Here is a 144,179-nt window from a genome sequence, read left to right as displayed (position 1 = left end):
GGAAAGATTTATGTCATTTTATATTTTATTTTTTACCAGTAATGGCGGCGATCAGTGATTTTTAGCAGGACTGCAACATTGCGGCGGACAGATCAGACACCTAACTGACATTTTTGACACTTTTGGGGGGACCAGTGACATTACTACAATAATCAGTGCTAAAAATATGCACTGTTACTGTACTAATGACACTGGCAGGGAAGGGGTTAACACCAGGGGCGTTAAAAGTGTTAAATGTGTCCCTAAGGGGTGTGGGGGATGGGCTTGCTGAATGAATACAGAGACCTATGTTCCCTTAATAGGAGAAACACATGATCCCTGTATTCATTACTGACAGAACAGCAGTCTGCTGTGTTTACAACGGCAGACCGGCGTTCTGTCTCCACGGGGAGTGATCACCGGTGCCTGGCAGACATCACTGCCACTGGACCCCCTGATGTGCTCCCCCTGTGTTCAATCGGCGTGCGCTCGCCCCCAATAGCGGTCCCGCGAAGCAACGTACAAGTACGTTGTTTCGCAGGACAGAGCCGACCTGCCGCAGTAAAACTATGGCGGCTGGTCGGCCAGCGGTTACAGCAAGCTCCATTTAGTTTCAAGAAGACAAGAATCACTGGATGAAAAATGAAGACAAAAGTACAGATGAATAAACTTTCCAGCAAGCTAGCTCTAGTTCTTTGTCTGTGACTTAGCCTGATTCAGCAAATACAGAGCAATATAATGCATCAGTTAGTATTGCTTTATGTTCACGACCCCAATTGAATAATGACATATACAGTAAAATTCTGTAAAAAGGAGCAACACAAGCGATGCTGAAACATCTGACATTCCAAAAAATTTGTTGGTCCTAGATCAAAACATATTTATTTCCACTGTCAAAAAATTATCAAGAAAAAGGTTGAAATCTAAAGCTGGCCAAAGATGAATATAATTTTGAATGAAATACTAGTACGAAAATTTTTTCAGAACATTCAAATGTCATTTGAAAGATTGCTTTTGCGATTAGTATCTGATTTTGTAATGAATAGACTTTACCGAACAAAAACTACATACACTGTTATAAATCCATTCATTCAAGAAAAATATTGCATCCTACTCTTTCAAATGTTCTCATCACTACGGTCAAAACCAAACGTCATTTTGGCCCACTAATGATTAGCAAAATTCTGAAATTTTCTTAGAAAATCTTTTGATTCAAAATTCTAGCCATCTATGGTCAGCTTAAGGATTCCAGTACAAGTAGCTGTCTAGATGGAAGTGGTTAGCCTATTCTGCTGCTGAGGATGGGGCTTCCTGCAAATACTGTGTGGCTTTTTCCAAATCAAGAGCTGGAATCAACTCTCAGCCCCTCACCTCTTGCCTCTGTAAGAAAATAAAATGCAATTGGAAAAAAGTAATTGAATATTGTGAAAAACATTCTGCCAACCAATACCATCAAAATTGCATTCATGATGCAGATTGATTTTTTTTTTCTGTCCAACCCCCCCCCCCCCCCCCAAAAAAAAAGTAAGTTGAAAAACAGCTATTGACAGAAAACCTGAGAAAAGCAGCAGAGAACAGAAAAAAATGAATATATATAATTGAAACCATTATTATGTGTGGAAGAAAATAACTTGTTTTAAAAGGAAATAGGGATCATTCATGGTAAGATCGATTGCTCAGACCTGCCAGACCATAATGAAGGAAACTTCTGTGCTTTATTAGGATACCAGGCTAATGTACATACTGAGTTAAAAATTGTTTTAGAAGATTCTGGAAAAAGAGATACATGCACAAGCCCCACTATACAGAATAAAAATATTGCAGTATACAATACAATATTGTTCAGCAAACTTGTAAAAAAAAGTTTACAAAAGCTTACAAATCAAGGTTTCCCTGTATTACTTGATGAGATTGCTGATATTAGCGGGACCAAGTAGACCTCTCTTTGTGTTTGGGATGTTGACTTTGATTCCAAAGTTAGAGAGGACTTTCTCTAATTCCTTCTGGTTACTGATTTGACCGGGAAAGGGTTCGCTTCCTAACCTAAAGTTTAAGAACATTAGGAAAATAACATTAGTACTTAGGCATACTTGCCAACTATCCCGGTTTTGCAGGGACAGTCCTTTTTTTCAGTAAGCTGTCCTGCCACAGCTGTGTCCCGAGCTGTGTCCTGGTATCAGAGACTCAGCAACAACTGCAACCGTGAGCCGAGACAAGCACACGCCATGAACTCAGTGAGCAAAAGGGGCTGGCTTGCAGTCTCCGCTCGAATTCATCCCAAAGATTTCTATCGGGTTGAAGTCAGGACTCTGTGCAGGCCAGTCAAATTCCTCCACCCCAAACTCGCTCATGTCTTTATGGACCTTGCTTTGTGCACTGGTCCAAATCATTTGGTGGAGGGGGGAATATGGTGTGGGGTTGTTTTTCCCCTAGTTACATTGAAAGGGAACTTTTAGGGTGTCAGCATACTAAGACACTTTAGACAATTTCATGCTCCAAACTTTGTGAGAACAGTTTGGGGATGGCCCCTTCCTGTTCCAACATTATTGCCCACCAGTGCACAAAGCAAGGTCCAAAAATACATGGATGAGCGAGTTTGGGGTGGAGGAACTTGACTGGCCTGCACAGTCAAGTCCTGACCTCAACCCGATGGAACACCTTTGGGATAAATTACAGCGGAGACTGCGCGCCAGGCCTTCTCGTCCACATCAGTGCCTGACCTCACAAATGGGCTTCCTAGAAGAGTTGAAGCTGTTATAGCTGCAAAGGGTGGACAAACTCAATACTGAATCCTATGGACTAAGACTGAGATGCCATTAAAGTTCATGTGCATGTAAAGGCAGGCCTCCCAATACTTTTGGTAATATAGTGTACTGTATATATATATATATATATATATATATATATATATATATATATATATATATATATATATGCATACATATATACATACACACACATTATATATATATATATATATATATATATATATATATATACACATACATACATATACTGTACAATGGTCCAAGCTGGACCAAAGTAACTATGTTAACCGCTTGCCGACTGCGCACAGTATATTTACTGCGGCAGTCGGCCCCGGCCAGGCAGAGTGACGTAGGTCTACGTCGCTCGCCTGTCACTCCTTCCAGAGCCAATAGCGGGCGGGCGTGCGCCCGCTGAGGCGCGCGCCCGCCTCGGCTCGTTCACGGAGGAGTGCGGGAGTGTGACTGGCGGACCCGATGTCCGCCGGTCACACTACGATCGCCGGTACAGCGGGAGAAAGACAGAGCGGCTTATGTAAACAAGCCGCCTGTCAGTTCTCCCTGTGTAAAAGTGAAGATCAGACAGTTCTACTATGTAGAACTGTTGATCTTTGTTTTTACACTAGTAGACCTGTCCCTGCACAGTTAGAAACACGCCCCTAGGACACACTTAACCCCTCCCTGTCCAATACTGTTAACCCCTTCCCTGCCAGTGTCATTTTTGCAGTAACAGTGCATATATATAGCACTGATTACTGCAGTAATGTTACTGGTACCCCCAAAAGTGTCAAAAATGTCAGTCAAGGGTCCGATCTGTCCGCCGCAATGTCGCAGTACCGCAAAAAAAATCGCAGATCGCCGCCATTACTCGTTAAAAAAAAAACACCAAAAATGACAAAAATCTTTCCCTTTGTTAGTAAACGCGATAACTTTTGCGCAAACCAATCAAAATACGCTTTTTGCAATTTTTTTTTACCAAACATAGGTAGCGTAAAACAAATTGGCCGAAAATTTTAAAAAATTTTGATTTTTACATTTTTTTTTGGGGGAATTTCATATAAAAAAAAGTGAAAAATATTGTTGTTTTTGCAAAAATTACGCTCTTTTTTTGTTTATAGCGCGTGATCAAAAAATCGCACAGGTGATCAAATACCACCAAAAGAAAGCTCTGTTTGTGGGAAAAAAAGGACGTGAAATTCGTTTAGGTACAGCGTCGCACGACCGCGCGATTGTCCGTTAAAGTCACGCAGTAAAAAATCGCAAAAAAAACCCTGGTCTTTTAGCAGGAAAATCCTCCGGTGGTAAAGTGGTTAAAATATTTGTAGTTAATGGGAGAAAGATTGGCCAGTTATATTGGTCAGTGGAAAGAAAGTGGCGATTCCAGAAAGAGAGCATGTCTACATCGGTGGTCAAGCCAAACTCAGCTAAAGTAATCATTAGAGTCAACGATTAGTTATATAAAGCAGAAGAGATACTCCAGTGATCCTGAGCCACTGCCTCTAGCTTTGTCAAGTGAGTTGACAACAGAATTTTATAGGCACTACTAAACAGGGGATCAATCTGCATAAGTCAGCCTGCTCGCCAGTGCATGTGCCTGGGTATAACCTGTTTGACTGCTTTATATCTAAGGGTGGTCATGGAGGGCTATACACATTACATCCTCAGAAGGATTAAGCCATTTTTGTAATGTAATGTCTTTTAATATTTATGGGCACCTTTAGTCAAGGGAGCTCAAATGTCATCAGCTATGAGGGGGACACAGTGCTCCTTCATACAGTTTGGGTTTTTGTGCTATTTCTACCAAGGGGGCACAGAGCTGCATACAGTTGATACTTTGCTGGTTTCATCAAGGGGACATAGAGCTCCTGTAAGTGTTGGGACTTTGCTATGTTTTACCCAGGGGATATGGAGCTCCTGAAAAGAGCAAACTTTCCTAGGGATCCATTAGAGGTTAATATCACTCTGGAGGTAGTACAATCCAGGATTAGCATTTCTGTGTACATAGTGAAGGAAGTTTGTCCTCTAGTTGTTGTACCAAGTCAAGTTGAGCATCCCATAAGCCCTCATCCATATCCCTCAATAAAACAACTAAAACAAACCCATGGACAGGTCACTGACTGTGTGGACATTGGAAAAAGCGTGTTGCCTGGCTGTGCAGGAGGAATAGGGGGACTCAAAAACCCAGCAGCTTCTAAGCCCCCGTTCACACTAAGGCGACCTGTGAGGCGACCTGGTCGCCTCACAGGTCGCCGTAGGTCGCCTCCCATAGGGAAGCTGCGGACCCGTTCTAATAGGAGCGACACAAGTCGCTCCGACTTAGAAAAAGGGTCCGGAGCTTCTTTGGGGCGACCAGGAGGCGACCGCGATAGACTTCAATGTTATGAAGTCCGTGCCGGCCGCTCCGAGGTCGCGGCACGCTGCTCGCACCGCGACCTCGGAGGTCGCGGTGCGAAGTAGCGTCGCCCCTATGTGAACGGGGGCTTAGGGGGTTACGCTACATATATAATCAGATTTCAGTAAAAAAAAGGTCTGTTCATGTAGGGTGATTGGTCTTGTAATGTTCATGTACATGGGCATATTGGAGAATCTAATCACTGCCAGCACTGTAGTTCACCTTCTACATCCCAAATGGGGTCATAGTAAGCCTGTTTGCAGGTTATATTGGTTTCATATATGCTGTGTACATAGGATATATGTGCCAATGTTGAGATATGGTTATGCCAGTTCTAAAATACAAATTTTTGCATCACTGGAGAACAGAATGAGGGGAGGAAGATAAATATGTAGATTGGGTACATATATTTATTTCAAATATTGCAATTTTTCCAGATAGCCACAGACAGAACATGTCCCATAAATGAAAGATATTTTTTGCTACTGAATACTGTAATGTAAATTTATGGTAAATGTTCTTGGCCAAACTTCTGATCAGAGATTGTCAATCATGAGCCTTGTTTAAACTTGGCAGGATACAGACATAATGCATTTGTTTGCTCTAGCAGTTACAATCAATGAGATAGCACAGGTAAGGACAATGATTCAGAGACATTTTTTTAATATCTGCACTAAGTAGATGAGTCATGCTAACTTGTTTCCCTAACAGAAAGCCAAAAGGAAACCCATACATTCCCATTTTCCTGAATGAGTCATGGATCATGGTATTCTTGCTACGCAATTTAACAAGGGTTTTAAAACCACTGTTGCTGCACTGTTTAAATATATTTAAAACTGGCATTAAACCCATAAGCAAGCATTTATTATATTGCAGCTTAACAGTACTTAGATGTCATGGCTGTATTCGTTTAGGCTTTCTTGCGCTTATTTTTATCTAGTGATCCAGCCAGTATGTCTGTTTTTTTCAACAGAATAAGCTCTCTTGCAAATGTACAGGGGCAAGACAAACCTTTTACCACTGACAAGGGTGCTTGAAAGGACCAGCTTTTATTTATTTTTTGCAAAACTATTATTTTAAAAGGAAAAAAAAACTGTTGCAGGAACTGCTTATAAAGAGTTAGCGGGAGTTTGGAGTTTGGCTTCAATAGGTTAGTACATCTAACACTTTTCTTCCCCCAGACTAACAATGCTGTTTTCCAAAGGTGCCTCTGTGCGCCTTCATCCAGAGTGGAGGCACTCTAACACAGGAGCTGTGTTACTGGCCAGATCACCAGGTGAAAACAGAGGAAAAAGCCTAAAAAAAGAAAATGAATGCAGCCATAATATCTAATGCAGGAGTTGACAACCTGTAGGTGATGGGAAGACCACAATTCTTACTTGCCCACCCCTGGAACGTGGGCAGGAGGGGTGGCATTTACTTGTACTGATCCACTGTATTTTCCACCTGCAGCCACTCTTTCCACCTGGCAGTCAGCAGCTGCAGGAGGAAAGAGGATATGTACCAGTAAATGCTGCCCCTTCATCTTTTGGCTGGCTGCCAACCCCCCCCCCCCCCCCCGCCATTTGCCTCCCATATAGTGTGATCTCTGTATCTCTGTGCTTTGGTTACAGCATTCTTGAGGTTGGCCAAAACATTGGTCCACATGTGGACAGTAGAGGTGTTGTTTAATGGTCCACAAATTCTACCATGTTGGTACTCTTTGCAGATATTGAAGTTTGCATTCAGATACCGGCCATGGACGATATTATGCCAAACATTATTGATGGAATACAATGTACTGCAGGATCAACCAGAAATTCGGACTCCTTCCTACACCACTGGGCCATTCACAAAGCACAGCGCACATTGCATATGCATAGTGTACAGGCTGTGAAGCCGCAAGACTTTACTGCCAAATTCCCTTAGAAGAAATGGCGGTTGTAGCACCTGAGAGCTGATTAACAAATTGGCTGGGGTGAGGACACCTCTGGATTCCTTAGCAGGCAAGTGTCATAATATGAATAGTCAGCAGCTACAGTATTTGTAGCTGCTCACTTTAAATTTTTTTCTGAAGGAGCCTGGAGCTTTGCTTTAAGCACTACTAGTTGCCAACTTTCAGCACCCTTGATTGGATGACGCTTGGCTCAGTGAAACCCTCTACAGGTCTCTTAAAAGAAGCTGCAATTGGCAGCTGACAGCTCTCAAATTTCCAACAAAACCATGCAAGATTGCTAAAGAGCATTTATGACTTTAAGGGTTGGTGCACACCAGATGCAGTCCAGTGCATTTTTAATCACATGCGCAGGGTTTTCCTTGTATTGCAATGGCCATAGTTCACACCAGCGCAGTGCATTCCAGTGCAATCTATAAAAGTAGAGCATGCTGCATTTTTTTCTGTATGGAAAGTAGTAAATGCAGCAAAATGCATACAAATTGCACCAGTAGACATTGAAATGTACCATAATGCACATGCCCTGAGTTAAGATGAAGAAGCAAAGGGAAAAAACACAATTGATTGCATCAAAAGTACATGTAAACACACATGTATAAACGCATCCGGAATGCAGTAATTGTGGTGTGAACTAGTCCTCCCTAACGAGCAGGGCCCTCTGATTACTCCTGTACTGCATTGTTTTGTAACTGAACTGTCTGCCCCACTGTTGTAAAGCGCTGCACAAACTGTTAGTGCTATATAAATCCTGTATTATAATAATAATAATAAAAAAAAAAAAAAAGGAAATCTATGGTCACAGCATAAACCTTAATTTTATAACATCAGTATTGTTATAATAATACAAACAATAGTTATTTTTGACAAATCGGCTCTGACTAAATATCCCATGGTACCTTGCTGCCTGCATGCAGTGATTCCTGTACTGAGCCCGCCTCCTGAAACTCCTACTTTTAGCACCTCTGTAGTTCGAAAGGCAGATTCTGTGAAATGTGTGACACAGCAGTGTCTACTTACAGGGAATGTGTGGGGGCCTTCACAAAGTAAGTTTACACATTTCAGATATTGTTCAGATTAATAGGGGTAGGCTAGAAATATATGAAATGCCATGTGGAAATAAATATATCATTATACATTTTGACTATATATATACAATTTAGTACATCAGATTGGATAGCATATTTGAATCTGCTGGAAATGAAAGCCATGCAAACTTTAGGTACTTTTACTGGAAGTGACGAAAAATCCTCATTGTTTGGGTATTCTAATGTCACAGAAGAGGGTAAGCCCCCGTTCACATAGGAGCGACGCTACTTCGCACCTCGCCGCGACCTCGGAGCGGCCGCCACGGACTTCATAACATTGAAGTCTATGGCGGTCGCCTCTAGGTCGCCCCAAAGAAGCTCCGGACCCTTTTTCTAAGTCGGAGCGACTTGTGTCGCTCCTATTAGAACGGGTCCGCAGCTTCCCTATGGGAGGCGACCTACGGCGACCTGTGAGGCGACCAGGTCGCCTCACAGGTCGCCTTAGTGTGAACGGGGGCTAAGGATCTTGATTTGATTGGCTGCTTTGGAGGACAGAAGAGAGATCTGGGGTCCAATAAATCCCAGATATCTACATAAAGAATAACTGTTATGATCCATGTTATTCATCCCTTGTGACAGCAATAAAGTTCAATAAAAAATAAATGAACTAAGGTACAGTGTAAAATATTTATTTTATACTCCCTCTACTTACCTCCTGTGGAATTATGGGCCCCTGAGATGACTTTTCCATTTTCTGTGTCTCCACCTGTTTTTTCCTGCCCCTTTTTTGAGGGTGGGAAATACACCATCTCTGGCTTTATGTTATTATTGTATCACACATTGTAATTGTGATACATGTGTGTGTGTATGTGTATGTGTATGTATATGTATATGTGTATATATATATATATATATATTAATAACATCTGTGTACTATTATTTTCCAGTTTTGTATCGTAGATGTCGGCCAGCACCCACTGATCAGCAAAGAGAGACACAGGACGAAGCTCTGCCTATGTAAACAAGGCAGACCTCTGTCTTGTCGGCAGGGATGTGGTGGATTTTTTTTCCAGCACATCCCTTAGTAAAAACAACACACAGTGTACAAAAAAAAAAAAACACTGGTTAGCAGTGGCGTGCTCAAAATTTTTGGCGGGGCGCAAACAGAAAAATGTAATAGGAATTGATTTGCGGCAAAAAACGCGGCAAAAAATTGCATGACTTTAAGGTCACAAAAGTGTGAAAGGGGCCTTCAATAATCAAAGTATAGTGTGCCCCCTTCAATGAAGAGTGACCACAGCGTGCCCCCCCTTCAATGAAGAGTGACCACAGCGTGCCCCCTTCAATGCAGAGTGACCACAATGTGCCCTTTCATTGCAGAGTGACCACAGCGTGCCCCCATCAATGCAGAGTGACCACAGCATGCCCCCATCAATGTAGAGTGACCACAGTGTGCCCCCATCAATGTAGAGTGACCACAGTGTGCCCCCATCAATGTAGAGTGACCACAGTGTGCCCCCATCAATGCAGAGTGACCACAGCATGCCCCCATCAATGCAGAGGGACCACAGCGTGCCCCCATCAATGCAGAGTGACCACAGCGTGCCCCCATCAATGCAGAGTGACCACAGCGTGCCCCCATCAATGCAGAGTGACCACAGCGTGCCCCCATCAATGCAGAGTGACCACAGCGTGCCCCTTTCAATGCAGAGTGACCACTGCGTGCCCCCATCAATGTAGAGTGAGCACAGCGTGCCCCCTTCAATGCAGAGTGACCAAAGCGTGCAGAGAGACCAGTGCACTTACCTGATGCAGCGGTGGCTTCTCCTAAGTCCTCCACATCTCCCGAGTCCTCCTCCTCCTCCTTGGCCAATGGCCAAGGTTCGCCTTTCGGCCAATCAGGAAACGGGTCTCGGACCCGCTTCCTGATTGGCCAGGAGGAGGATCCGTGTGACAATAGCGAATATTCATTCGCTTTTGTCACACAATGGGTGGGTTTAGGGTGCACTGCTCTGCGCCCCGGGTCCACCCTTTTCTGAAGCCTATTAGAGCCTCTGGCTCTAATCACGTGCTTCAGTAGAAAAAAAAAAAACACCATTGAATTCCATGCGTCTGGTGCCCCACATGTAGATTAGGGGGCCAGACGCATGGATAGGGGGGAGGCGCCCCTGCGCCCCCAACGCACCGGCCGCCACTGCTGGTTAGGCACACATTTAATCCTTTGATCGCCCTAGATGTTAAACCCATTCCCAGTCAGTGTCATAAGTACAGTGACCATGCATGTTTTTATCACTGATCACCGTATTAGTGTCACTGGTTCCCACAAAGTGTCAGTTAGTGTCAGATTGTCCACCCCAATATCGCCATCCCACTATAAGTTGCTGATTGCCGCCATTACTAGTGTAAAAAAAAAAAAATGAATTCCAGTATATATACACCATAGTTTGTAGACGCTATAACATTTGCGCAAACCAATCAATATACGCTTATTGGGATTTTATTTACCATAAATATGTAGAAGAATACATAGTGGCCTAAATTTATGAAGAAATTAGATTTTTTTAGTTTTTTGGGATAATTGGATTTGTTTTATAGCAGAAAATAAAATTTGTCAGTCTTTTTTGTTTATAGCGCAAAAAAAAAAAAAAAAAAAAAAAAAAACCTGTGGTGATTAAATATCACCAAACGAAAGCTCCATTTGTGGGGGGACAAATGACATAAATTTTATCTGGGTACAGTGTGGTATGATTGCGCTATTGTCAGTTAAAGTAACGCAATGCCATATTGCACAAAATGGCCTGGTTATTAAGGGAGGTAAATCTTCCAGAGGTCAAGGGGGTTAAACAAGTGGTGTTTGCTATTTTTGTTTTTCAGGTATTGTTTCAGAAGGATTAAGTTCTGAGTTTATTGACTTTAGTGAAGATCACTTTCAGTCTACTGGCATTAAAGTGATTGTAAAATCTCCTATTTTTTTTTTCAATAAAACTAATAAACATGTTATACTTACCTCCTCTGTGCAGTTGCTTTTGCACAGAGCAGCCTGGATCCTCCTCTTCTCGGGTCACTCTTTAGTTCTCTTGGTCCCTCCCTCCCTTTGAGTGCCCCCACAGCAAGTAGCTTGCAATGGGGACACCCGACCTGAGTCACAGCTCCATGTATCCACTCAGACACGGAGCTGCGGCCCGGCCCTGCCCTGCCCCTTCTCTCTTCTCGTTGGCTAAATGACTTGGATTGACAGCAGCGGGAGCCAATGGTGCCGCAGCTGTGTCTTAGACAATGAGGAGAGGAGTCCCGGACGGCTGAGACAGTCATGGACATTGCTGGATAGAGATGGGGCTCAGGTAAACATTAGGGGGGGGGGGAGGTCTGAGGGTGGGCTGCTACACACAAAAGCTTTTGTATCTTAATGTATAGAATGCATGCAGATAAAAAAACCTTCTGACTTTGCAACCCCTTTAAAGTGTTACTAAACCTTGCATTCACTATATCTGGTCTCCTACAGTACACACAACATGAAAATGCAATTATTTTAGTAAATATAAACTTCTAAATACCTTTTCTCATCAGCAGTATATACCAGTCTTGTGACTTTTATCAGTATCTGGCCAAGCACTGGATAAAGATTTAGGAGGAGTGTGCAATCTACTCTGACTGTCCTATGAGGCTGAAGGACCCGACCCTCTTTCTGGACAGTGCTGATTGGCCCGGTGCTGATCACATGCACCCTCCCAAGAAAAAAAACTCTCTAACAACACACACCAAACTGAGCATGTGCAGAGTGCCCCCAAAGCTCTGTATTATCAGGAGATGGATTGGGGACGGTGGAAGAAGGGGAGGATCATAGAAGACAGGATCAAACAGCCTTTTTACACAATGTGGAGGATTAACCCCTTAGGTTTCACAGTGAATATAACAAGCATACTTTACTGCATATAGTGACTGATTTTACTGTTGTGGGTTTAGTAACACTTTAAGACTATAGTCCCACAAGCTAAAAAAAATCTCTTATGCAGGGTGAGGCTGTAGGGGCCATTGTAATAGTGGCAAGCGTCACCAACATGATTTCTACCATACTGAAAGACACCGGGAATTTTAAGCCACAATCAGCAATAGCAAGTATAAAACTATTCAACTTTTGCATCTTCTCTTTAGGTTAGCACATTTGACTGTTTTATTACAGCAGAAAATGTTGCACAAAAATACACTGTCAAATACATAATCCATTCTTACACTACTTTTTAGAAGCAAGTGCAGAACCATAGGTAAATCCCAGGTTATAAAGAAAGCATCAAAATCTGGACTCCAAAAAAAATCCATCTTTATAGTAACGTAAAAAGCAACAAATAAAAGCAACAAGGCACCGTGGGGGATGAGAACAAAGTCAACGTGTACTGCGTCGACTTTGTTCTCATTCTACATAGTACCTTGTCATGATTAAGCGTTGACACAGCATGAAACGCGTTGACTTTGTTCTCATCCCCCACAGTGCCCTGTTGTTGTATTATGTTGCTTTTTATGTTACATTAAATATGGATTTTATTTGGAGTGCAGCAGTCCAGATTTCGGTGCTCTCTTTGTGTTCAGTATGACAAGCTGAGCTGGCACCGAAGTGTGTATGTGATTGGGACAGTGGGCCGGCCTGGAGTAGCGTATACTGCTTAGTAACTTCTAGGTCATGTGTAAATTAAAATGGGTCTTTTAAGTAATGTGGATCAGAAAAGGAAGCGCTGCTTCTGTGTACAATCCTCCAGCCCCTAATGTGTCAAATAGTGGACTCAGAGAGCTTGCCCCGCTCAATACAGCACAGCAAACACAGAGAACGTGGCACACTGGTGTCATCACACAATGTCGTTTATTCAACCATGCTGGCCAACAAAATCCCTACCTATAGCCACAACACACTTATGTGTTTTACCCCAACTGGGCTTAATTGCAGACTAAGCCCAATCGGGGTTAAACACATGTGAGGGGGCTGGCTACAGGTGGGTAAAGGGTGCCAGTTAGGTTGAATAAACTACATTGTGTGATGTCATTAGTGCGTGGCTTCGTTCTCTGTGTTTGCTGGGCATTTCAGTCATTTTAAAATAGTATGTAGCAATATTTTCATTCATTGGACCTGATATGGTTCTGCCATCGTTACCGGTAACACTTCCAACACATTTAAGTTGAAAATCCAAGTGTGAGAACTGAGACAATTACCATTCCGGCATCTTTGGTTTGTTTTGTTTATTTGATAATGGGGATGGGAGAAGGGAATGAGTGGGATACTCCTCTGGCTCAACTAGGTTCAACTGGGACACTGTACAGAAAAGTGCCTGTTGGCGCAGTCTTGACGCCAGCTGAATGCCGGCCAACGCTCCCTGGCGCTTGAAGATACTGTTCTGCTAAACTGTGCTGAAACTTCGACTTTAATCCTCAGATTAACTCAGAAGATCCAGGACTGTAAGACATTTGACTCCTGACACTCTGTTTAGCTCAAAAGCCGGTGAACAGCTTCCTCCAGCCCTTCACTGGCTGAGGTAGCTCCTTGTAACTGCTTGTGCTGCTGCAACTCTTAACACTGTACACTTATCTCTTCAGGGCCCAACCGCTGGCACCCCCTCTAACTTTTCAGGGTCCTCTTCACTAGGCACCCCCTCTAACACGTCAGGGTCCTCTTCACTAGGCACCCCCTCTAACACTTCAGGGTCCTGTGCACTAGGCACCCCCTTTAACACTAGCTGGGCTCCTGGATCCCTGGAACCTTCACAGGAGTGGTCCCCTCTACACTTCAGGCAGACACTCAGGGGCATTTCACAGTACTCATGAACTTGGCATGCTTTCCTGGAACTGAACTCCTCTATCTCCACTGATCCTCGGCACAACGGATCCTCTCTGCAGCTCAGCTCAGCTCTCTCTCTGGACTCTCAAGCAGTCACCCGAGACACCCGATCCTTCTGACAGGAGGAGAAACAGCTGTACCCTCCCTCCTGGGACTCTGCGTCATGCGTTCCCCTCAAACTTATACCCACTCCCAGAATCCTCTGCGGCAGAATCTGCCTTCTGGGGTAGATAAAGGCCTGAATGAGCCACTGATTGGGTTTCCTACACTGCCCAATGAGAATCCTGTCATGGAGCCAGGCCCATTATGCTTTTTCTAGCACCTACCTTTTAGGGTGCTACATCTATAAAACTTTTTTTTTTTTAAAAAAGCCATAAAAGCTTTATGTCATAAACAAAGTCAGTCCTTGAGCTCCAGGCATGTGTTCTTTGCCTAGGCTGAGATGATGTCATCAGTCTGCTGCAGGCATCTCTCAGTCTCCTCTCCCATAATTATCAGACTGCAACACTAACTGTAGCAAGCAGCAGGCATATAAACAAAGATAAGAATTTCATATGCACCAGGATTTATACTATTGGGTCATCTCTTAGCCAGCATTCCAGCACAAAAAAGTAGGGGCTGGATAATGGCTGAAAAAAAATGGCATCATGGACAAAGAAAAAGCAGATGAAGGCATTGTTTGAGGGTGCACGGTGGTGACCTCTTAGAAAAGTAACTTCCTTTAAATTTTACACCTAACCAACCAGTCCACTGGACCAGAAAAAGAAAGGTCAGAGAATAGAGCAGGAAAATACAGTATGACCCTTTTTCCTACAAAAAGAAGCAGAAACACCTCAGAATCATTGGTTTAAACGCCCATTACGCTTAAATGTGACTGGTACAGCTGTTAGAGTGATGCTCAATAAGTAGTATAGAATTATCTGGATGTACTTTGCTTGGCTGAGGTATCTTTCATTAAAACAATGACTATCTAGTCTGTGACACTTTATATGATAGTCTGTCTGTGCTGTGTGCACTTATTTTACAGATATACGGTCTACCATTTTAAACATCAAGGGTTTATTAAGAGTGACCTGGAGGCTTATCAAAGCTTCTGACATTATTGCTCACTGTATAAATGTAACCACTCCAAGCTAGGGAAGTGGTTTTATGATTAAAGCCTACTTCTCTTAGCTAGACACACAGTGGAATCAGGATGTACCAGTAGAATAACAAAAAAGTAAAGCGAACCGAAGGCTGGCCATGAACAGAGCAAATTTATTTTATGCAACCACGGGTTGCATAAAAGAAAATGTACACAATTCCCCCATCAACACATACAATGCTGAGAGGGGAATCCCTCCTGCCGGCTATTATCCGCTCCCGGCAGGGGGGCAGGCAGGGGAAGCCGTCCCTGCCGGGAGAAGACAGTGATTTTCGCTAGTGGCTATAGCAGCTGCTTGCAATAATCGCAGGCGAGTCCAGCAGGCTGGTTGCACCCAAGTTGATTGATTAGTCAACTTGGTACCATCAGCTTGCCCATTGCCGGTTTGCATCTCGGCCGTTTCAGCAGATTCAAACCATATATGATTGGCCTAAGACATAGGATAGTGACTGAAAAGTACAATTCCATTACAAAACACTGGCTTTTTTTATACAATAATCAAAACCAATGCATAAATAAAATAAACTTTTAAACAAAATGTTACAAGTGCTTGAAAAGTGATCATAAATCCAAAGAGCACTACACGCACCACCACCTTGAAGACAAGTACCCTAGACCTTCCAAAATAGAAATTGTTCAGGTTTACAATGCTGATGTTTACTGATAACTACCTACCATATTTAACCACTTAAGCCCCGGAGGATTTGGCTGCTCAAAGACCAGGGCATATTTTGCGATTCAGCACTGCGTGATTTTAACTGACAATTGCGCGGTCGTGCGACACTGTACCCAAATGAAATTGACGTCCTTTTTTTCCCACAAACAGAGCTTTCTTTTGGTGGTATTTGATCACCTGTGCGATTTTTACTTTTTGCGCTATAAACAAAAAAAGAGGGACAATTTTGAAAAAATAACAATATTTTTCACATTTTTTTTATATGAAATTCCCCCCCAAAAAATGTAAAAATCAAAATTTTTTAACATTTTAGGCCAATTTGTTTTCTGCTACATATTTTTGGTGAAAAAAATTGCAATAAGCATATTTTGATTGATTTGCGCAAAAGTTATTGTGTTTACTAACTACGGGAAAGATTTATGTCATTTTTATTGTTTTTAACGGCGGCAATCTGCGATTTTTTTGCGGGACTGCGACTTTGCGGCAGACAGATCGGACCCTTGACTGACATTTTTTGGGGTACCAGTGACATTACTACAGTAATCAGTGCTATACATATGCACTGTTACTGTAAAAATGACACTGGCAGGGAAGGGGTTAACTTTATTAGAGATCAAGGGGTTAAGTGTGTCCCTAGGGGCATGCTTCTAACTGTAGAGGGGCGTGGCTTTTGATGTAACCACAGAGACATACAATCCTACATAGCATGATCGTATGATCTCTGCAGTTACACCAGGGAGAATGACAGGCGGCTTTGTTTACATCAGCCGCTTGCCTTTCTCCCTCTCCAGCGGGAGATCTCGAGTGACCGGCGGACATCGGACCTGCCGGTCACTCACGCGGGGAAGGCAGTGAACGAGCGGGGGCGGGAGCGCGCCCCCGGCGGCACGCGCTCGCCCCCTATTGGCTCGCGGGCGAGTGACGTACCCATACGTCACTTTACCCAGGGGGGGCTGACCGCCGCAGTATATGTACTTGCGGTGGTCGGCAAGTGGTTAACAGGATCTTCACCCTAGAAAGAGAAAAACAAAAAAGTAATCAGCTACAAATACTGTAACTGCTGACTTTTATTAAAAGAACGCTTACCTGTCCAAGAATGCAGTGGCATCCTCACCTGGGCGGAGTAAGTAGATTACTAGTTGCGTGTGGACATAACGGATGTCTCCCAGTAAGATTGGAAGACGGTGCTGCTAAAAAGGGATATACCCAGTGTATTGCTGTTTTTATAGAAGAGTTATTTTTATGGTATTATGCTATATGGCATTTTACTTTATTTTTTTTTACATCCGAGTGCATGATAATCCGGAGTGATTTCTGTGAAAGGTAGAGAGGAGAGCTGAGGCTGTTTTTGCCCAATTGAAATTGCTGGTCAAAGTAAAAAAAAAAAGTTTTGTCTTTAGTTCTACTTTAATCAGATTTAGATATTGCTGTTGTACATAAGCCAGTTGTAAAATAAATACATTGAATTTCACAGCCAAATATATGCTGCCAGTGTATGCTGTACTGTTTCAATTTGTAATGTAAATTGAAAAAATGCGGCACCAGGTGGCGGCCAACTGGGCGCATTTATAGCATATACTGTAAGTGTGCCACATCCTAATCAACTATATTGAAAATAAGAAGTAGAAAAACATGGACTTTACTGGCACAGGTATATAAAATATAACATTTATTATGAATGATTAAAATGTAAGACATATAACTGGCCACACTTGCCAATACAAACAAAAAACAACACAAGCAAAAGAAAGGTAGGTAATTACCAAACTACCACAAGGTAAAATGCAAGCATAAATCTATGTAGACTCTGTGACAAAAACCATACTGTATATTCCCCAAGGAAGGGGGAGAAGGAAAAATACCACTTCCCCTCCTGGGAAACTGTAGATAAAGTGGTCAGAGATGTCCCGAGTCGGCTGAGTGTGAATTAGGCTGACATGTTTCGCAGGTGTGCTTCATCTGGAGCTCTGGTTCATCACTCTATATAATAAAACATTCATTAGTAGCCATTCTCTCAAATACATGAGGTCAGATAAAGCTTGTTAGGTAGTTTAGATTAAAACAATAACATCAAATAAACAGCTAGCTAATAATGTATTAGCAAATTAGTGTCTCCTAGCCCTAGGGAGGCCATCCATAGTGGCAGCCATACACAGGGAAAACCCCAACAAGGAGAGAACGTGGGGATCCATATGGTAAAAACATACCGTAGTCAAAATTAGAACAAAAGGGTATAACGTACGTGCAAGGATACTTGCACATAGGGCAATTCAAGGGGGGTGATCTAAAGAGCCATCAAGATTGAGCCGAAGAGACTGGCAGGTTTAAGCCGGGGTATACTTGTTAGTACCTACAAGGGCGTAAATCCATCTCCAGCTGGAACTGCTGTTAAAAAATGTAGAAAATTGGCTTCTATAAATAAGAAGAAGGTACCAGATATCTATATAAGCTGCGCCTGCTGGTTTAAAGAAAGGGACAGCACACTGGGGAGACCCATATTATTACACTATTATTAGACTATTGCACCCATAGTTGTGAAAAGACCAAACAAAGTTAGATCAGAGATGTGACCGTTCCCCACATAAATGTACGGGTAATTTAGAATATACTGTATATATATATATATATATATACTGTACATGCGTAATTCTATGTAATTCTATTCCATGCTCACAGTGTTGATTACAAAACACTGTTTCCAAAAAACCTTAAAATTGGTAATAGAGAATATGTGACTGATATCAAGCCAATATAATATGTAAGTATATAGAAACAGTATAAATATATATGAAAGAAAAAGAAAAAGTAAAAGAAGGGAGTGCTCTAAATTTAAAAAAAATTATAGTAGCGCTCCAAGTATACGCCAGCTCAATTCGGATAAGACATTGGACTAAAACAGCAGTACATGGCATAACATAAAAAGCACCTTCATAAGAATTTTACCCAGGGAGCAGGCTCAAAGTTCAATCACCCCCCAGGGATGGGGAAATGTCCACCATACTGTGGGACTGTGTACCAGTCCCTTATATAGGGATCCCGGGAGAGGCGTCATCCGGCGGGTGAAGTCACCTTACCCGGCCGGATACTGCATATGTCCGGCAATCCCGCGCGGACAGGGCCGCATCATCACGTTAGCGGGGATGCCGGTGTTCCGTGAAAAAACCTTACCCATTAAAATTCCCTACCCTCGGCACTTCTGGTGCGGGTACGTCATTTATCAGCTGAGCCGCTTCCCAGTGCGCATGCTCACAGCTGCCGTGTGTAGGGAATTTTCACGGTGTAGGGTTTAACGTTACACTGCGTCATTCATCAGCTGTTGAGACTTCCCTGCGGGCGCAGTCATTCATCAGCAGGTGCGGCGTCCCAAATGATCTTACACTGCGTCATTCATCAGCTGTTGAGACTTCCCTGCGGGCACGCGTCATTCATCAGCAGGTGCGGCGTCCCAAATGATCTCGGCTCCAGGAAAATGTTAAAGCGGTGGGGTATATGAAAATTTAAAACATTTTCCTGGAGCCGAGATCAGGGAAGTCTCAGGGTTGAGCCGAGATGATTTCATTTAGTGGCTGGGCATGCGCAGTGGGACGCTCGGCAACAGCTGATGAATGACGCGGTGTAAAGTTAAAAAACACTACGCTGTGAAAATTCCCTACCCTCCGCAGCTGTGAGCATGCACACTGGGAAGCGGTTCAGCGGGAGTGACGAGGGTAGAGAATTTTCACGGGGTAGGGTTTTTTTAATGTTACACCGGAACAGCCACAGTAGGTCTGGCACACAGAGGCAGATGTCCTCCCCCAAGCGTGCCAGCCAATTTCCGCAGATCATGGCCCATGCAGGGGGCGTAGTCATGTCTATGGCCTTCCAACCGCACGTTCATCCTGATAGCAGGGAATAACCTGGACAGCACCACCCTGTGATTTCTCCCAAGGGGACAGCAAATCAACACACAATAATAAGCGTCATAAGTAATGCGCACAAAAAATACATAAATATAAGAGATAAATATAAATCAAAGAATATATAACACTGAGTAAAATACCATAAATACATTCCTGCTGGATGTCCCCAGTACAGTTCCACAGGGTGTACATCCAGTCAGGAGATCATAATACTAATGACAAAAGTAAACAAATCATCACAATAGCTTAATGGTTGTTTCACAAGATGGTTATAAGTCTCCAACAAAAATGTCATGTTATATAAGTAAAGTATATCTCATAAGCCATAACATTAGGGAAGCCTTAGAAGAGCCTAGGGATAAATGGAATTGCTAATGATAATAGACCCATTTCACAAATACAGTATATGATGGTCCTAAGAGGCCTAGTTTAAAGGAATGGTTTACAGGACTGGGTTTCATTAATGCCAGGACGAAGAGTAGCGTTAAGCCGTTCAATCCAGAGGGTTTTCCTCTGGAAGATTTTCTTATCCCCGTCCCCCCCCCCCCATGAGTCTTGTGGGAGCATATCCAGCACAATAAATTGATTTTTAATAGTATCAAATCTATGGTACAAGTGAGTCTGTGAAAATGTTACTGATACAGAACACCACATACAGCTTTAAAGCAACCCCCAAGATTATTATTTAAAAGTTTTGTCTATTTTTTAATTTTGCCTCAAAGGCGCATGAAAAAACCTTCCCTCCGCTGTATGGTATTTTGAAAAAAAAATTTGCCTTACGTATAAATCCTCCATGGCAATGCCCAGTCTCTAATGCCTTTATTACAATAGTTTGCCTAATAGGCTTAAAATTGGCCAGCACTTACTAACAAGATTCACCTACCTACTCCTCTGTAGACTTTGCCTCTTTGGGTTTACTGAATTTTAAACACGATTTGCTGAACCCTTGGGACAGCCATACATGGAGCAAATTTCTTTCCTGCAACCATGGGTTTCAGGAAAGAAATTAGCTTGATTCCCCCATCAACACAATGTTGATGTGAGAATCCATCCTGCCAGGCCAATGTCCTCTCCCGGCAAGGGGGTGGGGGAAGTTGTCCCCGCCGGAAGAAGACAGTGATTAGTGCTAGCAGCAATAGCAGCTGCTAGCAATAATCCCAGGTAAAACCCAGCAGGCTGGTTGTACCCACGTTGATCGATCGATTAACTTGGTACATTCAGCCTGCCCATACACAGTGTGAATTTCTGTGGGTTCCTGCTGAACTGGACTTGATTCAAACAATGTGTGGCCCGCCTTGGCGAATCTAACCTGGACAAATACGTCCCCTCATAATTGCTAATGCCTGACTCCAAAGGCTTTGTACTATCCAGACCTGTTCTGGAGTCAGTGGAAGAAGGACCTGTTCTGGAGTCAGTGGAAGAAGGAGAGGAGGATCTAAGCATACAATATCAAACAGCCTTTTTATACAATGTGGAGGATTAACCCCTTAGCTTCCACAGTGAGTATGACAAACATGCTTTACTGTATATACAGACTGATTTTAAACTTGTGGGTTTAGTAACACTTTAACAGAAAAGGCCATAGAAGATTTGCACAGTGCCATGTAAGAAGCACAACACACTTTCCATGAGATGAACAGATCTTTATTGAGCTTCCTGAATAAGCAGTGCGCTAACCAGAAAATGTCTGGTTTCTCATAAAAGTCAGTCAGAACTAGGGATGGGCCGAACGACCCCCTGTTCGGATCGCACCTGAACTTTCGAACATTGCGAAATTTCGGAACCAAAAATTGAAACCCATTGAAGTCTATGGGACCCAAACTGGAAAAATCAAAAGTGCCCATTTTGAAGGCTTATATGCAAGTAATTGGGCATACAATGGTTATGAGGGTCCAGGTACAGCCCTGGGAGACATGTATCAATGAAAAAAAGTTTGTAAAAAATTGAATTTTAAATGAGCAGTGATTTACTGATGAGAGTAAAAAAGTGAAAAGCATCAAAATGAGAAATAACAATAAAAATGAAAAATTCCTTTTTTTTTTTTTTTTAGATAACTTTTTATTGTAGTTCGGATAGCAATACAAAGTGTAATAATATTGTACAGAGCAGAGGCTATAACAATAAGCAATATTCAGTACATGGTAACTTCCTGAGGTACACCAAGAGAAGTACATCCGAGCTACATTATGTTTCCAAAAAGGTATACAAGAAATAAACTGATTAACCTTTAAGATAAAAGGGGATGGGAAGAGGTTACTGGGGGGGGGGGGGATAAAAGGGAGGGCGAGAGGAGAAGAAAGGGGTAGTAAATTGGTTAGAGAATGGGTCCAGGATGCTTGTAGGAAGGGTAAGGAGAGCAGGGCCCTGTCAAAGCAGTGGTCACGGATAGGAAAAGCATAAATCGGTTAGTCCAGAAGGGGGGGGGGAGGGGGGAGGGGGGGAGGGAAGTATTAGCAGGTCTACATAGACTAATACATCAAGATGATATCATACGTGAGAGACCCCAAAACGGTTATGAATAGCTATTACATCAGAGTAGTGGTTGGGGTTTCTCAGGCTATAAAGTCACGAGTGGTGTTAAAGGTCAGGCTTTCACAATTTTGATGGAAAGAGATGGAGGCATCAATGAACACGTGCCATTTTTTGAGAAACAGGTCCGGACGTGATAGTTTGTTTTGATGTAGGTCCATCCAATCTCTACGGCATAGAAGCTGGAGTTCAGAGTTAACATCGGATAAGGTAGGCGGAGAGTTGGTGATCCAACGTTTTAGTATGGCTCTCCTGGCAATCATTAGGCAGTTCATTAGCCAAGATCTATGATGTAGTAAGATTTATTTTTGGGGTCTTGGCAATTGAGACATGAATGGGGTATGTCCCCAAAAAGTAGGATGTAGACATCTTTAGGTATTGGAAGGCCAATGAGCTGTAGAATAAACCGGAGGAGTCTGTCCCAGAAGTTCGAGATCCGTGGGCATGACCATAGTTTATGAAGTAGAGAGGGGTATTTGTGATGACAAAGTGAGCATAATAATTGGTCAGGGTTGGAGGACCATTTCAAGCAGGGAAGGTAAGCTCCGTGGAGTATTTTGAACTGTTGCTCCCTCCAGAATTCGTTATGAACGAAGCGGCAAGTGTCATTAAAACCCTGTAGAGCCCGGGAGTGAGCCGTCGTGGAGGAGAGGACGGTATTCCAATTGTGGGCTCGTTAAGAGTGCGACTCAGGGATGAATAGATATGGGAAATTTTGTGCTGGTCAGTCGAAAGCCATAAGTCCATTGCTGAGTGTTTGAAGCGAGAGGAGGAGTCCATATGTAAGGACCGGAGAAACCCCAAGCACTGTTGAACATACAAATGTTGAGAATCGGGTACCCCGAAAGAAGCATTCAGCGAGGATAGACTAGCTGGTTTCCCAGTTAGTGGGTTGAATAACTGGTAAAAAGTGGTGAGACCCTTTTGCGCCCATGAGGCAAAGATACGGGTGTGCTGACTCTGGGGAAACAGGGGGTGACCCAGAAAGGGTAAGAATCTGGAAACTCGTTGGGGAACCCCCAATTTTTTTCTGACTGCCTTCCAGGAGGCGATAGTGTCCCTGATCAAGATATTGTTCCTGATATCGGGTGGAAGGTCCCTGTTCCCAAAGTGTAGCAAGGCCGCAAGGTCATAAGGGTCAACCATTTGCATCTCAAGTTCATAATTGGTGTACCTAGATTGCCGCCTTATCCAGTCTAGGCCCCCTCTCAGAATACATGACATGTTGTATAAGCGTATGTCTGGAAGGCCGACTCCACCATCTCTTTTCGGCAGGTATAATTTTTTTAGGGAGACACGGGGGCGTCGACCCTGCCAGACAAAGGCAGAAATTGCTTTATTATGCCTGTTCACATCCTTATGTTTTAGCAGGAGGGGGATAGTTTGCAAGGGATATAAGAGCTTTGGGAAACTGGTCATTTTGAAGAGATGACATCTACCCTTGAAAGAGAGGGGAAGGGATTGCCAAGTTTGGAGTTGTGAGATCAATTTGTCTATTGTGGGAGAGAAATTTAGAGTTTACAGTGAGGACGGGTGTTTACCTATCTTTATGCCCAGGTAGGTAATGTGTGAGTTAACAATCTTCAAGTCAGTGAGGGAGGCCCACGGCGGGTTATGGGGAGAATACAGAGGGAGTACCTCACTTTTAGAAAAATTTATGCGCAACCCCGAGCATCGCCTAAATTGTTCAAAAATGGTTTTTATGGTTGGGAGATCAGAGGTCGGGTTAGAGGTAAAAAATGAGGACATCATCCGCGAAAAGTGCGGAGCGGATGTCCAAGTTGCCAATGGGTATCCCGTGGAGGAGGGGATGGGTTGCTAGCGTCCTAGATAAAGGTTCCATGGCAATGTTAAAGAGAAGTGGGGATAGGGGGCAGCCTTGTCTCGTGCCTTTGTAAAGGCGGAAGACTTTTGAGGAGTGGCCTGAAACTATGAGATTCGCTGTAGGAGCCTGGTACATTGTACGGATCAAATGGACAAAGGCACCAGAGAAGCCCAATTTAGCAAGGACCATGTCCAGCCATCGGAAACTGACATTGTCGAACGCTTTTTCAGGGTCTAATGTGACAATGGCAGTCTCCGTGGCTGGATTAGAATTAGCATATTCTAGTGCTGCTATGACTTTCCGAATATTAGAGGTTGCGGATCTTCCCTGAGTGAATCCGGCTTGGGCCGGGTGGAGCATGGTAGGTAAGATAGATGCAAGGCAGTTAGCTACAATTTTGGACAGGATTTTAGCATCAAGGTTTAGTAAGGAAATCGGGCGATATGAACCCGGGTTGGTAGGTTCTTTCCCCTGTTTATAAATAAGTTTTATGATCGCCTGGTAACCAGTGGGTAGGTAACCCGCCCCCTGATATATGTGGTTGTAAACTTCCAGCAGGGTAGGGGCTACAGAGTCAACGGTTAGCGCATACAATTCCGCCGTGTACCCGTCCGGGCCTGGGGCTTTGGCAGAGGCCATGGATTTGATGGTATCTTTGACTTCAGTGAGTGTAATTGGTGCATTAAGCTGTTGTAGTTGGTCGTGGGTAACGGTGGGTAGGGGAAGAGTGCTTAATAAGGAGTTAGCGACAGTGTCATCTATCTCCTCCTGACCATATAGTGTCTCATAAAATTGTTGGAAAGTATCTAAATGTCCTGTGGGGCGTCAACTCTTGTCCCCTGGGCCGTCACTAGGGCAGGGACATGAGTGGGGGTATACGGGGGTTTGCATAAGGAGGCAAGGAGTTTTCCTGGTTTGTTACCAAATTTGTGGAATCGCCAATCTTGAACGTTGGCATGTGGTGTCTCCTGTGCCGTGGCCCACGTATCGAAGTCAGACTTCGCTTTCCTCCAGACGTCTCTGGAAGCTGGGGTGTTGGTCGCATTTAGAAGTCGTTGTGCCTCTCTGAGGGAGTTGCTAGCCTTGGCATAAGCCGCTGTAATCTTTTTCTTGTGGGCCGAGGCATAGGAGATGATGTGACTTCTCAGTACCGCCTTGCCCGTTTCCCAGAGGAGGGTGGGGGAGCAGTCTGGGGAAGAATTGGAAGCTAGGAAATCAGTCCATACACGGTGTAGAGTAGTGCTAAGGGCAGGGTCTTTTGCTAGGTATGATGGGAATCGCCATGGGGATATTATATATATATATTCATTTAGCGCCCCATTAGAGCCTTGGGGCGCTAAATGAAAAAGGTTCATTGATACCGGAGCATGGTCCAAAACCGCAATGTCGTGGATGTGTGGGTGAGAGGTGTTGGGGAGTAGAGAGTCTTTCGCAAAAAGATAGTCGATTCTGGAGAGGGAATTGTGGGGATGGGAGAATGTTTTGCGTGTGTTTCTAGCAACGTTACTTTGCGGTACAACCAAGGAAACTTAGACCTTTGTGGTGTGTAAATGTGCTTTACTATGCAAAAACAATCTGTACATACAAAACTATTACAATATTTAGGAGCATAATACAAGACTAGCAGATACAGATAAAGATAAAGCAAATATACTTAGCTAAAGAAGTTTGTAGCCATGGAGTCTCATTCCAATGCACATGGCTCAGGGAAGTCAGGTTTAGCTTCTTGCTTCATAGATGTTCCGTTTGAGACTGCCTTCTTGCAGCCTTGAGCAGTCATTTAGACTTGTGATTAAGGAATATACCATCCCCCCAAACCAACACCATTTGTCCTGAGGACAAAAGGCTGTTTATCCATTGTACAGTGACTTTGAAGGGGGGGGGGGGGGGTTAGGCTTGGCCAAACTTCCTTCCAAAATCTTTACAAAAGAAAGGTATCATTTAGTGAACCACTGTTAAATATGCAACTTCCACAACAGAGAAGAAAGTGTATTCTCGTGCGGTTGGATGAGCTAGTCGCCAGGTGTCCGTAAGCCAGAGACCGTCAGCAAATATATGAAGAGGGGTAAGTGTCTGTGCAACTGGAGGTGATCCGCTCTTTCCAGTCCCCGATCTGTCTTCCTCTGTTGACATGGTGGAATTGAAATCCCCCGCTACCAACAGGGGGAGGTGGGTGAATGGAGCCAGTTGGGAGGTGAGGGATTGGAGAAAGGGTTTTGGGAGGGCATTGGGGGCATAAATGCCCGCAAGAGCCAATTCCTTATTCAGGATAGATAAATGCAGTATTAAAACTCTTCCGAGATCATCTGAGTGGGAGCCAATTAGTTTGCAGGATAAATTTTTGTGGATGAGGACCACCACTCCCGCTTTACCCTGAACCGCAGGAGAGCCATAAACCTGGCCCACCCACAGTTTGCGCAGGCGTGGGAGGTCAGTGTCTGGTAAATGAGTCTCTTGAAGGATCGCAATGTCCGCCCTCAGGCGAGGCAGATGCCTGAGAACGGACATCCGTTTGTGAGGGGAGCGTAGACCCTTAACATTCCAGCTGACTACCTTAATAGTCATGGAGGGAACCATTGTGGATATGTCTGGCTGATCAGTAGCCACAGGTGGAAAAAAAGGGTGGGGGAGCTATAAGCCGCAGAACTTAGCGCAAGAAACATTAGAGGCCTGAGGTTACTAAAAGTGGTGGAATCAAGCATCCGGGGGGACAGGGAGGGGAGAGAGACCCAGCTAGGGTCCAGGAAACAAAAAAGGAAGGTACATACCAGGTGAAGCCTGAGCTTCTCTTTTTTCCTCATGCAATCAGTACTCCCGATGAGGAACAGCGTTACCGCAGAAAGCCTATATGCGCCCATGGGCTGCAGGGAATAGAAAAATAAAAGATGGTGCCACCTAGTGGCGGCACATGTTCGACCCTGTAAAGGAGAAGAACAATGTAAAATAAAAAGTAAATAAATAAAAAGAAAAAATGACGTTTATCAACGGTAATGCTGTGTCTCATAAGCGTTTATAATCTAACAGTATAATCAAGATATAACCCCTACATATAACCACATGATGGCCCGGAGGCCGGATATCAGTAAAGAGTCCCTGAGAGAGGAGAAATGCAATCCAAAAGGAACGGAGGAGCCTCAGCTATAATGGTACATATAGAAGGAAGTTCAGTTAACATGTGAACTAAATTGGCAGGGTCGTTCATCCCAGCGGTGATTGCAGTTACCGAACGTAAAAACTAGGAGGCAACCTGGATAGAAAGAACCGACAGGATGAGGTATAAGCGATCATCATAGGAAGGTAACCGATTAAGAATAGGGTCTGCCATTGGGGCCAGAAAGTCTTTGTTTCTTAGCAGGATCCTTTCTTGGGCTGCGCTGTTCCCGAGGTGTAGACGGGGGGTGGCGGGGGCCTCCATTGAGATCCAAGGAAACATGAAGATACGATTGTAGGTAATGTGCCTCCTCTTCAGGATGCGTGAATGATTTCTGATCGCCGGAGGAATCAGTAAAGCGAAGGGTGGCAGGGTATGCCAGGGTGAATTTTATAGCCTTGTGATAGAGGGCTTGACAGATAGGTTGGAAAGCCTTCCTTCTATTGGACACTTCCTGTGAATAGTCGGCGAACAATAGAAGTTTGTGGCCATCTAGCTGCAAGGACTTGGAATTCCTGAAAGACTTAAGTATATTCACCCTGTCCATATAGTTAAGGTATTTAACAATGACCGGGTGGGGCGTGCGGCGGTCATTTGAGGGGGCCCCCAGTCAATGAGCTCTCTCGACCGTGCAGGGGGAGGCAATCCCCAGTGCAGCCGGTATTCTGGTCACACATATGTCATGAAGGGAATCCAAATTAAACGTTTCTGGCAGACCTATAACCCTAATGTTATTTCTTCTAGAGCGGTTTTCAAGATCATCCAGTTTTTCTAATATGTAGGTTTTAGTCTGCCTAGCCTGTTGATCAGTCCCAAAGGAGTTTTGCACCTCGTCTTCCAGGTCAGAGACCCGATGCTCTAATTCTTGCAGCCTGCCAGCGTGATCCCCCAGCTCCTTCCTAAGCTGTGTGATCCCCTGCGAGATGGCTCTATCCACTGCCTCCGTGATGGTAGGAGACAGGAGTGTTGCCACAGCCTGGGCTAGGCTGGCGATGTGAGCCTTGGGGAAGACCGGGGGCTGGGTGTCTTGGGCGGGAGCGTGAGGAGGCTGTGAGGTGTCCGTCATATTGGCTTCAGTGGAGGCCTGCTGCTCTGGGTTTCCCCGGGGATTCGGGGGCTGTAAATGGCCGGGGAGGAGGTACTTCTCCATCTGTACCTTGTCCCGAGTAGATGCGGCGGGTCACCGGCGGGTCGGATGGCGTGGATGGGCTGTGGAGCGGTCTGGTATGCCGATCACTGCGGAGCTGCTGTTCCGAGCGTCTTCTCACATGAGGCGCCGGAACCGGAAGTTTTAAAAAAATTCCTTTTTAATATAGTGCCTGGGGGGTCCCCTTAGTCTACCTGTAAAGTGGCACATCTGTACTGTGTATAGAAGCTGCTTCAGAAATAATTGCACTTATAAAGGCAAAAAAAAAAAAATTAAATTTTCCCTGCAAGCTTTCTTTATTTTGTAAACAACGGCTTGTGGAGCCAGTCTGTATGATGAGGCCATAATGTAGTGCACTGGGAACAAGATTAGAGATTTTTTGGATAAATTCTGGTGTCTCTTCTGCAGACTTTGAATAGAAGTAACAGGTGTGGAAAAATTGGTTTTTGTGTGTCGAAGGTACCTTCACACCATAACTCTATAGAGGCACTCTTGATAAAAGCAAGGATTAGCCTTGCTGTCAAAAATTGAAATGATATGCACCTGTCAAACAGGTGCGAAAAAATTTGTCTCTGGGTGCCTGTGGCGCCTTCACACTGTAACCCTATAGAGGTACTCTTGATGAAAGCAAGGATTGGCCTTGCTGTCAAAAATTTTAATAATATGCACTTGTCAAACAGGTGTGGAAAAATTGGTCTTTGGGTGGTAATTGTGTCCATGAAACCTACACCAAAAAAAATTCTTCTAGATTAAATCAACACCCACAACACTAGGCAGCCTAGAAGTCTTGCAGAGATTCCACGTCCCAAAAACACTTATTCAGTGACATCGGCATCAGGGGCTTCATAGCTGCTGGTAATAAAGGACTAAATAATTTTGATAAATGTCAGTAACAAAATCTCCAGCAGCAGATCTGAATGCCTGTTCGGAAAACACACTGAATGCAGCTCAGTTGCATACTGGGCAAGTTCTGACCAGTGGTCTATTTTCATGACCCAGTAACCTAGTGGATAATCAACTTGAAAGCTCTCGATCTCTGTTTTTGCCCCTAGATAATCATCCACCATATGATGCAGACGCTGCCAATAGGATGTGGAAGCTAAGAGGACTAAAAAAATTCTGAAATGCATCACTTAAGCGACCCCTTCTCTGCTTCTCTCCTGACCAACAGAAGCCTAAAAACTAAGTTTTCCACGACACTGTAGTCTACCAGAGATGGAAAAGGCATTTGATAAACTCCTCTTTAAAGTGTCCTCAAGAGATTTAATCTTCTGCACTCTCTGAGGGGAATGATTTTTGAGACTTTCCCCTTGTAACAGTGGTCAAGAAGGGTTGCCAACCAATAGTGATCCTTCTCCTTGATGCCACATGTTTTTGGAGGCTTTGAAGCATGAGGGAGCCCATGCACTGCAAGTTTGCAGAGGCATGAGAAGCAGACTACTCAGGGTCTTTGAGGATTACAGTATCTGGAACTGCCTCCTCCCAGCCACGTACTACTCCCAAGGGTTCTGGGGATGGAAAACAATCTGTTGAGGGTTGAATGCCTCCAAAACTGCCAGAATCCTCCTCCTCCTGTGCATTCTGTGGCATAGGAAGAATGGTGTCTGCATAAAGCGGGCCTTGAGAGGAAAGGAAGTCCTGCTCTTCCTCCTGCTGCTCTGCCTCAAGTGCCCTGTCCTTAATGCCACACAGAGTCTGCTCCAGCAGGAACACAACAGGGATTGTGTCATTGATGCATGCATTGTCAAGGCTCACCATCCTTGTGGCCTCCTCAAATGGTGACAGTACAGTGCATGCATTCTTTATCAGCAGCTACTGGCATGGCCTGAGCCTGTCATTGTGCCATACTCACACAGGTACTCATTGACAGCCCTCTGCTGCATGTGCAGCTGCTGCAGGATTGCAAAAGTTGAGTTCCACCTGGTGGGCATGTCATAAATCAGGCGGTTTACAGGCAGGTGCAATTCCCGCTGAATTTCAGCCAACTAAGCACTTGCTGTGTATGACCGCCTGAAATGGCTACAGACTTTTCTGGCCTGCTTTAGCTGAGCTCCCTGGGTACCTAATTAGGAAATGCTGTACCACCAAACTGAGTGTCAACTTTCCCCATCTAAGGGAGGACAGGAGGTTTGAGCCATTATCGCACACCACCATTCCTGGCTCCAGCTGGTGTGACGTGAACCACCTCTGGGCCTGCCCCTGCAGAGTTGCAAGAATCTCTGCTCCGGTGTGGTTCCTGTCCCCTAGACACACCAACTGAAGCACTGCATGGCACCTTTTAGCCTTACTTATTGAATAGCCACTTGAATGCTTAGGGGGTACTTGTGGTTCATAAAACAATTCAGCAGAGGAGGGCATGGAGGAAAAGGAGGGAGAAGAGCTGACAAATCTCGCATCATCACAACTAGCTGTATGGAGACGAGGCGGCACAAAAATCTGCAGCACTGAGTCCTGTCCTGCATCCTTCCAAATTGCAAGCAGAGTTACTCAGTGTGCTGTGAACAAAATATAGCATCCCTGACCATGCTTATTGGACCACGTGTCAGCAGTGGCTTTGCGGCTCTCTTTCTTGCTAAATGATGCCACGACATTGCCTTCCATGTGATGGCACAGAGCTGGAATGGCCTTATGTGAAAAGAAATAGCGACTGGGAACCTGCCATTGTGGTACAGCAAATTCTGCAAATTCACGAGAGGGAGCAGAATCCACCAGACGGAAAGGCAGAAGTTGTAAAGCCAGCAGCTTTGACAAGCTTGCATTTAGATGGTGCACATGTGGGTGGCAGTGACTGTATTTTTTTTTTTCGCTGCAGCAGATGGGGCAGAGAAATTTTCCAGCTATAGTCTATAGCTGGTGGTGTGCTAGTGGCAGATGTGCTGCAAGGGCCTGGGACACCCTGCGCTATACCATCATCCCTGTCAGTGGAGGTTGATGAGAGGTCATGAGGTATAGTGGGGGTAGACTGAGGTGAGTAAGGAGGAGGAACAGAATTGTGTCCCTTTTGTGTGGCAAGTGCTCTTGTCAGCGGGCTGAGTGGTGGGAGGTTAAATGCCTTGTCAAACATGTGGCACCCAAATGGATGGTGTTTTTGCCACGCTTGATGTGCTTAGGATAATGTTTGCAAATTGCAACAGTGCGTTCGGCTGCACATGCACTAAAAAAGCCCCAGACAGCTGAGCTGTATGAAGGGTGCTGGGAGATAACAGCTCCACAATGTGATGGAATAGGATGACTGCTCTCCGTGATTGCTGCCTCCTTGGAGTTGTGACTCACCCTCACGTTCCTCCTCTGCTCTATCCGGCACCCAAGTCACATCAGTGACCTCTTCATCATCTCCTCCATCCTCATTACCACTGGAGAAAACTTGGCAATACGCTGCAAGTGGGTGGGGGAACACAACTGCCAATTTGTGTACCAGTGTTCTCCCCTCTCTGTAGGCGCATGTTCCTACCTTCCTCAACCTCAGAACCAACATCTGAATCAAGTAATGGCTGTGCATCATCAAGGAGAAAGTGGCTAACGTTGTGTTCAAATAACTCAGCTGAGTCCTCCATGCCTGATGCTGGGGCTATTGCAGGAATAGCTGTGGACAAGGAGGCAGATTTAGCCACTCTGGCAGCTGCAATGGTCTGCAGTGGACTACCTGGGTGACAGAGGATGAGAATGGTTTAGTAAGGCATTTCACCACCTCCTCTGCATGCTCTGGCTGGATAACACGGGCAACATCACTAAACAGAGGAAATGATGCCCTGCCTAAGGACTAACCATATCCACCTTTGCCTGTGGACACATACTCTGCTGGCCCCCTCACATTGCCATGGGAACGTCTGCCTCTCCTTGTTGGCCTCCCAGACGTGATGGGAAGGTGCTTATTAACAAAATGTAATAAAGTGGAAATATGTGCATGGGTGCACTTTAATCAATGGAAAGTGGAGTTTGGTGCACTCACTACACAGACTCCATCAACACGCTACAATATACTGTGTTAAACGTACACTAACACACAGAAATTTACTGCGCTAAACGTGCACTAACGCACAGAAATATACTGCAATAAATGTGCACTAATGCACTGAAATATACTGCGTTAAACATGCAGTAACGCACAGAAATATACTGCGTTAAATGTGCAGTAATGGACAGAAATATACTGCGTTAAATGTGCAGTAACGCACAGAAATATACTGCGTTAAACGTGCACTAATGCACAGAAATACACTGCATTAAACATACAGTAACGCACTGAAATATACTGCATTAAACGTGCAGTAAAGCACAGAAATATACTTTGTTAAACATGCAGTAATGCACAGAATTATACTTTGTTAAACGTGCACTAACGCACTGAACTATAATGCAGTAAACCTGCCCTGACAAAACAAACTGACACTAAAGTAAAAGTTAATGGTTAGATCACTACACTCACACTGACTGAGCTATCACTAGATTCACACTAAACTGATATTCTACACTGATAATAGAATCAGAATAGTAGCACTGAACAGAACCCTGTTCTATCTCTCTCCATGCTAATATCACACTACAAATGGCTCCTATTGAAAGATTACTTTTTTAGTGTGGGATGGGACTAAGAGCAATGAGCCATGAGTCATCATTACTTTCTCCAATCATGGTTCTGACAGTGATTGGGCAGAACTTTCATTGCTTCAGCCAATCTGGGCTTCCAATGCACTGTGCAGTGCCGCAGTGCATTGTGGACATTCGACAGGCCGAACAAATGGTCGAATGCCCCGATAATTCAAGTTTTCATCGAACAGGCGAACAGCCAATGTTTGGCCCAAACTCATGCCCGGGCCAAACTGTTCGCCCATCCCTAGTCAGAACACTTGCTTCATATTCAAGCCATACCTTGCAGCAAATAACAGTTGGAAGCTCATTACTTGTTCCAGGCAACAATAAACGTTATGGTTAGCAAACCTCACTTTCAGCCCCTATGTAGCTTGTAAGCTGTTATCCTGTTTTCTGCAGGCTGTTGTATACAATTTGCATTAGTGCCTAAGCCTTTATTCACACGCTCACCAGGGAAACAGATCTCATTTGTGTTTTCAGACTCTAAACTGTATCTACTAGGCGTGTCAACCAATTTTAAAAGCACTGCTTCTTTCTTCACAGGATCTGTATGTTTGCACCACATGCCCCCCCAGATAATTTACATAAGTGACAGTCACCACACAAAACAAAGGAGATGGGAACCATCATGGTCCTAGAATCCCCTGCTCAGGCCTAAGCCCTAGAAAAATGATAGGAGGTAAAAATAAGATTCAACTTACATCTACAGTTCCTTAAAGTATTCACTACCCTTGAAATTTTTAACATTTTGTCATGTTACAGCCAAAAATGTCAATGTATTTTATTGGGATTGTGGCATACTGCTGGCGGTCGGCAAGTGGTTAAAAGAATGTAATGCATGTTCACATCCAATACTCGCATGCCTTATGTGTAGATTATATTACTTCTAATGGGCTCCTAACACACATACATGCAGCTATAAATGCCCTGACACACAGCAATCTATACACTAATAGGCTGCATATCGATATGATGGAGGAAAAAAATGAGCTCAGTTAATTTTTTGATGCTTGAGTATGAGAAAGACCTAGAGAAAATGGATGTGCACCAACAAGAATCGGCACCTGAAGAAACACATTACAAGGCGCACAATTATGTTCTCACATGCAATAGGTGTGAATGTACCCTGTTAAAAAGTATTTTTTTCCTCAAAAATTACATAATTACCGGTAGGTAAATTTTTGACAGGTTATTTTGTTCGAATTTTATGGGAAAATTTAGGTTCATTTAACATATTACAAACAGCATAAATCTCTGAAGCAAGCCGAGTTCGACGCCATCTGTCCATCATATTATATTCCTGAATCTAATATGATGGACATATGCTATGCATTTCCTCTACATTTTCACATTCTTGGCAACAACTAGTAAATTAGCAGACTCCCCTGTTATCACCATTGAGTCTCTAAAACAAGGCGAGCATAGCACATGGAACAGTTGTGGGGAGTTTCTTCAGAGGTGATTTAGCTTATACCTAAATAATGTAAACTAAACCAGCACTCCACCATGGAACTATATGGAGCACTTTATTGCAAACCAGGGTAAAACATTACAAGTACAGTCCACTTACGCTTTTCTGTCCAAAGGATTTATCCACTTAAAGCAGAGTTCCAGCATTTTCTGTGTTTATTAAAAGTCAGCAAGCTACAAAAAGTGTAGCTGCTGACTTTTAATAAACACACACTCACCTGTCCCACGGTCCAGCAATGCGGCCGCCCGAAGCCTCGATCCTCTCCCTCTGGTCTCGGCGGCGTCGGCATCACTGGTGTGGGCACCCGGCTGTAACAGCTTGTGGCTTCACAGCCGGGTACGCACTGTGCATACGCGAGTTGTGCTGCACGTCTTGATTGGCTGGCAATCTTCAGGGACCTCTGACATGTCCCAGAAGATTGCAGGGAGGGAGGGGGAGAGGAGAACTTCTGCTCAGGGTGCCGCGTCGCTCCGAGCGGAAGTGGGAGCGGGTACCTGTCAAAACTAGGTACCCGCTTCCCCCCCCCCCCCCAAAAAAAATGACATGCCAAATGTGGCATGTCAGGGGGTTAGGACTACTTAAAGCGGAAGTTTCACTTTTGGGTGGAACTCCGCTTTAAGGACCAAGCCCATTTCTGACACATGTTGTTTACAAGTTAAAATCAGTATTTTTTGCTAGAAAATTACTTAGAACCCCAAACATTATATATATTTTTTTAGAAAAGACTTTGGAGAATAAAATGTTTTTTTGCCACGCGGTATTTGCGCAGCGGTCATTCAAACGCAATTTTTTTGTGAAAAATTAAATTTCACGGCATTTAAAAAAAAACTAAACAGTTAGCCCATTTTTTTGTATATTGTGACAGATGATGTCTCGCCGAGTAAATAGATGCCCAACATGTTACGGTTTAAAATTGTGCACACCTGCGGAATGGGGACAAACTACGGTCAATAAAAATCTCCATAGGCGACGCTTTAAAAATGTTTTAACGGATACCAATTTAGAGGTACAGAGTAGCAGATGCGCCAGGTGGTTGCTCGGGTCTCCCGGTGGGACGGGAGACACAGGCAGAGGCTGGGGAAGCCGGCGGGAGGGGGTGTCCCCTCCCACTCACTGGGATAAGGATCGAGCGGCTCCCGAGCCACAACGGTCATTACCACCTGATAGCCAATCACCGGCCCTAAAAAAATGTTACTGGGATGATGCCTCTAGCTGCAGGCATCACCCCGGTACAGCCACTTATTGCTACGTTGATTTGCGGTAATTGGTTAAATCATGTGGCTCTTTGTAGAAAGAAACGTGTAAGCGGACTGCACTTGTGATTTTTACCCTGGCTTGCAAAAAAGTGTTCCATAAAGTTTCATGGTGGAGTGCCGGCTTAGTTTACAAGATTTATGTGTCAGGCTTATGGCAATGCCAGCTGTAGCACATATCCTCCTCACATATCACACCTGGGTAGAGTGTGGTACTTTTTGTTTGCATGTTAGCTTATATAAAGTGTAGGGCAGGTTTTAATTAAACAGATTCAGTCCTTTTTGGGTGGGTACTCTTATCTGTTTGAATTTCAAGAATATATATTTTTTTAATCTGAGTCTAAGTATCTCACAATGTCTAGGGTGGTCCTCAAGTAATCCCAGGAACTTAGTTATGCAATTTAGGGCCAATTCACACTGGTTGCGTTTTGGTATGCCATTTTTGAAAGGACCCCCATTTCAGGAAAAATTGCTCCAGCTATCGCAACCTAGTGAAACATCTCTGCACTGTAGCAAAGAGGTGTTGTGGATGTGTTGGGGTGCCATTAAAATGGAAAGGCACTGCAAATCATTACACCATGACTGGTGCAATAACATGCATTACAGAAACTCGATGGTGTGAACAGGCCTTTAAGGAAAAAAAAAATCTAGTAGTTTTATACAATAGTCATAGTAGATATATTTTTTTACACTGAAAAAATAAGAAATAGCTTAAATATACAGTCAGGTCCATAAATATTGGGACATCGACACAATTCTAATCTTTTTGGCTCTATACACCACCACAATGGATTTGAAATGAAACAAACAAGATGTGCTTTAACTGCAGACTTTCAGATTTTAATCTTTAATTTGAGGGTATTTACATCCAAATCAGGTGAACGGTGTAGGAATTACAACAGTTTGTATATGTGCCTCCCACTATTTTAGGGACCAAAAGTAATGGGACAGAATAACAATCATAAATCAAACTTTCACTTTTTAATACTTGGTTGCAAATTATTTGCAGTCAATTACAGCCTGAAGTCTGGAACACATAGACATCACCAGATTCTGGGTTTCATCCCTGGTGATGCTCTGCCAGGCCTCTACTGCAACTGTCTTCAGTTCCTGCTTGTACTTGGGGCATTTTCCCTTCAGTTTTGTCTTCAGCAAGTGAAATGCATGCTCAAACGGATTCAGGTCAGGTGATTGACTTGGCCATTGCATAACATTCCACTTCTTTCCCTTAAAAAAAACTCTTTGGTTGCTTTCACAGTATGCTTTGGGTTATTGTCCATCTGCACTGTGAAGCGCCGTCCAATGAGTTCTGAAGCATTTGGCTGAATATGAGCAGATAATATTGCCCGAAACACTTCAGAATTCATCCTGCTGCTTTTGTCAGAAGTCACATCATCAATAAATACAAGAGAACCAGTTCCACTGGCAGCCATACATGCCCACGCCTTGACACTACCACCACCATGCTTCACTGATGAGGTGGTATGCTTTGGATCATGAGCAGTTCCTTTCCTTCTCCATACTCTTCTCTTCCCATCACTCTGGTACAAGTTGATCTTGGTCTCATCTGTCCATAGGATGTTGTTCCAGAACTGTGAAGGCTTTTGTTAGATGTTGTTTGGCAAACTGGCCTTCCTGTTTTGGAGGCTCACCAATGGTTTACATCTTGTGGTGAACCCTCTGTATTCACTCTGGTGAAGTCTTGATTGTTGACTTTGACATACATACACCTACCTCCTGGAGAGTGTTCTTGATCTGGTAAACTGTTGTGAAGGGTGTTTTCTTCACCAGGGAAAGAATTCTTTGGTCATCCACCACAGTTGTTTTCCGTGGTCTTCCGGGTCTTTTGGTGTTGCTGAGCTCACCGGTGCATTCTTTCTTTTTAAGGATGTTCCAAACAGTTGATTTGGTCACACCTAATGTTTTTGCTATCTCTCTGATGGGTTTGTTTTGTTTTTTCAGTTTAATAATGGCTTGCTTCACTGATAGAGACAGGTCTTTGGATCTCATATTGAGAGTTGACAGCAGATTCCAAATGCAAATAGCACAATTGAAATGAACTCTGGACCTTTTAACTGCTCCTTGTAAATTGGATAATGAGGGAATAACACACACCTGGCCATGGAACAGCTGAGCAGCCAATTGTCCCATTACTTTTGGTCCCTTAAAAAGTGGGAAGCACATATACAAACTGTTGTAATTGGTACACCTTTCACCTGATTTGGATGTAAATACCCTCAAATTAAAGGTGAAAGTCTGCAGTTAAAGCAGATCTTGTTTGCTTCATTTCAAATCCATTGTGGTGGTGTATAGAGCCAAAAAGATTAGAATTGTGTCGATGTTCCATATATTATTGGACCTGACTGTATGTATTAATGTGTATCTGTAGTCAAATTATTTTTTAGTTTTGGATTTAAAATACGGAATTGTTCCAGTCCTGAAACAGTGTCCTTGTTTTTTGCTTTGTGTCCTGTCGAGGAGGTTTCTTTTCACTTCATTCCCTGATGATAACACTGTCACAATAGCATAGAATGTGGGGGGAACACTCCAGTGAAAGCACAAACAACAATAAAAAAGCTAATAGGGTTCTAGTCTAGCTTACTAATACAAAAGTACATTTTTTTTTTTTTCCAATAAAAAGCTTTATTGCATAAGTTATCAAAAACAAACAATATCTTCAGTTATCATAAAAGATAATAATTGAACAATGCAAGTCAGAGCATCTTGGAACATGGAAATATCATATAAATGTACACGGTACAGGTCAGATAGGTGCAATACATAACAATACAGAAGAAAATAACAGAACTGCAATGACCAGACCATAAAAATATAGACAATCAATTAAGATAAGTGCCGCATATCCGCGGCCACGGCAAGGAAGCCGTAAAAAAGAAAAAGATGGGGGAAGAAAGAGAAAGAGCAAAGCAAGGAGCAAGAAGGGGGTCAGGATAGGGAAAAAGGAGTGTGCAAGATCATGATGATTATATGAGGAGGGATTCATTAATCGTCCTCCGAGTCACGAATCATGTCATTCATTTTAAGTTATCAGTAAAAGTAAGGTTCAGGCTTAATGGATAAAGAATCTTTTGAAGGTGTCAGAGAATGTTAATTCCAGCCAGGGTCGCCAGACTCTGTGGAATGAAGAATCGGTTTCTCTTTTTATGGCAATTATCTCCTCCATTTCATAAAAAGTTTTGATTCTATCAATCCATTCCTTTATAGAAGGCCCAGACTGGGCATTCCAATGTAGAGGGATGACTGCCTTTGCAGCATTGAGCAAATGTCTAGTAAGGGATCGCTTATATTTCCTATAGGATTCGTTATGCACATGTAAAAGACAGCAAGCAGCATCTAGCGGTAATTTAGTGTTAGTAATGAGCTTTATAAGGTGTATAACCTCCCTCCAGAATTCCTGTATGATGGAGCACTCCCACCACAGATGCAAGAAGGTCCCTCTCTCCTTTAGACACCTCCAACATCTGTCCGAGATCTGCGCAGACCACACCTTTAGTTGCACTGGGGTGATGTACCAGTGTGTCAGAATTTTATAGGAAGTCTCTTGCACTTTTGTGCTTAAAGAGCATTTATGTGTGAAGACACACGCTTTTTCCCATTGCTTGTCTGTAATTGTGCAATTTAAATCTTTCTCCCATAGTGATTTGTTTTTGTCAGACAAGACTCCACAAGACAGGGATAGCCATTGATATGCCTGTGAGGTAGTTTTGGTGCGCGGTGTCTGTCCAAGGCAGATCTCCTCCAGAGCCGTTAGAGGGGTGTTCAATTGCAATTTGGATTTTGCGTTTCGGAAAAAGTTATGAAGCTGCACGTAGTTCCAAAAGGAAAGATGAAAATCCTTGGGTTGACGATTATTAAATTCTTCGAGAGAGAGCAACCTGCTGCCAGAAATGCAGTCAACAACTCGCAACTGCGCCCTGTGGCGGTCCCCACCGCCTGATTCAGACTTAAAATCAAGGCCCGGGGTGAAATCCGGGTTGTTTGAAACTGAGGTCATCAACCCAAATTTGGTAATCAGATGATGTTTGGTTGTGACACGGTTGATGATGTCCAGGGTAGTGGATATTAAAGGATGCTGTTTAGTTTCTAAAGGGTAATTTTCGGGGCTTGACCAAAGGAGATTTTGTGTAAGGAGATTAGTACAGTCTCTTTCTAGGGCAACCCAATCTTTTTGTGAAACATGGCAGTGCCAGTCCACAACTCTCGTGATGTGAGTGGCTTGATGATATTTAGCAAAGTTTGGCAGACCTATACCTCCACTGTGCTTAGAACGTTGTAGAATCTGAAGATTAATTCTCGGGCTTTTATGTGCCCATAAAAATTGTCTCTGAATGGTATTAAGTTTACGGAAAAAGCATGGCGGGATCTTGATCGGCAGAGCATGGAAAAGATATAGTAGGCGTGGAAGGATTACCATCTTCAAGATAGCCGCCCTCCCGAACCAAGAAAATTTCTTTGTATTCCAGCTCTTAAGATCTCTGCCAATGTCCGCTAACAGAGGAGTGAAATTTGCCTCATAAATCATGTCAGTTTTGGAAGTTAGATGGATACCCAAATACTTCAAAGATCTAGGCACCCATCTATAGGGGCAGTTGGCACGGGTTAAAGATTTAGTACTTTCAGATAATGAAATGTCCAGAGCCTCAGACTTTGAGTGATTCACCTTAAAGTTTGATAAAAATCTGAATTTTTGGAAGTGTAAGTTAAGGCTAGGGATAGATATATGCGGCTGGGTAATATAAAACAGTAGGTCATCGGCATAAGCCGCAACCTTGAATTCTCTGTCCCCAACCTTAAAACCATGAATAGCATTATCTGCTTTAATATGTCTAATTAGCGGTTCCAACGCTAAGATGAATAAGATGGGTGACAAGGGGCAGCCCTGTCTCGTTCCATTTTTTAAGTGTAAGGGCGTAGAAAAAACATTATTGACCTTAACCCTAGCCATTGGTTTAGTATAAAGTGATCCTATCCATCCCATCATGTTGTCCCCCAACCCGAGATGTCGACAGGTGGCAAGGAGGTAATCCCACGCCACTCTGTCGAAAGCTTTCTCGGCGTCGGTGGACAACATCAGACCCTGCAATCCCCGGGTCTTAACAGCATGGAGTAGATTAAGGGATTTGATAATATTATCGCGAGCCTCGCGTCCCGGCATAAAGCCAACCTGTTCTGGACCTACGATGTTGTGTAGTAGGGGCCTAAGTCTATTTGCGAGAATTTTCGCCAGAAGTTTAACGTCTAAATTGAGTAACGAAATCGGTCTGTAGCTAGGGCAGAGAGTCGGGTCCTTGTCTTTCTTGGGAATAACCGTTATGTGGGCGGTCAGAAAATCAGGTGAGGGACGTGACAATTTGGAGAGGACATTCAGAGCCTTGGTAAGAGGGCCCACCAATAAAGGATGTAATAATTTATAATATTGAGAAGTTAGGCCATCCGGTCCCGGGCTCTTACCAGATTTCAAAGAATCAATCGCTTGCTGAACCTCCTCCCGAGAGATGTCCTTTTCTAGAAGGGTAACATCTGCTTCCGAAAGACACAGGAGCCCACTATCGTCAATGTATTGAGAGATTAGTTGTTCTCTAGAGCCTAAAAGATTAGCTGGGCGTGTCTGTTGGGGAAGATTGTATAAGGTTTCGTAATATGAACGGAACAATTCTGCGATGAATCTGGGATCGTGTATTTTGATGTTTTTCCTATTCCTCATAAACGGGATATGTGAAGCCGATTGTAGGTCCTTAAGGGCTCTAGCAAGAAATTTGCTGCCTTTATCACCATGTTCGTAATAGATAGCTTTGCTGAGGTAGATTGATCTTTTAGTTTTATTATTAAGTAAGTCTCTCAAATTTTTCCTGGATTCCGTTAGCTCCTCCAGGATGGAATCGGCCGCAGAGAACTTATGTTGCGCCTCTAATTTAGCGATTTTGGAGACCAAATCGTCCAGCAACCTCTCTCTCTCTCTCTTTTTTCTTGCTCCAAATTTAATGAATTCACCCCTGATAACGCTCTTGTGAGCTTCCCAAATTGTCATAGAAGACAACTCATGAGAGGAATTCTCTCTGAAATAATTAGAAATAGCATCCTCAATCTCTTTTTTAATAACTGGTTCAAGAAGAAGCGAAGGATTCAGTCTCCAATTAAAATCTGATTTGCACTTAGAATCAGTGTTGAAGGTGATAGAAACGGGCGCATGATCAGACAAAACTATATGCCCTATCTTTGCCTCCACTAGATCGGGTAGGTCCCTTTGTGAAATCATAATCATATCAATTCTAGCATATTTATTATGCGGGGCAGAGTAGTGGGTATAATCCTTGTCTGTCGGGTGTAATGCCCGCCATGAGTCCACAAGGTTAAGGGATCTCAATAGATCTTTTATTTTTTTAAGTTTTCCATATGCAATACTCGTTTTGCCCGTGGAAGTATCCCTCAGCGGTTCCAGGGGAACGTTAAAATCTCCCCCAAGAATAATACATCCAGAAGCAAAACTTTTGAGTTCATTTATCAATTTTGTACAAAAGGTGACCTGGGCCCTATTCGGGAAGTAAACATTTGCCAATGTTAAGGGGCGACCATTCAAGGATCCCGCTAGGAAAATAAATCTTCCCTCAGGGTCCGCCAATTCCCTGTCGACTACAAATGAAGAGTTTTTACTGAGCAAAATTGCCACTCCCTTGGTTTTTGCCAACTTGTTGGAGGCTGTGTATGCTTTGGTAAAGTGTCTGTCAGTGAACTTGGGGGCGTGATCTACTTTAAAATGTGTCTCTTGAATAAAAGCAATGTGAGCCTTACTTTTCTTCAGTTCGCCCAATAATTTTCTTCTTTTCTCAGGTATGTTGAGTCCGTTGGCTTTGAATGAGACGACCAATGGTTTCTTGCCTAGGTGGGCGAAAGCCATCCTGAAATTGCACACTTGCAGGGGTGGGAAGGGAGGTTAGGGGGGAAGGGGAGGAACAACAGAAATAGGTATAGAGAAAGAGAGAATAAAGAAAGACAAAATATGACCAGTCGACTAGAGATCAAACTCCCCGTCAACCAAAAAAAAAAGGCTAAACCGTTGGATCAATTTACACCCAAACGGTATGGCAGCCTGGTGGGAGCACTGGAAGAAGCACAGCGTAAAATGTAAAAATTGAGTATTTGGGTCAAGAAATACCCCAACCCGTGTGATGCGGCAATATTGTAAAATGCAATAATATAAACCTTATAACAGCTCTACAGCATAATAACAAAAACATTTGCAGGATTTGAGATAGACTATAAGAACCATGGCTGTTCAGTCAGAAATGCGTGTTAGGGCCAAAAAATTTGGCAACAAAAATAGGTAGATTTTAATATAAATACGAAGTGGATGACAGGTATCGAAGCAGACCCGGGATTCTGCCACCACTCGAGGTCCGAAAACTTTGTTGGCCTACAGCCCTCTATGAGTGAATCTACCTCGTGTTATCACAGTACCTTAGAAAATCTGACGAGATGCTATCAGTCCCCGTGTGTCGTAGCTCAGTCTGAAGAATATTCTTAGATGACCTAAAAGTACATTTATTACCATTGGGTCCCTGACTTTTTTCTTGTTTCCGGTCCTGGTGCTAGTGTTGTCTTTGGGACAGGAAATGAGTGAAAATCTCCCAAATGGTACCACAGACAGGTAAAAAAAAAAAAAAAATCCTGAACCAGAGGTTCAAACCCTTAGTTACACGAATGAAAACAAAAACATTTTGGATAGTGATGCCCTGTGTTACTAAACCCACAATAGTAAAAGGAAAATGAATGGGCGCTCTTGCTGGGAGATGGTTCCAGACAGTCTTGATAGGTGAGATGTTAACCAGACTGATGGTGAATGTTCCAAAAGCACAGTGTTAGTGCTGTCATCGAGGGCAGTTCTTACAGGGCCGAAGCGAGATACCACATGTAAGCATAGTAAAGAGAAGGCTCCAATCAGTGAAGCAGTAATAACAAATGTATTAAGCTCATAGCAAGACTTACATAAAAGCAAAAGGTGGAGCGTCGGGAACCGGCGTCCTTCGTAATTCACCATGTACCCATTGTGGAAGCTGCCAGCAGCCTTAATCAATCCGGGGGCTGAATCAGAGTGAGGCTGCGGTGAACCGCATACCTCACATATGAACTGTGGGGCTGTAGACGAGGAATGGGCGGTTACCGGTTTCAGAGCATGCTCACAACAGCTCCTTCTTTAGACCAATAGCCTGGTCTGAAGAAGGAGCCCTGGGGGCACTCTGCACATGCTCAAATTGGTGTGTATTACTAGAGAGTTTTTTTTTTCTTGGGAGAGTGCATGTAATGAGCACAGGGCCAATCAGCACTGTCCAGACAGAGGGTCAGGGGTAATGCAGCCTCATAGGGCAGTCAGAGGAGAATGAAAACTACTCCTAAAAGCTTTAAAGCAGGGGTGGGGAACCTATGTCCCGGGGGCCGTATGCGGCCCTCAAAGTCATTTGGTCCGGCCCCCCGTGCAGCTGAGTCTGTGGCTCTCAGCTGATCTGTCAGAATGGAGTCAATGCTTCCTGTATAGTTCCGGCTATGTTGTGACAGTCTGAGTGAGTCACAGGTGGAGTGATATCAAATGCACTCCGCCTGTGACCAATACAGGAAACATAGTCTCTTCCTCCAGCGCGGCACCGCTGCTAGCCAGCATTTACGGCCAGCAGCACACACAGCAGTACCAGCCAGAGCCAGCAGTACCAGCCAGAGCCAGCAGTACCAGCCAGAACCAGCAGTACCAGCCAGAATCAGCAGTACTCACAGCAGTACCAGCCAGAGCCAGCAGTACCAGCCAGAGCCAGCAGTACTCACAGCAGTATAAGCCAGAGCCAGCAGTACCAGCCAGAACCAGCAATAATAGCCAGAGTCAGCAGTACCCACAGCAGAACCAGCAGTACCCAAAGGAGTACCAGCAAGAGCCAGTAGTACTCACAGCAGTACCAGCCAGAGTCAGCAGTACCCACAACAGTACCAGCCAGCATTACCTACAGCACAGTACCAGCCAGCAGTACCCACAGCAATACCAGCCAGCAGTACCCACAGCAGTACCAGCCTGAGCCAGTAGTACCAGCCTGAGCCAGCAGTACCAGCCAGCAGTACCCACAGCACAGTACCAGCCAGCAGTACCAGCCTGAGCCAGCAGTACCCAAGGCAGTACCAGCCAGCAGTACCTACAGCACAGTACCAGCCTGAATCAGCAATCCCCACAGCAGTACCAGCCTGAGTCAGCAGTACCCACAGCAGTACCAGCCAGCAGTACCCACAGCACAGTACAAGCCAGCAGTACCAGCCTGAGCCAGCAGTACCCACAGCAGTACCAGCCAGCTGTACCCACCAACAGTACCAGCCAGCTATGCCCACCAGCATTACCTGCCAGCAGTTCTTTTCAAAACTTACCACCACAAAAATCGACTGCGCTCCAGACTGACCAATGCAAACCTGGAAAACCATTTCCGAGTAGCAACCTCATCAATACCAGCTAACATCACCCACCTCACCAAAGAGAAGCAGTTGCAGTCATCACATTAGGGGTGAGTTAATTAAATGTTTGACCAAATATAACAGGCACATTTTTAAGTTGATAATTTTGTACGGCCCCCCGAATGATTTTATAAATACCCAAATGGCCCTTGGCAGAAAAAAGGTTCCCCGCCCCTGCTTTAAAGTTTTAACCAGACAGTGGGAGAAGTCACAAGACTGCTATACTGTATACTGCTGAGATGAGAAAATGTATTTAGCAGTTTATATTTACAAAGATAATTGCATTTCCATGTTTTGTGTATTGTGGGAGACCAGATATAGTGAATGCAGGGTCCTGGGTTAAGTAACACTTTAAGTTGGCAAAGCACTAGGACTTATCATAAGCAATATTATTTATCTTTGCTTTCATTTGCTTATTTAAATATGTTTGTTGTCATTTGCATTGTAAAGGAAGCAGGTTCATAGGAAGATGTGCTTGCTGTTAATGCTGAGTCATTCTGATCAAGCAGCTGCAATACTTTATGAGTCTAATAGAACACAATGTATGTGCATCAGATGTACCAACTCTATTTGTTTTATGCTTGTTCCAGTGACTTAAGGAAAAACATAAGTTTCTTCAGGAAGCAACGCTAGTATAAACTAGCCCTAAGGGACAACCATGCACCTATTGAAGAAAGAATGCACAATGCGCAATGTTACTTTAACGGACAATTTTGCAGTTGTGCGACGCTGTACCCAAATAAAATTGATGTCCTTTTTTTCTCACAAATAGAGCTTTCTTTTGGTGGTATTTGATCACCTCCGCGCTTTTTATTTCTTGCGCTATAAACAAAAAAATGGCCACAATTCTGAAAAAAACTATTTTTTCACTTTCTGCTATATAAAGAAAAAAAAAATTAAATCAAATGTTTCATAATTTTAGGCCAATTTGTATTCTGATACATATTTTTGGTAGTGAAATTACTACAGTAATCAGTGCTAAAAATATGCACTTTTACTGTAATAATGACACTGGCAGGGAAGAGGTTAACAACAAGGGGTGATCAAAGGGTTAAATGTCAGCCTAAGGGGTGTTTTCTAACTGTGGGGGGTGGGGTGGGCTTGTGGAATCAACACAGAGATCTGTGTTCCTAAATAGGAGGAACACAGGCACCCAGTGTTGATAGCTGGGAGAACAACAGATGGCTGTGTTTACAAGAGCAGGCCACTGTTCTCTCTTCACGGGGAGTGATTGCGGGTGCCCGGCGGCAATCGCATCCACAGGCCCCGTGGTTTGGCTTCCCTGCTGGCGAATGGGCGGGCGTGCCCCCAGGATCGCTCCCGCGAACCGCCGTACAGGTACGGCAATTCACAGCAACCTGCCGCTGTATATAGGCGACGGCTGGTCAGCAAGAGGTTAAATTTACTTCCAGATCATTTATGAAACATTAGTGTTCTTTTTGCATCGTGTTCTGGAGTTTGGAGACTTCTAAGAGCTTTCAGAGGGAAGCATGTTTGATGAAAATAGCCTATAATGTTTCAAAGTTTTGCATTTTTAACCCTTTTGCTGAGGGACCAACTTTTTTTTTTTTTTCATACACGTGAAAAATACTAATAACCTCCATGACATATATTTTCTGAAAGAAGAGAACCTGTAGAACAAAAAGGTTGTATGAACTCTGTATAGCTGTACTTGCAACTGACACACTCTGTGCAGTTCAGGGCCCAACTGCAGGTGCCTCCTTTAACTTGAACTCTTCAGGGTCCACTGACTATGTACCCCCTCTGTAGCTTCAACCTAGGTACCCCCTTTACAACTAGCTGGCACTGGATCCCAGAACCCCTTCCGGAGTGGTCCCCTCTAACTTCAGGCAGACCCCAGGGGCAATCCTCAGTACTCACGACCTGTGTAGGCTTTCCTGGGAACCCTCTCTCTCTCTCCAGGCTCTCGGCACACCGGATCCCCTCAGCTCAATCAGCACGCTCTGGACACTCAGGCGACACCCTGAGACATCCACCTTCCTCAGACAGGAGGAGAGACAGCCGCACTCTCCTTCCTGGGACTTTGCTCCCGCCAAAGACATTGTGTCATGTGCCACCCCCAAACTTATACCCACTCCCAGAATCCTTTGCAGCACAATCTGCCTCCTGGGGTAGTTACAAGCCTAGATGTGTCCCCTGATTGGGTTTCCTCCACACCTGGAAACCATGACACCCTGACTATTAAATCACAGCCCTGCTGTTAGGCAGACAAGGCCCACTATATCTTCCCCTAGCACCTAACTGTTGAAACCATATTTTTACATAGGTGATGCTTTTAAAACCTCTACAGCTCATCAATTTACCATATTTATTGGTGTATAACACACACTTTTTCCTCCTAAAAAGGACAAAACAGCAGTGCGTGCTATACGCCGATATATAAAAAAAAAGGCCAGACAGCACTGAGAGGCAGAGGGGGATGGGCCGGGCCGAGCAGAAGGAAGGATGAGCGGTTGCTATCATACGAAGTCCCGCCTCCTATGATAGACAGCACAGTGGCCCAATGCCGGGACACGGGAAGTGTGATGTCTATCATAGGCTCCGGGACTTCAGATGATAGCGGCCGCATGTCCTCCCTTCTCCTCGGCCTGGCCTGCCCCGCCCTCCTCTGCCTTTCAGCGCTGCCTGGCCATTTTTTTGATCTGAGACATTGCTGCTCTCTGCAATGGCGCTGGTGAGGCTGCATTGGTGGACACTGCGCTGGCGAGACTGCATTGATGGACACTGCGCTGGCGAGGCTGCATTGGTGGACACTGCGCTGGCGAGGCTGCATTGCTGGACACTGCGCTGATGAGGCTGCATTCATTAGACCTTTAAGTCCACTTTTATTAAAGTGGAACTAAATCCTCCAATCGTTTTCAGCCAAGAAAGCTGCCATTTTGGCCTCTGTTTGATGTTCAAATGCCATGGTGCGTGCATGTGATCTGTTATAACACCAGCCATTGGATGGTTGGACAGTTTGGTTGAGAGCACAACCAATGTGACAGATAGCTTTTTCGGCATGCCAGGAATATACCTGTTTTTGAAACTGTTAAAGCGGTAGTATCCCGCTTTTTTCACTTTTACCTACAGGTAAGCCTATAATAAGGCTTACCTGTAGGTACAAATAATATCTCCTAAACCGGCACGGTTTAGGAGATATTTACAGTGCATGCAGGGGGGGGACCTTCAATTAACTTCCCGGGAGCTTGCCGGAAAAATCACTCCCGCGCGCATGCGCGGGAGTGACGTCATCGCGGCTCCGGCCAATCAGCGCGCCGGAGCCGTCTCTTCCGGCCAATCAGCGCGCCGGAGCCGCCGAACCCGGAAGAGACGACGAGGGATCATGGCAGCGCCCGCATCGATGTCCGGGGGTCCGTGTCGGGGCTTCGTTTTAAGGTAAGTTACACATAATGGGCTAGTATGCGATGCATACTAGCTCATTATGCCTTTGTCTTGCAGGTTTTTTTTTTTTATTTTTTTTTTTATAGGGTTTACAACCGCTTTAAATCGAATAAAATCCAACAAACTCATTGCCCATTCAGGGTTTTTTCACCATCAAAAACAGGAACTGTGAAAATAATACCAAGCCACCTGGCTTCCTCTTTTCAGCAGTGTCGTTACTTAGGACTTCAAATTTGGCCTTTGGCTAGACCCTATTCCAGTGCACCTCTTTCAGCTCATGTCCTGGCCCCTTGATAGGGAATATTCTGACACCTTGGGCTCTCTCACTCCACTGAGACCTCTAGGTTCCATCAGTCCTCTAAACAAACATAGCCATCTCAACTTTCTCAGCCTTCTGGACAAGGGACCTCCTGTTTTCAGCATGGAGCAGTGGCGGCCGGTGTGTTGGGGGCATAGGGTCCCCCCTATCCATGCATCCGGCCCCCTAATCTACATGTGGGGCGCCGGACGCATGGAGTTCAATGGGGCTTTTTTTTTTGCCATCACCTGATTAGAGCCAGAGGCTCTAATAGGCTTCAGGAAAGGGTGAACTTCAAAATTCGCTATTGTCACACGGATCCTCCTCCGGGCCAATCAGGAAGCGGCGGAGATACGCGCTTCCTGATTGGCCGAAAGGCAAACCCCATGCCATTGGCTGGGGAGGAGGCGGAGCCAGGAGGACTGAAGAGAAGCCGCCACGCCGGGGAATGGAAGAGAAGTCGAGAGCCACCGCTGCTGCCCAGGCAGGAGACATGAGACAGACACACAGCAGGGTGTGAGGTAAGTGCACTGGTCTCACACGGGGGGGGGGGGGACATGCTTACGCTGCACTAAAAGGGGGTATGCTGGCATCTCTGCATTGAAAGGGGGCATGGTGGCAGCTCTGCATTGAAAGGGGGCATGCTGGCATCTCTGCATTGAAAGGGGGCATGCTGGCATCTCTGCATTGAAAGGGGCATGATGGCATCTCTGCGTTGAAAGGGGGCATGCTGGCATCTCTGCATTGAAAGGGGGCATGCTGGCATCTCTGCATTGAAAGGGGGCATGATGGCATCTCTGCATTGAAAGGGGGCATGCTGGCATCCTTGCATTGAAAGGGGGCATGATGGCATCTCTGCATTGAAAGGGGGCATGATGGCATCTCTGCATTGAAAGGGGGCATGCTGGCATCTCTGCATTGAAAGGGGCCATGATGGCATCTCTGCATTGAAAGGGGGCATGGTGGCATCTCTGCATTGAAAGGGGGCATGCTGGCATCTCTGCATTGAAAGGGGGCACGCTGGCATCTCTGCATTGAAAGTGGGCATGCTGGCATCACTGCATTTAAAGGGGGTATGCAGGTCACTGCATTGAAAGGGGGCATGCTGGTCTCTGTGCATTGAAAGGGGGCATGCTGATCTCTGTGCATTGAAAGGGGGCACGCTAGTCTCTGTGCATTGAAAGGGGTCACGCTGATCTCTGTGCATTGAAAGGAGGCACGCTGGTCTCTGTGCATTGAAAGGGGGCATGCTATACCTTAATTTCTGAAGGCCCCTTTCACACTTTTGTGACCTCAAAGTCACGCAATTTTTACAGCGTTTTTGCCGCAAAGCAATGCCTATTACATTTTTCTGTTTGCGCCCCCCCAAAATTTTGAGCACCAGCCGCCACTGGCATGGAGTACTGTCTGCTGAGCAGAGAACTCCTGTCTTCTATTGGGAAACCACACGTATGCCCACGTCTATTATAAATGCTGTGCACACCTGCACACACAGCATGCCAGTCTTTATCAAGACCTAGACACTGGCTCTAACAGCCCAGAAGTACACAGTAAAGAGTGCTTCTAGGTTCGCTATACAGAAGAGAAATTATTATACTGTAATACAGGATTTATAGAGTGCCAACAGTTTGCATAGAGCTTTACAAAATAAAGAAAGACAGTACAATTAAAATACAATGCAAGATTAGATAGTTAGAAGAGTCAGCTCATGAGAGCTTACAATCTAAAAGGGAGGGGGCAAGTGATACACAAGGTAATGATTTTGAGGGGAATGGAGAAGGTAAAAGTTTGGTTTTTAGGTGAAGGTGGGATAGACTTCCCAGAAGAGATGGTTTTTCAGGGACCAACTAAAGGCGGAAAGAGTAAGAGACAGATTGGGGTAAAGAAATCTAGAGGATAGGAAAGGGTCTGGAGAAGTCCTGGAGGTGGATACAAGAGGCGGTGACAAGAACATTAGAAAACAGAAGGTCGGGAGAGGAACGAAGATTTGGGGTAATAATTTGAGAAGAGGTTGGTGCTGTAGCTCGGGGCAGAATTGTGGCATTGGGCATTTCCTTTTACAGTACCGCAGATGGGGTAATTCTGTGCACAATACCGCTAAGGCGCAGAAAAGGAATGCAGCCCAGTCAAGCATCTTGCATGCCAATGTAATGACAAGGAACAAACTGACGGAGAGTGCAGACATGCTTCATGGTAAATGGTCATTCAGTATGCAGACATGCTGAAGCAGATGTAAAGACTGCAGACATGCTGCGGTAGATGGACAGATACTGTTGACATGCTGCAGTAGATGGACAGAGACTGCAGACATGCTGCAGGAAATGGTCAGAGATTACAGAAATGCTACAGTAGATGGTCAGAGACTGCAGACATGCTACAGGAGATAATTTGAGACTGCAGACATGTTACAGCAGACATACTACAGGAGATGGTCAGAGGCTGCAGACATTAAAAGGGAGTGGGTGCCTGAAATACTTGGAAAATTGATGATCTTTCCATTTGAATTTGATATATTCTCGAAAGGATTCTTACATAACCGTTACCAACTGCAACTGAGTATATGTCAAGCTTATTTTTGTTTTTTGTCAATTATTACGAATGTGCTTCCTATTCGCAACTGAATATACGTTTCTTAGTTGGTATAATTCTATGTGACTGATGGACCATATCTCGTGACTGTTTTGTTCATTTACATTTTCTCAAATGTTGTATCTTTATCGTTTGCCCTTACAAATAAAGAATTTGAAAAAAATAAAAAAAGGAGTGGGTCAGAGGCTCCAGATATGCCAAAAAAATGGTCAGCGGGGACTTCTGGTGATTAGCTAGGGGTAGAAGCCCAGCTGAAAGCACTGGAGGCTGATGGTTAACCACTTAAGCCCCGGAAGATTTTCCCCCTTCCGGACCAGGGCCTATTTTGCGATTCGGCACAGCGTGACTTTAATGGACAATTGCGCGGTCGTGCGACGCTGTACCTAAACAAAATTGACGTCCTTTTTTTCCCACAAACAGAGCTTTCTTTTGGTGGTATTTGATCACCTGTGCGATTTTTTGATCATGCGCTGTAAACAAAAAAAGAGCGTCAATTTTGCAAAAATAACAATATTTTTCACATTTTTTTTATATGAAATTCCCCAAAAAAAATGTAAAAATCAAAATTTTTTAACATTTTCAGCCAATTTGTTTTATGCTACATATGTTTGGTAAAAAAAAAAAAAATCGCAAAAAGCGTATTTTGATTGGTTTGTGCAAAAGTTATCGCGTTTACTAACAAAGGGAAAGATTTTTGTCATTTTTTTTTTAACGAGCAATGGCGGCGATCTGCGATTTTTTTTGCGGAACTGCGACATTGCGGCGGACAGATCGGACCCTTGACTGACATTTTTGACACTTTTGGGGTTACCAGTGACATTACTGCAGTAATCAGTGTTATACATATGCACTGTTACTGTAAAAATGACACTGGCAGTGAAGGGGTTAACTGTATTGGAGAGGGAGGGGTTAAGTGTGTCCTAGGGGCGTGCTTCTAACTTTGATTGGACATGGCTACTGGTGTAAGAACAGAGATCAATGGTCCTACATAGTAGAACCGTCTGATCTCCATTCTTACACAGGGAAGAATGACAGGCGACTTTGTTTACATCAGCCGCCTGCCTTTCTTCCAGTGTCACGGACGATCGCGAGTGCCCGGCGGACATCAGGTCCGCCGGGCACACACGCGGGGGGGTCCATGACCGTGCGGGAGCGCGCTTCCGGCGGCGCACGCTCGCTCCCTAGAAGCCTCACAGGCTAGCGACGTAGACCTACGTCGCTTTGCCTGTGAGGGGCTGACCGCCGCAGTAAACAGTCGTGCGGCGGTCGGCAAGTGGTTAATGCAGCTAAGTGCAGCTGCTTGCATGTACTCATTCATGGAGCATTTGCCTGACAATGATCGGCCCTGGACCTAGACTGCATACAGGGCCAAACATTTGCATGTAATTGCTAAATGAGTGGCTGTGATTAGCTGTGGGAGCAGTCAGCTTGTAATTTCTTTCAATAGGGCTACTGTCTGCAACTAACTGCTCGGATTCCCCCCGGAGTGGTCAATACGTGATTGCTAACAGTCCTATTCACAAGTGTTTATGAGGCCTAATACAGTTAGACTGATTTGCAAAAGCGGTAGAAAATATGAACTTAGGAAAATTAGGCTGTGTTCACGGTCAATTATCATTCCTGTGCAGAAGTCATTTTGACGTAACGCGTAGGGCAGAGCTAATTGGTCCAGGTGAGAGAGATCCTGCAGGCTACATGTGCGATCCATCCTAGAGCAGGTTTCTGACATCAAGCAGCAGCAGTGGTTGGTGTAGCATGTGAGTGAAAGCAGCAGCAGATCTCCATAGACTTCAAGGCGCCTGTTTATAATCATACGTGTACAGTACAAATGCATTTATTTTCTTGTAATAAAATTAGTTTTTCAGTAAGCATTATGGATTGTTGTTATATTGACCTTCAGAGCCAGAAATCAAAACAGCCACAGGGAAGTAGGCAAAGCCATTTGGGGAGTGACATCCTGGCCAAGTTTTTCCTGCAGTCATTGAATCCATCTGGTTAAGACTGTGAATTTTAATTTGCAGGCCAGTTTTGAACTTTGTAGTGGGGTCAGTCAGTCAGGTTAGAGCACATCTTTGGGGGATGCGGCGGAGGACTTGAGTCACTTATCTGCAGCACATATTTTCCACACATTCATTTTCTGGCTTTTGTGGACTATTTGGACTTTGAGCATCATTGGTCTTTGTTAGGATTATGTTCAAAAGTAAATTGTAACCTATAATGATTGCCTTGCAATATTGATGCTTTGTTATATCTGGTAATTACAGTGTCAGTGATTCATAGAAGTATTTATATTTCACTTTATTGTATTGAAACTTTGTTTTAGATTTGGTGCTATATTTAACCAGTTAACACTAAGAGCAGAACTTTTGTATAACTAATCGTATATTTGCACCATTTGTGCTATCAGCTGTTTATAATTATATATTATCACTGTAGCACAATTCACATCTTTTGTACTTCAATTATCTACCTAAAGCCGGTCATAAATGGAGCAATTTTCTTTCCTGCAAATATGAGTTACAAAAAGAAAAATCACTCAATTCCCCCATCAACACATTCAGTATTGATGGGAGAATCCCTTCCGTGGAGCCATTGTGCTCTCTGGGCAGGGGGGAGCCGTCCCCACCAAGAGAACACAGTGATTAATGCTAGCAGCTAGCCACTAGCAATAATCCCATGTAAAATCCGACAGGCTGGTTGTACCCAAGTTGATCGATTAATCAAATTGGGTACATTTAGCCTGCCCATACACAGGGCATGATTGAGAGTATCCTGTGCCTGGTGCTGAGGATTTTGGTAGGCCTTTTAATGGAAATATATAAAATAAAAGCACAAACAATGTTTTGTTAAAACAAATTAAATGGTTTAAAAAAACTGCTTTTTCACACTGTATGTAAAAGAGAACCCATGTAAATAAAGCCTTAATTTGTTTGACAGTGTCAGTAGTTTTTTTATTTTTATTTTTTACTATTTTGTTATTACTTTTTGCAACCTTATTTTTTTAAATGATTTTTTACAAGTTAATTTTTTAATGTTTTTTATTTTTATTTTTTCTTCAACAGCCCTGTTGCGGGGGCTTTAGTGAGATATCAGGGGTCTAAACAGGCCCCTGAAGTCTTACTTTTGAGACTCCGGAAACACTCCCCAATCCCTTTCCCTGTAGCCTAAGCTGCACTGCAGATGAATGAACAGGAGACAGAAGCTACTGTCAATTCATAAACTGAAGCATAGTAAAGAAAGTTTACTATGTTTTAGCTATAAATGTATGGATCACCGACTCTGTATTTAGAAAAGGAAGGGGCTGGTAAATTACATATTTACCAGCCCCTGCCCAACTCTCCATCCTGAAACATTCCCTCAATGGCAGGTGGGAGAGGTTTCTTTGCTTTTACCAGCAGTGACTCTCTTGCCACACTTGGACTACTCCATAGGTATGCACTTTTGAATATCCATAATGATATCTACATATGCAATGATTAACTATTTTGTTATATCCTTGAAGGAATATTAATGTAACACACTATAACCTATGTAACTAATACAAACATTATCTACTATGTTATTTAGGAAATCAAATCTCTCCACATCCAGACCCCTGAAGAAAGGCCTGTGCGCCTGAAACGCGTCGGGTTGGAGGATTTCCTTCAAATTAAACATATACCACCAAGTATATGTACCATTATCATTTCTACTTCTTTGGTTTTACACCCATACACAATCTTTGTACATATTGTATTATTTGTATACCTCAGATCTCTCACAGATCTATCTTATCATTTTGTTATTAATAAATTATTTAATTTTACTTCTTTGTGGAAGTGTATTTGCCGTTAAAATCCCGCACCCAAGGGGGACCCCTTGTCCATTTGAGGAGAGGGGGGAAGTCGGAAGCTCTGCGGGAGGGGGGCCAGGGGAGCACATAAGGGTGCGCAGAGAGCAGGGGGAATCTGATGGGCTGTCAGGGGTCATCGGTGCAGCAGGATGAGGGCAATTTCAAGCACCGATATCCCTCTATGACTCTAAATGAAGCAGCTGAAAGCCGTGGGAGGGAGAGGAGGAGAAGCGGCTTTTAGCTGCTTCATGGAAAGCTATACAGGGAGAACAGTGCTTGTAATTCCCCCCCCTGCTGCACTGACCACCTTTGATTGTCAGATTCCCCCTGCTCTCTGCACCTCCTGTGTGCTCTAGCCCCCCCCCCCCTCATCCCCCTGAATGGTCAGTCAGCCCGTGCTGGGCCTATATTAGGGTACGCTGCAGCTCTAATAGCCCCTACATTAATCTGGTTCTGCCCATACATGATTTAAATCTCAGGCGGTCCCTGCTAAAAAGCAAATTTGTGTTACTGTATATGATTGGAAATGAACACATAAGACTCAATTCACAAAGCTAACACATCAGGATAGGTATGCTTCTTACTAAATGTGTATATGTACTGTAGAGGCAGTGGTATTGGCAAACCCCTGCTCATTTCCATTGACAGCCTTGTGGGCACATCAGGAGTGTATACACCCAGGTGGGATGGATGAAACCGAGAGGCAGTGAGTGCTGGAATAAGCAATTGTTTTATTCTACTGCCAAGGACTTTCCAGCCAGGACCCATAAAAGCCCTCTTCTGCTCTGTGAAATTGGTCCTAATAAAGCTTTTAGCTGTGCTTCTGCCACTGCAAACTTTGGCTTTTGTCAAGCTGCCATTTGCATACTACGCTTTGCATGCACCAGCAACTCTACTTTATAACAGGCTTTATAATCCGATGCTCTGAGTTATCCTCAGGTTTGAGTTTTTAACAACCCTGCATACTCAAGACAGGTTGCCGGTCCCTGGCAAAATCCGGATAATGGAATCGAAGGTTCCAAACCAGAACTACAGAATACAGAGAAAACCAAAAACACAGCTTTCTCCGCTCAAACAATAGTCCACAACCTTACAATAACCCTCAATGTGAATCCTGTGTGAATCGTCACATTCTTCTCCATTTTCACAGTGACAGGGTCTCGGTATGTCACACCTTGGTAAAAATGTAATAAAAAAAAATGGACAGCACTCACCACCTCTGTGCTTAAATGCCTTAAAATTATATCTATGAATCACTAATAACATACATTTATAAAGTGTGAACTGTAAATAAACTTCTCATGATGTGTACAAAAGCAAACAGCTGATTTTATCATAAAATGTCACTGTCCATCACCTTGCTTCATAAAGGTTCAAAATCCACCATAAATTCCAATGTGAAAAAGTCAGTAAAACAACATAAATCTTCCAGGTAAGAATTGTGTGACGCAAACAACTGATCCTCGAACTCCTGTCAGCTCGACACTGTGCACATATGATATACTCACCCAAAATATAGACCTTCAGATTATAGAAGGTCACTAATGCTCAAAATCCTGCAAGAACCTCGGGTGGAATGACTGAAGCGTTACTGGCCAACATTAAGATTTCACACATTTACCAAATAAAGATTCCCAGGTCAACGGATTTCCCCCAGCAGGGACCACTTTCCCCTCTGTTAAACGTGTACATTGTTAGTGATTCACAGATATAATTTAATCCATTTATGCACAGAGGTGTTGCACATGTTTTAGTTTTATTTTTTTTATGTAAAACACATATATAGATCTAACAAATCCATATTTATTATTATTGGTAGACTGGCTGCACGGTGACACTTATAAGTGATATTATTTTAGTTTTCCTGGTAAGACCGCATTCACACTGAAGCGGCACGACTCCTGCATGACTTCGGGGGCGACCTGTGAAGTCCCGTGCACCGCGACTTCGGCGCGACTTGCACGGACTTCACATAATTGAAGTCAATGCAAGTCGCCTCCAGGTCGTCCCGAAGTAGTACAGGACCCTTTTTCTAAGTCGGAGTGACTTGTGTCGCTCCTATTAGAACGGGTCCTGTACCAGTGCATGGACCGCGACTTGTCAGGCAGACAAGTCGCCTGACAAGTCGCGGTAGTGTGAAAGTGGTCTAAATCAACCCCTCAATGTTTTGTTTTCAATTAAATACTTATTTTTTATACTTTGTTACATTTCAGTCATCATTTCTCAGGGTGGATTTCCCAATGGTGACAACAATAGAACTTACCTGCACAATGTGGGTTAGGATGGCAACTAGAAAACAGGAACAGTATTGTTCAGGCACTTTTTGTTATGGGGTGACAAGGTCAATAAATTCAGGATCAATGCGTGCTATGTTGGCTAAAGTCGCATATTTAAAAATGACATAATATTAAAGGCTATTTACTGATATTTACTGATATAGTTCACCTTTTAAAGAAATAATAAATGTCCCCATAGTATTGCAGCGCTACTCCGTGGGAGCCGCAGGAATTACTGTCCCAGGCACACAACAGGCTCATTATCTCTTGCTCCAAAAACCAGTCTAGGGGATGTTGTTTTTATTTTTGCAGAACTTGGGTAGGGATGAGGGAAGAAGGTGGGATACTCCAAGACAAGAAATATGTGCAACTGAGGACTTAGCTCCCTTTCTGCTTAAGTAGTAGTAGAGCCAGTGAAGCCAAGACCCTTTTTTTTAGTGGACAGATATTTAAAAAACGCTCTACAGAGCCAGCATCCCCTTTCTGTGTGCTCTAACGGTGGCCATACACGCACAGAATTTCAGCCATTTGCAGACTAAACGATTATTCGTTGGTCGAAAGCGAATTGGCCACTAACTGACAGAATAAATTCTTTTACATAATCGTTTTCATGATCATAATGATCATAACTGATATTTCAAAGACATGTGCAATACGAGTCAGAATATTATTTTCGTTTCATTCAATTTTACCATACACGAATAAACTATTGTTAAAATGATAAAAGTTTTCGCTATGGATCCATCGACATTAGCAGGGCACACGATCAAAATCGTCGGTGAACTTGTGTTCACTAACGATCGAACAATCTTTCCTAAAACGACCATTTTTGGCCGAAATTCTGTGCGTGTATGGCCAGCATAAGAATTAATGCAGTCTCCCAGCCCACCTTTAGACCCTGCCTCTCTGGGATAGGCCGAGGCTGTGCCATTATTCATGTTGCTATCTGCATAGCTCCATCTATCTAGTAGACACGCAGCAGCAGAGCACACAGATCTGCCCTAACTAAACAATTGCAGTTCACTTCAAGTACCTATCAAAAACAAACACTAAAACTTGTCCAACTATCCTAGCCCCTACCTAGGAGGGTGCTACAGTAATAATAAGCCTGGAGAGCATAGACTCCTGCTTTGTTTACCCTTATTCCAAAATTGAGGTATGGACATTCTATTAGACCTTGTTCACACAGGGGATAGGCTTTGCAGCCCGCATAAAAGGGATCAGTGGTGGACCACTTTTTAGAGGGCAGGTGACATGTTACTTTACTGTTTTAAAGCAGAATTACACTTTACTTTATTTATTTTTTTTTAATGGCCCCCAAGAGCTCTAAGTCATGATGTGCTAGCAAGTGCAGCATATTAGAACATTATGACAGCCTTACTTGTCAAATGATCCCCTCCATCCATGTGCTGTCAGTGCTCCCCTTGTCATGGGTGTGTCCATCTTCTCCCGGTCTTTCTTAAGCCTAGTACACACGCAACTAATTTCCGCCGACCGGTCATCCGTCTTTTGTCAAGAGTGGTGTCTGTTGGTTGGAATGTGCTCTAGACTGCACACGAATTTTCCCGCACGACAGAATTCTACTTCAGAAGTGATGTCATGTGTTGGATTGCTTTGTATGTGTTCTTTCATCTCTGAGCATGCCTAGTCTTGCTCATAAGATTTTTCCCCAGCGAAATCTGTACTAATGAGATGAAAATCGGACGTGTTTTGATGGTCGACAAAAATGTTATAGCCTGCACACCAGGATTTTTTTGGCCGAAAAGTCGAGGGTTGGTTGTCGGAAGCATCATACTAACAAGCCAAAAATCTGCAGATCGGTCGTCGGACGAAAATTCCCGGCCGAATTTCGACTTGTGTGTACGGGGCTTTACAGCTTTGGATTGTTGGGCTGGGTTGCAATGATGTCACTCCCATACATGAACCTCACATCATCACAACATAAAGCAGTGAAATAAATGTATGCTGATCTGCACATGCACACCTCGGTGTATATTAACCAAGACAGGAAGAGAGTAGGTTTCCTCTGTCATAAAGCTTCTATCTGTCAGATTGCATGCAGTTGCTCTGCTCAAAGAATGCAACAGGAGGTTTCATTTTTGGCATGACCGTGAGAAAACCATCGCAATCATGGCATATGTACAGTCCTGAGCAGCTGCATATTCTCGATGTATCTTCCTCCAAGTATAGGATGCTAGTTAATCACTTGCTTTCCAGCTGCCATAGTTATACTGCGGCAGGTCGGCTCTGTTACGTTAAACTACGTACCTGTATGTCGCTTCGTGTAGCAGTTAGTTTGGGCGTGCGTTTGGCTAGAGGAGAAACCAATTAGTGAGTCCGCCAGGCACACATGATCGCTCCCCGTGGAGACAGAACGGTGGTCCGCTGAAGTAAACATGGCACACCATTGTCCTGTCAGTGAGGAAGACAGGTTGTAAGAGCTCAACTGCGCTATCTTTACAGAGAGAGGAAAGTCCTCTGTAAACTGTTCTTGAGCATTTTGGAGCATTTCATGCCCCTTACCCCTCTCCTGTTACAAGTGCTACAAGAAATTTCTTAGATTGATCAATGGAGTCAGAGTGAATGAACTGTTGTCTGTGAATAGGGGCCTCTGCACCATTTTGGGAAGGTACCAGTTAAATCAGAGACTCCTACAGGGCAGTGCTACATCCTTTACGGCAGTCAAGTAAAACCATGACCCAACCACCTGTTTTTACTGCCCTTCTCCTTGTAAAGGAGGTCTTATAGAGCTGGAGGACATAAACGATGGACTACAAGTGCAGTGAGGAGATCTGAGAGTCCCTCATGGAGGTTGAAGGGATTTGTAGTGTTTCCAAGAAAAAAACAAAACCCTGTGAATAGTTGGAGCCATATTTCATTTCCCCCCCCCCCCCCCCCCCCCTACCCTGGAGCAAGAAGAACCCCTTACAATTCTTGTAAGTGGGAGACAGTTTGAAGGTGTGTGTGTGTGTGTGTGACATCCGCTTCTACATTCAAGCCATGAGGAGTATAACTCTGAAGGTCATAAATCTACTCCTCATGGCTTGAATATAGAATGGGATGTCATTTGTTTTCTCAATAGCAGCTGACTCCCAAGCTATATATTTTTTTTTGATCTCTTATCTTGGATGCAATTTATTACTAATATTATGTAGAAAACAAAAGGACAGAGCGCACAACCACCCTAGCATAACACCGTTTTATTAAGAATAAAAAAGCCATAAAACGTTACTCACAAGCGTATATAAAAAGTCATGTAGAGCAAATGAATCCCTGATGTTCCATGAACAGAGACTCTCCTCTAGTTCCCGCCAGCTAACCGCTCGTCCTGCACTTGTTTGCAGCCTCCTGAGCCTGTGACATCCGGAGTATTCCTTCCGCCTCGAGGGAGCTGTGTATAGTGCGCCTGCGCCCGGTCCAGCCATCGCCGCACACACAAGGCAGGAGAGGAATGAGCAGCCGCTCAAGGCGCACACTGGTACGGGTACACGGAGGGGAGATCCCCAGACAGGTCCCCTGACATGACACAAATGTGGTTGCTAAGGACAACGCGTTTCGGAGGTGTGGCCTCCTTCTTCAGACCTCCTGCAGTCCACTGCAACTTTCATTCCGTACCTACATAGTAGGTGAGGTTGAATAAAGACAATAGTCCATCCAGTTCAACCTGTGTAGGTGTGTGTGGCCGTAATCATCTTGCATACCCCTGAATATTCTGATCCTTGAAATGTAAGTCTAAGAGTATTTTGAAAGCCACCATACTTCCCGCAGAAACCACCTCTTGTGGTAGAGAATTCCACAATCTTGTAGCTCTAACAGTAAAGACCCCACCGCGTTGCCTGAGGTTAAAACGCTTCTCCTCCAGACGCATTGTATGCCCTCTAGTCCTCATGCAGTCCTTCCGACTGAATAGGTTTTTTTCTATGCTGAGATCACCATTGAGATATTTATAAATTGCTATCATGTCCCCTCTCAGGCGTCTCTTCTCCAGGCAGAATAAATCAAGCGATTGCAGACGCTCTACCTACACTCATTAATGTGCCTGTTTTTTTACCTATCTATCAAGCTTCGATGTGTTGTGCTTTCAGAGATGGTATTCTGCATATCTTGGTTGTAACAAGTGTTTTTTTTTTGAGACTGTTACATTTCTATCATCTGGAACCAGTCTGCCCATTTTCCTGACATCAACAAGGCATTTTCGTCGACACAACTGTCGCTCACTGGATATTTTCTCTTTTTTGGTCTGTTTTCTGTAAACCCTAGAGATGTGAAAATCCCAAAAGATCAGACGTTTTTGAAATACTCCGACCAGCCTGTCTGGCACCAACAACCATGCCACGTTCAAAGTGAAAAAACGCCCCTTTCTTCCCCATTCTGATGCTCAGTTTGAAATTCAGCAAATCATCTTCACCACATCTAGATGCCTAAATGCAGTGAGTTACTGCCATGTGATTGGCTGATTAGCAATTTGTGTTACAAAGCAATTGAACAGGTGTTCCTAAAGTGGCCAGTGAGCGTAATGCAATGCTATCTGCTCTCCATTACATTTGAGCCGCCCCATGCACATATACTGCGGCAGGGCAGCCGCTCTGTGCCAATTATCTGAGACTGACGAATCTGGAGTGCGCGGGCTTGCCGCCGGCGATCCGCTGTAATTGGACACAGCAGGAGCCAATCAGCAGGTTTGGTGGACTCGATGTTTGCCAGGACCTGCTGATTGTTTGGGACACAGGCAGAACAGCAGCGTGCCTATGTAAACAAGGCAGACTGCTGTTCTGCGAGAGGGGAATGTACTGATCCTGAGTTTCTGCTAAGCAGGAACATTGATTTTTACCTTACCCCAGTAAAAGCACCTCCCCCGCACTTAGTAAGCACTCCAAAGAACACATTTAACCCTTTGATCACCCCTGATGTTAACCCTTTCCCTGTCAGCGTCATTAGTACAGTGACAGTGCATATTTTGTAGCACTAATCACTATATTAGCGTCACTAGTCCCCAAAAAGTGTCAGGCGTCCGATTGGTTGGCTGCAATATCGCAGTCCCACTATAAATCGTTGATAGCTGCCATGACTAGTTAAAAAAACGAAAAAAAAAAAATATATCCCGTAACTTATAGGCGCTATAACGTTTGCGCAAACCAATTGATATATGCTTATTGGGATTTTATTTTACCAAAAACATGTAGCAGAATACATATTAGCCTAAGTTGATGAAGAAATTAGATTTTTTACATTTTTTTTTTTATGTGTGTTATAGCAGGAAGTAAAAAAATATATATTTTTTTTTTTCAAAATGGTCGGCCTTTTTTTATTTATAGCCCAAACAATAAAATCCGCAAAGGTGATCAAATACTACCAAAAGAAAGCTCTATTTGTGGGGAAGAAAAAGGACATCATTTTTTTTTTTGGGTAGTGTCGCATGACCGCACAATTGTCACCTAAAATAAGGCAGTGCGTTATCACAAAAATGGCCTGGTCATGAAGGCGGTAAACCTTATGGGGCTGAAGTGGTTAAAGCGGAGTTCCGGCCTTGAAAACAACTTTGCACCATCCGCTTTCTTTTTTTTTCCTGAAAAAGAATTGGAGGGTTTAATTTTTCTTTTTTTTATTTACTTACCTTGTTTTTAAAGAAAATATACTTACCTTCCTTCCTCTTCCTCCCTCTGAGGCCGCGGCCCGCGCCGTCACTTCCTGTTTGCATTGACTCCTGGGAGATGAGCGTCATCGCTCCCAGGAGTCAATGCGCCTGCACCAGCCCCGCTCGTCACTTCCGGGGCATGCCCAGAAGCTGTGCAGGGATGATGCGCCTGCACCGAAAGTGACGAGCAGGGCATTCCGGGACTCCGACGTCACCGAAGAGGACACCGAAGTGGACGCTCTGGCTTCAGCTGCCCTCATCTGAGATGGCAACGCTGGACAAGACATTTTCAAGGTAAGTTTTTCTTCTAAAGTGAAACAGGGGACAGTTCAAAGGCTATCATTGCTGAAATGCACTAGCCCTGACTGTCCCGAGGTATTTTTAGGTAACAAAATGTTTTCAGGGTGGAACTCCGCTTTAAAGAGGAAGTAAACACGTTTAAAAAATGTGAAAAAAAAAAAAAAAAAACCTGTAAAGACAAAGGCATAATGAGCTAGAATGCATCGCATACTAGCTCCTTATGAAGTACTTACCTAAAAACGAAGCCCCCTCAGTGCCGACAGGTACGGCCGTCCTACTTCCTGGATCTCGTCCTCTGCCCCTCTGATTGGCCGTGGGCGCGATTACATCACTCCCGCGCATGCGTGTGGGAGCCGCCGTTCACGGCACTGGGATCTGAAGGAAAGGCACGAGTGGCCGTTCCTTCAGAGTGCATGCACCGATGACATCATCGGCTGCATGCAATGTAAATATCTCCTAAACAGTGCAAGTTTAGGAGATATTTATAGCACCTATAGGTAAGCCTTAATGTAGGCTTACTTATAGGAAAATGTAAACAAAAGGGGTTTACGACCTCTTTAAAGAGAACCGGTCACCAAAATTTTATCACATAGGAGACTTTTTGTGCACTTCCTAGACCTTTGTGGTAGTATATAATGCTAATATATACTATATAATAATATATATTATATAATAATATAATAGTGGGTTATATAATATGCAGGCCTAAATTTATTTTATTTATTTTTTGTTGCATGTGTGATATTTGTTAGCACGTGTACAGCAAAAGGTTTAAAAGTGGACTATTCCTCCAAGATTGCAGTGTTTAGGCTTACATATAGTGTAAATCTATACATGAACTTGTGGGAGCATTAGGTCGTGTACACAAAGCAGGGAACCGAACCGATAATAATGTGCCTCGCCCGTCTACACACACAGACCGTTATCCGCATACTGGCAGCCTTCCACGTGCCGCACCTTCTACGTAGGAAATAGGATTTCCTGTAAACCGCCACCCACCCCGAGGAGAGCCATAGCCGCGCCCACATGCCGTATACGCCCCCGTCCTGGTCTCTGCAGCGCCACGCCCCCTTTCGTATCCCTGGCAAGGCCGCTCGCGGTCAAGCGGCCCATTCAGCTCCCGCCTCTCCTTTTCTCATCTGTTCCATTCTCAGCCACGCCCCTCCCCGCCCATTCTCGCTACATAGTGTCGCCGAGGCCGGTTGCTGCCACTTCTCGCGCCTCACACAACCGCTCACGGTAACCGGCACTATGGTCCGACATATCGAGTCTCTGGTAAGGAAAGGGAGGCGCCTTCTATGAGCGTTATCTGGGAGGTATAGAGGAGATAATTCTAGGGAGGGGGGGGGGGGGGGGTGTGAGGGTCCTCCTCTTATTCTCTGTACCCCGTGTGTGTGAGAGAGACCCTTTCCATGGCCCTGTGTGTGTCACGTGACGTGGGGAAGCTTAGCACTTAGTTATAGGAGTGTTATTTGATACAAAATAATGTACTTGTAGCTTTGTGTGTATTGGTTCTGCTCCAAGGGGGTGACATTGTAACACGTGTGCTACAGAGACTTTTGTGATTTGCCTTGTACACATGATCAGATAATTGTACAAAAAAAAAAAATTGTATCCGAATTGATCGCACAATAAGCTGATCATTAGTACACAGCCGATCACAACATTTCCTCCAACAAAATCGGAAGGGACAAACCCAAAAAATGTTGTTGTATGATAGCCTAGCGAACGACAATCGTTTGCAGGGGTCTCCAAACTATGGCCCTCCAGGTGTTCAGGAACTACAATTCCCATCATGCCTGTGAATGTCAGTTTTGCAATGCCTCATGGGATGTGTAGTTCTGCAACAGCTGGAGGGCCATAGTTTGGGAATCCCTGGTTTAATCAGTACAGTATGCATCCGCTAAAAATCGAGACCACACATGACCAAAAATACTAAAAAAACCCGGAAAAAGCCTGGCTGCCATTGTTTTTGTTTTGCACTATCCAATACGTAGGTACGCAACTAGGAAGCTTTTCCAGAATCGTACGAAAAAAAAAAAAAATCATACGTTTTAGTACGCATTTTTGTATTCCATATTAGTATCATGCAACAAAATGCGAACGATAAGTCTTCAGATTATCTGCTCATGTGTACGAGGCATTAGGATGATAGTTCACTATGACTGCAGGTTCATCATGTGTGAGTGATGGGATCCTTTACTAAGAACAGATTGTTACCTATAGTTAGAAATACAGTATCAAAACTGGAGCAGCTGTAGGAACCAATCAGCTTCTAGCTTCAGCTTGTTCAGTTAATCTTTTCGAAAATGAAAGCTAGAAGCTGATTGGCTGTCACGCACAACTGCTCCAGTTTTAGTAAATCCTCCTCCATGTATAAACTACAAGTGTCCAGTGGTGTATTTAGTTTACATCACAGGCAGCGATCTCTATCAGCGCTGTCAATTTTCTCCCCTCTTTTTTTTAGACTCCTTAGAGGAATCTCCATTACCCTAAGGAGATTTGTTTATTCCATGATGGACGCCTGTGATGCAGAGTCCTTCATGACTTTGCATTTCTCAACGTCCATGGATCATGTTAAGTGCTTTCTTAACCCCTTCCCTCCTTAGAACACTGCTGAGCAGATCAAGTCACGGAAGAGTAATTGGATGCAGGCAATAGGTGATCGTCAACTCTAAAGTAAACCTGCAGTAGAGGGAATTGCTAGTTGCCTGGCTCTAAAACTGGGTATTTTTTATTATTATTATAGGTTCTTGTATAGCACCATCAATTTACACAACGCTTTACACATATAATGTACATTCACATCAGTCCCTGCCCTCAAGGAGCTTACAATGAATCTAAGGTCCCTAACTCACATTCATACATACACGGACCAATTTAGACAGGAGCCAATTGGCCTACAAACATGTATAACAAATATGTACAGTGCTCAAAAAAAAAAATGTTAACCCACCAGCATGTCTTTGAGGTGTGGTAGGAAATCAGAGTACCTGGAGGAAACCCATGCAAACACATGGAGAACATGCAAACTCTCCAGGCATGTAGTACTGTGGTTGCAATTTGAACCAATGGCTATACACTACTTCTGCTGGGTTCTCTGCAATCCAGAAGGAAGCAGTGTATAGCTGTGGATTTAGTCCAAACCACAGTACTGCCTGCCTGAAGTTTGCATGTTCTACTGGTGCCTGCATGGGTTTCTTCTGGGTACGCCAGTTTCCTCCCACACTTCAAAGACATGCTGGTATATGAATTGGCTCCGGTCTAAATTGGCCCATGTATATGTATGGCCTCACCGACACAGCTTAGTTCAGAAAAAGCCAGTTGTTCAATTCACTGTCAAAGGAGCCTGTAGTTTGCAAAACCGAGTCCAATCTGATTTAGGCACTGTTCAGGTATTCTGATAGCTGGTGCTGGTTGTCAGAATAAAAGCCTGGCAGGGGGGATTCAGTTGTCCTGGCTGAAGGCATGGATAGAGGAATCTGTTAGATTTCTTTAGTCCAGGCCACATGAGGGAAATCTATACATGTGGCCAGCTTTATGCTGAACACCCCTGGTTTCAGTACATTAAAGTGGTTGTAAACTCTCTATCCTAACTTCAGCTCATTTCAGTCATTATTAAGGCTACTGATTGCTGCCTTTCAAAGTCTCCTTACTTGTTTTTTTCTTCTTGAATTCTGTCCCCCAATGTTTTAGGTCACTGTCGCATGCGCTGTCTTCCTTCGATTCACGGCACGCTCTGTGTGCCGTTCCCCCTTCAACGTCATGCCGTCTCCGAGAGTTCCGTCTCTGCGGCACAGCTTAGAAGACACGCGAGACTGGGCAGTCATTCCCATCTTCCTTGCCATAGTAAGGTAGATTGAGAAAGAGGCATGTAAAATCACAATCGCGCATGCGTGGGATTTCAGCAAGAGAAAACAAGGAAGGGTGGAAATGATGTCCACAGGGGACTCCGAAAACAATACTCAAGATGGTCCAGCCTAATCCCAGAATAAGAATTAAAAAAAAAAAAAAAAAACGACTAAATTACAGTAAGTAAGCGTTTTTGGATACATTAGACTGAGGAATTATTGTAAAAAACATACATATTACATGACATGAAAAGGGCGATACAAAATGCAAAGTTTACTTCCTCTTTAATGTAGATAAGGAGTTATGACTTTTCTGTAACATTTGAGTTCTGAAGGTAAGGAGGAAGTGCTTACCACCTTCTGAAAAGTGATCTGCAGTGGATCAGTTTTCAGAGGGAAATATAACAGGGATTCCTAGGCTTTCAGGAGGCAACCATGCCACCTCCTGAATATCTTTATTTTTTTTTCCCCCCAATCACAAGGGGGTTATGTAGTTAAAATTTGCACAATAAGCTGAGTGTTTGGCTTGCAGTGTGCGCTCACATTGAACTCAGTGGGCGAATTTGACAGGCAATGTTGCATTTGTACAGCCCTGTCAGGTTGTAATGTTAACATTTGGGTGGGCGGCCGGCCAGCGGACAGTAAAACTGCGGCTCAGCTGCCTGTTTTATTGCCACCCATGTGAAGGAACCCGAAGGCCTGGGTCACACCAAAGCATTTTGCAGTGCATTTTCAGTTTTGCAGAAACACACTACAGTTCAGTTAACATGGTTTCCTATGGGTCACGTTCCCATCTGTGTGTTTTCCACTGGTGGTTTTTTATTTTGGAAAGGGTCAGGGACTTTTTTTCCCTGCAGCGGGTTGCGTTTTTGGTTCTGTAGACTTTAATGGAAATGCAGCGGAAAGGCATAAAACTCAGTGCTTTGCGTTTGAGTTTCTGCGGTATTTTTGCTGGTTTTTCATGCAAGACCACTCCCAAAAACTCAACCTCACTTGGAAAAGGCATCAACTGTAGCCTGCATAGGTGTGAACCAGGCGTAAATAAATCTAAGTATTATAGCTGAACTCCAAACAACAAAACCTAAAAAAGCCCTCCTTTGCAGGGAGGCTGCACCCACGCTGCAAGGGATAAATGCTTTTTTTTATGTCTAGGAGACTTGCTAAAGCGCTTTTATTTTTTTTGATCCTTCACTCCAGAACGCTCCTCTTTACCACTAGGCTGGTCCCAGCAACCTCATATTGCCAATGCTCTGGCGATCAAAGGACCTCTGATGCCATCAAAACCAGTGCAAAATCAATAGCCCTGCACTGGATGCTGAGGAACAGTCCACCATCAGAGCATGGAGGAGGGCTGTCTGCTGGAAAACAGAGGTAAAAGTTTCCATCCCCTAGACCAGGCATCCCCAAACTACGGCCCTCCAGCTGTTGTGGAACTACACATCTCATGGGGCATTGTAAAACTCAGACATGACTAGGCATGATGGGAATTGTAGTTCCTGAACCGAAGGGCCATAGTTTGGAGACCCCTGCCCTAGACCTAAATGAGCTGTTAACCCTTGCAGTGCAGGCACAGCCCTGCTGCAAGGGAGGATTTTTTGGTCTCCTGGAGAGCTAGCAGGTTATCCTGACAAATAGGTTTTTAAGAAGGGGGATCTCTAGTGACAGCAACATTGAACACTTCTGAGACTATCCCCCCTGTTGAAAACAGAATTTGGTCCTCAATTGCAAAATTGCCCAGGGTATGCTTTTATTGCAGAAATGATTTACTATATATTTATGTATATTTACTATCTTCAAAAATAAAGGGTTCCTACCTACCTTTTCACAAGTTGCTGAAGTCAAAAGGCAGATGTCAGACAGGTGGCTTTAGCTGGCGATTTGTCAACCTTGAAAAGTGTATAAAGGGTGCGCTGATATAGTGAATTGTGCTGCAACCAAAGATCCAAATTTTGGTTTGGAAATAATTAAAATAGATAGTCTGGTGTGCTAAATAATATTGGTGTCACTTTAAAGTGTCAAAACCAACAAAGTGACAAAGAAACTGAAGGTAACCATATAGTTACCAAAACAGTAATCTTATGTAATGAATTGTGATATATAAACACAAATGAACAATAGACAATTGTTAAATAAATGTGCAATAGTCCCAAAAGAGATGTGCAAAAGTCCCGTATATGGTGTCTCAAATGAAAATTCCAAATATTGAGAAAACAAATGTGAACAACTCCAGATGATGAGATGAAAATAAGATGTAATGGGTGCTCCAAACAAAAACACGTGTGTCAGGTGCTTATATCTTATGTCCCACCACCTTAAGGATTTACTTCTTGCCAGCAGGCAGAAAGACAGCCACCTCAAGAATATTGACTCCTTGTGCTGTGAGAGGTAATACACCGTTCCCACACCTCGTGGAAGAGATATATAAGGCCTCTTACCAGACGGATGAAAATCCTAGGCGTGCGTCTGTCCCCTTAAAGGGGCTCTTTCCTCCCGTCACAAAGGGCCAATTCTTGGGTTAAATGCAGAAGATCCCTTGTAGCCTTTATAATCCTTTCTGGTCCCCAAATTTCCCCACCTGCAGTCCTAACTCCTGTAAATCTATGAGAGTGGAGACTCTCATAGTCTTGCAGGTGAATATAGACCCCTCATAATCCTGTTCATGATATGGTGACCATACTAGCCATTTTGTTAATAAATGCTCCTTTTTTTTTTTTTTTTTTTTTATAAAGGTGAGGGGAAATGCAATATTTTAAAGTGGTGGGCAGCTGAATGCATTATTAACAGATGAGGAGCAGCTGCAGTTTGAAGCAAGGTTTTGGCTGGGAGACATTGTCAATCAACAAGCCTGGGCTGGGCAGGGGGCGTGGCCAGTAAACAGCCTATGGAAGAAAGAAACACCGGGGGGGGGGGGATTTACTAAAACTGGAGAGTGCTAAATCTATTGCACCTCTGCAAAGAAGCCTAGGTTCACAATGAGGTTGGTTTAAAATCATGGGAGTTCAACTAAACTCGCACTTTTTCAAACTGGCATTTTCAGTGCGACTTCAGGGGCAATTTCAGACATCTGTGCGGGTTCCTGCACAGATATCTATTGAAATTGCCCCTCAAAGTGGCCAAAAGTAGCACAGAAACTACTTTTGGGAATCGGTGCAGCGCTGCTAAACCGTCTCCGCACCGATTTGGACAGTGCCATTGTCGGCAATGGGCTACAATTTGACATGCGATTTGACATGTCAAATCTGACCAATGTGAACCTTGGCGAAACCAATCGGCTTCCAGGTTTTATTGACAAAGCTTAATTGAACAAGCTGAGGTTAAAAGCTGATTGGCTACTGTGCACAACTGCACTGGATTTTGAGTGCACCAATTTTAGTAAATCTCCCCCAATGTGTGTGGGCAAGGCGTGCTGTGCTTTCAAAGAGCAAGCTCTTGGGTGTAAAATGACTATGCAGGTACCAGTTTGTTACTGTACTTTGAGGGATCAATTTACAATAAGAAGGTGGACTAGCTGGATCAACCAGGTATTTGTAGTGAATGATGAAAAGATAAAGAAATATTACTGTTAGACATATTACTATTGGACAGACTTTTGATTCAACTAGGACACACATAATGTGTGCAAAGCTGATGTAAACAAGCCTTTCTTTATCCAGCTAGCAGGCATGGGTATGTTGACAAATATTCCTAACCTAGCTGTGTTGCTATTGTGCAAGTTAAAAATCTAGCTGTGCAGTCTCGCAGGGGTGCCTAGATCTTGAAATGGACTGCACGGATATACATAAAATGTAATTTTTAATATAAAATCTTTTTTGAATGGCAAAAGTAGTTCCCATATACTGTGTAAATCTGTATTTAGCTTTCGTCCTGAAGTCCAGCTTGAACTGCAGTGTTATGTCAGTGCAATAACCTTGGAATGTTCTAAGCTAAGCATTGTCAGAAGATGTAATATAAAATGGCTTCTATAAAATGTACATTAAAAAAGTGTACCTAATTCTAAAAACAAGCTGTTGGAAGGAGTTTCTTAAGCAAGAAAAGAAAAATAAGGTATTTTACTCTAAAAGACAAAGTTGTGCTATGTGGCAGGGCTGTATAAATGTCAGGACTGGATGGACAAAAATGCACATTAATAGGTAGGCAATACAGTATGTGTGCTGGCGGTCAACTTTAAAATATACCTAGACGCCCCCTCTTTTTTTTTCTACATATTATACACTCACTCCCCCTCCCAATTCAATCCACCCCTGGAGCTTTATGAAACCCCTGGTATTTCTGGGTACAGGCGGTCCCCGGGGTTACAAACGACTCCTACTTACAAACGGAGAGAGACAACAGGAAGTGAGGAAAAATCTATCCCTAGGAAGGGAAATTCATTCCTGTAAGAGTTTGTGTATAGGGAACATGTGACCCTCCCTACAGTGCAGCGCCTGCCAGGCATAAAAGATGTTATATGGAGTGGGAGGTGTGTGCTCAGTTTAGTTTTAAGTTGCTTAGCAAGTAAAATGAACCAAGCTCGTGTGAGCAAAGTACACATTCTCTAGAAGTGCACTGTTGGTAGGACTTAGTTTTATTTATAGGTAGGGTGGTGGAGTATTTAAATGTTAAAATGGTTTGGAAGGGCCCTTTAATCTGACAATTTTACAGTGGCATGAGTCATCTTTGCTCTTTGTTCACATGACTAAAAGCATTTTGTAAGAAAGTGACTAACTCATCCTCCTGTACATAGATCTGCCTAGACTCTATAACTGATGGTTTGCTAATCTTGGGCTCTGAAAGATATAGATATAGATCTCACAAAAGTGAGTACATCCCTCACATTTTTGTAAATAATTTATTATATCTTTTCATGTGACAACACTGAAGAAATGACACTGCTACAATGTAAAGTAGTGAGTGTACAGCTTGTATAACAGTGTAAATTTGCTGTCCTCTCAAAATAACTCAACACACAGCCATTAATGTCTAAACCGCTGGCAACAAAAGTGAGTACACCCCTAAGTGAACATGTCCAAATTAGGCCCAAAGTGTCAATATTTTGTGTGGCCACCATTATTTTCCAGCACTACCTTAACCCTCTTGGGCATGGAGTTCACCAGAGCTTCACAGGTTGCCACTGGAGTCCTCTTCCACTCCTCCCTGATGACATCACAGAGCTGGCAGATTTTGGAGATCTTGGGCTCCTCCACCATCCATTTTAAGATGCCCCACAGATGCTCAATAGGGATTAGGTTTGGAGACATGCTTGGCCAGTCCATCACCTTTACCCTCAGCTTCTTTAGCAAGGCAGTGGTTGTCTTGGAGGTGTGTTTGGGGTTATCATGATGGAATACTGCCCTGCAGACCAATCTCCGAAGGGAGGGAATCATGCTCTGCTTCAGTATGTCACAGTACATGTTGGCCTTCATGGTTCCCTCAATGAACTGTAGCTCCCCAGTTTCGGCAGCACTCATGCAGCCCCAGACCATGACACTCCCACCACCATGCTTGACTGTAGGCAAGACACACTTGTCTTTGTGCTCCTCACATGGTTGCCGCCGCACACACTTGACACAATTTGAACCAAATACGTTTAATTGATCTCATCAGACCACAGGACATGGTTCCAGTAATCCACACCTTTATGCCTCGAACACATGTTCAGATAATCGGATGAAAATAATCGCTTTAGACTTGATCGCACGATAATCTGATTGTTAGTACACAGCTTTCGACAGCCGATCACGACAGTTCATCAAAACAAAATCCAAAGGGACAAAAACTTCTGTCGTATGATAGCCTAGCGAACGACAATCGTTTATAATCAGTACAGTATGCATCCGCTAAAAATCGATTGACAAAGACCGCACATGATCAGAAACACTAAAATAGCACGGAAAAAGCCTGGCTGCCATTGTTTTTGTTTTGCACTTTCAGATACGTAGCTAAGCTACCAGGAAGCTTTCCCGGAATCGTACGAAAAAAATCCTACGTTTATATGCATTGTTGAATTTGATATTAGTATCATGCAACAAAATGCGAACAATAAGTGGTCCGATTATCTGAACGTGTGTACGAGGCATAAGTCTGCTTGTCTTCAGCAAACGGTTTGCGGGCATCATCTTTAGAAGAGGCTTTCTTTTTAGGACGACAGCCATGCAGACCAATTTGATGCAGTGTGCGGCGTATGATCTGAGCACTGACAGGCTGACCCCCCACCCCTTCAAGCTCTGCAGCAATGCTGGCAGCACTCATACATATATTTCCCAAAGACAACCTCCGGATATGACGCTGAGCACGTGCAATCAACTTCTTTGGTCGACCATGGCGAGGCCTGTTCTCAGTGGAACCTGTCCTGTTAAACCGCTGTATGGTCTTGGCCACTGTGCTGCAGCTCAGTTTCAGGGTCTTGGCCCTCTTCCTATAGCCTAGGCCATCTTTATGTAGAGCAACAATTCTTTTTTTCTTTTTCAGATCCTCAGAGAGTTCTTTGCCATGAGGTGCCATGTTGAACTTCCAGTGACCAGTATGAGAGAACAATAACACCAAATTTAACACACCTTCTCCCCATTCACTCCCGAGACCTTGAAACACTAACGAGTCACATGACACTGGGGAGGAAAAATGGCTAATTGGGCCCAATTTGGACATTTTCACTTGGGGGGGATGTACTCACTTTGTTGCCAGCGATTTAGACATTAATGGCTTAGTGTGTTATTTTGAGGGGACAGCAAATGTACACTGTTATACAAGCTGTACACTCACTACTTTACATTGTAGCAAAGTGTCATTTCTTCAGTGTTGTCACATGAAAAGGTATAATAAAATATTTACAAAAATGTGAGCGGTTTACTTTTGTGTGTATATATACAGTATCTCAAAAGTGAGTACGCCCCTCACATTTTTGAAAAAGCAGTGTGATTGCATGCAAACAAAGGTGTGCCAGAGTCGCATGGTCTAAGGAGCCACCCAGTCTTCACCGGAGCCACTGGAGGTGAGGATGTTGTGCTGCATAGCCAGGGTACGGCTTTTTAGCACACCCATGCGGGCACAGTGCAGGTAAATAGCACGCTGGAAGGACACTGGGTACACATAGACTATAATGAGGGTGACCCACACAGCAACAGGAAATTAGGGGATTAACGGACAGAAACCAAAAGGCGTATTTGCAGGAACCCGGGCATCTCGAACAGAAGGTAAAACCCGGCACTGGATCAATTTACACAGAACTGTGACACGCCCTCTACTGTTCCTATGTAATTGTGTGTATGCCTATGCTGTGTGTGAGAAATAACTTAACTCTTCCAGATAAACTTCAAAAACCTCACTATGCCCTTCACTACATACCTTGGACTGTCTACTTTCCAAAAGGGGTTATTTGGGAGGTATTTGTACTGTCTTGGCATTTTAGGGCCTCAAGAAATTATAGGCCATCATTACATCAGGATTTATCAATTTTCAAATGCATACACACCATAGTTTGTAGACTATAACTTTTATACTGACTAAATATTAAACACTGATTTGGGTTATTTTTTACCAATGTAAATGTAGCAGAATGCGTTTTGCCCTAAATGTATGAAGAAAGATTAATAGGGGGAGAATACCCACGTGCTATCAAATTAAAATATAAAAGATGATAAAATTAATGAATTGCTGCATACACCAAAAAAGCAAATCCTTGTGCCAAAATAAATCAGTGATAAATAAATAAAAGGTGTTTCGCTATTCTATAATAAATAAATATGGTAGAGTGTCTGATAAATACCAAGTGATGCAAAAACGATGAATCAATAATCTTGAAATGGTAAATATATCAAAGATGTTGCATCAAGCAAGAGCAGTGGATTAACACAGTAGAGATCATAGAACAAAAAGTGACAAATAACAGGTAATCAAAAAAATATTGAATAGTAATGAATAGCAGAGTGACTATAACAGGATAAATTAAGCAGCAATGTAGGTAAATATAAGGCTCCGTTCACATGTAGGCGTTTTTGGAGCGTTTTTCTGCTCACTGATCAGCTCTCAAAACGCCCAACAAGACAAATCCCATTCATTGCAATGACCCCTGTTCACATCTGAGCGTTTTGACGCCCTAAGGAAAACGCCCAACGCTCAAAAAAGTACTTGAGCTTCTTTTTGGGCAGATCACAGGCGTTTTGTCCCATAGACCTCAATGTAAAGTGATATTTGGCGTTTCACAAGCGTTTTACAAGCGTTTAGTTGCTCCTGATCAGCTCAAACAGCACAACTCTCCACCCAGGTCTCCACCCCCTTGGCATGCCTCTGCTGTGAGCACATTTTCCTGAAACATGGAGAACAGCAGTTAGGCAGTTTAGGTGACCAGACCCTGCCATACCAAGTTGACCGTAGCCTGCTGCCATACCAGGGTGACCGTAATGTACAGTGGGTACGGAAAGTATTCAGACCCCCTTAAAATTTTCACTCTTTGTTATATTGCAGCCATTTGCTAAAATCATTTAAGTTCCTTCTTCTTCCTCATGAATGTACACATAGCACCCCATACTGACAGAAAAACACAGAATTGTTGACATTGTTGCAGATTTATTAAAAAAGAAAAACTGAAATATCACATGGTCCTAAGTATTCAGACCCTTTGCTGTGACACTCATATATTTAACTCAGGTGCTTTCCATTTCTTCTGATCATCCTTGAGATGGTTCTACACCTTCATTTGAGTCCAGCTGTGTTTGATTATACTGATTGGACTTGATTAGGAAAGCCACACACCTGTCTATATAAGACCTTCCAGATCACAATGCATGTCAGAGCAAATGAGAATCATGAGGTCAAAGGAACTGCCTGAAGAGCTCAGAGACTGAATTGTGGCAAGGAACAGATCTGGCCAAGGTTACAAAAAGATTTCTGCTGCACTTAAGGTTCCTAAGAGCACAGTGGCCTCCATAATCCTCAAATGGAAGATGTTTGGGATGACCAGAATCCTTCCTAGAGCTGGCCGTCCGGCCAAACTGAGCTATCGGGGGAGAAGAGCCTTGGTGAGAGAGGTAAAGAAGAACCCAAAGATCACTGTGGCTGAGCTCCAGAGATGCAGTCGGGAGATGGGAGAAAGTTGTAGAAAGTCAACCATCACTGCAGCCCTCCACCAGTCGGGGCTTTATGGCAGAGTGGCCCGACGGAAGCCTCTCCTCAGTGTAAGACACATGAAAGCCCGCATGGAGTTTGCTAAAAAACACCTGAAGGACTCCAAGATGGTGAGAAATAAGATTCTCTGGTCTGATGAGACCAAAATAGAACTTTTTGGCCTTAATTCTAAGCGGTATATGTGGAGAAAACCAGGCACTGCTCATCACCTGTCCAATACAGTCCCAACAGTGAAGCATGGTGGTGACAGCATCATGCTGTGGGGGTGTTTTTCAGCTGCAGGGACAGGACGACTGGTTGCAATCGAGGGAAAGATGAATGCGGCCAAGTACAGGGATATCCTGGACAAAAACCTTCTCCAGAGTGCTCTGGACCTCAGACTGGGCCGAAGGTTTACCTTCCAACAAGACAATGACCCTAAGCACACAGCTAAAATAACGAAGGAGTGGCTTCACAACAACTCCGTGACTGTTCTTGAATGGCCCAGCCAGAGCCCTGACTTAAACCCAATTGAGCATCTCTGGAGAGACCTAAAAATGGCTGTCCACCAACGTTTACCATCCAACCTGACAGAACTGGAGAGGATCTGCAAGGAGGAATGGCAGAGGATCCCCAAATCCAGGTGTGAAAGACTTGTTGCATCTTTCCCAAAAAGACTCCTGGCTGTATTAGATCAAAAGGGGGCTTCTACTAAATACTGAGCAAAGGATCTGAATACTTCGGACCATGTGATATTTCAGTTTTTCTTTTTTAATAAATCTGCAACAATGTCAACAATTCTGTGTTTTTCTGTCAGTATGGGGTGCTATGTGTACATTCATGAGGAAGAAGAATGAACTTAAATGATTTTAGCAAATGGCTGCAATATAACAAAGAGTGAAAAATTTAAGGGGGTCTGAATACTTTCCGTACCCACTGTAGTTTAGGTGAACTGACTCTGCTATGCCAGGGTGACCGAACTCTTCCATGCCAAGGTGACCGTAACGAAGTTTAGGTGAACTGACTGCTATGCCAGGGTGACCAAACTCTTCCATGCCAAGGTGACTGTAACGAAGTTTAGGTGAACTGACTCTGCTATGCCAGGGTGACCAAACTCTTCCATGCCAAGGTGACCGTAACGAAGTTTAGGTGAACTGACTCTACTATGCCAGGGTGACCAAACTCTTCCTGCCAAGGTGACCGTAACGAAGTTTAGGTGAACTGACTCTGCTATGCCAGGGTGACCAAACTCTTCCATGCCAAGGTGAGCGTAATGTAGTTTAGGGTAAATTGACTCTGCTATGCCAAGGTGACCGTAATGTAGATATATATATGGAATCAAAAAACACCATTTTGAAGCCCTAAAACCCAATAAATGCCCCTAAAAAGTGCCTAGGGTTCTGGATCATGCCCCAGGGACTATGAATCAGGCAAAAAAAAGTTCTTAAAAATTGTCGTTTTTGATAGATTAAATTAATTGCCAATTATTGAAAAAATTAAAAAAAAAATAAAAAAAAAAAAGATTTCTTTGGATTTAGTTTTAATTTTAGTGTCTGGGGGGTCTAAAAAGTGTACCTGTGAAGTTTCAGCTCTGTAGCATGTCCAGAACCATAAAAAAAAAGATCATGTAGAAGAGGAGGTCCCTGGGAGGTCCAATGCAGAGGAGGAGGTCCCTGGGAGGTTCCTTTGCAAATGTTGTAAAAAAAAACACTCTGCTTTTCCATTGGTCACCAAAAACACCTGTTAAAAACGCCTGTAAAATGCTTGCAAAAACGCCTATAAAAACGCCTGAAAAACGCCAACGCCTACATGTGAACGGAGCCTGAAAGTGACAGAGAATCTTCAAAACAATCGAATAATTGTGTAAGCAAAAGAATAAAAAATGAAAATCACTGTCCAGTGACTAGCCTAATAAGGCAGGTAACCAAAAAGTATAGATGGATGGATTAAAACTGATCCATGGTACTCTGGCTGTACTACATTCTTACCCTACAGCTGTAAGGTAACCGCATGAGAATCCAAAGAAAATGAAAAATCAGTGGAACCTGGATCATTCCAAAACCTCCTCAGTATTCCCAGGACTCCACAAAGTGGTTGATAACTGCAGGGTTCCTTTCCTAGTCCTCACATGGATGGATAATGCTAGGGGATGTCTCAAGGGGAGGTAGGCAGGGAGAGAGGGAGGCTCCAATAGTGTAGTAATTAAAGCTTTTTATTCCAAAAAAGTTTAGTATACAAGCGGCTGGCTTGTCCTCCGGCAACACTTCCAGTATCTATCAGCTGCCTGACGTGTCGTCACTGTCACATGACTTCCTCAGGGAAACTGAAGAAAGAATATTTATTTGCAAAAGTTAATAATGGAAACAAAGAAAAATGTGGGGTTTAAAAAAAATAAAAAAAAAAATAAAAATGTTTGCTTTCTGTATTTTTTTATTTTTTTTTGTTCATTTTATATTGAAAACCCAGTGATGCTTAAATTCAACAAAAGAAAGCTCTATCTGTCTCATAATGTTATTTGGATTCAGTATTGCATGACTGAGTAATTGTCATTCAAACTGTTACCTCACTGAAAAATAGCCTGGTCAGGAAAAGTGTCTGATATTGAAGTGGTTAAATATAGGTTTCCCCTGCATACTCTGTAATAATAAGGTTTTAATCATTTAATTGTCACCTAATCTCAATCACCTGATTCTGATTTCAGGGATGTAAAATTATGGTGACTATAGGGAGTGCATTTAGTTTTTCCAAATACCAAATTTATCATTTCGTTTATGAAGACTGAGAATGTCAACTTTGTGTCATTTGTTCCAGTGTTAATTTTGGCAGCAAATTTCAATTTAGTTTTAGTCTTAGGGCTCTTTCAGACGGCCGTTCCGCTGTTTTTGTCCGCTGCTGGACTTTTTTTTTCACGGAGCCGATGACATTTGTGTCATCCGCTCCGTATGCCCGCATATCATCCCATCCATTTGCGGATGATATGCGGACATAATGTTTAAGTCTATGGGGATTGCGGATGTCAGCGGATGACACCGCTGACATCCGATTTTCCTTCCTTTCCGTTTTTTGAACGGAACAAAAATAGGGTTCTGTTCCGTTCCAAAAAACGGAACAGAACTGAAAGGAAGAAAATCGGATGTCAGCGGATGGTATTCCGCTGACATCCGCAATGCCATAGACTTACATTATGTCCGCAAATCATCCGCAAAAAAAATAGGATGATTTGCGGACAAGCGGAGCGGCCGTGTGAAAGAGCCCTTAGTCTTAGGACTAAAATGGCATTTTAGTTTTAGTCCCATTTTAGTCTTCTGCAAGTGTTTTAGTTTTAGTTGTATTTAGTCGACTCCAGTACATTTTAGTCGACTAAAACGTCCTACATTTTAGTTGACTAAAAGTAATTTTAGTCATCTATAATCGAATGGGTGTAGTTCAATTGTAATTTGTAATGCATTATTTAAGCATTTCTCTACAATTTCCAAACTCATTATATACTACTGCTGGTCCTGGAGTGAAAAATCGAATATGTTATTATTTATGGTATTAAGCTTTGAGCATGCACTAGCACAGCACTACACAGACACAGACTTAGTCATTAAAGGCCCGTACACACGTACCGATCGTCGGCATACAAACGTCGGTGGACGAAGGATCTGCCGATTGTACGCGTGTTAGTATGGTGCCTCCGACAGATGTCTGCGCACAATCCGCGGACAAAAGTCTTTCGTGCAAACATGAAAATATTTGTATGCCGACACCAGAACGGACGATTGTTCGCCTGTCAGTACACAATTCGGCCGACAGACCGCAGATTTGCAAGACTGGGCATGCTCAGAAAATAGAAAACACAGGGAAAGTTAACCATTACATGACATCACTTCTGCAGTCGGCGGACAAAATTCTTGTGCTGTCCTTGTGCTGTCTTTGCACTTTTCAGCAGACACCGACATCCCGGGGAGAAAAGAGGAACATTTGTAAGCCGACCATCGGTACGTGTGTACGGGGCTTAAGTCTTTATTTAGGCAAAACTGTTTGCCAATAATATTGCTTTTTTGACCAAAGGGGGTAACATAAAAATGTAATAAAAATACAAAAAAATTAAAACTTTGCAGGCATCAGCTCACTTCATCAGTCCTGTGTCATGCTCATGGCAACAGTACAGCATCCTGAGACCACTGTGGGGGGGTTGCTAAGTTCTCAGCCAACAAGGTAGTGTGCTCACTGCTCACTCACAATTTTGCCTAAGAACACAGCCATGAATAAAGAATGGTACAAAAACATCCTCAGAGAAGAGAACAACTTCCTTCCTCCCACCTCAACAATCCAAGAACAGCTGCAGAGAGACTCCAGGGAAGAAAAAATAAGCATCAGCTCACTTCATCAGTCCTGTGTCATGCTCATGGCAACAGTACAGCATCCTGAGACCACTGTGTGTGTGTGTGTGTGTGTGTGTGTGTGTGTGTGTGGGGGGGGGGTGCTAAGTTCTCAGCCAACAAGGGAGTGGGCTCACTCACAATTTTGCCTAAGAACACACACACAGCCACGAATAAAGAATGGTACAAAAACATCCTCAGAGAGAACAACTTCCCGCCTCAACCATCCAAGAACAGCTGCAGTGCACACTTGCACAGGCACTGTCACTGCACATAATAAACCAATTACTGTAAAACTTGGAGGGTAATGCTTATTTCTAAAGGAGAACCCATTTACAGTGTCAGCTTATTATTTTAACCGTTCTAATTCTCAGATGTATTCAATAAAAATGTGCACATTCTACAATAATGCCATTAGAGTAAGCATTATAACAGACTTACTGCTTTTTATCAACTCCTCTCTCCTCTTTCTCAGTCTCAGCATTCGCAATGACATTAGAGGTAAATATTGCACTAAAAAGAACTGCTGCAGGACCCTGATGTAAGGCTACCCTTGTTGACCTTTACTGATCTATTTTTCTTTTTCATTAGAGTGATATTTGTCTCTATTGTAACATTTGTCAATGCTAAGAGAGAGAGGAGTTAATAAGTGGTGGTTGTTGTTATTGTTCCACTTACAAATGGCATTTGTAGCCTGTACGCATTTTTCCAATGAATTGAATTGACAATTACAACTGTTTTTGAAGCACAAGTATTAGTTATGCTTCTTATAGAAATAACAATAATAAAACACTTCTATTTGTTTCGATTCATTTTAAGGAAAGCACTTGGTGCCAAAATGACCCTTGCTCTATTCCGCTGGCCTCTAGAGAGGTCACCTGTGACACTGAATACCCTCTCTGCAAAGGCTTAAGAAGCTGGCATAGCCAGCAGGTCTAAAGCAAAAGGTTTTAGCTGGTGATAAATAGGGTCACTCTTTGACAGCCAAAAATCTGTTGCAGTGTTGTCCTCAACTTGATGCAAAAGCTCTTCCTTTATATTTTCTGATCTGCTGTTTGGGGTGATCCTCTGCCTGGGTCTTCTGCTGCATTTAGAAACCGAAAGATTGGCCGCTTAGATGTGGATGCCGGTGCTTCTTCAACTTCCTCCGATTTTTCAATATTCTCCTGTTCCACTAGTTCTTCCACATCATCTTCAGAAAATTCATGATGTTGCGTGTGGGGTGAATCGGATTTTCTTATCGCATACTCCTCTGCCTTTTTAAGCAATTCCTGAATATTCTCATGATCTGCCACATCAACAAGGGTTTCACAGACATTAGGGTTGACAAAACAAGCAGCTGCTGCAAGTGGCGAGAACATTTCATCCCTTGGATCTAACAATGAAGCAAAACACTAGTTCACATTCCCTTTCATTTTCTGTGCAATTGTGGCGGTCTTTGTAGCTAGTGTTCTGTTTAAAGTCCTCAAGGTGACTGAGTAGATCAAAAAGAGCAGGGACAGCTAGGGACATTGACATGGTGTCACTATGGAGGATTTTAGTATGTTCTGCAAAAGGCAGCAATAGGTCATGCAATGATGTGAGCTTTTGCCATTCATTAGGGTGCAAGCTGTCCCATCCCATGTTGTTCGCGATTTGGCAGACTGACTCTTTCATTTTGAGGAGTCTTGCAATCATGTTGAATGTGCTTGACCAGCATGTGGGGCAATCATTGAAAAGGGTCAGGCCACAATGCTCCAATAACTTCTGTGTTGCGATGGAAGACTTGTGGAAGAGGTGCACTATTGATCTTGCTTTATGCAGTATTCTCTTCACACTTGCCTCTTTCTGCAACATGTGGACCACTAGTTGTAGGGTATGCACTACACATGGTGTCCGGTCCATGTCGATCTGTTGGTACCTAACAGTGGAAATAAGCATAAAGTATAGAAAAGCTTTCTGTTCCATTCTATTATTTTTTTTATCATTTAACATCTTATGGAAATACTTTTACACAAGACTACTGGAACAATAACAAAGATGCACCCATAGAGTAGACTAGAGCAGATACTAGTGCCCCCGTATCAATCATCTCATATGCATGTGATAATTAACTGTCAACCGAACCGTGTCATGTAAAATAATAAAATTGGCTCACCCACCGCAGTTCATCAATTTCAGACTACGCCTCAGAGTCACTTTCCGTCATGGGGGAGTCTTCCTCACTAGAGCTGGGTGGTTTTTCTGCTGCTGCTGCGGTTTTTTAAATGCTGCCACCATATTGTTCCCGTTGTCTGTTATAACTGTGAGGATCTTCCTCTTCGTTATGTCCCACTCTTGCAAGCATTTGTCCACACATGTTTTAATTGACTGCGCAGTGTGTGGGTGAGCTACTTGTTCAAGGGCCAACAATATGTGTTCAGGTTTATGTTGTTCAACACAAAAGTAGCATACACTTACAGCAAGGAATGAAGCTGAGAGTCCTTTTTTGGTCCACAAATCAGTGCAAATAGATATTCTCCGAGCAGCAGTCAGTCTCTTTTTGCATTTTTGTTTTTCATCTTCATATTGTTTGTCAATCAGATTGCTTATTTTAGTTTTCTTTGTAACAGTCAACTTTCTATCTACTGTCTCCATCATGCTAACAAAGTCCTCATCTTCAATCGTTCTGACTGGTAATCCGGAACGCCCAATCCATCTTGCTATGGCCTCCTCCCTGGCCTGTTGTTCCTTGGAGTCAATTTTGTATTTTGAAGCACCTAAAAGAGCAGTGTAAATAGTTTGCTGTTGTGCACTGGCTTGACTTGGTCCATCGTTTTGAGGTTTTCTGTATCTGTGGGGTTAAAATAGGGGGAAAGATTCTAGTTATTCTGATTTTACATTCTCTCACACTCAGCTCCAAGTTGTCTCTTTAGGCCCCTTTCACACATACAGTCCGTTCAGTTCATCAGTTCAGTCACGTCAAATGTATCAGTTTTTCATCCGTTTTTCATCAGTTTTTCATCCGTTTTTCGTCAGTTGTTATCCGTTTTTCATCAGTTGACATCAGTTTTTCATCCGTTGTCATCAGCTGTCATCCGTTTTTCATCCGATCCGTTTTTTTGACGGATGAAAAATAGGGCATTCATCCGTTCAAAAAAACGGACATTGACGGAAGTGGATGAAAACGGATGTTAACTGATGATCATCAGTTGTCATCCGTTTTTACATAGAGATGCATTGATGTCCGTTTTTCATCCGTCAACGGATGGATGAAAAACGGACAAACGGACAGCATGTGTGAAAGGGGCCTTATACAAAAGTGGAGTAAGTGCTATAATGCACTGCTTACCTTTGTATGAATTTCGGGATGAGTTGTCCGCAAATGATGCTTCAAGTTTGTTGTATTTTTGCCAGTTAGTGTCACTCCACATGGTTTGCAAAGGGTCTTGTTGTCCTTAGCATCAAATATAAAATACACCCATTGATCTTCTCTCTACCAGTCACAGAGACAGACGCGGTCGCTGACATTTCTCTGGATGACAGTGCTGTGTGGATGACAGTGGTCAGAGGAGGCCTGTAATGCTTCTGGATAGTGCTGGATGGTGGTCTCGGGTCGAAGGGACGGCCAGTAATCTAATGCACAGTGCTGGATGGTTGTCTAAGGGATGGCCTGTAATCTATGTAATCTAATGCACAGTGCTGGATGGTGGTCTAAGGGATGGCCTGTAATGCCCTGGATGCCTATGGTGGTCAAGGCAGATAGAGGAGGCATGTAATGTTGCTGGACAGTGCTGGAGCCTGGATGGTGGTCTAAGGGATTTCCTGTTAAGCCCTGGATGCCTGTGGTGGTCACTCAAGTCATACAGAGGAGGCCTATAATGCTCCTGGACAGTGCTGGAGCCTTGATAGTGGTCTCAGGTCTAAGGGATGGCCTGTAATCTAATGCACAGTGCTGGATGATGGTCTCAGGTCTACCATCTAAGGGATTGCCTGTAATGCCCTTGATGCCTGTGGTGGTCACTCAGGTCAGACAGAGGAGGCCTGTAATGCTGCTGGACAGTGTTGGAGCCTGGATGGTGGTCTAAGGGATGGCCTGTAATGCCCTGGATGCCTGTGGTGATCAGGTTAGACAGAGGAGGCCTGTAATGCTGCTGGACAGTGCTAGAGCCTGGATGGTGGTCTCAGGTCTAAGGGATGGCCTGTAATCGAATGCACAGTGCTCGATGGTGGTCTCAGGTCTAAGTGATGGCCTGGATGCCTATGTTTGTCAAGGCAGACAGAGGAGGCCTGTAATGTTGCTGGACAGTGCTGGAGCCTGGATGGTGGTCTTGGGTCTAAGGCAGGGGCGGGGAACCTTTTTTCTGCCAAGGGCCATTTGGGTATTTATAAAATCATTCGGGGGCCGTACAAAATTATCAACTTAAAAATGTGCCTGTTATATTTGGTCAAACATTTAATTAACTCACCCCTAATGTGATGGCTGCAACTGCTTCTCTTTGGTGAGGTGTGTAATGTTAGCTGGTATTGATGATGTTGCTACTCGGAACTGCTTTTCCAGGTTTGCGTTGGTCAGTCTGGAGTGCAGTCGACTTTGTGGTGGTAAGTTTTGAAAAGAACTGCTGGCAGGTAATGCTGGTGGGCATAGCTGGCTGGTACTGCTGGTGGGTACAGCTGGCTGGTACTGCTGGTGGGTACAGCTTCCTCAGGGTGGTACTGCTGGCTTGTACTGTGCTGTGGGTACTGCTGGCTGGTACTGCTGTGGATACTGCTGGCTCAGGCTGGTACTGCTGTGGGTATTTCTGATTCAGGCTGGTACTGTGCTGTAGGTACTGCTGGCTGGTACTGCCTTGGGTGCTGTTGGCTCAGGCTGGTACTGCTGGCTGGTACTGTGCTGTGGGTACTGCTGGCTGGTACTGCTGGCTCAGGCTGGTACTGCTGGCTGGTATTGCTGTGGGTACTGCTGGCTGGTACTGTGCTGTAGGTACTGCTGGCTGGTACTGTTGTGGGTACTGCTGACTCTGGCTGGTACTGCTGTGAGTACTACTGGCTCTGGCTGGTACTGCTTTGGGTACTGCTGGTTCTGGCTGGTACTGCTGGCTCTGGCTGGTACTGCTGTGAGTACTGCTGGTTCTGCTGTGAGTACTGCTGGTTCTGGCTGGTACTGCTGGCTCTGGCTGGTACTGCTGTGAGTACTACTGGCTCTGGCTGGTACTGCTGGCTCTGGCTGGTACTGCTGTGTGTGCTGCTGGCGGGAAATGCTGGCTAGCAGCGGTGCTGCGCTGGAGGAAGAGGCAATGTTTCCTGTATTGGTCACAGGCGGAGTGCATTTGATATCACTCCACCTGTGACTCACTCAGACTGTCACAACGGAGCCAGAACTATACAGGAAGCATTGGCTCCATTCTGACAGATCAGCTGAGAGACACAGACTCAGCTGCATGGGGGGCCGGACCAAATGACTTTGAGGGCCGCATACGGCCCCCGGGACATAGGTTCCCCACCCCTGGTCTAAGGGATGGCTTGTAATCTAATGCACAGTGCTGGATGGTGGTCTCAGGTGCTCTAAGGGATGGCCTGTATGCATTGCACAGTGCCAGATGCCTGCGGTGGTCAGGTCAGAGAGGAGGCCTGTAATGCTGCTGCCTGCAGTGCTGCTCAGAGTGCTGGATGGGGGTCTCAGGTTTAAGGGTGGTCTGACTCTGAAGTTGAACAGGATGGGCCGGGCGGGCCTCACCGGCCTATGCACGCACACAGTCCTGGATGGCGGATGCCATTGGTCTGAGGGGACTCAGGGGAGGCAGTAATGGCTGGCCTGGCTGTTGTAACTCACTCAGTGGGTTCTCTGCTCTGGATGTGGTGGTGAGTGCCACTGCCTGGATGGTCGTCTGCCTTATGATGATGATGTGACAGAGTCAGGCCTGGCTCTGGCTGTAGTGCTGCAGTGCTCTGGTGAGGTGACTGGTCTCGACTCTCTTGTAGTAGTCATCACGTCGGACGTCACGGGGCACGCCACGCCAGACGCCACACAGTCGCTTACTGGGAGCGGAAGCAGGCGGGGCTCCGTTAAAACCTGGAAGTTGGGTAAACGTCCCTGCCTCACATTCTCATTTAGTTTTCGTTCATTAACGAAAACGGATTTGATTTTCATCATAGTTGTCGTCATTTGACGAATACGTGCTATACTTTGCATCTCATTTTCGTCAGTTGAAAAATGCCAGTGACGAAATCTATGACAAACTTTTTTGTTGACGAAATTAACACTGATTTGTTCAAGTATTGAGCACTGCTTGAATGAATATTTAATGTTTGCCCTGTCCAATTATATTAAAGGCAACAGTGGCCCTTCCATTTCGGCGGCTCTCCTTGGGCATAACTGGCAATCTGGGGATAGATGGCTGTAAAAGGGAAGCAGTTAAGATTGTCTGAAATAATTATCTGCTGATGTGTTTCCTTTTTTTTGGGCTTTGTCCTTTTAACAGAGCATTACAACTGGCTGACTTTAGGAAAAAAAACAGATTCTGTCAAATATTAAAGTGGTTGTAAAGGCTGAAGGTTTTTTTTTCCTTCATGCATTGTTTGCACGAAGGTAAAAAAAAACCTTCAGTGTGTAGCTCCCCTCCCCCCAATACTTAAGCCCAATCTCAATCTGTCGTGTGCCCGAGGCTCTACTGGGTCCCTCCCTCCTGACTGGCTGAGATGGAGGAACCATTGGCTCCCACTGCTGTCAATCACAGCTAGTAAGAGGCGGGGCTGAGCCAAGCTTTCTGTTTATTGGACGCAGGAAGCCAGCTTGGGAAAGAGAACACTCCAGTGCCCCAACAGCAAGCTTCTTGCTATGGGGGCAGTCGCAAGGGGGAGGGGCCCAGAGCGCCGGTGGGGGAAACGAGAAGAGGAGGATCCGGTCTGCTCTGTGCAAACCATTGCACAGAGCAGGAGAGTAAGACATGTATGTGTGTTTTTTTTTTCCTTACAATCACTTTACCGGTCCTTTCTTTCAATTTTACAAACTTTCTGTGAACTTTCTTTCTTTTTAATAGACAAAAAAATGTACTCCTTCAGGATTGAGACATGAGTCAGTAATAGTGACTATACACCACTTGATGCTACTATGTATACGCTTACAAAACGAAAATGTGCAAATGTGAATGAGCCCTTGGCAGGGCAGCTTATCCAGTGATGCTGGGCTTTAACAAAGGATTCCAGAGGAAAAAAAGTTTTAAAACCCATTAGCTTTTTCTTTCTAGGTAATTTATTCTAGCAAGAAATGTTGGATTTTACAGTGTGTGTGAAAATATCAAAAATTGCCTTGGAGGCGAAGTGGTAATATCCATAGAACTGCCTTCATATTACATAGTTACTGGTACAATATATAATATTTGTATTTTTTACCTAAAGGATAATAATGACAGTTCTTAGGGTAGCACAGAATGTTTCCTTTATCTAGATCGTGTTGCCATGAGTTAGGGCTGCTTCCTTTCGACTGTCTAATGCCTCGTACACACGCAACGATTATCGGCCGACCGATCGTCCGACTTTTGTCCAGAGTGGTGTTTTTGTTGGTTGGAATGTGCCTAAACTGCACACTAATTTTCTCGGCCAACAAAAATCTACTTCAGAAGTGATGTCATGTGCTGGTTTACTTTCCGTGTGTTTTTTCTTCTCTGAGCATGCCCAGTCTTGCTCATCAGATTTTGTCTGCCGAAATCTGTACTGACTGACGGAAAATCGGCCGTTGTGTTGACGGCCAACAAAAATTTTATAGCCTGCACACCAGATTTTTTTCGACCGAAAAGTCGGAGTCGCTTGTCGAAAGCATCATACTAACAAGCCGAAAATCGGCCGATCGGACGTTGGCCGAAAATTCCCGGCCAATAATCGATGCGTGTGTACGAGGCATTAGACAGCATAGAGCATTGATCTGATGCTACTTGGGGCACAGGCTGGAGTCATACAAAATGATGCTACTAAGAAAGCAACTATAGTGTGAACTTATTGGTGTTTGCATGGCACAATATTGTTTAGCCAAAAGACGCATAGAACCAATTTTATTTAGAGAATTATGTCAAGGCATATGTTAGTGAGTACTCTGCAAATATTTCTAATGCTTGTTAAATAGCTAGTGACAGATACATTTTTCATATGTACATGAATATAATCCACTTTTTAATTTGTTCTCTCTAGGATGAGTTTAAAGCAGTCTTGGCTGAGGCTGGAGACAAACTTGTCGTCGTAGATTTTACTGCTACATGGTGCGGACCATGCAAAATGATTGCACCTTTCTTTGACGTAAGTTGCTTCATGTGGGTTTTTATAACATATATCTTTTCACTTAAACGTGAACCTCTTATCCATTTTACATTTAATGTGCAGGCAGGCACTATATGCCTGCTGTTACAGCTGCTAGATGGAAAAGCTTTTTGTTTGTCTGTCTGTCTGTCTGTCACGTTCACCTCCTTGCTGATGACTAATTTATCCTGTCCTGGCTAAACATTATCAAATGCCATCCTCCTAATCAATAGAAGCACATTGATGGAAAAATTGCTGACAGTTGAGTGGGTAAATTGGGAATCCACTTTTTCTTTTGGTTGTCATTGCAGACACCATGTAACCTCTAGGGACATATTAAAGTAGAGGATGATGTTAAAAAGTTGTGCTGCGCTTTTTAAATGCTCATGTTTAGTATCCCTTTAAGAGCCCATTCACACAGGGGTGACACAACTTGCCGGGGCGACCTGTGAAGTCTGTGCACCACGACCTCGGCGCGACATTCACGGACTTCATATCATTGAAGTCAATGCAAGTCACCTCCAGGTCGCCCCAAAGAAGTACAGGACCCTTTTTCTAAGTCGGAGCGACTTGTGTCGCTCCTATTAGAACGGGTCCTGTGCTAATCAATGGCAGGTGACCCACCGCAACTTGTCAGGCGACCAAGTCGCCTGACAAGTCACGCTAGTGTGAATGGGGGCTAAATCTGTTTGCATAGCAATTATCAGAATCAGCATATCATATCAAACCATATATACCATAAACAAAACAAACAATACTTCAGTCCATAAAGTGTCCTTTGGTATAAATCTGCTTGCATATGCTCAATCTTTCATACAAAAAAAAAAAAAAAAGGCTTGTGTTCACATATCCAAATGACTGCTTCCTTAACCACATCCAGACCCCCTGCTGCAATTCTACGACTTTGACATGAAGTGCCAGGGTTATGGCAGCAGATAGCTGCCACAAACTAGTATTTAAACGGTGGGCAGTCCACTATAGCATTAAAAGTGGTCTTAGCGGCAGATTTGCCACGGTATCACTTTTATGGGCAGTGGGAGAGGTGTCCTAGGCAAGAAGTCGAATGTGGGCAAGCTGGCCCCCACTCGACTCTTATGGCCTTGGAGGACCAGAGCAACGTCATACGTCGATTCCCTACCAACGACCTTAAAGGGCTCATTATTATTATTATTATTATTAATAATAATAATTTTTTTTTTTCTTGCAGAAAAAAAATGACTTAAAGGGCTCATGGGTTTTTTTGTGTAGATGTGAGATCTGAGGTCTTTTTGTCTGTCTGCTTATTTCTATTACAAGGGATGTTTACATTCCTTGTAATGGGAATAAAAGTGATCAAAAAAATTTTTTTTTAAAGGGACAGTGTAAAAATAAAAAAAGAAATAAGAAAAAAATGTAAAGCGCTCCATCCCTCCGAGCGTGCGCGTAAAAGCGAACGCATACCTAAGTTGTGCCCATATGTAAACTGTGTTCAGACCACAAATGTGAGGTATCGCCCTGATCCTTAGAGCGAGAGCAATAATTCTATCCCTAGACCTCCTCTGTAACTCTACTGGTAACCTGTAGAAAATTTTAAAGCGTCGCCTATTTTAAGTACCAAAGTTTGTCGCCATTCCACCAGCATGCGCAATTTTGAAGCATGACATGTTGGGTAACACTTTACTCGGCGTAACATTATCTTTCACATTATTAAAAAAGAAATTGGGCTAACGTTACTGTTTTCTTTTTTGTTTTTTTATTTTTTAATTCAAAAAATTTTATTTCTCTTACGTCCTCCGACAGTCGCCGCCTCTTCATATTCGTCACATATGGGGTATTAGACTTTGCTCCGAAGGAGTAGCTAGGCAACAGAATATGTTAACAATAAAGCTTTAACATATCCCACCCTCAAGGGGTGGTCCCCTCAGTCAATACCCTCCTACTTCCTGCAACCATATCCCAGTTTTAATGTCTAGCTTGTCAGGAGTGGCTGGCTCTCTCTGTGCTGGGACTTTCTGTCCCAGACTCTTTCTTCTTTTTAATATTTTGTTTGAGTTTTCTCTCTATCTTTACTTAGCTGTTATTTTTGTCAGCATTAGTTAGTTCTTCGGACGAAGAGGATCATGCGGACTGGGTCTCGGGCTGATCCCCCTGGTCGCAGGTCGTGGGTCAGTGGCTTCCCAGTCTGCCATCGAGCGTTCAGCCAGGTAACGCTCCTGGCACAGTGAACGACCCATCCCTGTTCGGTGCAGGGATGATTGGTGAGGTGGCTACCTCACCGGACGCTGTGCGGTTTCTTAACCTCCATTGTGTGCGTCTTGAATTGCGACTCTCCCTGCCTCATGTGCAGCGGCTTGTTCGCCTGTGCGGGTTCCCCACGCCATGTGAGGTAAGTGTATTTATGTGGGGACCTGTCTGTCTGGGGGGGTCTCAGTCTGGGACTGTGTAACCTGCCTTTAATCACACTGCTTGTCTCCCTATCTCTCGGCTGCATGCTGTGGGCTGCAAGGGGGGGGGGGGGGGAGCTGTATGACACTGTGTGTGTCAGGCTGGGCAGTGTGAGAAGCTGTGTGCTGTGGGGCATGTTTTTTCTTGGCATGTTTGGGCATATACAGCGATCGCTGCGGCGATCTAACATGTATCCTTATATTGGGATGTAATGTGTGTGTTTTTATGCACTGTGGAGCGGCGTTTTCGGCGCCAAACGACGCCATTTTACCGGCGCCCGCTCCGGCCGCATGGTTTACATGCACGGCGGCCATTTTCTTGTAGCCTCCATAGGCTTACATAGAGCGCCCTGGCAGCATCACTTCCTCTTTCCAGGAACACCGATCGAGGCAGCAGCAGCAGCGGGGTCTCCTCAGGTTTTATCCTTCTGTTCTTGCTATCCATTGCCTGTATTCAGTTTGTTTATTCCCTGTGGGGGTCTCATTGTGCCTGAGTGTGGTGCGGTGGGCTGCGCTTGCCGCGCTTGCTAAAAGGGGGCAGTTAACCCTTGGTTGTCTGGCATTATAGGGGCAATGGATTCTCAGGAGGGCAAGTTTCCTACAGTATTGGTGGAAAGCCAGGGGACCGCTGTTTCCCCCCCAGGGGGGGATTTAGCCACTATTGTGGCTGGCCTTGCTGCCCAGGTGCAAATGCTGGTGGCTGCTCAATCTACTAAACGGCCCAGAGTTGCTCTGTCCTCCGATTCTGAGGGTGAAGGTGATGGGGCTGTTCTGGCAGGGACCTCCTTATCGGGGTCCCGCTCCTCTCTTGATCTAGTAGGGTCTGAGGTAGAGGCTGAAGTTGAGGGGGTTGATAATTCTCCCCCTGGCTCGCCTGAAGAGCTTGCAATCATGGATGAGTTGATTGCTTCCATTAAGCAGACGCTACGTTTGCAGGACGAAGTGTGTCCCCCCGCTGCCTTGGCGGCTTATGGGACGCAGAGGAAACGCAGGACGCCGCAGGTTTTTCCCTGCAATGCTGATTTTCAGCGCGCTGTTAAGGATCAATGGCGCGATCTGCGCAAGCCTTTTGCGGTACCAAGTAAATTCAAGCTGCGTTATCCTTTCTCGCCTGCCACTGATGAACGGTGGTGTGTGCCTCCGCCAGTGGATCATGCAATTGCGGTTTTGAACAAAGCCACTGCGATTCCTGCAGAGGGTTCCCCTGTTTTCCGTGATGCCACGGATAGGAGACTGGAGTCTCTTGCCCGTCATACTTATTCTGTTACGGGTTCTATGCTTAAGGCTCTGTTTGCTTCTCTCATGGCGGCCCAGGCGATCGCAAGTTGGACGCAGATGCTTAGGCGCGTCCTAGTGGCCGATTCGGCCTCGGCGGCGACCCTGGATATGGTGGATCAGATCCACCAGGGTGTCATGTATCTGTGTGATGCGGACCTGGACCTGATTCCGTTGGCTGCACGTGTGCACAGCGTGGCGGTGTTGTCTCGCCGCCTGGTTTGGTTGAAATGTTGGTCGGTGGACCAATCTTCACGTAAGACCTTAGCCAATCTGCCTTATGATGGGTCTCGCCTTTTTGGGGAGTCCCTGGATGTGTTGATTAAGGGGATCACCGGGGGTAAGAGCACTCTCTTGCCCCATTTCCCCAAGGCTAAGGGGGCTTCTGGGAAGAAGCATGCTAATTTTCGGCCCCCTCAGGGGTCCTTTCGTGCCTTTCGGCCGCACTACAAGGGCAAACCGTTCAAAGGCCAAGGCTCTCAGAAGAAGCCCTGGTCTGGGAAACAGAAGTCCGGCCAATCCGGACCTGCAGCCCATAACAGTTCGGCCTGAAGGGGCGCCCTCACCCAGTTTTGGGGTGGGGGGACGCTTGCTCGGTTTTCTTCAGCCCTGGTTGGCCCGTGTGCGGGACAGATGGGTTCTGGAAATCGTTCGATCTGGTTACAAGATCGAGTTTCTCTCTCGGCCGGAGAGCAGATTTTTTCCCTCAAATCTTCAACTGTCTCCAGAGCGCCTGCGGGATCTGCACCTGGCGGTGCGGGACCTGAGGGCTCGGGGAGTGGTGGTTCCGGTGCCTCATCGGGACAGATTTCGGGGGTTTTATTCCAATCTGTTCACCGTGCCCAGGAAGGAGGGCAAGGTTCGTCCGATTCTGGACTTGAAGGCTCTGAACCGCTCTGTGCGGGTTCGCAAGTTCCGCATGGAATCCCTGCGCTCGGTGGTGGCTGCCCTTGTTCCGGGGGAATTCATGGCCTCCATCGATTTGAAGGATGCGTACCTTCACATCCCCATATTCGAGGGTCATCAGAGATACCTTCGATTTGCCATTGCGGAGGATCACTACCAGTTCGTGGCGTTGCCCTTTGGTCTCGCCTCGGCTCCGCGGGTCTTCACCAAGGTGCTTGCACCGGTTCTGGCATTATTGAGGGCCCAGGGCATTTCTGTCCTGGGGTATCTGGACGACATTCTGGTTCGGTCTGCGACCAGACAGGGTCTGGAGGAGGACCTGTCTGTCACAATGCAAACTCTGCAGGAGTTTGGTTGGACGATAAATGTTCCAAAGTCGACACTGAGTCCGTCGGTTCGTCTCCCCTATCTGGGAATGATACTGGACTCGGTGCAGGCGAAGGTCTTCCTGCCGGAAGACAAACTCAGGACTCTTCAGGAGGAAGTCGGGTCCCTCAGGGACGTTCCACACTCGTCTCTGCGGACGTGTATGAGATGTCTGGGATTGATGGTCTCGGCCTTCGAGGCGATTCCTTTCGCGCAGTTTCACACGCGGGGTCTCCAAGCGGAGATCCTGTCCAGGTGGGACGGGCGACCTCAATCTCTGGATCTTCAGATCTCGTTGAGTCATCGCACCAGGGAAAACCTTCTGTGGTGGCTCCAGTCCCCGTTGGTGTCCGGGGGCAAGTCGTTTCGTCCGATCTCGTGGACGGTAATCACCACGGATGCCAGCCTGTCGGGCTGGGGTGGTGTTCTGGGCGTTCTGTCCGCCCAGGGGACCTGGTCGGAGGGGGAGTCTTCCCTCCCGATCAACATTCTGGAATTGCGTGCGATAAGGCTCTGTCTTCATCGCTGGACGGACCGGCTGCAGGGCTGCCCGGTTCGGGTGCAGACGGACAATGCCACGGCGGTGGCCTACATCAACCACCAAGGGGGCACCAGGAGTGCCCGAGCGGCTCGAGAAGTGGCCGACATTCTATCTTGGGCCGAGACTCATGTCCCGGCGATAACGGCGGTTCACATTCCGGGAGTGGAGAACTGGCAGGCGGACTATCTGAGTCGCCAGACCCTGGATCAGGGGGAATGGTCTCTCCACCCGGCTGTCTTCCAGATGTTGTGCGCGAAGTGGGGTCTTCCAGATGTGGACCTGTTCGCGTCTCGCCTCAACTACAAGGTGAAGAGGTTCGTGGCACGGACGCGCGACCCTCGGGCAGACGCGTCGGACGCGTTAGTGGCCCCGTGGCATCAGTACAGGCTGATGTACGCGTTTCCACCGATTCGGTTGCTGTCCAGGTTCCTTCGCAGGTTACACTCGGAACGCAGCACGGTGATTCTTGTGGCACCGGACTGGCCTCGCCGGTCCTGGTACGCAGACCTCGTGAATCTGGCGGTCGACGCCCCTTGGCGTCTGCCTCTTCGAGACGATCTACTGTCTCAAGGACCGATTTACCATCCTGCTTTACAGTCGATGGCTTTGACGGCCTGGCTGTTGAGACCGAGGTCCTGAAGGAGAAGGGTCTCTCTCCAGAGGTCGTTCATACTTTGATCAACGCGAGGAAGTCTTCCTCGGGGAAGGTTTATTACCGTACTTGGAAGGCCTATTTTGCCTGGTGTGAGTCCAGGGGGTTTTCACCCCGCACGTACTCGGTTTCCCGTGTGCTGTCTTTCCTTCAGTCGGGTGTCGATCAGCGTTTGGCGCTGGCTACGATAAAGGGTCAGGTGTCTGCGCTGGCCGTTCTGTTTCAACGTCCCGTGGCTTCCAACTCCTTAGTTGGCACCTTTTATTCAGGGTGTGCGGCATCTGGTTCCTCCTAGGAGGGATCCTTTGCCCCCTTGGGACTTGAATCTCATTCTATCTGTGTTACAACGTGCTCCTTTTGAACAGATCAGGGAGATCTCGTTGTCTATGTTGTCCAAAAAGGTCGCCTTTTTGGTGGCGATCACTTCGGCTTGCAGAGTGTCGGAACTGGCGGCTTTGTCCTGCAAGTCTCCGTACCTGGTTGTTCATTTGGATAAGGTGGTCTTGCGACCTAATCCTTCTTTTCTGCCGAAACGAGTTTCGGAATTCCATCTTAACGAGGATATTGTTTTGCCTTCGTTGTGCACGAAGCCTAAACATCCAAAGGAGATGAGATTGCACTCTCTGGATGTTGTTCGGGCGATAAGGGTTTATCTTAAATCGACTGAGTCTTTTCGTAAGACGGACTCCTTGTTTGTTCTTCCAGAGGGTCCTCGGAAGGGCATGGCGGCTTCGGCCTCTACCATCGCCAAATGGATCAGGCAGACCATTGAACAGGCCTATGCCTTGCAGGGGAAGGTTCCCCCTGTGCCTGTGAAGGCGCACTCTACTAGATCTCGGAGTACGTCTTGGGCCTGCCGTCATGGGGCTTCTGTAGCCCAGGTGTGTAAGGCGGCGACTTGGTCGACCGTGCACACTTTCACAAAATTCTACAAAGTAGATGTTCAGGCATCGGCGGATGCTTCCTTTGGCCGCAAGGTTCTTAGTGCGGCTGTTCCCTAGGGTCCCTTGTTGGGGAATCCTGGCTGTTGGGATAGTTTTTTGTATCCCCTGGGTTTTTTGTCTTTTCCTGGGTTGTTGCTCCTGTTGAGCACTTATTTTTGCTGTTGCCCAGCTGGTTTCCTTCCTTTGGTAAGGTTCCTTTCTTTGATGTGGAGACTGCGTTGCCTTTCGGCGCGGATGCGTTTCCCACCCCTCATGTTTGCACTGCTTTGGGACGTCCCCATATGTGACGAATATGAAGAGGCGGCGACTGTCGGAGGACGTAAGAGAAAACGGAATTTTTGTAAAATCTTACCTGTAAAATTCCTTTCTCTGAGTCCTCCGACAGTCGCCGCCCCCGCCCCTCTTTTGGGGTTTGAATGTATACTCTACTGCTATTCCACTAAAACTGAGATATGGTTGCAGGAAGTAGGAGGGTATTGACTGAGGGGACCACCCCTTGAGGGTGGGATATGTTAAAGCTTTATTGTTAACATATTCTGTTGCCTAGCTACTCCTTCGGAGCAAAGTCTAATACCCCATATGTGACGAATATGAAGAGGCGGCGACTGTCGGAGGACTCAGAGAAAGGAATTTTACAGGTAAGATTTTACAAAAATTCCGTTTTTTTCAAAACAAATAGCATTTATAAGACCGCCATGCAAATACGGTATGACAAAGTATTGCAACGATCTTCATTTTATTCTCTAGGGTCTCTGCTAAAAATATATATATAATGTTTGGCGGTTCTAAGTAATTTTCTTACAAAAAAAAAATACTGACTTTATCTTGTAAACAAGTGTCAGAAAAAGGCCTGGTCCTTAAGTGGTTAATTAGTGTTCACCGCCATGTGCTCCAATCATCCACATACATTAGTGATAATCCCCTCATCCGATGTGCCCTCACCTGGGGGATAAGACCAACCAATGGTTTATATATGCTTTTCTGGGGATCTGTTTTATACTGTTTCACTCCTTTGGTGGCAATCTTGAATTTAGAATCCTCCTTCTCTTATACTTATTTCCATACGCCCAAATCCTAAAGAGAGAAAGCTGAACATAGTGCTTTACCTTTAAAACAACCGGTTTATTAAACACTCACATTTTCCTGGTGCTTAGAGGTGTGTTTTTTTTTTTCCAAGGCCATTTTTTGGGGGGGTTTTTTCCTGGAAAAACTGAAAAAAATGAAGTGTGGAATGTTATTTTACAATGATAAATATGTCTGACATGGTATTCAAATTATATAACATGAAGACGCTGGTCACTCGCGATCGTCTGCCGTGAAGGGAGAAAGGCAGGCGGCTAATGTAAACAAGCCGCCTGTCATTCTCCCCTGTGTAGGAATAGTGATCATACAGTTCTACTATGTAGGACCGTTGATCACTGTTCCTACACCAGTAGCCATGTCCAATCACAGTTAGAAGCACGCCCCTAGGGACACACTTAACCCCTCCTTCCCCAATAAAGTTAACCCCTTCCCTGTCAGTGTCATTTTGCAGTAACAGTGCATATGTATAGCACTGATTACTGTAGTAATGTCACTGGTAACCCCAAAAGTGTAAAAAATGTCAGTCAAGGGTCCGATCTGTCCGCCGCAATGTCGCAGTACCGCAAAAAAAATTGCAGATCGCCGCCATTACGCGTTAAAAAAAAAAACACCAAAAATTACAGAAATCTTTCCCTTAGTTAGTAAACGCAATAACTTTTGCGCAAACCAATCAAAATACGCTTTGTGCGTTTTTTTTTTGTTTTTTTTTTTACCAAACATATGTAGCATAAAACAAATTGGCCTAAAATGTTAAAACATTTTGATTTTTACATTTTTTTTGGGGGGGAATTTCATATAAAAAATATGAAAAATATTGTTATTTTTGCAAAATTGACGCTCTTTTTTTGTTTATAGCGCAAAAAGTAAAAATCGCACAGGTGATCAAATACCGCCAAAAGAAAGCTCTGTTTGTGGGAAAAAAAAGGCCGTTTAGTTACAGCGTCCCACGACCGCACAATTGTCTGTTAAAGTCACGCAGTGCCAAATCGCAAAATAAGCCCTGGTCGGAATGGGGGTAAAATCTTCCGGGGCTTAGGTGGTTAAATGATTGCAAATTCTCTCAGCTGAAGACATGCAGACCATGTAATACAATTCAAGTAACACTATACAGTACTTATCAATGCAGCTCTGAAACAAAAGAAATATGCATTTCTGCCACCAATCACAGCGGCCATTCACCACGTGATCTGGCCGTCCAATGAGCGATGATCTCATATGTAAACATATGAGATCATCTCTCATCGCCGGCGCTCCTTCCTCACACGGAGCCTGCAGTGTGAGGAAGGAGGGAGAGCCTCACAGCGCCGGGGACACAGAGACATGTAATCAGGGCACTGATCACCAGTGCCCTGATTACACAAGGTAAAAACACACACACAGTGCTCCCCCATCAGTGCCCACAGTGCCCGCCATCAGTGCCCCCCATCAATGCCCACAATCAGTGCCCATAGTGCTGCTAGTCAGTGCCCATCAGTGCCTGCTCATCTAGGCACTGATGAGCACTGACTGGCAGCACTATGGGCACTGCGTGTGGGCACTGATGGTGCTGCCCATCAGTGCCGCTCATCAGTGCCACCCGTCAGTGTCCAGTGCCATCCGCCAGTGCCCATCAGTGCCGCCTCTCAGTGCCGCCTATCAGTGCCCAGCAGTGCCACCTATCAGTGCCCAGCAGTGCCACCTATCAGTGCCCAGCAGTGCCGCCTATCAGTGCCCAGCAGTGCCGCTTATCAGTGCCCAGCAGTGCCGCTTATCAGTGCCCAGCAGTGCCGCCTATCAGTGCCCAGCAGTGCCGCCTATCAGTGCCGCCTCTCAGTGCCGCCTATCAGTGCTCATCAGTGCGGCATATTAGTACCTCCTCATCAGTGCCCATAAGTGCCACCTCATCAGTGCCCATAAGTGCCACCTCATCAGTACAGCCTATCAGTGAACATCAGTGCCGCCTCATCAGTGCACATCAGTGAAGGAGAAAAATTTATTCTCAAAATTTACTCGCAGAAAATAAGAAAAACTTTTTTTTTTCAAAATTTTCTGTCTTTATTCTTTTTTTTTGTATAAAATAAAAAACCCAGAGATGATTACATACCACCAAAAGAAAGCTCTATTTGTGTGAAAAAAATGATAAAAATTTCAAATGGGTACAGTGTAGTATGACCGCGCAATTGTCATTCAAAGTGTGACAGCGCTGAAAGCTGAAAATTGGCCTGGATGGGAAGGGTGTTTAAGTGCACAGAAGGCAAGTGGTTAAATGGTATAGGGAACTTATTTTTAATGCTTTTTAAATTGCTATACCTGTAAAAGGAGCCAGCCTGAAGTGATCTAGCAGTACCTAATTTTCTGACTAAAGTTCCACTCTAACATATACAGTCCTCCTTATTCCATTTGTGATAAAAAAAAAAGAATAAAGTGCTAAAAAGCAAGTTTAGTTTATTTACTAATAAGCTGTACTTTAATTTCAAGCATAATACCTTTCAATACACATAATTTCATAATCCCAATTTAACAAAATGACTTTCAATTTTTAAAACCACTCCACACTTTTTTTTTTTCAAAAAAAAAAAAAAATTCCGGGCGGGGGCGTGGTTGGGTGTGTTCAATGTATTTATTAATATTTTTATTTTTTCATGGCTTTGAAATTTTACCCTACAATACCTAGAATAGAATACCCTAGAAACCTTGTCAGTACAATGGACTCAGATGCCAGAATTCCCATCTCCTTATTAATATTCTGGGGCTCCAATTGATTTGGCTGGCCCTACAATGCCCACAATGACTGGTGGGTCATCTGATCAGGATCCAATCGGACAACAGCAGTGGCATATACATTAACCATCCGGGAGGAACCAGAAGTCTTGTCTTAGTTAGAAAGATTTCTGTCCTGGGCAGGACCGTGGTAGGCAGTCTTCAGCTGTCAGCACCTTAATCCGGGGGAAAGGGGATCCCTCGGACTAGAGGTGTTCCAGGGCTCATGTCGCAGGTTAGTGAGCTCCAGGTTCCAACAACAAACTGAACAGGTTTGTCTCCAGATGCAGAGATCCTTTTGGCAGAAGTAGTGAATGCTCTGGCAGCTCATGGGATCACTTTAGCCTGATCTATGCTTTTTCTCCCTTCTAACAGCTCCTGTCTGCTCCACATGATTGAGATGGAAGGTATTCCAGTGATCCCTACAGCTCTAGACTAGACACCAGGTACTCCTGGCAGATGCCCTGTGGGCCCTTCAAGATTTTCAGGGTCTTCTGTCCCATAAACCAGCCTACCATCCTGCTGTATGGTCGCTGGTTATAACAGCATGGCTATTTAAAGCGATTGTAAAAAACAAAGTCTATACTTGCCTGCTCTGTGCAATGTAATTACAGAGTGGCCACGAACCTCCTCTTCTCTGGTTTTTCTGCTGGCACTCCTGGCTCCTCCTCTGTCCAGTGCACTCTTGCAGGCTCGCTCTCAAGCCCCGCTGCTGCTTCCATTGATAGACAGGGAGACTTGGCCCATCCCCCTTCTCACTGACTTTGACAGCAGCGGAACGACTCCTGGTGCCCCAGCAAAGCCAGAGAGACCCAGAAGTAAGGGGAGAGAAGAGCTGCAGACGTGCACAGGTCCGGAGTTATCAAGGATATTAATTACAACTTTGCCTTGTTGCTTTGCAGGATGTGTCTGAATTGGTGTCTGTAAAGAAACTTTTCTGGTCTTAAATTGGAGACAAGGTGCCTAGAACGTCCTTAAGGTGGTTTACATTTTTCACCTCAACCAGAATATTCTACATTGTTCAAAAGAATTAAACAAACACCTTTTAATCAGAGTATAGCATCAAGGTAATTAAACTCCTGGGATCTGGTCAGTTAAGTATCAGAGGGGGTTGTTAATCAGGTTCAGCTGCATTGGTGTTAATGAAACTAACAAGTGCACTAGATTGGCAACAATGAAACAACCTTCTAAACACGAATGTTTTTATGGGTGGAGGCCACTGACATTTTTTTTCCCCTACTCCTATTTTCTGACTGTTTTTTACTAGTTTTGCATTTGGCTAGGGTCATTGTCACTGCTGGTAGCATTAGACAATACCTGGACCCTATAGAGGTTGCACAAGCAGTCCAACTCTTCCAGGATGGCACATCAATATGTGCCATTGCCAGAAGATTTGCTGTGTCTCAAAAGCATGGAGGTGATTCCCAGGAGACAGGCAGTTACCCTAGGATTGCTGGACAGGGCCGTAGAAGGTCCTAAACCCATCAGTAGGACCTGTGTCTGCTCCTGTGTGCAAGAAGAAACAGGATGAGCACTGCCAGAGCCCTACAAAATGACCTTCAGCAGGCCACTGGTGTGAATGTCTCTGATCAAACAATCAGAAACCGACTTCATGAGGGTGGCCGGAGGGCCCAATGTCATCTAGTGAGCCCTGTGATTACTGCTCGGCACCATGGAGCTCAATTAGCATTTGCTGTTGAACACCATAATTGGCAGGTCCACCACTGGGGCTCTGTGCTTTTTACAGATGAGAGCAGGTTCACCCTGAACACGTGACAGACGTGAAAGGGCCTCGAGAAGCCGTGGAGCGCATTATACTGCTTGTAACATCGTCCAGCATGATTGGTTTGGTGTTGGGTCAGTGATAGTCCGGGGAGGCATTTTCATGGAGGGAAGCACAGACCTCTACAGGCTAGACAATGGCACCCTGACTGCTATTAAGTATTGGGATGAAATCCTTGGAGCCATTGTCAGACCCTACGCTGGTGCAGTGGGTCCTGGGTTCCTCCTGGTGCAGGACAATGCCCGGCCTCATGTGGCAAAGGTATGCAACCAGTTCCTGGAGGATGATGGAATTTATACAGTTGAATGGCCCCCACACTCACCTGACCTAAATCCAATAGAACACCTCTGGGACATTGTTTTGGTCCATCCAACGCCGCCAGGTTGCAACTCAGTTTGTTCAGGAACTCAGTGAAGGCCTGGTCCAGAGCTGGGAGTAAAGATCCCTGAATACCATCCGTCGTCTCATTAGGAGCATGCCCCAATGTTGTCAGGCATGCATACAAGCATGTGGGGGCTATACAAACTACTGAATACCATTTTTAGTTGCTGCAATGAAATTTTAGCAAAATGGACTAGCCTGCTGAATCGGGTTGTCTTTGAATTCAGCCCTCTGTAGGTTGATCATTTTTCATTTCCATCAAAGGACGTGACATCCTTTGTTCCTAACACATTACCTAGTCCATATCCATATAGATATCCAGCATGATGTCTTTCTCTATTGAAATCTGATGTGTTTTCAAAGTGTTCCTTTTAATTTTTTTGAGCAGTGTACTTCCATCCCTCTATCCAGCTCTAGTACATCAGGAGATCTAACCCTTCATTGTCTGGATGTAGTTGTGCTATGAGTCTTTTTCAGAGCCACTGCTTCAATTAGGAACATCTCTCTCTGTCATCTCATATGGTCCCTGCAAAGGGGAATCAGCTTCATGCTTTCTACCATATCTTGATGGGTATTCAAACTTATGGTTTTAAGGATTGGGTCCACCCTTTCCTGTCAACACATTCTACTAGAGCTGTAAGTGCTTCTTGTGTTTGTTTGTTTTTTTTTTTTTTTTTTTTGGCATCAGACAAAAATTTTTTCAAATTGGCAAAGCTGCCACTTGGTCTTCTGATAACAATCTCTGCCAGGTGGATTTTTAAGCCTCAGCTGACGCCAGCTTTGGGACTAAGGTCCTTCAGGCAGCTCTTTCAGCTGCATGCAGTCCACAGTTTTTTTTTTCCTGTTTTGTTAGTGGAACTGGTAATGTTATGTGTGCTGTGTTGTCTGTCGCTCATTTGGACTGCTTATGGATGCCCCAGGTGTCTGAGTCCTGTGTCCCTGTATGAACAAAACCCATAGGATTTTTGTACTCGCTGTAAAATCCTTTTTCTTAAAGTTAATTAAGGGACTCGCTGCTCAGTATTTATGGTCTTGCTCTCTGCACAGCTGTCTTACAAAACAAAGGCATGTTGGGGATAGGGTTGCCACCTCATCCCTTTAAAACAGAACACATGTTAATTACACAGGTTCTGTGGCTGATTAAGGTGGTAATTAAACTCACTTGGAGCCTTCTCTGCATTAAATTAGCCTCAGAACCTGTGTAATTAATTTGTGTTCTGTTTTAAAGGGATGAGGTGGCAACTCTAGTTGGGGATGTGAGGAGGTATTCAAGGCTGGTATCTTGTTTTGCCAGTTTCTGAATCCCATCTCAGAATCCTGTGTCTCTCAACTCAGAAAAATATTCTACAGCAGGTACAAACATACTCGTATCCTTGTGTTTTTAAGATTTGTGAATTGAACCTGTTGTCATTTTTTTTATCTGTGTCCCTCACAGGAAGTGTGTCCCTCAGCTGCAAAGACCTGTAGATTCTAATTCTGTGAAAAGTTTCAGCCTTGTGCCACAAAAGGAATGTCTGCTTTATAAAAAAAGCCTTCTCATGTTTTGTCTTGCATATTAATCTGCATAGATCCATCCTGTTTACACATTATCACCATTGTTATAGCCACATAATTGTTCGATCTGGCGTGGTTTAACTTGAGAACTGCCCCATAAATGGGCATCAAGAGTCTGCACGTAGCACTGAGATAGTTATGTTATGCAATAGTTAAATTGTATCAAGGAATATGCAATCTGATACATTTTTGTAGCTATAAAATGTAAAACATTACTACTTTTTTAAGCAGTAGAACTACTATACCCCGTATCTTATATTACTAAAGCTGGCCATACATAGAAAATCCTTTGTCGAACGACATACATTTTTTTTACATATATTTATTGGTTTTCAAGAAAAGACAAAACTGAAAAAAGAAGAAAACACATACACCAACAATGGTCTTGTGTTTAATCATTATAACCCCCCATGCACACTAGAAAGCTGCTGTAAAAATGCCAGACAAAAAACGCAATTTTTTTTTGCCAGCGTTTAGCAGTCTTTAGCCCAGTGTGTTAAGGAGCAGAACTGCTGGCGTCCTTAACCACTAAATAGCTGGGTAAGGAGTAGGCTGGGAAGCCAGCTGCCGCGTCCTTAACAACAGATGAGTCAGCAGGCTTCCCAGTTGACGACAAATGCACAAAATAAAAAAAAAAACATTGCCGGCAATGCAAAAAAAAAAATGGTGTCCCCCCAAAATCAATGCCAGACCCCTAAGCCGAGTATGCAGCTTGGTAGGCACCTGCTGCTGCCCCCAAAAGGGCTCCACCCGCACGAAGGCTTCCGCCGTCTGCCTGCTCTGCTGTGTGACCGCTCTCATATAGCTTAGGGGCGAGGCCACCCAGTGACGCCACCAAACCAGCATGCATTGGTCAGTGACATCAGTCACTCATTCAGATTGTGGGGGGGGGGTAGGATCCGGGGGCCACCTTGTTAAAGGGGGCTTCTAGATTCTGATAAGCCTCCTGCCCGCAGACCCCCACAACCACCACCCAGGGATGTGGGGAAGAGGACTTGCCTCTGCCCCAAAGCACCCCCCCCCCATGTTGAGGGCAGGGGGGGCTCATCCCCCAGGCCCCTTTACCCGGGCTGCCAGGGTGCATGCTTAGATATGTGCCCGGTATTGCCGGCAATGGTCTTTATTTCATTCAGCTGATGATTCATCCGTTGTTAAGGACACAGTGGCCAGCTTCCTTGTCCGCTCTAACAACCAACTAATCACTGGTTGCTAAGGACACCCTGTTTTTTTTTTTTTTACAGCTTCTAAATGCTTATGCCACTAAAAGCTCCTAAAACCTATGTGTGCATGGACCCATAGAATAACATAAAGAGGCGTTTTGAAGCTGTAAAAAAATTACTGACCCTGCTAAAAGCAGCAGTAAAAACACCCTGTGTGCATGAGGCCTAAAGCAATCAATAATAACCAAGATAAAGCTTGTTTTAGGTACAGTGGGTTAAGATACAAGATATCCACAAAAGCCCAAGTATTTACTGGTATCAGTGGCTCTGTTGGTTCCCCCCTCACTCACTGTAGTGGTGAAAACAGTTTACCAGGCAGGAAGTGAGAGAATATCTACAAGACCAAGATGGTAACAAAAATCTGATACGGGTTCTAATGTATTCCTAATTCAAAGCATTTTTATTTCTGTCTCCCTGGTTTTATTTATTTATTTTCCATAATTTCTCGTCTGGTAAAACACTTGTCATTGGAACTGTAGGTCAGAGGAAGTCTCTCACAGAGCCAAAAATAGCTGTAATCCTCACCTACTTTATTTAAAATAAAGTGTTTTGGCTGGACATAAACTTTAATGTTACCTAACTATATATTGCCTTTTCCATAAAGGAGTAGCCTTCTAGGAGGAATTTATAAATTGGGGCACTCAACCTGCTATTATCTCATTTCTAGTTGCCTGAGAATGGGATATGCATGCACAGTGAACAGTCATAGAGAATAATCACTATCACAAACATAAGTGCCGGAGCTATGCCATTCTTCCTCTCTGGGGCTGGGGCTGCCATGTAGAACCTTTAGTGTTCACTAGTAAAACTGGATCAACTGTCTAATGCAGTTTTTATATTGTATTTATAAATGCACTATACTGGTTGTTTTAGGGTGTGTTTTTTTTTTTTTCTTTCTTTTGGCTAGGTTCACATCTGTGCGGGTGACTGCGTGAACCCACTTATTCCCGCAGCTGGAACCACCTGCACAGAAAAACGCAGAAGGGATGTGTGGGTACCAATAATGCTAATGGCACGCCACACGCAATGGAAATCACACCCACACTTGGAACCGGACTACACTTATGGTTCCCGTGTAAGCTGCGATTTCTGAAATGCTGCAGGGACCTTTTCCCTGCTTTTAAGGAGGCACCACAGTCCATTTAAATGAATAAGCTGCCATGCCTGCGCAAAATGTGGTCAGCAAAGCCGCACAAATGTGAACCTAGCTTGCACCACATTATATACATACTAAAAGAATCAAACTAACGAAAAACATTCTTTTCTTTGTCTCAACTGTCTGTTTTTTAGGACTTGAGTAAAAAACACCCAGAGGCTGTGTTCATTAAGGTGGATGTGGACGATGCACAGGTAAAGCCGCTCTAGTCTTGAGCCTCTGAAATATCTCTTTTCTGGGAGGGCCCACCTTTTTTTATAATACAGTACTGTAGTAACTGAATGATAAGCATGCATTTTATTGTATCAACATACTGAACTATAGCAGGTTTGATGCCAGCAGATTGCAAACATACCAATTATTTTATATAGAGCCAGCACATTTTTTGAGCACACAGAATTATTCATGTGGTTCCAGAGTAGCTTGTGGTTGAATAAAGACAATAGTCCATCCAGTTCAACCTGTGTAGGTGTGTGTGGCTGTAATCATCTCACATAGCCCTGAATGTTCTGATCTTTGAGATGTATGTCTAAGAGTCTTTTGAAAGCCACCATACTACCCGCAGAAACCACCTCTTGTGGTAGAGAATTCCACAATCTTTAAGCCCTAACAGTAAAGAACCCCCCACGTTGCCTGAGGTTAAAACGCTTCTCCTCTAATCGCATTGTATGCCCTCGAGTCCTCATGCAATCCCTTCGACTGAACAGCTTTTTTTCTAAGCTGAGATCCCCATTGAGATATTTAAAAATTGCTATCATGTCCCCCCTCAGGCGTCTCTTCTCCAGGGAGAATAAATCAAGCGATTGCAGACGCTCTTCATAATTAAGGTCCTCCAATCCCCTAATTCGTTTAGTTGCCCTTCTCTGGACTCTCTCCAGCTCCAACACATCCCTCCTGAGGACTGGCGACCAGAACTGGACAGAATACTCCAGATGCGGTCGGACCAGAGTTTTATAAAGTGGAAGGATTATAGTCTTATCTCTGGAATACATACCTTTCTTTATGCATGCTAATATTCTGCTGGCTTTGGCAGCTGCCGCTTGACATTGCATGCTATTGCCTAGTCTATCATCAACCAAGACTCCCAGATCTTTCTCCATTTTTGATTCCCCCAAGGGTTCCCCCCCTAAAGTGTATTGTTCTTTTATGTTTCTAGTCCCCAAGTGCAAAACCTTACACTTCTCCACATTAAACCTCATTTGCCAAGTTGTTGCCCACTCCGTTATTTTTTCCAGGTCATTCTGTAGGATATCTGCTTCATGCTGTGCAGTTATTGCCCTGCTCAATTTTGTGTCCTCTGCAAAAACTGATATCGAACTACTGATCCCGTCCTCAATGCTGTTTATGAATAAATTGAACAAGGTTGGTCCCAGGACTGAGCCTTGGGGGACCCCGCTTACTACCTCAGACCAGTCTGAGTATGCGCTGTTTATTACCACCCTTTGGACACGCCCTTTTAGCCAGTTCCGTATCCAAGAGCAGACCCTGCTGTCGATACCTGCAGACCTTATTTTATAAATTAAGCGCTTATGGGGAACTGTATCAAACGCCTTAGCGAAATCTAAGTACACCACATCCACTGGTCTGCCCCTATCTAGCTCACAGCTCACCTCCTCATAGAATGCTAAGAGATTGGTTTGACAAGAACGCCCATTTGTAAACCTGTGCTGGTTACTGCTGATGATGCTGTTGTCTTTAGCAAACTCTACGATATAGTCCCTTATCCCCTCCAGAAGTTTACATACTATTGATGTCAAACTGACAGGCCTATAATTTCCCGGTATATGCCTCTGACCCTTTTTGAATATCGGAATCACGTTAGCTTTCCTCCACTCCCCTGGTACATCTCCTGTCCTAATACTGTCAGCAAAGATCAGGAACAGTGGTCTAGATATAACCTTTCTGAGTTCCTTGAGTACTCTCGGATGTACGCCATCCGGGCCTGGTGATTTGTTTGTGTTAAGTTTATCCAGCCTTTCCCTGATTTCACCCACTGTCAGCCATAGTGGCAAGTCCTGTGTATTACTACTAACCATACAGTCGTGGTCAGTGTACCCCTCCTTTTCCTGTGTAAAGACTGACGAGAAAAAAGCATTCAGCACGGTTGCCTTTTCAATGTCCTCTGTAACCATCCTCCCATCATCGTTAATTATGTGTGCAATATGCTCTGCCCTAGTTTTTTTGCTGTTGATAATATTTAAAGAATTTCTTTGGGTTTTTTTTTTTTTTACTATCCTCCGCTATTTGTCTCTCAAAGTTTATTTTAGCCATCTTGATTTTGTGTTTACTTTTCTTTTTTGCCTCCTTGTATTGGTCGAAAGCCGATACTGTGCCCTCTGATTTATATTTCCTGAAGGCCAATGTTTTTCCCCTAATAAGTTTTTTTAACGCTACGGTTTAGGCAGCCAGGTTTGGCTTTGTCTCTTCTAAATTTATTTCCCATAGGAATGCACTGCAAGATGCATTTGCTTAATATGTTCCTAAAGCATTCCCATTTTCCTCTGTGGTCAGTGATCCCAGGGTTTGGTCCCAGTTTACCCTTTCCATCAATGAGTACAATTTTGGAAAGTTTGCCCTTCTGAAGTTTAGGGTTCTTATGTTCCCCACTTGCCTTGTTATATTGTTATTTACACTAAATGTGATCATCCTGTGATTGCTAGAGCCCAGGTAGTCCTGGACTCCTACCTCCAAGATTAGGTCTGGGTCATTAATGATCAATAGATCCAGGACTGCGTTTTCCCTAGTCGGAGAGTCCACCAACTGTGACATGTAATTATCCTGTAAGGTTTCCGTGAATAGACGGGCCTTTTGGGAGTGTGTAGTCCCCTCTACCCAGTCAATGTCGGGATAATTGAAGTCCCCCAATATGATGACTGATCCTAGTTTTGCCACTTTACCCAATAGTGCTAAAAATTCCAGCTCTAACCCCTCCCCTTTTTTAGGTGGCCTAACATAGAGGTCTTGCATATGCACATCAGAAATCATTTCGGTAATACGGGGCATACATAAGGCCCCAAATTCCAGTACCATGCTGTACATCATTCATTCCCGTCCAGCAGCAGTGTATATCAGCCTCCCAAAGACTTTGACGGTCTGCAGGCAGTGGAATCTATGCTGCGCCTGTACCTTCTGGTCACACAAACTCCAAGATTGGATGCCGAGGGGCCAAAGTAGAACTATTTCAGGGCTATGGACATTTAAATAGTTACATTTTAGTTGTACAGGACACTGGATCTTTAGTCATTAACACTTTTTTTTTTTTTTTTCCCTTAACGTCTTTCAGGACAGCACCTGAGAGATGGCGCCTCCCACTTGCCAATAGGAAACACCACTTCCATCAAACTTTAAAAGGAGGCTTCTCCCCACAGCTCATCAGTTTTTGTGTTTCCTCTGGCTGAGGGACACCTAGTGGGGAAGTCGGGAGCTCTTAGGTGCTGTCCTGAGAGACCAGGCTTCCTGCTCCACCATACCTGTTTTTCTTAAGTTCCTCCCATACCACACAAACTGTTTGTTGGATGGGCTCCCTCTCCCGCTTCGGTGCTCGGGGAGAACCTGTACTGCTCATAGATGCCGCTCCTAGGCGGCGGTAGAGACTGGCAGTGGACATTTCTTCTTTCCTGGTCCCGCCCGTCGGTCTAGTTGCGCAGGTGCTGCCACCATTTCTCTCTTGTTCGTTGACAGGCACAGCTCCATATCTTCTTTAGACCTTTGGGTTATGCTCCTCCAATCAGGAATAGGAAACTAGGTAGGAAAAAGCTTTACCATGCCTATGGGGGCTGTCCCTACAGGCACAACCCCCCCCCCCCCACACTCTGCTACAGTAGCCAGTTTGTTTCTGCCTAGTTTAGGAATAGGACCTAGTTCCCTGCTGGGACTTTGGCCTTAGCTATTAAAGGGAAATTCTTTCTTTCTTTTTTCACTAGTTAGAGTTCCTGGAGAACTACAAGCAACAGCCGGCTGTGGTTTCGGACTGGATATTCTAGATCCGAGCATGAGCAGGTTATAGTCCAGAACTAGACCTCGCCACGACAGAGCCCTGATTGATGGGGACGAGCCTGCGAGTGGACAAGTCTCGCCAGGATGCGATTGACATGGAAGGCCTTAAGTCGCAGCGTACCCCCTGGCTGGCAGCACCCCTACCCCGGGTGGGAGGTGGACTGTACAGAGTGGCCCCTACCTGGTACCGTGGTATGGTGAGCAATACTGCCCCCCCCCCAATTCTCTGGCATTCTCAGGGTGGACGTGGGCCCCTCCCTGGAATAGTCAGAGCCTCGGTTCCCCTGGCCTCTGGGATGTTAGCCCTACTCCCTCCTAAGTATCTTAGCCTACCCACAGCAGGTCCTACCTTCGGTGGGTGGAAATATTGCGGCCGCGGCAGTGTTTTTCTGCGGGGTGGCCTTGTCCTGTTGAGGTCCCTTCCTAGGGGCCCTCTGATGCCACTTGTCTGGGACCCCCTCTGGGGGGCTTGGAGACCGCATGGTGCGCCGTGGGGGCCGCCATTTTGCTGTAGATTCATGCTTTCTTTTGAAAGAATGAATCGCTGTACAGGCAAACGGCATGTAGCACACAAATCTAGCTGTGAAAGGCTGTGTTGTGATTTCCTGTAGAAGAACATTTTACCTTCTGTTTTCCAAAAACGTGCTGGCAGTCTCCTGAGTGGTCCCCTGTATGTTTTCTCACCCACTCTGCTATCAGATTGTTTTGGATTGGGACTAGGTATACCACTCAGTTAGCGGTGGGATCGTGATTTAGCGACTTTTAAAGTGACACTGCATTCTTTTCATATCGGTTTAAAATGGGAGTCCCAGGGTACTATTTCACCTGCAGACCCCCTAGGAGTGGCTGCGGAAACCTCTGGATCGCACCCCTTGTCTGCGATTACAGCAGTCTTGGAAATCCTGGTGTCAAAGGTAGATTTTGTATGTAAAAGTGTTGCTAGCCGTAAACGCCCGCTTCCTTCGCCTCCCTCGATAATTTCCTCAGATTCTGAGGCAGATATGGCCGCCGCAGACACACCCCATCCTGAGGGGTTGGTGCGGGAACGCTCATTGGTGGAAGAACTTATAGTTTCAGTGCGGGAAACTTTAAAATTGGCTGATGAATCTACAGCAACGGGTTTGCAGATGTCTTTTGGTTCCCGAAAATCGGGCAAGGTGTTCGGAGCTTTTGACAATATTGTCAATGAACAATGGTGGCGCATCAAGCACATGCTAGTGGTGCCTAAGCGCCTTAAACGCTGTTATAATTTTGCAGATGCTGTTTCCACTAGGTGGACCGTGCCACCAAAGGTGGATCACCCGGTTTCCAGGCTGCATAAGTCTACTGTGGTTCCGGCGGAAGAATCCCCGACCTTCGCGGACCCTGTGGATAGACGGGTGGCGTCTCTGTCCCGCCACCTACACGTGCTAGCGGGGTCCATATTGAAACCAATATTTGTGAATGTTATGGTGTCACAGACGGTGACTGAATAGGTGAAGTTACTAAAGGGTAACTTGGAAGCTGAGCAGCTCCCTCCAGCGGTTCTGGAACTATTGGACCAGATAGCTCAAGCCCTGGTGTTCATGTGTGATGCGGCTCCTCTAGTGGTCAGAGTGTCAGCTGTGGGGATTGTGACTATCTCTGGACGAGTTGATGAAAGGCCTTATTGGGGGGGGGGGTACTCTTCTTCCTTAGCCCTCTAAGGGCAAGGTGCCACTTCAAAGACAGGGGCCTTCCTTCACTGCTCATAAGCGGCTTTTTCGTACCTCTGGGTCGCAAGGAAAAGGAAAGCCATTCAGGTCTTCTGGGAGTTCCAAGAAGCCATGGTCAGGTAAATCAAAGACCTGTCCTTCCGGATCTGCAGACAAATACTGGTCTGCATTAGGGGCACCCTCACCCACTTCTGGGTGGGGGGACCTCTTTGCTTCTTTCCGGGACCTTGGGCTTCCTTGATTCAGGACAAATGGGTTCATGAACTGATTCGATCAGGGTACAAGATTGAATTCCGGTCCGGTCTCATCCGTAGGACAGATTCTTCCCATCCAATCTGCGCCTATCTCCAGACCGATTAAGGAATCTACGAGAGGTGGTACAAGATGTCGCAAAGATTGGTTATGTCAGTTCCCTCTCAGGAACGCTTTCAGGGGTTTTATTCAAACCTGTTTAGTGTGCCTAGAAAAGAAGGCAAAGTGTGTCCAATTCTGGACCTCAAGGCTCTGAATCGCTTTGTGCAGGTACAGAGGTTTTGCATGGAATCCATTTGAATGGTAGTGGCGTCACTACACCAGGAAGACATTTTGGCCTCCATAGATATCAAAGATGCATATCTATACATCCCTATCTATGTTGGTAACCGGCGGTTCCTTCGTTTTGCCGTAGCAGAAGAGCATTATCAAATTGTGGCGTTACCCTTTGGTCTCGCCTCCGCTCCCAGGGTGTTTACCAAAGTATTGGCCCCGTTGTTGGCTTTGTCGTGCCAACAGAGGATTGCGGTACTGGGGTATCTGGATGATCTCCTATTGAGAGCAGACTCTCATTCAGCCCTGATCATCGCCCTGACAATCACTTTCAGCTCCCTGCAGGAGTTTGGGTGGAACATTCATTTCAAGAAGTCCACCCTTATACCTTGAGACTGGATTATCTGGGCCTGACTCTGGACTCCGCTTTGGCAAGGGTCTTTCTTCCCCCTGGACAAGCTGCAAAAGTTGCAGGGGGTAATCCGGTTGTTGTTGGAAAACAATCTGTCCTATCTGCGAACTTGCATGCGGGCCTTGAGTCTAATGGTATCAACCTTCTAGGTGGTTCCGTTTGCTCAGTTCCATACCAGACCTTTGAAGATTCTTGTGAAATGGAACAAGGATCCAAAGTTCTTGGACACTTTGATTCAGTTGAGCCGCAACACAAGATCTGCTCTATTATGGTGGGTTCATTCTCCAGCACTATGCCAGGGCAAGTCCTTCCTCCCTTTTTGGACGGTGGTAACCACGGACGCCAGCCTGTCAGGCTGGGGCGGGGTGCTGGGGAAGCTCTGTGCCCAGGGAACCTGGACAGTAGAAGAGTCCAAACTGCTGATAAATGTTTTGGACCTCAGAGCAATAAAGCTTTGTCTGAGCCACTGGAGGACTCGTCTGTAAGATTGTCTGGTTCGGATTCAATCTGACAATGCCACGGCTGTGGCTTGCATCAATCACCAGGGGGGCACCAAGAGTGTCTTAGTGGCCGAGATTATAGCTTGAGCAGAAAAGTTTGTTCCAGCCCTCTCTGCTGTACACATCCCAGGTGTGGAAAACTGTCAAGCAGATTACCTGAGTCATCAGGTGTTGTATCAAGGGAAGTGGTCCCTACACCCCAAGGTGTTTCATCTCCTGTGTGTGTGGTGGGGGATGCCTGAGGTCGATCTGTTTGCTTCTCGTCTTAACAAGAAGGTGCAGAGGTTCGTAGCCAGGTCTCGTGATCCTCTGGCTGACGCCACAGATGCGTTGGTGGCTCCTTGGGGTCAGTATCGGCTGATTTTATACCTTTCCTCCATTGAAACTCCTGCTGAAGCTTCTACGCAGGATAGAGGTGGATTCAGTTCATTCTGGTGGCTCCAGACTGGCCTCGTCACTCTTGGTACGCAGACCTAGTAAGGTTGGTCGCCGATGCTCCTTGGACACTTCCTCTCAGGGGAGATCTGTTGTCTCAAGGTCCGATCTTCCATCCTACTTTACAGTCGCTGACTTTAACGGCATGGCTGTTGAAAGCCAGGTGTTGAAGAATAGAGGTCTTTCTGACTCTGTGGTTCCTACGCTATTGAAAGCTAGGAACTTGACTTCCAGGAAGATATATCATCGTACGTAGAAATCGTACATTTCATGGTGTGAATCGCTGAAGGTGCACCCTCGCTTGTTTTCAGTAGTTAGGCCTTTCTGCAAAAAGGGGTTGAACAGCGGTTGGCTTTGGACACCATCAAAGGCCAAGTGTCTACTTAGCGCAGTAATTTTACCTTCCTATTTATAGCCTAACAGTTGTAATGAAAAAAGCAGCTAGCACCAATGGCTAGACAAAGAAGTGACAAATAACCATAAAAACCAGAAAAATGTGCAGCGCTAATATCAATGAATGTGATTAAACAAATGACACAATTATGAGTATAAGTGCCGGGTCACACTTGTGCGATGCGGGAAGGCTGCGAATTCGCAGCCTGTTCCCGCATCGCAAACGCACATCTGGCAGTTCACACTGCCATATGCGATACGCAGGGGGTGTCAATTAAATGTTAACGACACCCCCAGTTTGATCACATATCACAGTGCGATCTGACAGTTCGCACAGGATCGGATCGCACAAGTGTAAACCACTGTGTGATCTGATCCTGATGCGGCTGAAAAAAAGGGTCATGTGCGACTTTTGTGCGGGTGCAGTGCGAATTTAGCCATACAAAGTGTATGGCTGAACTCGCACTGCACATTCGATCGCATGTAATGAAGGAGCAGTGCGCTCCGATATTACATGCGATCGCCGCACACGCTATAGTGTGAACCGGCACTAAATGTCCAATCTGAAACCACATGGAAATTAATAAAGTCCATCAGTAGAAAACAAATCCCAAGTGAGTAATGTGATGAAATGAATCCAACATATGAAAACGTGATCTCAATGTGCAGCAAATCCCAACACCAGTAAAGATAAGTGGATTGCGCTCACCAGATAAAGTGGACCCAGATACCTTATAGCACATGGGTCATAAAAGCTTGTTGGAATAATAGATGGATGTCCCAGCTGGATAAACCGACCTCGATGGAATCCATATAGATCAGCAACGATTATGGATGCACCAGATCCCAGCTTCAACATGGATATGTATAAAAACCAGAGGAGGGACAAACCTAGTGTAATTCTGCTATTATCAATTTATTAAAAGATAAAGCCGATACATTTACAAACATCCACAGGTAAATTGCATGTCAGGGATATGTAGCAGGGCTGACTGTAGTCCTCTTAACGCGTTTCAGCATAGATGCCTTTCTCAAAAGATAATGTCAGCCTCAGAGTTGCCCACTAATATATAGTCTTATGGATGATATTATTCCGCCTATAGGAAATGACCGGCGTGAGCCGCATCAGAATGTAATGGCGCCGGCGTGCGCACCAAGCCTCGCCACGGTGGACCGCCAATAGCGTAACGTCACTTCCGGGACAAACCGGAAGTGACGACGGTGGAACGCAAATAACGCCGGACATGCACTCCAAGACTCAATTCCATGGTGTATCTCCCTAACCGCACTTCCGGAATAAACAGGAAGCACCGCTGCTTCCTGTTTATTCCGGAAGTGCGGTTAGGGAGATACACCATGGGATTTGTTTTCTACTGATGGACTTTTTTTATTAATTTCCATGTGGTTTCAGATTGGACATTTATACTCATAATTGTTACTTTGGCTATATATTTTCAATGCCTGTTAGCTACGCATGCCTTGATTCTTACTTTCATTCAGGGAGTGCGCCATATTCCTCCTCCGAGATGGTCCCCGCTACCTCCGTGGGATCTGAATCTGGTATTATCTGTTCTTCAAAAACCTCCTTTTGAGAACATTCGGGAGATTTTTCTGTGTTCATTGTCTCAGAAGGTTGCCATTTTTGGTTGCTATCCCTTCTGCCCGCAGAGTATCTGAATTGGCAACGTTGTCATGGCGCTCACCTTATTTGGTGGTCCACAGAGATAAAGTGATACTCTGACCAAATCAGTCTTTTCTCCCTAAGATGGTTTCTGATTTTCATTTGAATAACTTTGTGCTGCCTTCACTCTATCCCAAGCCTAAGCATCCCAAGGAAATTGCCTTGCATTCTTTGGATGTGGTTCGGGCAATCTGGGTTTACCTGGCGACCACTGAGTCTTTCAGAAAATCAGATTCTCTATTTTGATTGGCTGTGTCTGCAGTGACCATATCCAGATGGATCAGGCAGAAGGTTTTTCAGGCTTATTAGCTGAAGGGTCAGGTTCCTCCTTTCCCTGTGAAGGCGCATTCTACTAGAGTGCTGAGTGCCTCTTGGGCTTCTCGCCATCAGGCATCATGGGATGCAAGTGTGCAAGGCGGCAACTTGGTCATCTGTGCATACGTTCACAAAATTCTACAAAGTTGATGTGTTTGCATCTTTGGATGCCTCTTTTGGCCGCAAGGTTTTGCGGGCTGTTAAAAGAGAATCTTTTTTGTTCTCTTTGAGGGTGTATGTTTTTTTCTAGGTGAGCTCTAGTTGTTCCTTGTTGAGCTCCATTTTACCTGGTTGGCTGCGTTTAGCCTTTGGGGAGTTACGTTCTTTGCGTTTTTTGTCTTCCCACCCCTCATTAAAATACTGCTTTGGACATCCCAATGGTCTAAAGAAGATATGGAGCTGTGTCTGTCGATCAATGATAGAGAAAACGGGATTTTTGTACTTACCGTAAAAGCCTTAGACTAAAAGTTCATCGGCACACGCAGCACCCGTCCCTCTTTCTAAATGAATGTTTTTGTTTTTTTTTTGTCTTCTAAACACTGCTTGCAACAAAACTGGCTGCTGTAGCACAGTGTGGTGTTATACCTGCAGGGATAGCCTCCATAGGCGTGGCAAAGCTTTTTCATGCCTAGTGTCCTATTCCTGATTGGAGGAGCATAACCCAAAAGTCTAAAGAAGATATGGAGCTGCGTCTGTCGATAACCTTCAGAGAAAAGGATTTTATGGTAAGTACAAAAATCATTTTTTTTTTTTGGTGACTCGCCCGGCTGGAAGTGAGGTATCCGGCGAGGGGCAGCGCTCGTAGAGCAGGCGCTCTGCGTCTCTTCTGCCACAAAAAAGCGCAGGGGGAGAGGGGGGGAGCAGATCTAGTGCCTAGTTCCGGTGCGGTGCTGTTGGAAGTCCGGAACCAGCGTTCCTAGCCACATGTGGACACTGCAACACCGCTATGGAAACTGTCACTGCAGCAAGTGGGACAGGCACCAGCAAGGTCCAGGTAAGGGGTGGATTGGTCTTCTTGCCCTGATTACTGTGGGGTCTCTCTCCTTCTTCTTTGTGGCATCCAAAAGCAAGCTTTGTGGTATTTCATTTATGGGAGAGCTATTTTTCGGTCCTGATTTAGACTCTGTTCTAGACAGGACAGCTGACAAAAAGAGATCATTCCGTATTAAGAAGAAAAAACAACCAGCTAAACGGCTTTCTCTTTCGTTCATTGACGGACACAGCTTCAGATCTTCATAACCGTTGGATTATACTGCCCCCTACAGGAGTAGGACACTAGGCAGAAAAGCCTGGCTACACCCATGGGCAGTCCCAGGGGGTATACTCCCTCTCTCTGCTATAGGCACTCAGTTTTTCTTTTTCTGCCTAGTCAGGAGTTAGGACCTAGTTCCTTGCTGGGATCTTTGGTCCTGGCAATTTTTTATTCTTAGATAGAAATGTTTTATCTCCTGGATTTTTCCTGTGAGATCTACAATTAACTGCCAGACTGGGCGACAGGCTGGATAATCTAGATTCAGTGGTCATCCCAGTTTGGCCAGCGAGTGGGCGCAGACCTCAGCTCCGCAGTAGGTCGACCGCGACATAGCCCCATTGGACAGGGGCTGGCCTGCGAGTTTAATGCCTCGTGAGGCGCAGCGTTCCTCCTGGCCTACAGCCTCCCATTTCGATGGGGAGGGATTCTGTCTGGAGCAGTGCCCGCCTGGTCCCTGGTATGGTGAGTAGCTGTCCCCCTCTCTCCCCTTGGAAGGTCTTGGGACAGTTGGACCCCCGGGTTCCCCTCCTTCCTGTCAGCCCCCCCCCCCCTTGTCATCTTTCCCACATCCTATCTACCCCCCTCCACATATGTTGGGGCTGTTTTGGTGATATGGTCCACCTCCTGGGGTGGGGGCAGGGCTCTATGCTGGCGATGGGGGGCCACGGGGGTGCGCCGCCAGTGACCAGACGATCAACTGTGCGGGGGGGAGGGTTGTACCTGGTGGGGGCTCCCGCCAGGGCCCCCTGTCCTGTCTGGGTCTGTCTTTGAGGCCTGGGTCCCTGTAAGCCTCGTGGTGAAGCCATTTTGCTTTGCCTGTGTGTTTCTCTACACGTCGGCCATGTTTGTGTAGTCCGGTGGCTATTTTGCGGTGGTTTTCCATTAAAAATAGCGGGGACCATGACAGTGGAGCCCAGTGGGCGGTGCTTTCAGCTGTGGGAGTACCTCTTCATCCCCTGGTGCTGACTCCTGGATCCTTTCACTTGCTGATTGCCGTGCAGATTATACCGGTGGCTGCAGATGTCTGTTTCTGCTGGGTGGTGAGTCTGGTGGGGTTCTCTCCCTCTCTGCTGAGGATCACTTTTTGCTTGTGCTTGGCGACTGGGTGGTGCTGCCAGCGCATTCTGGGTTGTCCCTTGAAGTAGTTAGTGGTAGTTTTACACTTTATCTTTTTTTTTGTGGGGTGCCCCTGGTTACTCATGGGGTCTTTGGAGCACATCTCCAGAGACTGCGGTGCCCCCCCGGGTCCCAACCATCCATCGATGCACTGATGGCGGTCCTGGAGTCCTTTGTGTCCTGAGTGAAGATGGTCTTCGGGCAATGGGCTAGCAAAAAGCGCCCCTGCTTTCCCTGCCTCATCTGTTTTATAAGATCCTGAATCTGATTTGGCGCCGAAGACGTGGGTCACCCTGTTGGGTCTACAACCACGCGCCATGCGACGGCACCGGCCCCGCTCGTCATTTCCGGGCGACGCCGCATTCCCCTGCTAAACAGCTTCTGGGCATGCCCAGAAGCTGTGGAGGAATGCGGCGTCGCGCCGGAAGTGACGAGAGGGGCCGGTGCGGCGCATTCTGGGACAAGAAGACGCGGAAGAAGACACAGAAGAGGACCGCGCCGGCTTCAGCTGCCCACAAGAGAGATGGAAACGCTGTGGAAGAAATTTTTATAAGTAAGTATTTCTTCTAAAAGGTAAGTGCGAACCGGGACAGATCAGAGGCTAGCCATTGTGGAATGTGCTAGCCCTGACTGTCCTAGGGGTATGTTTATTAAAAAATGACATCTGTGCCCGGAACTCCGCTTTAAGAAGTGGACTGTCACACCCGTGGTGGACCCTCTGGTTTACAGATTGAACAAGGCAACCATGGTTCCGGTTAAAGAGTCACCAGCCTTTAAGGTTCCGGATGATAGGAAGGTGGAGGCTGTGGCCCGCAATATATACACTCTGGCTGTTTCGGTATTGAGGCCAGTATTCACCATTGTGCTGGTGTCACAAACTCTGACAGGGTGGGCTAAGCTTTTACGCAGTGAACTGGAGGGAGAACAGCTCTCCCCTGTCTTTGCTGAGCTGGCGGACCAGCTGGTCAAGGGGCTGCAGTTTATCTGTGATGCCTCTTTGGATGCGGCTCCCCTAGTGGCTTGGCTCTCTGTTTTGGCAATGGTCCTTCAGTGTGTCTTTTGGCTCAAATGCTGGTCTGCGGCCTTGACGGATCTTCCCTTTCAAGGAGATCGCCTATTTGGAGCTACCCTGGATCACATCACAAGATCTCAGAGTGGGGAAGAGTACCTTTCTTCCGCAGGCAACTAAGGGCAAGGAACCTTGTCGTAGACGTTGGCCTTCCTTTTTGGCTCATAAGAAGTTTTTTCGTCCCTCAGGGTTGACTGACAAGGGCTTGAAGCCTTTCAGGGCCTCCTCTGGAGGATCCAAATCAACCTGGTCTTGCAAGTCGAGAGCGGGCTTCTCAAGACGCGTGGACAAAGCTCCTTCAGCATGAAGGTGTGCCCTCTCCCGTATCGGGGGTGGGGGGGATGTCTTCGCTAGTTTCCTGACCCGTGGACTTCCCTGGAGCAATATAAGTGGGTCCACAAAGTCATTCATTCCGGCTACAAGATCAAGTTTCACTCTTGTCCCCCAGGAAGGTTCTTTCCTTTCAACTTGCGCCTGTCCCTGGACCGCTTACAGGGTCTGTTTGGGGCGGTACAAGACCTGTTACATCAAGGGGTGATCGTCCCGGTTCCAACTTCGGAACATTTTCAGGGTTTTTACTCAAACCTTTTCCCAGGAAGGAAGGCAAAGTGCGTTCCAATACTGGACCTCAAGGCACTAAACTGCTTTGTGTCGGTGCAGAAGTTCAGAATGGAGTCCATTCGCACGGTGACGGCATCCCTGCATCAGGGGGATTTCCTCACCTCTATCGACAACAAGGATGCTTACCTTTTGTAAGATTCTGGTACCTTTGGTACCCTTATTGCCCATTTTCCTTTTCATATTGCGTCCCACCTTTTTAGTTAGGTGGAACGCATATACCTTTAAGCCGGATGACATCATCGCTGAGCGCCGCTCTGAGCGGCTATTTCAATCGCCGGCTTTCTCTCACATTGTTCGTTCAAACCATCTGTGAAGCAGCCATACCTGATGTCACTCGCTCTTGTATCTAGCTACCTGAACTTGTTTCACTATCTGATCTTGTATCTCGCTACCCGATCACTCTTGGCATACCGCTTTCACTCTTGGCTACCTCACCGTATGCTTACAAGCCTTGTCTTATGCTGCCGGAGCCTCCAGCTATTCTCCTTTACCTGGAACAGACCGGAACCTCGCTACTGATCCCGTACCTCGCTACCGGATCACTCCCTCACTACTGGACCCCTCTACTTACTAACCTTATTAGTGATAAGTACCCCACAGGGGATTCCTCCATAACTAACTTACACTATCTACTTCTGCACATTAAGGACTGTTACTACCTATGCATACTAATTCTATCATCTGCACTGTTACATAGATTGCTAGCTCTTGAGTCTACTACCATCTATCCTTGCACTGGGTTAGTCTATCCTGTATATGTCATCTGCTGTCCTTACCACCTGTTACCATACATGATTACTAACCTATCTGCATTCTACCTATTACCATCTACTACTCTCCTGAACATTACTATCAAGTGCTTATCATTGCTGTCACTGCTCACACCTGTCCCTTCAGCACATCACCTCCATACTGTCATATACATCCCATCACTCCAGGAACATCTTATTGAGTGTGTGTATATCTGTATGCTGAAGCAGACAGGCCCACAGTGATGAGTCTGGAGAGTTGAATCTGGTATTTCAACACATCTCTACATGACTACTGAGTGGAGATTCTGCAGCTGCAAATCCAGCTTTATATAAAAACGCAGGAGCGTTACACCTTTTACATTCCAATATGTGCCAGTCACCAGCGCTTCCTCTGCTTTGCTGTGGGAGAGGAGCATTATCAGTTTGCGGCATTACCCTTTGCCTCTGGTCTTCACAAAAGTGTTAGCCCTGGTGCTAGCTTTGCTATGCCAACGGGGGATCCCGGTACTGGGCTACTTGGATGATCTCCTCTGCGAGCGGAGTCTCCTTCTGCTCTGGTGGAAAACCTAAAGATCACAATACGAAATCTGCGGGAGTTCGGCTGAATTTTCAGAAGTCTGCCCTGGTTCTGTCCACAAAGCTGGACTATCTGGGCCTGACTCTGGACTTTGCCTTAGGTAGAGTGCTCTTTGCTTTGGAGAAACTCCAGAAATTGCAGGCTGAAATTGGTCTCCCTCTGTCCAACAGATGGTCATCCCTCCAGACTTGCATGTGGGTGCTGGGCCTGATGGTGTCCTACCTTTTTTGAGTCGGTTCCGTTTGCACAATTCCATATGAGGTCCCTGCAAAGGGGGATTCTGACCAAATGGGACAATCAGCTAAGTCCGGGAACGAAGGAGTCCCTGATATGGTGGTTTCATTCTCCAGCGCTTCTGCTGGGAAAATCCTTCCTCCTCTTGCATTGGACAGCGTTTACCACGGATGCCAGCCTGACCGGCAGGGGAGGCATCCTAGGCAAGCATTCTTCTCAGAGGATCTGGATGCTGGAAGAGTCCAGACTACTGATCAATGTCTTGTAACTCAGAGCGATCAGACTGTGTCTGGACCATTGGACAGATCGTTTTCAGGATTGTCTAGTGCACATTCAATCAGACAATGCCACAGCCGTGGCTTATGCCAATCACCAAGGGGGCACAAGAAGTGTCTTGGCAGCTCTGGAGGTAGCCGGCATTCTAAGGTGGGCAGAACAGTTTTGTTCCAGCCCTCTTCACCGTACACATTCTTGGGGCGGAAATCTGGCAGGCGGATTACCTCAGTCGGCAGGCATTGGACCAATGGGAGTGGTCCCTTTTATCCAGAGGTGTTTCATCAGTTGTGTCTCAAGTTGGGGCACCCCCCGAGGTGGCTCTGTTGGCGTCTCGGCTCAACAGAAAGGTGCAGAGGTTTGTGGCTCGGTCAAGAGATCCTCTTGCAGACACCACGGACCGTGGGGTCAGTATTGTCAAACTTCTGCCAAGACATCTATACAGGATCGAGGCAGAAGGGATTCCGGTCATCTTAGTGGCTCCGGACTGGCCTTCCCGGTCTTGGAACGCCGATCTGGTGTGGCGGGTGGCCGACGTTCCTTGGAAGCTTCCTCTCAGGGAGAATCTGCTGTCCCATGGACCAATCTTTCATCCTGCTTTACAGTCGCTGGCTTTGACAGCTTGGCTGTTTGAGCGCCAGGTGCTGAAGGATAGATCTTTATCTGAGTCGGTGATTCCTACACTGTTAAAAGCTAGGAAATCTACTTCTAGGAGGATCTACTATTGTACGTGGAAGACATGCATTGCGTGGTGTGAGTCTCATGGGGTTCATTCTTGTTCTTCCTCAGTGGCTCGGATCTTGATCTTTCTTCAACGGGGGATTGAATAGAAATTGGCCTTGAGTACCATCAAAGCCAGGTGTTGGCTTTGGGGGTCTCCTTCCAATGACCTGTGGCCACACACTCCCTGGTGCGTATCTTTCTTCAGGGTGTCCGACATTTGGTTCCTCCAGTGCAGGCTTCATTGCCGCCTTCGGACCTCAATTTGGTGCTTTTGGTCCCCCAGAAGCCTCCCTTTGAGAATCTTTGGGAGATTCCCCTGCTTACGCTGTCCCAGAAGGTGGCCTTTTTGGTGGCTATCACCTCTGCGCGCAGGGTGATGGAATCGGCGTTATCCTGGCGTTCACCTTACCTGGTGATTCACAGAGATAAGGTAGTTCTTCGCCCCTGTCCGTCGTTCCTTCCTAAGGTTTCCTCTGATTTTCATTTGAATGAAGACATTGTGTTGCCTTCCCTGTGTCCCAGGCCTAAACATCCAAAGTAAGTTGCCTTTCATGCCTTGGATGTGGTTCAGGCCATTAGGGTGTACCTGGCAGCTATGGAGTCTTTCAGGAAGTCAGACTCTTTGTGCTCACGGATGGGCCTCTTAAAGGGTTGTCCGCTTCCTCTGCAACCATTTCCAGACGGATCAGACAAACAGTGATTCAGGTCTATTCCATCAAGGGTATGTCTGTATATTAAGAACAGTATACAGGTAAATATGAGGGATGATATTAATAATGGAGCTATGGACAAGGCAGAATCCCTATGGGTAGAGCTTCAAAGGGAAGGCAAGGTGGGGAAGGTAATATTGGGCGTATGCTATAGGCCCCCCAACCAGAGGGAGGAGGGGGAGGCGGACCTCATTTTACAGATAGGATTGGCAGCAAGGATGGGAAATGTCATTATAATGGGGGACTTTAATTATCCAGATATAGACTGGGCAGAAGGAACCGCACACTCAGCCAAGGCTCGGCAGTTCCTAAATGTTCTGCAGGACAATTTTATGGGTCAGATGGTGAATGCACCGAAAAGAAACAATGCGGTACTTGACCTACTGATTACCAACAATACAGACCTGCTCACGGATATAGAAATACGGGGCAACTTAGGAAACAGTGACCATAGGTCAATAAGTTTCAGTATTAATTACAGTAATAGGAAACACAAGGGTAATATAAGGACACTGAATTTCAAAAGAGCCAATTTCCCAAAACTGTGCTCGCTGCTAGAAAATATCAAATGGGATAGAACCCTGGGAACAAAGAACACGGAGGAAAAATGGGAGTGCTTCAAGAGCATACTTAACAAGGGGATTGGCCAGTGCATTCCAAAGGGAAATAAATTTAAAAGAGCAAAACTAAACCCTGGGTGGCTAAACTCCAACATAAAAATGCATATTAGTGCGAAAGAAAAGGCCTTCAAAAAATACAAGACCGAGGGGTCATTGGCAGCATTTAAGCATTACAAAGAGTGCAATAAGAAATGTAAAGACGAAATCAGGGCGGCTAAAATGGAACACGAGACACATACAGCGGAAGAGAGTAAAAAGAACCCCAAGAAATTCTTTAAGTATATAAACAGTAAGAAAGCGAGGCTAGAACACATTGGCCCCATAAAAGAGGACAAAGGAAATATGGCCACTGAGGACAGAGAAAAGGCGGAAGTGTTAAATAATTTCTTCTCTTCAGTCTTCACAAAAGAATCGGGGGGCTACACTAACCCAGCTTGTAAGGCCAAACTAAACAACACACCTCAGGAATTGCTGCCATGGCTAACAGAAGATGGACTTAGAACTAAACTAGAGAAACTTAACATAAATAAATCACCGGGACCGGATGGCTTGCACCCGAGGGTTCTTAAAGAGCTCAGCCAGGTGATTGCCAGACCATTATTCTTGATCTTTAAGGATAGTTTACAGATGGGTATGGTACCAGCTGATTGGAAAAAAGCCAACGCGGTACCAATATTTAAAAAGTGGCCGAGATATATCCCGGGTAACTATAGGCTGGTCAGCCTAACATCTGTAGTCTGCAAGATTTTGGAGGGGATGTTAAGGGACTACATACAAGACTTTAGTAATGAAAACGGTATTATTAGTAGTAATCAGCATGGATTCATGAAAAATCGTTCTTGCCAAACCTATCTATTAACCTTCTACGATGAAGTGAGCTGCAACCTAGATAAAGGTAAGCCTGTGGATGTGGTGTATCTGGACTTTGCAAAGGCCTTTGACACCGTTTCCCACAAACGCTTACTGTTCAAACTAAGTAAGGTAGGTATGGACCATAAGGTGAGTACCTGGATAGAGAACTGGCTCCAGGGAGAGTACAGAGGGTGGTGATTAATGGGGAGTACTCGGATTGGGCGGGTGTGGAAAGTGGGGTCCCCCAGGGTTCTGTCCTGGGACCAATCCTGTTTAATTTATTCATAAATGATCTAGAGCAGGGGATATCTAGTACAATCTCAGTATTTGCAGATGATACTAAACTAAGCATGCCAATATCTTCTATGCAGGATGTGGAAACCTTACAAGCGGACCTGAACAAAATAATGGGGTGGACGACTACATGGCAGATGAGGTTTAATGTTGAAAAATGTAAAGTAATGCACTTGGGTGCCAGAAACCAGAAAGCAAACTACTCACTAGGGGGGGGGGAACCTCTGGGGAGTCTAGGATGGAAAAGGACCTGGGGGTACTGGTAGACAACAGGCTTGGCAGTGGCATGCAATGCCAAGCCGCTGCAAACAAAGCCAACAGAATACTGTGATGTATAAAAAAGGGGATTCACTCCAGAAAAAAAGAGATTATTCTCCCGCTCTACAAGACTGGTCCGGCCACATCTGGAGTATGCTGTCCAGTTCTGGGCATTGGTCCTCAGGAAGGATGTGCTGGAACTGGAAAGAGTCCAGAGAAGGGCAACAAAAATAATTAGGGGAATGGAGGACATCAGCTATGAGGAAAGACTACAAGCACTGAACTTATTCTCTCTGGAGAAGAGACGACTGAGGGGGGTTATGATATCAATGTACAAATACTGTACTGGCGACCCTAGCATAAGGAACAAACTATTCAGAGAAAGGCAATACAATAAGACACGTGGCCACTGACTAAAACTAGAGGAAAAGCGGTTTAACTTTAACCACTTTACCACCGGAGGATTTTGCTGTCTTCCGTCCAGGCCACTTTTTGCGATTCGATGCTGTGCGACTTCAACTGACAATTGCGCGGTCGTGCGATGCCGTACCCAAACGAAATTTACGTCCTTTTTTTCCCACAAACAGAGCTTTCTTTTGGTGGTATTTGATCACCTGTGCGATTTTTACTTTTTGCGCTATAAACAAAAAAAGAGCGTTTATTTTGAAAAAATAACAATATTTTTAACATTTTTTTATATGAAATTCCCCCCAAAAAAGATGTAAAAACCATTTTTTTTAAAAAATTTTTGGCCAATTTGTTTTATGCTACATATGTTTGGTAAAAAAAATCGCAATAAGCGTATTTTGATTGGTTTGCGCAAAAGTTATTGCGTTTACTAACAAAGGGAAAGATTTGTAATTTTTGGTGTTTTTTTTTTTTTAACGCGTAATGGCGGCGATCTGCGATTTTTTTTTTTTTTTGCGGGACTGCGACATTGCGGCGGACAGATTGGACCCTTGACTGACATTTTTGACACTTTTGGGGGTACCAGTGACATTACTGCAGTAATCAGTGCTATATATATGCACTGTTACTGTAAAAATGACACTGGCAGGGAAGGGATTAATTTTATTGGAGAGGGAGGGGTTAATGTATGCCTGGTGCTTACTGACGTGTAGGGGGGGAGGTGACTGAGTGAGTCATGGACAGATCGGATGTCCAGCTATGCTGAACAGTCCGATCTGTCACTCCCTGTCACTATGGAGATCCGCCCGCTGTGTTTACACACAGCGGGCGGATCTCCAGACTCGATCCCCGACGATCGGGTAAGAGCAGCGGCGATCGCCGCTGCTCCTCCCCTGGCCCGACTCACGCTGTGAATGAAAACAGCGGGAGCGAGCATCCGGCGGCGCGCAAGCGCCGCCCAGAAGGGGGAGTGTCTGACGACATAGTACTACGTCGTCAGACGATAACGAGCCACTCTGCCGCAGTAATATTACTGTGAGCAGTCGTAAAGTGGTTAAAGTGCGTAAGGGGTTCTTCACTGTAAGAGCGGTAAGGATGTGGAATTCTCTTCCACAAGCAGTCGTATCAGCAGGGAGCATTGATAGTTTCAAAAAACTATTAGATGGGCACCTTAAAGACCACAACATACAGGGGTATACAATGTACGATTAACAGCAAACACACACACACACATCATAGGTTGAACTGGATGGACGGATGTCTTTTTTTCAACCTCACTAACTATGATTTGTTACCAGTGGGAGGAAGACTTGAAAAATTCCTCCCCCCCACTGGGCAGGCGTGACAGAAAATCAATATATTCTACCCATGCTGTCCCAGGGATACCAAATAGAATTTTCAGATCCTCCTCTAGAAAGATATCTTGCCAAAAGCCTTCCAAAATACACAACAAAAGCCCTGGCTATAAAGGACCTGTTAAAGGACCTGATGCGAAAGGGGGTTGTGAGTCAAGTATCACCAGAGGAACGGCATCAGGGATTCTATTCCCATATCGTTCTTGTAAGGAAGCCATCTGTGAGTTTTCATCTCATCCTCAACTTAGCCACTGAGCAGGTCAGTCCTATACAGAAGATTTCGTATGGACTCGATCTTCACTGTCAGGAATCTGTTGACCAAAAAACCATGCTTCATGGCATTGATCGACTTAAGAAAGAGATGCTTAGCTACATATTCCTATAGCCCCTCAGTCCCAAAAATTCCTGAGGTTGGCAGTGGATATGGGGAAGGAAGTCCTGCATTTACAATTCAAAGCCCTCCCTTTCGACTTTTTATCTGCCCCGTGGATTTTTACAAAGGCTCCTCTCGGCCTTCAAGGAGTCTCAGTAATCCCATGTCTGGACAACCTCCTCTTTGCTCCTTCCAGGGAAAGATTGCAAGAAGACCTGGGCAAGGCCCACAGTCACTTGGAAACCCTGGATTGTAAACCTTCACTCCAGCTCAGCTAGTACAGTTTCCGGGTTACCAGATAAGTTCAGTAGAGCAAAGAATCTTCCTTCCAGAAGAAGAAAAACAAAATCCAGAATGTAGTAGCTATGCTACAAAAATCAGGAGATGTCGGTCAGAAAGGTTATGTCAGCCCTAGGGACCCTAACCTCAACTATGCCAGCCATTCAGTGGGCAACGCGCCATTTCAGGCCATTTCAGAATTTCCTGCTGAAGGTATGGGATCACAGTCCAGAAACCCTAGAAGCAAAGGTAAAGATCCCCACCAGGGTCAAAAGACTTTTTGGTGGTGGAAGATTCAATCAATCTTGTCAAAAGGCTTACTATGGGCCTCTCTGATCGAAAGAGTGTCAACAGATGCCAGCGTGTGGGGATGGGCGGCCCACTGGGATCAGAATCTGGCACAAGGAGTTTGGTCCTGAGTCGAGGCAAGGAAGTCCTCAAGCTGGCGAGAGTTAAAGGTAGTCACCTTAGCTTTGGCTGCCTTCTCTCCAAACCTCCAGGGTTCCCATGTGCAGGTTTTCAGACAACGCCACTGCCGTGGCTTACTTGAACAAACAAGGGGGCACGAGAAGCAAGGCCCTTTAGTTGCTGTCAACAAAAATCCTGGAGTGGGCGGAAAGTCACTTACCTTCCTTATTTGCGGTCCATCTCAAGGGCACGTTAAACAGTGTAGCAGATTTTTTTTTTTTTGAGCAGACGGCAAATTCAGGAAGCAGATTGGTGCTTGAAACCAGAAATCTTTGCATTAATCACCAGGACTTGGGGGGCATCCACAGGTGTTTGCATCAAGAGAATGCACAGCTCCCTCAATTCTTTTCTCCCCACGAGACAACGGTTCTCTGGGGATAGATTCCTTAGCGCATCCTTGGGAACTTTCACTTAGGTTATGCTTTTCCCTATTTTCAGCTAATTCTACTGGTATTAAAGAAGATACAGAAGGAGAGTGTCGGTAATTCTAATTACTCCATTTTGGCCAAAGAGAGCCTGGTTGTCCTCCATTGTACAAATGGCAGGCAAACCATTTTTCTCTGAAACAGGATTTACTACTTCAAGACCCAGTATGTCATCCGGATGTAGCCAGGCTAAACCTTACTACCTGGTATCTGAGGAACAGCTATTAAAGAGTAAGGGATTCTCAGAACCTCTAGTAACCACTTTGCTTTCTAGGAGTAACAAAGTAACTAGAGCTATAAATAGCTCTAGTTACGCTAAGGTTTGGAAGGTCTATAATGCCTGGTGTCATTCGACAAATTGGACCTTGGAAGATATTGTGTCAGTGTTGGAATTCCTACAGAATGGTGCAGACAAAGGTCTGGCAGTTAGTACTCTTAAGGTGTAAGTGGCTGCCTTAGGAGTATTCCTGGAGAGACCAATTTTTTTCAGAAGCCTTGGTCGCAAGATTTTTTAGGGCACTTACTCAATCCAGACTAGCACCTGCTTAACATTTTCCTAAGTGGCTGGCCCTTCCTCTGAGTTGCTTTAAAACTTTTTGGGTGGTGAATGAATGCTGAGGAAGTGGCCCTCCAAGCCCCTGGATTTGGCCAGAACTGCACTGGATTGTCCTTAGTCCCAGGGATCCCTAGTCTTTGCAGTAGATGCTCTAGTGAATCTTTGAGTTCAGTTTATCCTGAACAATGCTCTTGTGGGTCAGGGACTAACTTCTTGTGGGTCAGGGACTAATGACTCGTACACACGCAACGATTGTTGGCCCTGAATTTTCAGCCAACGTCCGATAGGCCGATTATCGGCTTGTTAGTATGATGATTCCGACAACCGACTGCGACTTTTCGGCCGAACAAAATCTGGTGTGCATGCTATAAAATTTTTGTTGGCCGTCAACAGAACGGCCGATTTTCCGTCAGTCAGTACAGATTTCGGCAGACAAAAATCAGATGAGCAAGACTGGGCATGCTCAGAGAAGAAAAAACACACGGAAAGTAAACCAGCACATGACATCACTTCTGAAGTTGGTTGTTGTTGGCCGAGAAAATTTGTGTGCAGTCTAGAGCACATTTCAACCAACACAACAACACTGGACAAAAGACGGCCGATCGGTCGGCCGATAATCGTTGCGTGTGTACAAGGCAGAACTTCTTTTGGTGTGTGTGTGTGTGTGTGTGTGTGTGTGTTTGTGTTTTTTTTTTTTTTTTTTTTTTCTTGGTGCAAAACCAGGGTTAAAGAGTACAAGTTCTGTGTGTCCTGTACTATACTCCAATAAAAGGATTTTAATGGGAAGTAAAAAATCCCATTATCAACAAACTGTAAATATGCTTTAAAATACATTTTATTCAGAATTGCAGTTGGAAGTTCTGATCTGATTCAAGCAGGTTTTGTATTCCCATAAATGTTCTTCATAGGAAGGCAAAACCCATTTAGAGTGAACAAAAGCTTGTTCACACAGGCCCTAAATGTCACCTTTTTAATTTGACTAATGCTATGGGTGTTTTCCTATGTCCACAAAACAGGTTTTGAAAGTAAAATTGCACAAATATACCTGACCTTGATGTTACCCAAGACATATCAACTAGCAGCCCCCCCCCCCTTTTTTTTTATTTGCAAGTTTGTCTTTAAAAAATATTACCTCAACATTTCATATTCCTGATGTGTCTGCTGTACCATGTTCTTTTGTTAAGTATCCTGTTCTCTCTGTATTGCTTCCTTTGTGTGAGATACTTGGTGATCTTGCCAGTACCCCATTTCAAACTGATCACTCTAGGCACAAGCACATCCCTCCCTCCCACCATGGTCATTTTTCTGGCTGTCTTCCAATGGTCAGACTTAAGGTTGCCAGGCCTCCGCTGCAAACAGCCATTCACTTTGAAGATCAATGTCGTGGTGTTCCCCCCCCCCCCCCCCCCCCCCCAATGCAGCTGAGAAAAGAGATTGTCATCAGTTTAGAAGAGTATTTGTGAGTTGTTTTTTTTTTTTTTTTTTTTTTTTTCTGTTGACATATATTTAGTATGTATACTTTTCTTTTTGTTTTGTAGGATGTCGCTCAGCACTGTGAAATCAAATGCATGCCAACATTTCATTTCTATAAAAAAGGATCACGGGTATGTAACTACATAGCAAAAATCCATATAATCTTGTTTTTTGGTATTTACAAAACTCGGTAAAACAGAACTGCTATCTGTCCGTTCTGAACTCTTTTTATTATTAGGGTTTGTTTAAACACCCATTTTAGTCCATCTGAAACATTTGATCATTGGCAAAAAAAAAAACACATTGAAGGGAATATATCCAAACTGGTGCTACTATGCATGGCAGCCAATTGGCTTATTTCACTTTCAAAGCTTAAAGTGGTAAACTTTTATTTATTTATTTTTTCCTTAAAACAAAAACATGTCTATACTTGCCTGCTCTGTGCAATGCTTTTGCACACCGAAGCCCTGATCCTCTTCTTGTGGGGTCCCCCACCCCACCGGTGCTCCATCCAGACCCCTTCTCTTCGGTGGGTGCCCCCACTGAAAGCAGCTTTCCATGGAGGCACCGATGTGTGCTCGCTCCCGAGCCCCGCTGCTGCTTCCATAGACACCAATCCATCCATTGACATCCATTGTGCCCCCCCCCCACTCCCGTGCCACAGAATTTGATTGACAGTAGTGAGAGCCAATGGCTCCTGCTGCTATCAATCTCTCGAATAAGGAACGAGACAGGCAGTCGCCGCCTCATCTGTGCACATCGCTGAATCAGAGTGAGCTCAGGTAAGAAAACAGGAAAACAGGGGTGATGGGGCTGGAGGGAAGCTGCAGCAAAGACCCCTTCTCTTCGGTGGGTGCCCCCACTGAAAGCAGCTTTCCATGGAGGCACCGATGTGTGCTCGCTCCCGAGCCCCGCTGCTGCTTCCATAGACACCAATCCATCCATTGACATCCATTGTGCCCCCCCCCACTCCCGTGCCACAGAATTTGATTGACAGTAGTGAGAGCCAATGGCTCCTGCTGCTATCAATCTCCCGAATAAGGAACGAGACAGGCAGTCGCCGCCTCATCTGTGCACATCGCTGAATCAGAGTGAGCTCAGGTAAGAAAACAGGAAAACAGGGGTGATGGGGCTGGAGGGAAGCTGCAGCAAAGAAGGTTGTAAACGACTTTAAGTATTTTCTTACACCATTTTATATGCTCCTCCCATCAGGAATAGGACACTAGACTAGATGCTCTGGTTGCTCCCTGGGGTTGGTATCAGCTGATTTATGCTTTAACTCTGCTGAAACTCCTGCCAAGGCTTCTACGCAGGATAGAGGTGGAAGGGATTCCAGTCATTCTGGTTGCCCCAGACTGGTCTCGGTATGCAGACCTTGTAAGGTTGGTCGCCGATGATCTTTGGAGGCTTCCTCTCAGGGAGGATCTGCTGTCCCAAGGGCCGATCTTCCATCCTGCTTTATTCGCTGGCTTTCACGGCATGGCTGTTGAAAGCCAGGTGTTGAGAGATAGAGGTCTTTCTGGCTCAGTGATTCATACACTATTGAAGGCCAGGAAGTCGACTTCTAGGAAGATCTATCATCGTACGTGGAAATCGTACATTTCATGGGGTGAATCATTGAAGGTGCACCCTCACTTGTTTTTAATAGCTAGGGTTTTGGCCTTTCTGCAAAAAGAGGTTGAACAGCGGTTGGCTTTGGGCGCTATCAAGGGCCAAGTGTTGGCAATTTGGTATTTTTGAGAACATACGGGAGATTTCTCTGCCTTCATTGTCTCAGAAGGTTGCCTTTTTGGTGGCTATCACTTCTGCCCGCAAAGTGTCTGAATTGGCAGCATTGTCCTGCCGCTCACCTTATTTGGTAGTCCACAAAGATAAGGTGGTACTCCAACCTAATCAGTCTTTTCTTCCTAAGGTGGTTTCTGATTATTTTCATTTGAGAGAAGATATTGTGCTGCACTCACTTTGTCCCAAGCCCAAGTATCCCAAGGAAATTGCCTTGCTTTAAGATGTGGTCCGGACGATCAGGGTTTACCTGGCGGCCACTGAGTCTTTCCGAAAATCAGATGCTCTTCTTGTCCTTACTGAGGGACTTCGTAAAGGATTGGCTGTGTCTGCTGCGACCATATCCAGATGGATCAGGCTGACGGTTGTTCAGGCTTATTCACTAAAGGGTCAAGTTCCTCCTTTCCCTGTAAATGAGCATTCTACTAGGGCGCTGAGTGCCTCTTGGGCTTTTTGCCATCAGTGGTCAGTGATGCGAGTTTGCAAGGCGGTAACTTGGTCATCTGTGCATACGTTCACAAAATTCTACAAAGTAGATGTGTTGGCATTTTTGGATGCCACTTTTGGCCGCAAGGATTTGCAGGCTTCTGTTTAAAAAAGAACATTTTTGTTCTCTTTGAGGGTGTGTGTTTTTTCTAGGTGAGCTCCAGTTGTTCCTGGTTGAGCTCCATGTTACCTGGTTGGCAAATGTTAGCCTTTGGGGAATTGCGTTCTTTGGGTTGTTTTTTCCCACCCATCATGCATATACTGCTTTGGTACATCCCAATGATCTAAGAAAATATGGAGCTGCGTCTGTCAATGAATGATAGGGAAAACTGGATTTTTGTACTTATTGTAAAATCCTTTTCTCTGAAGTTAATTGACAGATGCAGCACCCACCCTCTACTTATGAGTGAAATGTGTTTTTTTTTTTTTGTCTTCTAAACACTGCTCGCAACAAAACTAAAAGCTGTAGCAGATTGTGTGGGGTTATGCCTACAGGGACACCCCCGTAGGAGTGGTAAAGTTTTTTCCTGCCTAGTGTCCTATTCCTGATGGGAGGAGCATAACCCAATGGTCTAAGAAGATATGGAGCTGCGTCCTGTCAATGAATTTCAGAGAAAAGGATTTTACGGTAAGTACAAAATCCAGTTTTCCTGTGTGTGTGTGTGTGTGTACTTTTGTAATAGTTCTTATGTATACACATTTTTTTTAATTCTAAATGTTAGTCACTAGTATAGTCACTCTTTCTTGTGCAGACATTTGTTTTAGTTGAACAGGATTGACGCCTAATTTGCTTCTTCCTTTACAGGTATTTGAATTTAGTGGTGCTAATAAGGAGACTTTGGAGCAGAAGATTTTGGAGCATAAGTGAAAAGTCAAGAACATATTGCAATCTTAACTACTTGTTTTATAACCATGTTTCAAAGTCTGCTACCATATAATTATATGAAGGAAATTCCTACCCTTTCAGCTCAGGTCAAATCAATTCCTGATGTTTTCCAGTAACTCTATACTGTGGTGTTTATGAAATGGATCAAAATGAAGGATTTAAATAAAATGACTGCTAGATTCAACTTCTGTTTTTTTGCATTACTAATGGTTCTTTTTATTTATGGATATGAATGTTTGTTTTTATTACCCAGAGGTACTGTACAAAGTAAGTGGTAAAAAGCAAGGGTATGCAATACAAATAGATAGCATTTTTAAATAAATATAGGCAACTGTAAAGCAATAATAACATACATTTGGAGACCATGTCCTATCTATACAAACTCACAATGTAGGCCAGCTTTTTCCAACCTCTTATTATGGAGGAACCCATAAAATATTATGCACATCTTCATATATCAACAGCTCCCTGTTAGATTAAGTAGAAAAAATAAGGTTTTTTGGATTTTGTGTGGCCACCATTATTTTCCAGCACTGCCTTAACCCTCTTGGGCATGGAGTTCACCAGAGCTTAACAGGTTGCCACTGGAATACTCTTCCACTCCTACATGACGGCATCACGGAGCTGGTGGATGTTAGAGACCTTTTTGCTCCTCCACCTTCTGTTTGAAGATGCATTTTGTGTGGCCACCATTATTTTCCAGCACTGCCTTAACCCTCTTGGGCATGGAGTTCACCAGAGCTTAACAGGTTGCCACTGGAATCCTCTTCCACTCCTACATGACGGCATCACGGAGCTGGTGGATGTTAGACCTTTTTGCTCCTCCACCTTCTGTTTGAAGATGCATCACAGATGCTCAATATGGTTTAGTTCTGGAGACATGCTTGGCCAATCCATCACCTTTATCGTCAGCTTCTTTAGCAAGGCAATGGTCATCTTGAAGGTGTTTTTGGGGTCGTTATCATGTTGGACTACTACCCTGTGGCCTAGTCTCTGAAAGGAGGGGATCATGCTCTGCTTCGGTATCTCACAGTACATGTTTGCATTCATGGTTCCCTCAATGAACTGTAGCTCCCCAGTGCCAGACCATGATGCTCCCACCACCATGCTTGACTGTAGGCAAGACACACTTGTCTTTGTACTCCTCACCTGGTTGCTGTCACACAGGCTTGCCACCATCTGAACCAAATACGTTTATCTTGGTCTCATCAGACCACAGGACATGGCTCCAGTAATCCTTGTCCTTAGTCTGCTTGTCTTTAACAAACTGTTTGTGGGCTTTCTTGTGCATCCTCTTTAGAAGAGGCTTCCTTCTGGGACAACAGCCATGCAGACCAATTTGATGCAGTTTGCGGTGTATGGTCTGAGCACTTACCGGCTAACCCCCCCCCCCCCCCCAACCCTTCAACCTCTGCAGCAATGCTGGCAGCACTCAAAAGTCTATTTCACAAAGACAACCTCTGGATATGACGCTGAGCACATGCACTCAACTTCTTTGGTCGACAATGGCGAGGCCTGTTCTGAGTGGAACCTGTCCTGTTAAACCGCTGTATGGTCTTGGCCACCATGCTGCAGCTCAGTTTCAGGGTTTTGGCAATCTTATAGCCTATGTAGAGCAACAATTCTTTTTCTCTTACATCCCCTGACAGTCGCCGCCCACTCATACAGTCTTCACTTATGAGTATTGACCTCTTATCCACAGGAGTAAGCTAGGCAGAAGATTTTGTTAAAAACACAAAACTTTGCATAGACACACCTACAGGGGGCTGTCCCTCTGGTCCAATACCCCCAGCTAGCTTCATTCCCAATTCAGTTTGTCTTTTGCCTAGCTTAGGAGTAGGCAGGCTTCCCTGTGCTGGGGCTACAGTCTCAGCCTTTTCTCTGTTTTATTACATTTTATTTTCTGCTAAGTGTGTTTTCTTTGCACTAAAAGTATTTTTATTTGTTCCTGCGCTTAGTTAGTCAGACTTTGGAAGACTACAGCGTTTGTGGAGCTGGGAATCGGACTGGTTGTACTAGAGCCTTACGAAATCCCAGCCCGCCATCGAGCGTTTAGCAGGCTATGCGTACGCCCAGGCCTTGCAAACGACCTGTCCTCAGGGACAAAGCCCGCAAAGTGGCCACTTCGAAAGGATGTCTCAACTGCGGCACGCCGCGTGTTGCTAGAATCCTGTTTGGCTGACAGCACCCCCACCACCCGGGGTGGGAGGCTTCCCGTCGCAGAGTGGCACCCATGGATTTGCATGGATCGGTGAGTAACATGCTACACATTGTATGACAGGGGGTGTGTGTGTGGGGCCTTCTCTCATGGGGATGGCAGTCTGTTTAGAGTCTTTGTGATCCTCTCATGTCTGTCTGTGTGGTCCCTGTGTCTCCCTCACGGTCCCTGCTTGGGCGCTATTTGTTGGCATGCCGCGCTGTGGGGGTCCCTGAGTCCCTCAGGAGTGTTTTGTGTCACTTTGGGGGTACAGGCATGGTCGTGGGGCCGCCATTTTGGGTATGGGTAGGCTGTTCTGGCTTCATGTGTGGGCATTCAGCAGCCATTTTCCCTAGTGTATTCGCGGCCTTTCGGGCGCCATCTTTAATGTGGGCAGTGTAATCTTTCATGTGCTCGGCGGCCATTTTCCCGGAGCCTCCCCATAGAGTTACACGGGCAACCATTTTTCCTTAGTTCAGTTCCTATTGGGGCCTCTAGCGGCGTGACATCACTCCCTTTCTTCAGTCGGATCGAGCTGGAAGCTGGTATAGTACAGCTACACTTCTGGGGGACTTTCTATGCTGTTTTTCTGGGTCATGCCTTGCTGGCAGCTATGTTACTCTGTATTTAGCGGCACATGCTGGTCCTCTTTGCGGCTGTATCCGACGCTGATTTAAAAGGCCAGCGGCAAAAAAGCAGCAGCATGTTCCCCCCAGCGCTGGTGGAGGGTTTAGGTACGCCTGAATCTTCTGCGCTAAGCTCCCTTCCTTCTGCACTTGCGACTTTAGCGTCTTAAGTGGCTCTGTTGATGTCTGAGCGGGCTTCTAGAAAAAGACCCAGACTGTCTGTCTTTATTCTGAGCTAGATATGGTTGCCATGGACAGTGTACCCCCTGAAGGGTCTCAGCCCTCTCGGTCAGAGGGGAGGAGGAGGGGGACGACTCCCCCTCCGGGTCGGCCAGAGTACGCGCGGCAATGTCTGCACTTATAGTTCTGTTAAGGATACACTGCATTTAGGGGATGAGCCCCACCCGCCGGGTAAGCGATCCTCCTTTGGGACCCGCAGAACCCAAAAAGCGGCTCAGGTATTTCCCTGTCCCGCTGAGTTCCACAAAACGGTGAATGAACAATGGCACAATTTACAGCGCACCTTTGTGGTACCTAAGCGGTTTCAGTACTATTGTCCCTTTGCATCTCCAACGGATTCGCACTGGACTGTGGCCCCTAAGGGGGACCACACGGTATCCAGATTGCACAAGGCCACTCTGATGCCCATGGAGGCTTATCCGGTGCTTAGAGACCCAGCGGATAGGGGGGTGGAATCTCTTGCCCACCACTTCTATGTGGTGGCAGGTTCCTTGCTGAAGCCCTTGTTCGCCTCAGTAATGGTCTCTCAGGCTGTGGTGGAGTGGACTAAGGTGCTCAGTCGCACCCTTGTGGCTGATTTCGCCCCTCCTGCTACTTTGGAGATGGTGGACCAAATTGTTCAGGCGGTTTTATGCCTGTGTGATGCGGCCCCTTTAGTATTACGCTTATCTGCTGTCGCAGTGATAATCCGTCGCCTTGTGTTGCTGTAGAGCTGGTCGGCCGACCAGACTTCCAGGAAGATGGAGTCTGACATTCCTTATGCAGGGAATCGCCTTTTTTGGGGACTCCCTGGACAAGTTGGTGAAGGGGGTCACTGGGGGTAAAAGCATTCTGCTGCCCCATGTGTACAAGGGTAAGTTTTTTTTCCGCGGCAAGCGGGGCCCTTCTTTACACCTAACCAGGGGTCCTTTTGTGCCTTTAAGGCACATGACAAGGGCGTATCCTTCAAGGCCTCTGGTGGCCAAGAGAAGCCTTGGGCGAACAAATCTATAGCTGCCCACTCTGGCACGTCAGCCCCGTCCGCCATTCAGGACAGATGGGTTCAGGAACTCATTCGGTCGGGGTACAAGATCGAATTTCGATCGCGCCCAGCAGACAGATTCTTTCCCTCAAATCTTCATTGACCCCAGATCGTTTCCAAGATCTCCAACGGGTGGTTCAGGATCTCCTCGCCCAGGGGGTGATCGTCCCGGTGTCTCATCGGGACAGGTTTTCGGGGGGTTTTTACTCTTGTCTGTTCACGGTGCCCTGAAAGGAGGGCAAGGTGTGTCCGATTCTGGACCTAAAGTTTCTGAACTGCTTTGTGCGGGTTCAAAAATTCCATATGGAGTCCCTCTGATCGGTGGTGGCCTCTCTGAGCCCGAGAGATTCCTGGCTTTAATCGACCTCAAGAGCGATATCAGTTGGTGGCGTTGCCTTTTGGTCTCGCTTCGGCTCCAAGGGTGTTTATCAAAGCTTTGGCTCCTGTTCTGGCCCTGTTGCGGGCGCAGGGGGTCGCAATCCTTGGATATCTGCACGATCTCCTGTTTAGGTCGAGTTCCAATTCAACTCTGTTGCGCGATCTGTCAACCACGGTTCAGACTCTCCGGGAGTTCGGGTGGGTCATCAACTTTCAGAAGTCGACATTGCTCCCTTCTGTTAGTCTCCCTTCTCTGGGAATGGTCCTGGACTCCGCCCATGCAAGAGTTTTCCTGGCGGAGGACAGGCTCCGGACTCAGCTTAAAGAGGTCAGGTCCCTCAGGGACAACGAATCTTCATCACTCAGGACTTGCGTGCGGTCCCTAGGATGATGGTGTCAGCCTTCGAGGTGATGCCGTTTGCACTGTTCCACACGCGATCTCTGCAAGCGGAGATCCTAGCCAGGTGGGACAGGCATTCTCAGTCCTTGGACAGGAGGATATCTTTGAGTCCCTGGGTCAGAGCCGACCTTCTGTGGTGGCTCCAGTCTCCGGCTCTGATGGAAGGGAAATCCTTCTGGCCATTGTTGTTATGGAAGGTGCTCACCATGGACGCCAGCCTGTCGGGCTGGGGTGGCATTCTGGGCAAAATTGTCTGCCAGGGCACTTGGTTGGAGGAATCCTCCCTACCGATACATGCCTTGGAACTGAGAACGATCAGACTCTGTTTGCTCCGTTGGTGGGATCGTCTTCAGGGCCACCCTGTGCGGGTGCAGGTGCACAACACCACTGCGGTGGCGTACATCAATCACCAAAAGGGCACCAGGAGTGCCCGGGCGGCCAAGGAAGTGTCCGAGATTTTGCCTTGGGCCGAGACGTGGGTCTCGGCGCTTTCGGCAGTTTCCATTCCGGGTATGGAACACTGGCAGGCCGACTATCGGAGTCGCCAGACCCCATACCAGGGGGTAGGGTCCCTACACCCGAAGGTGTTTCAGATGCTGTGTGCACGATGGCGCGCCTCCTCTAAACAACAAGGTGGGAAGGCTCGTGGCAAGAACACGCGATCCTTTGGCAGCTGCCTCGGACGCGCTGGTGGTGCCTTGGAATCAGTATCGCCTGATCGTCAGTTATCTGCGCTGGCCATTCTTTTCCAGCGCCCCTTGGCGTCAAATTCCTTGATCCGCACCTTTTATTCAAGGGGTGCGTCATCTGGCCCCCCTCGGAGGGCGCCCTTAACCCCTTGGGATTAGAATTTTGGTTCTGTCCATTTTGCAACGTCCTCCCTTTGAGAACATCCGGGAGATTCCTCTGCCTGCACTGTCACGGAAAGTCGCCTTTCTGGTGGCGATCACATCTGCTCGCGGAGTATCGGAGTTGGCGGTCCTATCTTGCCACTCCCCCTACCTGTGGTGGATTATAGGGATAAGGTGGTCTTGCCACCTCATAAATCCTTCCTTCCGAAGGTGGTGTCTGAAATCCATCTCCATGAAGACATTGTTTTGCTTTCGCTGTGTGCGCATCCTACGGAGTTTGCCCTGCATTCCTTGGATGTTGTCAGGGTGATCAAGGTTACTTGTCATCTACTGAATCCTTCAGAAAGTCGGATTCTCTTTTTGTCCTTCCTGAGAGCCTCAGAAGGGTATGGCTGCGTCTGTGGCAACCATTCCTGTCTGGTTCAGACGGGACAGGCTTATTCGCCTAGGGAACGGGTTCCGCCCTTACCTGTCACGGCGCACTCTTCTGAGCGGGGGGTGCGTCTTGGGCCTTTCGCCAGCAGGCGTCGGTGTCCCGGGTGTGCAAAGCGGCGACCTGGTCGTCACTGCACACCTGTACAAAGTTTACGAACTTGTTGTTTCGGCAGATGCCCTTCTTTGGCCGCAAAGTTCTGAGTGCAGCAGTACTTTGGGGGGAGACATGACGTTTTTAGCCTGTCCCCTCCTGTGGGGTTTTTTCCCCCCTTGGTTATTTTACCTTCCTGGGTTTGATCGCTCCTGTTGAGCTTTCCTGTTACCCAGTGGGTTAACTTTCTGGTTCAGATAAGGTTCTTTTATCTGACCTTGGGTGCTTCATTACCTTGAGACGGTTGCGTTTCCCACCCCTCATGTCTACACTGCTTTGGGACATCCCATAAGTGAAGACTGTATATACAGAGTGGGCGGCGACTGTCAGAGGACGTAAGAAAAAAAATGAATTTTTGTAAAATCTTACCGAAAAATTCCTTTCTCTGAGTCCTCTGACAGTCGCCGCTCCCACCCCTCTTTCTACCAAACTGAATTGGGAATGAGGCTAGCCGGGGGTATTGGACCAGAGGGACAGCCCCCTGTAGGTGTGTCTATCACAGTTTTGTGTTTTTAACAAAATCTTCTGCCTAGCTTACTCCTGTGGATAAGAGGTCAATACCCATAAGTGAAGACTGTATGAGTGGGCGGCGACTGTCAGATTTGTAAGATTTTACAAAAATTCATTTTTTTCAGATCCTCAGTTGCCATGAGGTGCCATCTTGAACTTCCAGTGACCAGTATGAGAGAGGGAGAGCGATCACACCAGATTTAACACACCTGAGACCTTGTAACACTAACGAGTCACATGACACCGGGGAGGGAAAATGCCTAAATGGGCCCAATTTGGACATTTTCACTTAGGGGTGTACTCACTTTTGTTGCCAGCAGTTTAGAGATTAATGGCTATGTGTTGATTCTTTTTGAGGGGACAGAAAATTTACACTGTTATACAAGCTATACACTCACTACTTTACATTGTAGCAAAGTGTAATTTCTTCAGTGTTGTCACATAAAAATATATAATAAAATATTAAAAATGTGAAGGTTGGACTCACTTTTGTGAGATACTGTATATACTTGGTGCTGTTTACAATTTATACAGCTTGCATGAGTTTATACACTTCTCCTATATGTCCAATTCCAATAAAGCTTAACAAAGATGTGTTAATCTTTCAATTTTCACATCTTGCTTTTGCATGGGGGTCTCCCAGCATGTTTCTCAGGTCAACAGATCAACTTCTTCAAGAGGTTTGCAGAGATGAACATCTCAATTCAAAAGTACACAATTTGTTAGAGAATAAACATAATACCATTTTATTAATAACGAGATGTCATACCGATCATGGATGTGAGAGCACTTGAACAATGCTGGCCAGCCATTTTTAGGACACGCATGGCTTTGTGAGGGAGCTTGTTTCTTCCAGGAACCTGTGCCTATGTCTGTTTCTAGTCATTTTCCTCCTTTGGTGACAATTTGTCAGCGTAACCATGATCAATGTTTAGGATGCTGTCTGCAACATTTTTTGATACTGCATTTTAAAGAAAATTACCATACAACAAATTCAGCAACTACAACACATAAATTGTACAAGATATGTTCACAAAGATATGACATAGATGAAATATATAGGTCACATTTGGTCAGGACCTGTAAGGGGACTGAAGATCTCTATCAGTACATGAACAATGGCGATGCATAAACCACTTTAGCCCCGGAAGATTTTGCTGCTCAATGACCAGGCCACTTTATTCAACTTGGCACTGCGCGACTTTAACTGAAAATTGCGCGGCCATGCAATGCTGTACCCAAACAAAATTTAAGTCCTTTTTTTCCCACAAACAGCTTTTCTTTTGGTGGTATTTGATCACCTCTGCGCTTTTTATTTTTTGGGATATTAATAAAAAAATAGAGCAAAAATTTTGCGAAAAATTGAATTTTCTACTTTGACTGTTAAAAAATATCCAATATATTAAATTTTTGTCATATTTACGCCAAAATGTATGTAGCTACATGTGTTTGTCAAAAAAAATCTCAATGAGCATATTTTTATCCACTTTAAGACCGGAAGATTTTATCTCCTTCCTGACCAGGCCATATTTTGCGATTCGGCACTGCGTTACTCTAACGGACAATTGCGCGGTCGTGCGACGCTGTACCCAAATTAAATTTACCTTCTCCCCCCGCCCCCCACAAATAGAGCTTTGTTTTGTTGGTATTTGATCACCTGTGCGATTTTTAATTTTTGAAAGAGCGACAATTTTGAAAAAAAACAAAACAAGTTATTTCACATTCTGATATATACAGTGCCTTGCAAAAGTATTTGACCCCCTTGAACTTTTCGACCTTTTGCCACATTTCAGGCTTCAAACATAAAGATATAAAACTGTAGTTTTTTTGTGAAGAATCGACAAGTGGGACACAATCATAAAGTGGAATGAAATTTATTGGATATTTCAAACTTTGTTAACCACTTGCCGACCGCCGCAGGACTATTTACGGCGGCGGTCAGCCCCTCACAGGCAAAGCGATGTAGGGCTACGTCGCTAGCCTGTGAGGCTCTAGGGAGGTCACGGACCCCCCCCCCCCCGCGCATGTGCCCGGCGGACCCGATGTCCAACGGGCACTCGCGATTCGTCCGTTACACCAGAAGAAAGGCAGGCGGCTAATGTAAACAAAGCCGCCTGTCATTCTTCCCCGTGTAAGAATGGAGATCATACGTTTCTGCTATGTAGGACCGTTGATCTCTGTTCTTACACATCAAGCCACATCCAATCACAGTAAGAAACACGCCCCTAGGGACACACTTAACTCCTCCCTCTCAAAAAAAAGTTAACCCCCTTCACTGCCGGTGTCATTTTTACAGTAACAGTGCATATGTATAGCACTGATTACTGTAGTAATGTCACTAGTAACCCCAAAAGTGTAAAAAATGTCAGTCAAGGGTCCGATCTGTCCGCCGCAATGTCGCAGTCCCACAAAAAAAATCACAGATCGCCGCCATTACTGGTTAAAAAAAAAAAAACAACAAAAATGACAATCTTTCCCTTAGTTAGTAAACGCAATAATTTTTGCGCAAACCAATCAAAATACGCTTTTTGCAATTTTTTTTTTTTTTAACATATGTAGCATAAAACATATTGGCCTAAAATGTTAAAAAATGTAGATTTTTTCATTTTTTTGGGGGGGGGGGGGAATTTCATATAAAAAAAAATGTGAAAAATATTGTTATTTTTGCAAAATTGACGCTCTTTTTTTGTTTATAGCGCATGATCAAAAAACACAGGTGATCAAATACCACCAAAAGAAAGCTCTGTTTGTGGGAAAAAAAGAACATCAAATTCGTTTAGGTACAGTGTCGCACGACCGCGCAACTGTCTGTTAAATTCACGCAGTGCCGAATCGCAAAATAGGCCCTGGTCAGGAAGGGGGTAAAATCTTCCGGGGCTTAAGTGGTTAACAAATAAAAAAACTAAAAAATTGGGCGTGCAAAATTATTCAGCCCCTTTACTTTCAGTGCAGCAAACGCTCTCCAGAAGTTCATTGAGGATCTCTGAATGATCCAATGTTGACCTAAATGACTAATGATGATAAATAGAATCCACCTGTGTGTAATCAAGTCTCCGTATAAATGCACCTGCACTGTGGTAGTCTCAGAGGTCCGTTTAAAGCGCAGAGAGCATCATGAAGAACAAGGAACACACCAGGCAGGTCCGAGATACTGTTGTGGAGAAGTTTAAAGCCGGATTTGGATACAAAAATATTTCCCAAGCTTTAAACATCCCAAGGAGCACTGTGCAAGCGATAATATTGAAATGGAAGGAGTATCAGACCACTGCAAATCTACAAAGACCTGGCCATCCCTCTAAACTTTCAGCTCATACAAGGAGAAGACTGATCAGAGATGCAGCCAAGAGGCCCATGATCACTCTGGATGAACTGCAGAGATCTACAGCTGAGGAGGGAGACTCTGTCCATAGGACAACAATCAGTCGTATACTGCACAAATCTGGCCTTTATGGAAGAGTGGCAAGAAGAAAGCCATTTCTTAAAGATATCCATAAAAAGTGTCGTTAAAGTTTGCCACAAGCCACCTGGGAGACACACCAAACATGTGAAAGAAGGTGCTCTGGTCAGATGAAACC

The 144,179-nt window shown here is 45.1% G+C and overlaps 1 protein-coding gene across 2 annotated transcripts; it reads left to right on the top strand.

Annotated features, from left to right (window-relative positions):
* Positions 1-64,532: 64,532 nt before the first annotated feature.
* LOC309544652 (thioredoxin-like) lies at positions 64,533-133,977 on the top strand. Of its 2 annotated transcripts, XM_082243561.1 has the most exons (5): positions 64,533-64,711; positions 88,875-88,979; positions 106,137-106,196; positions 130,707-130,772; positions 133,715-133,977. In XM_082243561.1, exons 1-5 carry the CDS (start codon positions 64,688-64,690, stop codon positions 133,775-133,777), a joined length of 318 nt encoding a protein of 105 aa, XP_082099687.1. In that variant the 5' UTR covers positions 64,533-64,687; the 3' UTR covers positions 133,778-133,977. The 2 variants fall into 2 exon arrangements, with proteins under 2 accessions (XP_082099687.1, XP_082099688.1); XM_082243562.1 differs by lacking the exon at positions 106,137-106,196.
* Positions 133,978-144,179: the final 10,202 nt, after the last annotated feature.

The sequence above is a fragment of the Pelophylax lessonae genome, assembly GCF_965119305.1.
Source record: "Pelophylax lessonae genome assembly, chromosome: 1".
Taxonomy (NCBI): Eukaryota; Metazoa; Chordata; class Amphibia; order Anura; family Ranidae; genus Pelophylax; species Pelophylax lessonae.
This window is presented reverse-complemented; position numbering and strand designations above follow the sequence as displayed.

Excerpts from the sequence above, each read along its gene's own strand:
- LOC309544652 (XM_082243561.1), top strand. The coding sequence starts at position 64,688 with ATGGTCCGACATATCGAGTCTCTG. Across the intron at positions 88,980-106,136 it reads TGATTGCACCTTTCTTTGAC|GACTTGAGTAAAAAACACCC; the intron begins GTAAGTTGCTTC and ends TCTGTTTTTTAG. Across the intron at positions 106,197-130,706 it reads TGGATGTGGACGATGCACAG|GATGTCGCTCAGCACTGTGA; the intron begins GTAAAGCCGCTC and ends TTTGTTTTGTAG.